Source organism: Sitophilus oryzae, unplaced genomic scaffold (assembly GCF_002938485.1).
Source record: "Sitophilus oryzae breed Bouriz unplaced genomic scaffold, Soryzae_2.0 scaffold_1146_pilon_pilon, whole genome shotgun sequence".
Taxonomy (NCBI): domain Eukaryota; kingdom Metazoa; phylum Arthropoda; class Insecta; order Coleoptera; family Curculionidae; genus Sitophilus; species Sitophilus oryzae.
This window is the reverse complement of record NW_022145778.1, coordinates 1,455,978-1,584,319: the sequence shown is the minus strand read 5'-3', so window position 1 is coordinate 1,584,319 and position 128,342 is coordinate 1,455,978. Positions and strand designations below refer to the sequence as shown.

General features: G+C 32.1%; 1 protein-coding gene across 1 annotated transcript; it reads left to right on the top strand.

The window, feature by feature from the left end:
• The first annotated feature begins 32,327 nt into the window (after positions 1-32,327).
• On the top strand, positions 32,328-111,734 carry LOC115887229 (semaphorin-1A). The gene is made up of 13 exons (XM_030906595.1): positions 32,328-32,432; positions 74,424-74,532; positions 78,578-78,773; positions 85,640-85,744; positions 86,276-86,364; positions 86,448-86,589; positions 92,393-92,741; positions 96,615-96,697; positions 96,784-97,015; positions 102,264-102,541; positions 102,730-102,940; positions 107,034-107,262; positions 111,144-111,734. The coding sequence occupies exons 2-13, from the start codon at positions 74,506-74,508 to the stop codon at positions 111,210-111,212; spliced, it is 2,010 nt and encodes a 669-aa protein (XP_030762455.1). The 5' UTR covers positions 32,328-32,432; positions 74,424-74,505; the 3' UTR covers positions 111,213-111,734.
• Positions 111,735-128,342: the final 16,608 nt, after the last annotated feature.

Sequence of the window (128,342 nt, the reverse complement as noted above, 5' to 3'; positions counted from 1 at the left end):
TAAATAATTGTGGTATATTAAATTAATGGTAACTCTTTTATTGAAGAATTTAATGAGGTTTTCTTTGTTTGCCATACCAAATGGGATAATATTATCATTTGTTAAAATGATATACTAGCCGTACATTTGGTACATTTGTTGCTTTAAAAAAACAAATCTATATTGCATAATTCATGGGATATTGATAAATGAGATCCTAATTATAAGAAAAATGCATTTCTACGAAAACTTGAGGGAATAGGTAAGAAGTGGTTTATACAATTTGATAGTCAATTTAATTGTGCATCTTGATTCTCCTAAAATATAGAGGGCGTTCTGTATATAAACAGTTATCGCGTTTAAACTGTAATTATTTAAAATAAATTTTTAGACATACTGTATAAGGTAGTATAATTTTTATTATTTGCAACACAATAACTGTCAATTAAATAAACTTCAGTAAATATTTAGTTATTAAAAACTAATACCCTTGTAGAAATGAATGCCTTAAAATTTTTTACTGCAATTTCACAAAATTGAAAATATTCAAAACGGTAGGTTTAAGTGTGATAAAAACCTTAAATAAAATTTACCTTTTATTTCACGTTTGGGAATCTAAAAATGTAATAATATAGCAGGGTGTTTCAATTTAAAAAAACCAAAACTATAGCATTTTTTTACTAATTTGGGACACTCGTATTTGTTAATTTTTCTAAATTGTAGCTTCTATTAGTCCTTCAACGAAACCCCAAAACTTAAAATTTGTTAAAATTCTGATCGTTATAAGCTATAATACTCCGTGTCGTATGTGTGGAACAATCCTGAATATGCGAAACCGTCAAACATTTTGAAATACTTTAAATATAATAATAATATAACAATAAAACACTCATTTTTAATATCTACAGTCTAAATCCGCAAATCGCAACTATATAATATTGGTGCCTAAAATTTTGAAACTCGGCAAATGAAGAATCGACAAATCGCAGCAAAATTCGCAAATTCGCACTATAGGTAATTTTGGTGCCTAAACTGAAAACTCGGCAACATAGAAGATGAATCGCAGTCGCCAGTTTCCTTATGAGAGCCTTCGCAGGGTGCGGTTTGCGACTTTTTAAAATCGTGGATTTGATCTGATACTGACCGTTATTTTGCTCATATCTAGAAATTGTTCTTAAAATTAGATGATGTATAAAATTTTGTCAGGAGGACAACAGAAGAATAAATTAAAAATACAGCTTATATTATTGTCTCCTTAAGTTTTAAGCATTAATCAAATCACAACCGCGACCAATTATTCAAAGGTCTGACTGGCAAGCGTGAACTCGACTCAACTTTCCGACAATTCCGAAATTTATGACCGCGGCCGAAAATTGTCAAAAATATGCACGTAGAAGCTTTAAATGCTTAAATATACTACATTGTTCCGTAATTTTATTCATAGCGATTCGAGCAATGTTCAGCGGAAGGGGGAATATCCCTCTCTTGTACAATTCGGCGCATTCGAAAACTTTGAGTTTTAAATTGCCATAAAAAGTATTTGATTGCTCGGGAAAATTTTATTGGGTATTTCTTTAATAAGAATAAGTTTATTTCTTAAAAAAAAAAAAAAAAGTTTTTCAAAATTCGGTCAATAAACCCAACGTTTGGACATTTATTGCTTTAAATAACAACGCATATATTTTTATTACGTTTATTTTCAAAGCAAGAAGCTAATGCAAAAGTTAAATTTCACCCTTCTAAAACCGTTTAATTAAAAATCTCAGTAATGCTTAACTTTTTGTCTCTGATGATTAAGAATTGATTCAGGTTTGCAAATTTAACGTTTCTTAAAATGAGAATAAATTTTCACAATTTTATAAAAAGTATTATTTTTTTATTAATTGTAAAAAAAATCCACCATTTAAAAAAAAAACCATTGTACAGGGTGTACCCACTAAAAATAGCTCTGGGGCTGCATCCAGGAAAGTATTAGCCATAGGGCCTACGGAAAAAAATATCTATAACTAAAGGGGCTATGAGAAATTGCTTGGAATTATTTTCAGTTTGTAAAACGGCCGCCTGGCGCAATCTGCTATGAAAAAAAGGAAATAGATTTTACAGAATTTTGCGATAGATAATGGTACTTATAAATAAATCACGGCTTCATAATCTTCTTAAATTTCATTTTTTTCTTAAACATTTTTCCTATCTGCTAAAATAAGTGGTGGGGGAAGGTTTGATCTATCTTTATTTAATGTTTAAATAACTCCGACTGGATGATTCAGAATCCAAAAACGATGGTACGTTAAAAGAGCGTTCTGTCTATTATAGTATACCATAAAAAATAATAATTATAAGGTTTTTAACGTAAACGCTAGGGGGACCGCGTTTTCCTACAATTTAACAAACATAGGGCGTTTTTTCAAAAAATTAAATACGATAGTATGTGTAAAATCTTTAGCTGATAGGTAAAGAGTAGTAATAGCTTAAAAAGTCAGCAAAAAACGCATCTTGATATCTTCTTTCAAATTTCAAACCGAAGATATTTAGGCATATTAATGATTTTACAATCGGCATTCAGTAGCCTCTTGATTATGCCCCATTCTACAAAAATAGATAAAACAGTTAAACTTTATTTTCAAAATCGACGAAAAATACCAGAAATACTTTAATACCAGATGTATTAATATCTATAATAACGGACATTAAAAACAGTGAACAAGAAGATGATGTTCAGTGAAGTCATTGTAGGCTTTGGAAAAAAGTTCCTTCTCGCGTAATAGTATAAACGTCAAATTGTTATTAGATCAACGACATCTTTCAAAATGGCCTTATTATTTGATGAGTGAAGTTGTTGGCATTTTGGAAAAGCAATCAAAAGATAAAAAAACGCTCTAGGGACTATCAAAATGGTGATCTAATAACAATTTGACGTTTATACTATTACGTCAAAAGCAACTTTTTTCCAAGGCCTACCATGACATCGCTGAATTCTAGTTTTCTTGTTCACTGTTACAAACATCTTAATTATTAGATATTAATACCTACCTCTGATATTATGGTATTCTAGTATTTATATATAAACTGTTTCTTCTTTATTGTTTTTGTACAATGGGCACTAATTCAATGAGGCCTACTTGATATCTGTTTGTAAAAATACGGGTAAATTATTAATGGTTATTTTTGGTATTTATTAATTTGCTAATATTCTTCGGTTTAAAAGGAAGATATCAAGATGCGGTTTTTGCCGACTTTTTAAGCTTTTACTACTCTTATATCAGCTAAAATTTACATATACGATATTGCATTTAATTTTTTTTTGAAAAAACGCGCAATGTTTTGTTAAATTGTAAGAAATGCCCCCTAGCGGCCCTCTACGTTCAGATTTATATTATTGCCAGTTATTTGGTATGCAAACTCGAGTAGGAAACGCTCTTTTAAAACGAAGGCCCTCGGCTTGTTGGATTCCGATTCACCAGTCCAGAGTTATTAATATTTAATAAAAACAGATCTAACCTTCCCCCACTACTTTATTTTGCTAGATAGGGGAAAATGGCTCTAACAAAAATTCAAAATTTAGCTGAAGATTACTCGATCTATTACGTAGTACACCTTATCTATAGGCCAAATTGTGTAAAAACTCCATTCCATTATTTTTTGTTGCAGTTTGCGCCCTCTAGCGGTCGTTCTACAAACTTAAAAAATTAATTTATTTTTTTTTTAAATTTAACTGTTTTTTAGTTATAAATATTTTTTTTCCGCAGCCCCCACGGCTAATACTTTCCGATATACAAGCACACATATTCTTCAATGGAGAGGACGCATGTCTCTTTCAAATATTATTTCAAGGTTGCCTACCCATCTGAGGACAAAGGACCTCCTAGATATTTTATATTTTTATGATGAGTAAAAATGATTTTAAAAAAAAAAAAATATAAAATTGAAACACAATCAAATGCAAATTTATAAAAATGAATACTCCGCTGAATTAATAAATTTTCTGAATGTACTTAAATTCATGAAAAAACAGATTTCACCAAAAAACCTTACGTATGCCGATGACGCCTTAAATATTGCATGCTCTGAGGAAGAACATGTTCAAATAATGAGAAAGCTGAGTAAGATCAGTGCGGAACATGGCTTTATGCTGAACAAAAAGAAACCACCAAGTTATGCTAGGGATAAGACCCAAAATCCACAAATCGAGGGAGCATGAATGGTTTTGAGGTGATTTGAATGGTTCCAATACCTCGGATCCCTCATAAAAAAAAACATGGAAGGCATCAGCTGTGAGGAAAAATCAAACGCAGACTGGCAATAGCAAGACTCCAAACCAAACACATTGATCTTTCCTAGTTCGCTACTTATTTGCACCTAGAGACCTAGATTTGGAAAGCTACCAAACAGAACGAAATAAAAATATTTTTTGCATTTTTAAAGAACGGCAGTGTGTGGGCCTACAGAAGAATGCCGCGAATTTCATACACGAAACATCGGACCAATCCGCAACGTCTCAATTCTAAGGCAGTTGAAAGTTACCACAAGACTTTCAACCAAAATAAACCAGTCATACCTCGGGCACATTTCGAGAAGAACAGATGGACTGGAAAATCACATCGAAGGGAAAGGTAAAGGGGTCACAACGACGAAGGGAAGGTACTTCCTTACGGCTGGGTGGATCAATCCAAAGAAGAAAAATTATTGGGTCACGGCCTGCAAGAGGCTTCTCTAGCCGCTCAAGATAGAGAGGGATGGAGAACAACGATCGAGACATGAATTTTCGTAATTAATTAGTATGATACCATAGTAGAAGTAAAAGATTCATTTTTTCAGAAGAGTCCCAAATATTTTCTGCCAGTTTTTACAATCTGTCGAATATCGGCAGATTGCAGAGCATTTCAGTTGAGTTCCGTCCGTCGACCTGCGAGGTTCGAGCGTTGCGTCCTAGCACAGAGACGGATTGACAAAAAATGAGTGCTTTACTGTGTGCTACTATTGGTTGTAGTAATTATTCAATAAGATTGTTTGAGCTTTTTTTGAGAGTCATTTGTGATCATGTTTGTGTTTCAGGTAATTTTCTTTTCCTGGACGATGTACTAATTAATTATATTATTTTTCATTTAAACCTCAATTTTTTATCGAGTTTACTTTTGACAACCATCCCTTGCTTGCTTGTTAACGAAGTGCACCACCATTGAACAAAAATTTGGCTGGTACGAAAGTACCGACAAAAAAAACTGCGAAATTCCCGGTTTTCGTTAGAGGCATGGTAACCGCAATCCGATTCCGAAAAACATTCCGGTTTTCGGAAACGCTTATAACGTTACCATTAAACTTGTTCAAATCGCCTAATATGGGGGAGTCTAAATAAGTGGAAATAATTTTTAGGTAGTATATTTGTCCCCAGAATTATGACGATTTTTCTGCGCATTTTTTTCCAAAAAAAAACTAAAAAAAAAATTTTTTAGTTTTTATTAAAAAATATTTCTTAGATAATATGGTAACTAGGGTTTAGAACCGGAAATTCCCGGTTCTTTGAGATATCAAAAAAGCGGATAAAAAAAAATTCGAAATTATTAATTTCCCTTTTCTTTTCGGTAGTTTCGGGGGGAACTCCAGGTAACAATAACTAAATTATGTATAGTGATGCTATTTTCCATTGTTCTTTGCTCTTTTCTCTTTTTGGGAAATTATCGGGTAATGTTTATTAGACATGGATTGAAGTTTAAATATGTTAATTTATTATTTAAACCAACATTCGTTTGTTCAATGTATTAGTTAGTTCCAATAAAAATTACCTAACCAAAACAGTACTACAAAACAACAACATAATTGTTAAAATTAAACTTGTTTAAAATTAAAAAAAAGTTGTCGAAAAATTTTTGAAATAGATAATATAAAGTATGTCCATATCCCATTTTTTCCCCTTTTCCCATCAGAAGATTTTTAGATACAGAAGAATTGTTACTTTCACGAAAGCTGAAAATATTCTGTTTTCAAGCAACTTTTACTCGTTGATCATTTGTTTTATTTTATTTTATGTGAACTCATATTTCCTAAAATACATCTTGTGAACTATGGCGAGTGCCACGACTATACTTTGCCTAGTTTTATAGGACCACGGACTGTAATACAGCCTTTACGTCAGTGGTTCAAGGGGACTGGGAGAAGCCATAACGTTCACAAGTGCAGAAAAAGAACAAATGATTTGACAAGGAGTAAAGCTACTAGTTTCCTATGATGATACCAACCGCATACACCATAGCGTATCAGAAACAATTTATCAAAAATATAAATATCTCTTCAAGCAGCGAAGTTAAGAAAAATATATGACCACGGCACTGTTTGGTGCCATGGTAATAATTTGGTCTCGGGTGTTTTTTGTCCTTGTATTCCTTTCTTCATTGCTTTCCGAAGTTAGACGAACGAGAAGAAGAAGACTTAAATTCTGTTCATCTCAGACACGCCTTAAAATGCATATTATTTTGATACAATAGCTTGAAACCACACCCAAACTCTAACAATATCGATTCAAAGTTTTGTTCTCCTGTAATAATTTTCCATATCTTGTCACCTTAAGCAAAAAAATTATTATCTTATCTGTTTTTAGACACAACATAGGTCTAAATGACAAAATTCAGAAATATTTCAAACACATGACAATTAACAAACATTTTCCAATTACAAATCCAATAAATTTCGTTTAAAAACAAAAATTTATTTTTTGTTATGCCACAGGGATGTAAATAATCCTAAACAAATACCTTTTATGTGTTTTGGAAATATTGATTATCGGTTTTTATTTTTAAAAATAATTTATTTAATATATTTAGATTATTTCTATACAATTTGTAACTATAAAAACATGCTATAAATTGTATGCGGTTTAAAAAAAACTTTGTTTAAACCCTTTTTCTATTTTGGTTACAAATTTAAAAAAAAAATAAAAAAAATATTTATTTTTTAAAATACCGTTTATGCCAAGTCGTATCATCACTTTCAACACGATTGAGTTTCGTCTATCTTTCTGTCATTTGGCTCTATCAGTGGCGTGACGGTTTTTTTTCCATGTTTTTTTAATGGACCCGTTAAGAATTCTAAAATGCTGTAAATACAAAAAAAGTTTATTTTTTATTTCTCTAACAAATGTTGTAATCGAATTTAAATTTGAATTTTTGACGCGATTAAATAATTTAAGGTTCGTAGTATTACACTGTAAAGTTAGGGTAAGAGGGTTAGGGAAGATTATGTTATGTATTTTTATGAAAACTTGTGACGAATCATTTTTTTTTAAATCATCATAATAAATAAAAAGAATTAAAGAAAAATAAACTCGGAGATATTTTTTATTTATTTAACCGCCGGGCATCGCTACACAAAGAAATAACAGGATGTTCTAACACAAAATTCGTAAGTTTTTTACTATAGAAGCTACAACTTAACAAGTATAGCTAAAGACGTGAGAAATATAAAATATCACGCGACCGGTGCTATCCCCAAATCTCTTCCTATATTTGTTCAACTGTACATATACCCGACGCATTGTTGCCGGATCCGCATAAAGTAGTAGGAAAAATGTTGAACCGTGGCAACCCCTATTTGCGGCAACTTTTTGATTGGTACCCTGTTTAAAAGTGTATTTCAAGTGTATGTTTTCATTAAAAATATGATGAAGGTAATAATCCTGCAGCCTGATCTTAGACTATATGTGATGATATATTTTATTACGCGATCAAAGTGTGTGATCAAAATGTTTAGTGCGCTAAATATCCTAAACTAATTAAAATTTGCCAGAAAGATAATAACATACTAAAAAACATCCGCCTCCTATCAAATATAACTTTACCTCGGCCTTTTGCCGGGCTCTCCAGTTAAGTTTATCTAAATTCCGAGTCGTGCAAATCATAATTTACTTTAACAACCCCGCACGGTCACAAATGCGCTTTATTGTGTGATAATGGCGTCCATTAACCGACTTTGTGCCGGCTCGTATTCGAAGTAAATTTTCTCAAAGGGATTTTAATAAAATTATGATTTTGTTGGCGCGATAACAAGCTAAAAGTGACCTTATATAAGCCTAAATTTGTATACAAAAGAAAATATTTCTTTTGTACGAGCCAAGGACCATATTAAATTTGTTGCGTGAGATGATGCCTACTTATAGCATTGAGTGAGCCAGTTTTGTTTCTACCGATTAAGAAGAAAGTATCCTAATTGTCAAATATTCATGTCAGTCACGTCATGTTTCAGTTTCATAAGTTCCATTGCCGTACCACCTTAGTCTCATTCAGTTAAACATTTAGCAAGAGTAATTTTTAGACCATTACATAACAGTAACTTCACTCAAAATAATAACTGGAAACTTATAATATACAGGGTGGTCCGAATTGTATTCAGAAAACTTCGGTAGCATATTCTGTAGATTGTAATTGCTTAACTTCGGAGATACAGGGTGTAGAAGTTTTATTTTTATTTTGTTTTTTTCAAATAATTTCTGAACTAACGTCAATATCTGGATGAAAATTGATGTCTGAAAGTTTTTTGACAAGAAAAATTTGATTTTCATATCAATGCTACTCTGACTGAATGGATTGAAGAGTAATAACTATTTGTCCGTATTTGTATAAAATGGCTGACTAAAAAATATTCATCTCCGTCGTTTTGTACGTAAAAAAGGTGGTGTGCTAAAAATCGCTACGGGTAATGGTCCTCGAGATATTTGGAATCGAAATAATCAATACATGTCATCATTGACATGCAGAAGACTGGCGGGAAATAGGTGGGGCTGCGCCCCTAATATTTTGCGCTGGGTGTATACCATGATAGTAAGACCCATGATTACTTATGGAGCAGTTGCTTGGTATACAAAACTAGAGCAACGCACAGCAAGGCAAAACCTGTGCAAAGCACAGAGACTGGCATGTATCTGCATCATAGGTGCCATGAGAACATGTCCAACAGCAGCAATGGAGGTCATTCTAGACCTAACACCACTGCACATTATCGTCGGTAGTTATGTCAATGCGACAATGATTAGAATGGTCATTGACGGAAACAGTTCTGGGAGAATTTTCAGATCAGGGGCTTGGAACACCCTCAAAAAGAAAATTCCACTTCTCCAACTCCCAGTGGATGACATACCAAGAATTTACAACTTTGAGAAACACCTCACTGTAGTATTGAGTAATAAAAAGGATTGGAAGAAAGACTGCTTACTCAGCATATAAAAGACCATACCATAACGTGGTATACTGATGCTTCAAAAACCAAAGCAGGTACAGGGATAGGAGTATTTGGGCCGAAAACTAAATACTCCGAACCAATGGGCACCTACCCCAGTATCCTTCAGGCAGAAATTTACGCTATCGAAATAGGCGTACAATTTATTTTAGATAGGAACTATCGAAAACAGGAAATCGCCAGCTCTTAACGCGATCAACTCAATAACCATCAATTCGAAGTTGGTCAAAGAATGCCTAGAGAAGCTCAACAAATTAGGCAAAGAAAGTAAAGTCCTACTCTGGGTGCCTGCTCACCAAGGGATAGAAGGCAATGAAAACGCAAATGATCTAGCTAAGAAAGGAGCGAACACTCCCACTAACTGGACCAGAACCGTTCTGTTTTCCAAACTGGAACCAACTAAAAGCGGAACTGAAGAATCTGGAAGACTCCATCCGTAACTTGGAATGGGTGTCCTCCAACGGTCTAAGACACTCGAAAAAGTTCCTCAGGACTTACGACCGAGAAAAATCAAAGGTTTTCCTTGATTTAAGTAAAAACAATCTTCGGATTGTCACGGGGTTTCTAACAGGACACTGTCTTCTCAACGAACACCTCAGTAGGCTGAAGCTGAGAAACAACGGCGAATGCAGATTCTGTGGGGAAAATGGGGAAACACCTTATCACTGAGTGTGCCGAGACGACGACCACTCGTGCCATGGACTTTGGTACGGCTAATATCGATGATGGAGAACTGGCCTCTGTGGAACCGTCTCAAATACTGGTTTTTGTTAAAGCCTTGAGACTGTATGATTAGTTATAACTCGTTATAACTCAAGAAAGGGGAACACACAATAGATCTATAAGGTCGCAGTGATTGGCTCCCCTCTTAAACATTCTACATTCTACATTCATCATTGACATAAATCAATCATGTTGACTAGATAGTTATTAGACTGAAATAATAAATTTGAAATATTTTTGTGTCAAGGGTTCAGCAGAAGCTGTTTAATCATATTTTTTTCCAGTTACCAAATTTATCATTTCAGTCAAATAACTATCTATTCAACATGTTTATTTTTTGTAATAATGACTAATGACATGTATTGACTGTTTTCATTCTAAATATCTTGAGAACGATTACTAGTAACGACTTTTACCAAGAGACCTTTTTATGTAAAAAACCGGAATTGTATAATTTTTCACTCAGTAGTTTTATACAGGTACGGACGAAAATGTATTACTCCTCAAAAGAGTTAAAAAACTACAAGCAGGGGTTATATTAACATCAAAATCAAATTTCTCATGTCAAGAAACACCCAGACACCAATTTTTATCCAAATATCGACTATAATTAACGCGTATGTGGAAACTAATTAAATAAGAAATTGTTTTGTCTTGAGAATAATTCTACAAGTTTTCATAGCAACAGCATTGTTTACAAACCAAATTTAAAATATTTTTTAAGAAGAATAAGAAAAGTCTTTATATCTAGCTCGAAATTAAACTGTCAGGAACATCCACAAAATCTTCCCTCCAATATATGTCCCAATCTGCGAAACTGCCTGTTTCCTTTTCAAACAAAACTTATTCACGCAAATAACATTAAATTTGTCTCTCTTCAATGGCTAATGTAGAATGAGTACAAAATTAAACCGGCTTGACAATTGCAAATGTGTATTAGGCCAGTATTACACTATCAAATTTCTTTGTCAAAGATCTTTTATAAAAAATATTTGTTGACAAATTTGACATTGTTAATATATTATCAACTCTTTGGTAAAATAAAATCTTTGACAAATAAATTTGATAGTGTAATACTGGCCTTAGGCCGCTATTACACTATCAAATTTTTTTGTCAAAAATTTTATTAAAAGATATTTTATGAACAATTTGACAGTGTAATATGTGTTATTTTATAACATATTGTATATTAACACTGTCAAATTTTACTTAAAGTACCTTTTATAAAATATCTTTGACAAAGAAATTTGGTGTTCAAATTTCTTTAATTATTATCTTTCTTGACTAATTTCACTTAGTTGGCATGGTGTTCTCGTAATCTCGTAATGAGTTTATAATCATCTGCTGATGATGCTAACCTGGTTAGCGAAACGCGCGTCCAGTGTAAAAGTAAAAGTGTTTTGGTGTATTGTTGTGATTTAGTGTTTTTATTTTGCTGTTTAACACCAAAGGTTCCTCAGCTGTAATGGTGTTCTTATTCTGTTATGATTTATAACTTATAAAAAGACAGAATATTTTATTAAACGGTTCTTTACAATTTCCATTACATAAACTAAAACTTTAAAAAAATAATATTCCCACATACACTTTAAGTTATTTTAAAAGATATTCAAAAAATCCGCCACTGTTTTGAGTACATAAATAAATCTTTTTAAGAATGAATGGACCTACTAGCTTTTCTCACAGAACGAGACTGGTCGACTTCTTTCATTATGGGGGGTGTCATAATGAAAGTCTTATTGGAACCACTCTATTGATGCGCGAGTCTCTAAATTTAACTTTTCTAACATGTCTTGAAAACCGTTCTCTAAAAAGCGTAACGGTCACCGGTCAAAGTAAATATATTGCAAAAAAAAGTTGAACCAATAATCCTACAGGCTTTTCTTCATTTGAAAAATTCATATTTACAATTTTTGTTTATTTAAATTTACAAAATTTGGATGTGACAGTTTAACATTTCTGAAAGCAACGACGATTGAACTTGTTTCCATGGCTAACTATACGAAATTGTTTCAAAATTATGCGTATTGGCCATAACTTGTAATTTTTCGAAAAAAATATTATAGCTTATATCGTTGAAAAGCTTAGAAATGGCGCTTTTTATGAAGTCATGGCCAACTATGGTTTTTACTTAAAAAAATATATGTTTGTGTCATATGTCAAAAATGACAGGCTTTAGAAAAAAAACGGGGAACACAATCTCATTAAGGATGATTATCTACAACTTTTTGTCTAAAATAGATAATGTGTTTAAGGAAAAATTTTAAAATAGCCAAAATTTGTTTTTTTTTTTCGAAATATCTAGTAAGCCATGTACTTTTTCAAAAATCTGAAAGACACATATTTATGACCCCACAAAACTGGCAATTCTTTCCCCAATTGACCGCTCTCTATATCTCCAGTAGTTTCCCAGATATCCATAAAGAACATCGTAGAAAACTCACCCTGTATATTTTTTATTATTTTTATTGGCATTGTTTCAACAGAAAAAATAGTTATTTAATATTAGTTGCTTCTAAAATATTAATATTCTTGTACGATGACTCCTGATGCACTCTTTATAACCCGATCCTGATACCCTGTTTTTTTTTCTTCGTGTAAACAATTCAAATTTACCCACCTTTTTGCTGTACTCATCGAACTGTAAATTGGCATCTGAATTGTTTTACAGGTAATTCTCCTCACGTTCTATGGCCAAATTGACGAACACATTCCGCTTTTATACTACGGGCTATAAATATCGGAATGCTGAATTTGAATTTGAGATTTAAATCCTTTACACTTCCATGAAAACCAACTTTTATTGGTATAAATAAAATATTCTTCTTGCGGTTCTTGCACAACGCATCTTTATATTTTTTATCTAGTGATGATTTTTGAATAGAATATAAGTTTTGAATAAGCGGCAATTTAGGTAGTTTTCTTCATATTTTTTTGAAACATTTGTTTATCAATTGTGTGGTATTTCGCAATAGTCGTGATGGGAACAGCGATTTTTTAAATACCAGGTACAACCTGTTCCAGTTGCAAATGATACCTGTTCCAAGGATGCTGTTTCAGTTCCAAACTGTTTCAAAAGGTAGATTAATGCTGTTTTCTGTAATAGGTATATCTTGTTCTAGTTTTTACTAGAACTAGAGCGTTCCCCGAACTGAATTCATTGACGTCAATTTTTTTGGCTTTTCTTTGTATTGCATATTTAAAGTTTCGATTTTTTATTTGTAAAATCCATATATTTTTCAATATAAAAAAATTACAATTACATTTCAATACAATTTTATTATAGTACTAGCGTAATTAATCATTTGTAATAGTGATGATAAAGCAAAGCAAGAATTTCCATTAACATACAAAGTGTCAGCAATGAGAAAAAACAACTTGGCGATATTATTATATAAAACTTGGTAATATTTGAGGGGTAGTTTCATCTCGTTGGAATTTGACTTTCGAAAAATCCGTTTGCCAAAAATAAGCTTTTTACGTCAAGCATTTTAAGCAGAATCGTGGTTAAGAAATTACCCAACTTTTGGAACACCCTGTATGATTTTAAAAAATTCAAAATATGTAAAAAAACAAATAAAATTATGCTTGTCCAAGCGTTTTCCCGAAAGACTAACCGTTTTTAAATAACAAATATTGTAATATGTGAGGGGCCTTTTCACCCTCTTTTAATTTGAGATTCGAGAAACCCCTCCTTATCGAACCTCTACACCCCACAGTCAATCCGTTTGCCAAAAAATCAGATTTAAACGTCAAGCAGTTTAAGCAGAATCGTGATTACTCAGTGGTCAAATTTTATGAAACACCCTGTATAAATTTATAAAAAATCTTAAAATATGTAAAACAACAAAATAAAATATACGTATTTAAGAGTTTTTTCCGAAAAACTCACCGGTTTTTAAATAAAAATATTTTAATATTTGAGGGATAGTTTCACCCCCTTAGAATTCGAGTTTCGAAAAATCCCTTCTTATCGAACCTCTACACCCTAAAGTCAATCTGTTTTCCAAAAATCAGCTTTTTACGTCAAGCGCTTTAAGCAGGATCGTTATTAATCAATGACCAGATTTTTCGGAACACCCTGTATACATTTCTAAAAAATCTTAAAATATGTAAAAAACAAAATAAAATATACGTGTTTAAGCGTTTTTTCGGAAACTTGACCGTTTTTTAAATAAAAAATATTGTAATATTTGAGGGGTGGTTTCACCCTCTTGGAACTGAAATTTCGAAAAATCCCTTCTTATCGAACCTTTACACTCTAAAATCAACTTGTATGCCAAAATTGAGCTTCTTACGTTGAGTGGTTTGAGCAGGATCGTGATTAATCAGTATGTCAGTCACTTAAGGATTTTATATATTAGTATAGGTATATTAACAATATAAATAAATACATAGAAAAGGAAATAACAAAATATAAGGGGAATTATATTATTTTCTCTATACTTATTTTCGTCCCTGCATTCAAAACAAGGTTAGAAATTGCACGTAATCGTTGAAGTAACTTTTCATCAACATAGAATCGCATTTCTGAGCACAGTTCGATTTTATTAATTATTTATCAAAAAAGTATAGTTGAACAAATTCAAAATACTATTAACCAGGAAATATAAAAAAAAGATGGAACAATATGATAAGCCCATATAAAAATCAAAAAATCTATACTTAATATATAAAATCCTTAAGTGACTCCTGCTCAAACCACTCAACGTAAGAAGCTCAATTTTGGCATACAGGTTGATTCTAGGGTATAGAGGTTCGATAAGAAGGGATTTTTCGAAATTCCAGTTCCAATAAGGGTGAAACCACCCCTCAAATGTTTCTGCAAATACTCGTATAAGGTTTGTTAACTACACAGGGTTAGGGAATAGACTTTAACAGTGAAAATGTTTTAGTAAAAGAACCGGTAGTCTCTAAACGAGATATAAAATAGGCAGCTCTTTTAATATAATCAATTATAAATAAATATATTGCGCAGGTATCTGTAGATGGTAACAACATCACATGCATAAATCTTAGTCAAAATAAATATACAAACTATTTCATATACAGAAATTTTAAGCTTTTTGGTCGTAAATCATTCGGTAACTGTGATTAGAATTTTGATTTTATGTAAGTTTATCAGAATTTCAACATGTTTTAACAGACTTTTCTACTAAAAGAAAACTAAAAGGTTCTCTGAATAATTATATTTGGACATTTTAAACAGTTTTTTTCTTTATTCTTTTTATTTTTTCCTTCTAAAGACGAAGATAGATATAATAAACTATGAAACGTTAAGTATTTTGTGGTTAAGCAAATTTATTTGTTTTACGTGCACAGAGCCAGTGTCAAGATAGTTTCCATTTGGAGTCTACGCAGTGATATTTTACAATTTTTTTCTCTCTATCCTGGGTATTTCTATTCCAGTCACTATACCCAGGTTTTTTTCAAGAAATTAACAATTTTATAAAACACTTCGGAAAATGACACTTATTTTCAATAAAAAAAAAAATAGTATTTTAGATTTCAATCTAGGATGCCATTGCTGTGTTAAAACCACTAATCATGGAGCCTTGGAAAAATAGATTTGATCGTGTGTTTTTGTGTTTTTCCTGGCCGGTTAAAAGATGGCCAAATCGTATTTTTAATTATAACTCAATTTTTTCAAATGGAACGAGGGTAGCTCATTATCATATTTGGAAAAAATATTTTTTTTAATAATTTGGTACCAAATACTTTGTATTTCCAGCCAAATTGTCTTTATATTTATTATCGTGACACAATGTGAGTGATTGAAATTTACAATATAATTTTTTAAGAGAAAATGTCATGTCATTCTATTCAAAATATCATTTTAGGAAAACTAATAGGTAAAAAAATACTGATGGTACCATTTAAAAATCAAAAGTTGTAGTCATTTCCGGGGAAACAGGAAGTGATCGAAAGTAACTGAAAACGTCAATCAATCCTGATTTATGTCATATACCAACAGACGAAATCTCGTTTTTTTTACCTTAAAAATAAAAAAATATATTGGGGATAATTCTTGAAAAACACCCATATATAGGTGATTTTACAGTTAGACTATTTTTTTTTTAATGAATCAGTCGTGTGACAGCCCTTTATAACATGTGTAATGAATTATATTTTTTGAATATTTCTAACTATACAGAACTATAAAAACAATGTCTAGTGGCGAAAAACCAAGAAGATATAAAAACCTACTTTATACTCTAGTCCTCGAAATATTTAATCAAGATCTCGAACACATTAATCTATTCACCCGACTTTTTTTCCTCGCTGTGTGGAGATACAATCAGAATAAATGTTGCTTGTCAAATAAGATTTAACGCTCTGGATTCCAGACAATAAGAAGTGGAACAATACAAATCCTGCTAAAACGGGATAAGAATTTCGTCAATTTTTCTTTCCTTCCTCGGTTTGGTGATACGGAGAAGGCAAATTTGATCAATACTTGTCGCAGTGTAGATATTTCTCTGTTTCTGTCATTCGTTTGGGGTCAAAAAATGATTTAGAGAAATGGAATCAAGGAAGGAGTATAATACTATCCATCTATTCATGCATGGTGGATGGTGGACAGAATCGACATCATAAGACCCCAGCCTTGACTGTTCTGCTTGACGTTTTAGTATTGGAAAAACTACTGCGATCATTTTTATGTAAAATTAACATTGGCTGTCGCGACCTCGACATGGCAAATCGACACCGAAACAGCGATATCGCTTGAAGTAACGTAATACCTTATGATAAGACGTATCTTAGTAGAGAGTGTTCCGCATAATAAACAAAATTAATTTGTGTATATTCTAATTGTTTGGCAATTAAATAATAATTTTAATAATTAATTTATGTATATTCTAATTGTTTCGCAATCCTTACTAATATTATAAACGCGAAACTTTGCTTAGTTGTTGCGGTAGAAAAATAAAGGGAAATAATGTTGAAAAATAATCTTTTGTAGTTATTTGTGTAGTAAACCAATAACTTATGAAATTCGCTGAAAATTAACTAATTATACAGGGTGGCGCCTCTCATACGCCGCGGTCACGGAGGCTCCAAGGAGAACGACAGTTTCTATTGAAATGAAATTTTGTGAGTATATGTAGGTTAATTCAGAGCACTTTTTAAAAATATAGAGAGTTCTACAGGGTGTCCCCAAAAAAAGTTACATATCAAAGTTGTCTTTTTTGTAATGGAATACCTACTCTATATATTAATGGATTTTCGGATTCTGGAAGAAAAATAAAGGTGAGTTTTATAAGAAAAGTAGATATATGACTAAAATGTAAGGTTTTTGACATATTTAACATTTTCTAGAAATAAAGAACAATTTTTAAATTACAATAAAAGCTACCTAAATTGGAATTTAACCGGTATAGCCTAATATGTAGTTAAATTAACTATTGTACTTTAAATCAAATTAAAACTTGATCCAAAAAGTTATACAGGGTGAGACAAAATTAATATTGAACATTGGTCACCTTTTAAAGCATTGGTCACTTTTATTTTAAATGGAATACCCAGTATATTATTCCGATATTCAATGGAGAATTCATGTCTCTTCAAAATACTATTAAGGTTGCCTACCCCTGAAACAAAGATTTTCCTAGATATTTTTATTTACATGATTTGATCTGAGTAGATCTTTAATATTCGATAAAATCTAGGTGGCTGTGATATGTCTGACGTTCCTTCAACATAGCTGTCTAATTAGTCCAACTTTAACAACTAGTTATCATTTTGTGTCAGCTACAACAAAACAATTTCTCAGCAATTTGCCGAAACTGCAACATCAGAGAGAATTGATACGATACTATTAGTAGGTGAATGCAGTGTGCATTCACCGAGGCATTCACCAATTAATAGAATACTTAAATGCTCCTGATTTTTTCTAGTCTGGTTTTTTATGAGGATATGTTAAAGACAGTGTTTACAAAACTCGACCAACTATTGTCGAAAACATTTGAAAAATTACTGTAGCTGCTTTTCCAGGTAGAACTCCACATATGCCTTTTAAAATAAAAAGATCCTTTTGAAAAGACAATAATTTTATGCAGTTAGCAGGAAAGGAAGCATTTTGAGCATTTGATTTCATCTGTCTAATTTTTGTCACATAATTATAGGTTTAATATCTAGTTTTAATTCTGTAATAATTAAAATATGTTTTAAACTTTATTTATAGTTTTTTACTCGACAATCTTTAATTTTTGTTAAATTAACAAAGAATATATCACACAGCCACCTAAATTTTTTTAAATAATAAAGATCTACTGACGCAAAATCATAAAATTAAAATATCTAGGAAAATCTTTGTCTGAGGGGTAGGCAGCCTGGGTGTTCCATTTAAAATAATGGAGTAACTTGCTTTTAAAATTGACTAATGTTCCATATTAATTTTGTCTCACCCTGTATAACTTTTCGGGTCAAATTTCAATTTTGTTGGTTACTGTAATTAAATATCATGCTATACAAGGTCAACTAAAATTTAGGTAGCTGTTATCGAAATTTAAAATTTACTCTTCATTTTCACAACATGTTAAATATATCAAAATCCTTAGATTTTAGGTATATGCTTCTTTAATAAAACTCACCTTTATTTTTTTCCTAGAATCCGAAAATTAATTAATATATAGTGTATTCCATTAGAAAAAATACAACTTTGATGTGTAACTGTTTTGGGGACACCCTGTATAATTCTATTCTAAATAGGAAACCGGATTCTACGTGAAAAACTCTATGGGACTAGGTTTTCAGCTTTTCGATTAGTTATAAGATAGCCGAGATGCGAAGGGGTCGAAAAATACATTTACAAGTTCAGAACATTTACAAGATCGCACTGTATTTCAGAAACTAAGAAGTCTAAGAAAAACCTCTGTGCTGCCTCTTTAGTTTCATAAAAAAGTAGCATAGTGATATGAAAACATAATCTTTGTATGTCTCTACTCATAAACGAGAAACCCCACAAAACACACGAAAATGTACACCCTGTATTTGGGAAACCGTTACAGATTTAAATATACGAATACCCGGAGCGTTTATTTCGAAAACATCCCATTCCTTGACGCCATCTACTGTCCGATGTCTAATTCATTTTTATTAATCCTCCGCAGTGCCAACGAAATCCCGGGTATTATCACGGAAAGACGCCGTCACCCGCCGTCGCCCTGTTTTGTAGCTATTAATATCTGTCATTCTTCGGAGCACTAAACCAATTACGGGATTCAACGCAAATGCGAGCACGGATGATAAATGTAATACACGAAGTAAAGCTTGAATGGTGCCTGTCGCAAAAACAAATTACAAATTTCTACTTTGCCAATACAGTCTCGACGACGTCTTTTGTCGAATCGTCTCGACGACAAAGAACTGGCTCGTTAGGCCGGTGCTCCCAGAAAATATATACAGATTAGTTAAAGCGTGCGATCAATTCTGCTCAACTTGGCTAAGAAGAAAAATCCTGATATGTTCTAGGATAAGTAGTTTTAAATTAAATAACTTGTGATAGATGTTTACGTTTTAAGTGCGGTAGATCCATTTTTTTGAGTACGAGTGAAATGTTTATTTTCCAGAATTTCGAGACGAATACTGTAAAAGTTAAGTGCGGACGAATTACTTTAAATGTTCTATTTGATACTTACTGTGTCGATAAAATACCTGGGGCGTCTGAAAAGTTGCTCACTACTATAACTTTTGTATTTTCTTAGTCAAAAAATGAGATTTGGTATATTAGTATTTGATATAAATTAAGATTGATTGACATATTCAATTATTTCCGGTCACTTACTGTTTCACCGGAACTGACTACAACTTTTGATTTTTAACTGGCACCCTTGGTATTTTTTTTATTTATTTGATAGAAAATAACATTTTGAATAGAATGACATAGCATATGTCAACTTTTGACATTTTGAATTAAAAAAATAGAATTTGAAATTTTAATTTAGAGTGACATGGCCATAAATTTAACAACAATTTGACTCGAAATACCAAGTTCGTGGTACCAAATTATTCTTAAAAAAAAACTTTTTCCAAATATGCTAATGAGCCCTCCTCGTTTCGTTTGAAAAACCTTAGATATGATTAAAAATACAATTTGGGCATATTTTAACCGGCCAGGACAAGACACGAAAAAAACATTAGACGATCAAATCTATTTTTCCAAAGCTCCTTGATTAAAAATTAGTGTTTTTAACACAGTCATGGCACTCTAGATAGGAATTTAAAATACGATTTTTTTTAAGCGAGAATGTCAAAAGTTGACATATGATATATTCTATTCAGAGTGCCATTTTCTATCGAATAAAGTAAAAAAATACCGAGGGTGCCATTTAAAAATCAAAAGTTGTAGTCATTTCCGGTGAAAGAGGAAGTGGCCGAAAACAATTGAATACGTCAGTCAATCCTAATTTATATCACGTACTAACATACAAAATCTCGATTTTTTATCTAAAAAAAGAAAAATGTTATACGAGGTTACACTTTTGAGACGCACCCGGTATAGTTCTAAATCCGCTGTATGGATACTATTGAATTTATTGATGGAAACATTGTCAGTACTGTCAGAAAATTTGAATATGGTTCAGAGTTCTTTGAAATATCCACGGGTTATTTAAAAGAGAAACGTTTACTCAGTAATTAAATGACCATGCCATAACGTGACATACCGATGCTTCCGAAAGTAAAGCAGGAATAGGGATTGGAGTATTTGGATCAATTAGTAAATACTCTGAACCAATGGGTACCGACTCCAGCATCCTTTAGGCAAAAATCTTCGCTATCGAAAGATGCGTACAACTTATCTTAAATAGGAACTATCGGAAACAAGAAACAACCATTTTATCCGATATTCAAGCAGCCCTAAGAACGATTAGTAAGTATCGAGCGATCAATAGCCATTAATTCAGAGTTGTTCAAGGAATGCCTAGAGAAGCTGAACAAAGAAAATAAAATCCTCCTACTCGTGGTGCCACCAATGATAAAGCAAGCTATCTAGCTAGAAAAGGAGCGAACACTGCCACTAACTGAACCAGAACAGCTCTGCTTCACAAGTGGAAATCAATTTAAACCAGAACTCAAGAACCATGAAGCAGTAGCCTGGCAAATTCCCGCGGGGCCCCCCCGTAAATTTTCTTAGGGGGCCACTCTTGGGGTACATCATTATTGTGATATCTGCTTGAAACATATTTTTTAACAAGAGCCACAATGTGATATTTTTTTTTATATTTTGATAATTGTTTCAACATTTATTTATTTATTAGTATAGTAGGTACTCTTAAAATACTTAAACTAGAAAACAAACATTTTTGCTTCTAATTAATCAAAGTTTTATTAGAAAAAAAACAATTCAACATTTAACTATACTAATAACTAAAACCCAAATGTGTACAAGAAATTTTAAATATTTATGAAGTACCTTATGGTATATTAGAAAGTCTATTCCTTTTTCCTGGACTTTAACAAAGGGAACTTGTTTACGAGGCTGCCCAAATCTACCTCTTTTGCTCGATCATTCTCAACTGATATTGTGGCCAGTGAGCTTAGGCGATTTTGGGATATAGTAGACCTCGCAAAAATTTTTATTATTTTCAGCTTAGAAAAAGTTCTTTCTGGTTCAGCGGATGTTATAGGGAGAACCAGAAACAACTGGAATATAGTGCAAATCTCAGGTATACTGCTAATCAGTATTTTTTTTTTTTCAAAAATAAAGTCAGAAAACTCTCTAATACTGTGAATATTTTTGATTTTTTCATAAAGTAAATTTTTTGCTTGAATTAGCTCCGATGCTAGATTTTGTGTTAGGTCGTTAGGATATTTGCCTACTAATACTTTGGCATTAGCTAAGATATCAGATTCCTGGGATTTTAACAATGTTTGTGGGTTTAAAATTTCAAATTTTGAATAAATATTTTGAAATGCGTCATACCTGATTCTAAACTGAGTTATTCTTATATCCAAACAAGCATAAAAAACTGTACTTTTTAAACGATTTTTAGGATTTTCATTGGGCTTATCAGCTGCTATTTCGTCAAAAAAAGTTTTGACTCTACGAACTCTTTTGTTTTTAAACTGAGGTTCAATATTCCAAGATTTCGCAATTGAAATTGATAGCTCATACACACTTTCAAAATTGTCCCTAAGATTTTCTATTTTAACAAGAACCCCTGATATTAGATCTGTGGCCAGTCCTATGTCAATATCATTTTTCGTAAGCATTTTGAAAGCAAGTTAGTATTTTCCAATATTGTACCTTGGAAATTTAGTAGCAAAATAAATTCGAAATTTTCTATTTTATCTTGTAACATCTTGGCCTCGTCTCTATCAGTACGTTTTTTAAGTATTAACGTTAAATTTGATAAACACTTGACGACGGACAAAAAATTAGTTTTTATCGATAGTATGCCTTCGGCTCTTGACGACTATCTAGTTGGACATAATTTTTTTAAAGTTAAACCAACAGTTTTACTATTTTTTATTTCACAGTTTAGGCTTTGCCAACGGGGTAGACTTTCACTGAAAAATATATAAAGACTCTGAACCGTGTCAAAAAAATTTCTTATTCTTCGCTAATATTGCTCACAGAGTCATTAATCATTTTAAATAAGTGTGCTTATGGAAAAAGTCTACCGATATAATACTTTTAATCAAAAACGCCGTGAAAACATGATAATCGCTGTGTGTTGTATCGCCTAAACATATTCACAACTAAACCAAATTCCAAGTTAACAATAATTATTATTATTATACAGGATCAGATGCGGGGCCCCCAATCTACACGGGCCCCCTCCCCCGCCACGCCCTGATGAATTTATTGACACTATTTTAGCATTAAAATATGTAGCACTTTTAGTAACTTTTAGCCTCAAAATTCCATTCGAATCACTAAAAGTACTTGGTGAACGTGGAACGTGCGTTTGCCACGCGCCTGCCATGAAGATTCCATCCGTAACCTGGACTCCTCCAATAGTCTAAGACACTCGAAGGCATTTTTGAGGACCGGGAAAAATTAAAGATTTTCCGTGATTTAAGTAAGAACAATTTTCGGATTGTCACGGGGTTTTTAACAGGATACTGTCTCCTCAATAAACACCACAACAGATTGAAGCTAAAAAACAACGGCGAATGCAGATTCTATGTGGAAAATGGGGAAATACCAGAACACCTCATTACCGAGTGCGCCAAGACGACAACCAAAACTTTGTAGAACTAATCGTCTTAGATACGAGCTTATGTCAAAGCTCTCTGTGACTGTATGATAAGTTATAACTCAAGAAAGGGAGACACAATAGATCTATAAGGTCGCAGTGATTAACTTCCCCCTTCCCATACAATCTAAAAATCTAAAATCAGTGTTTGGTATTTCCTTATATTGAAAAAAAACCTGATAAAATGGAGTCAATAAGTACTGAAAATCTGATTCCGAAAGAAGTTATGAAAAAATCTAACGGTTGATACCAAAAAAATCATCAGGACGGTATATTATAATAAGTAATCCGGTAAACAAAAATACAGGCCTAATCTGTTAAAAAAATGTAACTGTAAAACCTTATTTTCCGGACTGAAATTAAGTATTTAAAGGTTTGTTTTACGAAGCAGTATGAAATATATTTATTAAAGGTGCATATTACTTATATTTTAATTCAATTTGTTGCAATACCAATTAAATATAGCGTAGGAAATAAATACAGCCTATTTATATATTAAGCCAACACGTTCAGTGAGATGTTCTAGCTAGGCAGGCAAACTTAATCAATAACGCATTGCAGCAGTTGTTGGGAAGTTCGGAATTGGAAACTTTTCTAGTAACAAATTTTGTCGCCTTTCTGCGAATACGTACATTGAAATTTATTCCTGCGGCGTTGGCAGTGAGTTAAATAAGTTAAGAAGTTTAGAGGCTTTTGACGTGATCAGAGTCCGACTTTATCGGAGAACACATGGGTCATTCTGTTCCGCTACTTTTTCGATCATTTCTTTTTAATTCAATAACCAAACTTTTTACAGTGTTTTTTGTTTTGTTTTTTTGAACCGAATATAATTATAGCTCTTTTTTCTTGGATTTATGTTAAATAAAGTTCAGTAAAAAATCAATTTTTCCACTATAAAGTAACTAAAATAAAAGAGTGTTTGAAAGGTTGTCTAACTTGGCCATAATGTTGCATAGTTCAGTTAAGGCTCCAAAGCCCGTCGCCACCTGCTACCTGCTACCTGTCACGTGTCATGACAAGATTGACAAGTGACATGACAGCAAATTATTTGCATAGATAAATGAAACAAGTTTAGATTGGAAAGTGCCCATCAGGACAATGTAAACACTATTTGGCGCTATCCTTGCAACGGTCGCGACCCAAAACTTTTGAAAATTTCGGAGCGGTTCGGCTTTTTCCGGAATTATATCGCCAAATATTGTTTATTCAAATTTATTATTATTTTCGTTTAATTTTATAAATAAAAGACAGTTTGTCGCATACAAGAAACTTTATTTTATATAAGGACGCATGTATGAAATACCTATGAAACATTGGAAACCGACGTTATGCCACGATCCACGATGGTTTTTGCAGTTCACAGTTCACAGCACAGCTTTTTAACTTTTTAATGCCACTTTTTCACAATTATCACCGGTTGGAGTAAATAAAACTTGAATTAAACTCACAAGATAGCAATTATTACTTTGAAAATGGACGCTATAAACACTTTTCGGAATTTCTTTAATGAGAGCGGTTTGGATTTTGAAAGATTATTATGATTTTTGAAGATTCTGACTTTGACAAGAGAAAATTATTTCTGTTTTTGTTTGCCGTTGTTCTTAGCGACCGCTATAGCAGCGCCAGATCGCATATAACTGTCGCGACCTAAAATTTTTACGGGCTTTCCAATCTAAACTTGTTGCATTTATCTATGATTATAATTATTTGTATTTTGCAATTTTGTTTTGTCCATCTCTGAACTCCGTGAACGTAAAACGAACTGCCTATAAATTCGTGCCTTGGCATTAGTGTACAGAAATTGATCAGCGGTTTACCTCTCGAGCTTAATTCAGCATATATGTTTTATATTATCAAATTTAATTTCAGCATTTAACTGTAAGTATTTGAAAAGTGTACAACTTGATACTATTTTTGTATGTGTATGTTTTGTTTGTGTATGTTTATACTTTTCAAATATTCCGTTTTTAAAAATAAACTTTCATTATATTTTTTGCAGTTTTAATTTCGTAACATTTTTAAAAATACATAAAATTTTATATTAACATTTAAACTGCCCGCCTTTTTTGTGGTAGGCAATGCAGATACCTATTTTACCGATTACGTCTGTCATATTTCCATTAGTTCAGCTACGGCTCAAGGGTGCGCTACAATCGATCCTCGTTAAACGTGTTGCCTACTTTTGACTACGGAAATGACAACTCTTTTATTTTATATTTCTCTATGTTTTCCACACAGTTTGGATGGTAATGTAATGTAAATAAATAAAATAAAGTCATGTTAATTACACCATTTAAAAATCACTAAGAGCTGGACCGATTTTAATGATCTCTGATTTGTTGGATTCATCTTCACCAAATAGCAGAATAACTGTTAAAATTTTGGAAAAATTCACGGAAAAAAATCTACAGAATTCTACAGAATTTTTTTTCTGAAAAAATAATGGATGGCCAATGTTGTAATCCTAATTTATTTAAATAAAAAATTCTACAGATTTTTTTTTAAATAAGTTATGTTAACAACTTTGCCATCTTCCACAAGCGACAGCTCACGTTAGGCACGCTTAAAGCTTATTTCAAATAGGTGATGTCCATGTGATGTCCATTGCAAACTTTGACAAAGTCCCCCAAAGTTTGACTTTGAGTCCCCGAAGTTTCTTCTGTGGATCCACCACTGTATGTCACGTGCCAATTCCACGCATGTTGTCATCTTTTATTAGATTTATTCTATTGCATCATCTGATCGCTTTGTTCACTGTTCACCAGAATATTAGATCTAATTGATCAAACCTTTGTGGTCCGACTCTGTGTTCATGCACTTAATCGCAATTGGAATTGTCAGCGTCAAATTGGGACTTCTTTATTCGAACTTTGAACTTGTCAATACCTAATTATATTTCAAAATGTGCGAGTAATGTAATTTTGGCCTTTGATCGTCCGTCAAGAGAAATTCTGGTTAGAAATGAAAAGTGTATTATTTTATAAGCTAATGATTAGGTTTTTTCTATGGATACAACTGACTACTACCAAACGACCAAAAGCTGTTGCTAAAATATTCTATTAATTTAAATTGAATTTTTTTAGACATTGTGAATTATAAACTTTTAAGTATAAAGTATAATTGCGACCACTAATTTATTCCGTTAATTTTGAAGACCAGAATGAATAAATTTTAGTAGACAGTGTTTTAGTTTTTTAATAAAATAAGATCCTTTAATTTGCAGCCTTAGATTGACGATTTAATAGCCCAAATAGAGTTCTTTTTGAGCGTAGTCCTGTGGCAACTTTCAATTTATTGTTGTGTCCTCCCCAAATCTTTAAATTAGGTTCCGCCACTGAAAGGGAAAGATTTTAAATACCACCGGTCCGAACTGTCGTGAGTCCTCGTTACATAAACTTCATCTTTCCATGCTCTGTTTTGTTTCTCTAATGGATGCTTTGTTTAAACGCTACATAATGTCCAATCAATTGTCTTTTGTTATTCATACGTCTCACGAGCGATGCGAAACTGCTATTCCTAATCCGCAAGTTATTTGTCACCCTGATTGAATCAGTTCTCGGAATATATACGTCCATGGAACTATTACGTCGATTAATCACGGGAACAGAAGCAATTTCGGGCTTTTGCACTCCGCAGGTCATTTGAAAATTGTCTCGGGCTGGCTTTACCTTCTAAAGTCGAAGTAGAGTGAGGAGGAGACAGTGAAAAATTAAATCAAGCCGGAAAAGAGAATAGTGCATCGTACAAGCTGCATTACTTTAAGGAAAAAAAGTTTAACGTTTTAGAAGAAATATTTATAAATTATAAGTAAAGAAATGATAATTATTCAATTAGAGGAAGTGAAGGTATTATGGAATTCAAAAAAAATTGCCAAAAATTTAAATGTTGATTATTTTGAATAAAACAAATAGCGTGACTTAGATCTGCATATGTTGTGTGCCATACGAAAGTTTCAAAGTATTTAAAGTATACACATCGCCAAAATTCTTGGACCCCTTGGTATTAAGAATAATATCAGTTTATTTAAGTAAGCTTTTTGCCTGCCAAAAGTTTATGATTTTGATATTTTAATGCATAAAAAACGGCCCGCAAAAAAATCAAATTTAAGTAAACAAATGCAGTATGAATAAAATATGTTCAGTAAAACATAGACAATCGCATCGCAAATAGCATCTTTTGTGCAGTTTTATATTTAAAATGCCGGGTAATCCGATTTCTTTGTTCAATAGAGCCAGAATTGTCGCTTTGCACCAAGAAAATTTTTCCAATCACGCAATATCGGAGCGACTTGGGGTTCCAAGGAGCTCAGGATCCTAAATTTGTACCAGGAAACTGGAAGCGTGGAACGCAGGCATGAAACTAGTCGCCCTAGGGTAACAGATCAAAGAGAGGATCGATACCTGGCAAATGTTGTCCGTCAGTCCGTCGAAACCATATATAAAACCATATATAAAGTTTTCATAACAGCTCTACGTGGCCATTTTACGAGGACATATCACAGAGTAATATCCTCAATGACAGGAAGAAGGAGATTACATGCCGCAAATTTAAGATCAAGAAGACCTTTACGTGTATCTAGGCTACTTCCAAGACATATTGCTGCACGTCTAGATTGGACACGAGACCACAGGGGATGGCTTTTTTTTCTAGCTAGATCATTTGCTTTTTCATTGCCTTCTATCCCTTGATCAACGGGCACCTAGAGTAGGAGGACTTTATTTTCTTTGCCTAATTTGTTCAGCTCCTCTATGCATTCTTTGACCACCTTCGAATTGATGGTTACTGAGTTGATTGCGTTTAGTGCTGCTTGACTATCGGATAATAGCTCGAGTGTCATGGCCTTGAATTCTTACTCCCAGCGCGCGTAATAGACCAGTCGACAAGTGGTTTTAGGTGGAAATAATTAGGGGCAAGCTGCAATATCACTTATTCTCTTTGTTTTACTTTGTTGAATACTCTACTAAATTTGCACGGTCTATCGATCCCGGATTTGGCCGCCATATTGAAAAATACTGTCAAATTATGACATTTTTATGTTTTTTTAAAATAACTCGGTCTGCGTGCACTGTACAGAAAATTTGAAAGAGACCAAAAAGAAAGCTATTCAAATTCTCTACAAAAAAGGTCCTATTCACCGATTTCGTGCATGAACAGGTTACGAGATACAAGCGCTTAAATATAAAGCATATATTTTCTAGTGGTTCATTTAATATGGGAAACTGATTCTATGTAAATTTGAATAATTTGCCAGTACAAATTTATGTTTTTCTTGTGCTCGTTTCCACACTACCTGGCGGTAGAGCTGTTTTTAAGCACTCGGTGCACTGTTTTTAAGTGGTTTCTCCTATAGGCCAAATCCTAATCTTTGTGTCTCACTTCGGAATAGTATAATGAAAACACTAAAACTAAAAGTCGCCCGAACTGGTTTGCATAATTGACCGCACTCCGGCTGCCGTCTCGCGCTGTTGTCGAATAGATCAAGTATCAAATTTAACGCTAGCGCACATTAAGATGTATTTAAAAAAAATTGGCGCCGGGAGGCACGTATAGCCGCCCATATTAAAATATGTTAATAAAAATTTGGTAGGCAGTTCTTTTAGTTTCAAAGTAAAGGAATTTTTCCAATTTTGGTCCGCGGTTATTTCCCCGATCCGCTACTATGGGAGTTTGGAGTTCTCCATACGGATTTTCTCAAAAACGGACTACGGAAACACGGAATATCTCAAAAACTGCGACTTTGACTGATTTTGATGTTATTACAAATTTTGTTGCAAATATTCCTAATCTTAAATTGAAAACCGCGTCTTGCTAGCTACTGTAATTTTGGAGTTACGATTTTTTAAAATGTTTAAACTCCTCCCTTATCCCCTTACCAACCCCCACCCCCACCAAAAACTAATAGCCAGATTCTCGGGTGCCACAGTATTTTTGTGCCAAATTTGGTTAAAATCTTTCAATAAAAAATTTGGTTTAGAGGTTTTTGAGTTATCGTGTTACAGACGGACAGACAGACAGACAGACAGACACCATGAAAATATTTTGTATTTAGGTCATTTATGACCCAAATAACTCATTTTGAGTGAAATTAAAAAAACTTTTTTTTGTCGATTTTAATAGCCTACCATACCTGTTGGTATGGTCGGCCTTTAATAAGCCTTAGATGTTAATTGCTATAACTTTAGAACGGATAAGTTTACGAGAATAATTAATAGAACCTTTTTTGTAGAGAATTTAATTTGCTTTATTTCTGGTTACCTGCATTTTTTTTTCTACAATGCACCCAGACCGAGATATTTAAAAAAAATCCATAAAAATGTAGTTTTTATATGGACTTTTTCAAAATGGCGGCCAAATCCGGGATCGACAGACCGTGCAAATTGAATATATCATTCAGCACATCAAAACAAAGAAAATAAAAAATAATTCAGCTTGCCCCTAATTATTTCCACCAAACCACCTTAAAACGACGTACCGACTGGCCTATAAAGAAGTTTCACAAAAATTAAATATTTTTTACCTCACTCTTTATTCAGTTTATATTTTATTCAGATATGATAATGGTTTTCTCTTTTTCTTTAAAGAAATACCAAATCGATACCAACCAAACACCGAAGCTACTGTATAATTAACTCATTTTATCTCAATTCCTACAGACTACCGAGGATACGCCGGCCGCTGCGCAACGTATTAAGTTTTTCCCATCGATATTTCTTTTTGATATTCCATTTTCCCGAGGATTTATCCAAGTTTTCTTCGATAAAAACGGACAAAGTCGGCAAGATCCGGCCTTTTTCTTTAGGGCAAGCTCGAGCACTTTGAGAAAGTGTGACACAGGGATAGGTTTGATTAATGGACGAGAGTGGGTACAAAAAGCAGCAAATTGTTACTAAGACAGTCTATGTTATTAGCCCAATCTTCTCGAGAATATTCTTAAATCTATATTGGGCTTAGGCGGATGCCTGCTATAATTTATTACATGGATAAAGAGTGCTAATTCGTTTTGTACGTTTTATATACTTAGTACGTACTGAATTTTAAGAAAATAGTAATTAATCTATACATATAATAAAGAATAGAGGTTGAAAAGTCTGTAACAAATACACAAAGTCATGGAACAAATTTTAAAAAACTACCTAATAAGTAGTTGAATGTTGATAATTTAAGATACATATCAATGATTATAAAAATGTCTTTGTTTGATTTTGTGTGCATTACTGAAAAACCAATGACTGAACTTTGATGCACTTTTTACTGTTTAAAGCATAATGAGGGACAGGATATAGGCCCTGTGTAGCCTATAATAATATATATATTTCGATAATTTCAGAGATATTAATAAATAAATAAAAATATATATTTTTTAACCTTCTTTAAAAAAATTGGAAAACAAATTTCTTGCAGTTAAAAGTCTATAATAAAATTATATAAGGATTCTTACCACTTAACTGCTGATATATAAATTTAATTCCACGCCGTGTTTGTCATAATATGGATCAACCTGCTCTCACTACCGGTTTCGGAGCCCTACTCCATCATCAGGTGAGCTTGGGCAGATACCACAAAATGACAATCACAGCGCAGAGTAGTTACCGATACTTTCCGACATTTCCGTCGGAATTAACTACTCTGCGCTGTGGTTGGCATTTTGTGGTATCTGCCCAAGCTCACCTGATAATGGAGTAGGGCTACCGATAAAAAAATTAAAAGTTACCGATACTTTCCGACAAGTCGGAATTAACTACTCTGCGCTGTGGTTGTCATTTTGTGGTATGGTATGTGGTATGGTATGTGGTATGGTATGTGGTATGGTATGTGGTATGGTATGTGGTATGGTATGTGGTATGGTATGTGGTATGGTATGTGGTATGGTATGTGGTATGGTATGTGGTATGGTATGTGGTATGGTATGTGTGGTATGGTATGTGGTATGGTATGTGGTATGGTGGTATGGTATGTGGTATGGTATGTGGTATGGTATGTGGTATGGTATGTGGTATGGTATGTGGTATGGTATGTGGTATGGTATGTGGTATGGTATGTGGTATGGTATGTGGTATGGTATGTGGTATGGTATGTGGTATGGTATGTGGTATGGTATGTGGTATGGTTGTGGTATGGTATGTGGTATGGTATGTGGTATGGTATGTGGTATGGTATGTCGTATGGTATGTCGTATGGTATGTCGTATGGTATGTCGTATGGTATGTGGTATGGTATGTGGTATGGTATGCGGTATGGTGTTTTTATGGTATTTTGTGACTTAATAGTCCCGAACGGGAGATAGCGGCCTGCGTGCAATGGTAGTACTTTCATACCACCGAGGCGCAACTATCGATAGTAAAAAAGATGGCAAAAAGTTTTTTTTCAAGCAAGCCAAATTATAAAAATGGAAAACAAATTTCTTGCAGTATAGGTCTATCATAAAATTATATAAGGATTCTTGCCACTTAACTGCTGATATAGAAATTTAATTCCACGCTGTGTTTGTCATAATGTGGATCAACCTGCTCTCACTACCGGTTTCGAAGCCCTACTCCATCATCAGGTGAGCTTGGGCAGATACCACAAAATGACAATCATAGCGCAGAGTAGTAAATTCCGACTTGTCGGAAAGTATCGGTTAGATTATTAAGTCCCGAACGAGAGATAGCGGCCTGCGAGCAATGGTAGTACTTTCGCAGGCCGCTATTCCGGTACTAACAAAACAAAAAAAAGTGTCAAGTGTGGCATATCCGAGTTCTTTCAAAACCTAAAATAAAAAATGCAGGTCCGTATTTAAAAAAATTAAATTGGCCTCTGTATCTCACAAATTATCAGCTATTTTGAAAATCTAAAAATACCATCAGATAGCCCTAAAGTGGCTATGAGAATGTGGAATTAGTTTTTTGATTTTCTAAAAAGTAACAGGAAAAAATAAAATTGATTTTCAAAAAAATCCGTTTTATAGAGATAGTAATGCTCGTACCCCGAATTTGTAGCACCCTGTATATATTTTTTATTTATTTATTAATATCTCTGAAACTATTGAAATATATTTACTCATATCTTAGGATTATGTAAAGTGATCTCAATGGAAGCCAAAATTTATATAGGAATCATTATTATTTTCTTCATCGAATTTACTTAAAACTTAGTACTGTTGGATACAATTAATAAGGCATGTCTTTTGAAGTGCATATCTAAATTTTCGTTTTCTATTTCAGGTGCCGAAGATGATGTTCATCGTTTTACTGGCAATGACACCCATGTCGACTACTTCCGTTTAGTACTTCGAGATGCCGATTCACTTCTTGTTGGAGGAAGGTTAGTATTTTTCAAAATATTTATGTAATTTAACTATACTGGTATAATCCGAATACATGTATATATACCATCGTATTTATACCATATATCGGTCGAAAAAACTGGGTCAGAATTGGCTTGGAATTGAAAATCGCTGTCATTTTATATGTAAAAGTATATGGCGAATATCACCGATGATCATTTCCGAAAATTAACTCTAAACTGTGCTCTCGGTCTACAGTTAATTTTTCCTCGATTCCCCCCCCCTCCACTTAACTTCAATAAACACAAACACATGTAATAATATGAACCAAAATGCAAAAGCAATTGGCAAATGTTTTCGAGAACGCAGGTTATTTGTCATAATTTGACACAAAATATAACCTATAATTTGGCAAGAGTTTGACAAGCTTCAAAAATCTAGTCTAGTTCATACGCATCTGCCTCCGTGCATCGTTCATCATTCCGTCACTCCAATAATATTGAAATATGATTTGTCATTTTCGAAATAAACCAATAAAACTAATTAAAAGCAACAAGAGACGACGCCATGACGGATTTATATAAAATTTAATAAACCCATCCATAGTTAACTTAACAAATATTGAAAACTTTTTTATAAATGGATTGGTATGGACATTGTCGTCTGTCGAAATCTTACCTGAGGCGTAAAACAGAGTATAGCCTCTGTGAAGCCGTCTCAGATACTGGCTTTTTTCAAAGCCCCGAAACTGTATGATGAGTTATAACTCGTTATAACTCAAGAAAGGAGACACACAATAGATTTTTAAGGTCGCGCTGATTAACTCCCAAACATTCTACTTTCTACAAATATCCTCTGTTGTCCTCAAGTCCTTAACTTATATTCACAGTCCCATTTTTGTTCGGCCCCTCTACGCCACTGTCCGTGCAGCATCTCCTGTCCCTTGCCACATCGGCAACCTCTCGATTTGGCACACGAGCGCAGTAATTGGTGCAAGTCGACGAAACGTAATTGAAGGCCGGTAATTAGAAAATGACGTGGGCCGTGTAATCATCGCAAAACGCTCCGGCCCCGAATTACGGCGCCACTCGGTCTTACATTCGCCAATTTCGACTGATGGCGATGTGTTTTGTACCAGTTAAACTTATCCAACTTCTACAAGTGGTGCTCGAGTTGACGCATATTACGACAAACATTTTATATGTTCCGGAAGCTTATTTATGTTATACGAGAGAACGTACACCATGTTCAGTTTATCGAAGTTAATTTGTCCTTGTATGCATATGCATACAAAGCGCAGTTGAAACTTATTATTGTCACTTATTATACATATTAAAACTTGAATAAATTCTTAATTAAAACAATCTTTTATAAAGTCAGTTTTACTCAATAGTCAGTATGTTACATCGCCGACCTGGACATAGGAAATTCCATGTAAATTTTAAAAATGATGAATAAGTTTTCTCCATTTAATTTTATAGAAAAATGTATTTGAAACTTTTTAAAGAACTTCTTAAAATGAAGCAAATTGTTCATTTTAAATGATTTGTACGAATTCGTTCTTGAGTTATGAAAAATTCAAAAATACTAAATTAATCAAAAAAAATCAACACGGTCCTGATAGAATAACAAACATGCCACCTTCAAATTCATTGTTACCAAAAATAATTTTAAAAGAAATCATCTCTTTAATGTCATATTGACTTTATACGCGCTAAATAAAATTTGTAAATATGAAAAACACAACTAAAGAAAAACAAAATAGTTTAGTGGTATTATGGAGGAAAAAGTCTACAGGCTGTAAAGCCAAGCCCGCACTATAGACGGGTGGAGGGAAGCTTGTCGGGTAGAGGGTGAAGATTAATGGGTAGAGGGTAAATATACCTTGTACGCAGCAGTGGACGGAAAATTATTAAAACAATAACCAATCTAATCAAGTTCAGTTGCAAATTGTAGTTCCCGTGAGTGTCTTTAGTATCATGCCCCTTTCAAAATTTGCCAGAAGGCTTCTGCTCTGTGACAATTCTTATGTGAACTTTGTAAGTATGGAAAAAGATGTGGGTGCATAAGTATAACTTGCATAGACACCATGACGGAGAATTTTTACGAGTTTACAAGACAATGCGAAATTACCCTGACAATTTTTTTAATTATGCACGTATGAGTGTAAAATCGTTTGATTTTCTACTTAATAAAGTTCAAGACAAATTAGAAAGGACGTCTACAAACTTCAGAGAAGCAAATTCTACAGAACAACGCTTGTGCATTACAATTCTTCTTCCATTTTTAGACCTTTACGCCTGGCTGAAAATATCGAACACGACTGATCCTCAAGTGTCATGCTTGGCGAGTTGCTTTGTGGCTTAAGTTGGTAGGGGATTGCACTGCGGCTGGTTTGGTTAAAATCGCATGTTACGGAAACATACCTCGCGGGTTACTTGGAGGGTCGCTTGGCGCCTCGATACCCACTACCCTCCAGGTAACTTGCTTGCACTGCGGCCTCAGCTTTAAGGATTTATTTCCTGTACATTTTCCAAATGCCAGGCCAGTTATTGAAAGCTATAAATATAAGAGAAGAATTCCAACACGAAGTTATTAAAGACTGTAAATATATAAAAAGATTAATGTTGATAAGGATCGTGGAGAAAAAAATAAATGAAAATGAATTAAATATTCTGTTACAAGTAGAATATGAAGACCAGGTAGCAGAATACTTGGAGAAATAGTCGAAAAAGATCGTACCATTTCTTGGTGAATTTGAAAAAGCATAATTTTAAGTCATTTAAATATTCCGAACACCAAGAATTATTGGATGGGGGTGAATAACGTAGGGCAAATTTTATCCATTTTTTATTAATAAGTATTTAATTTTGTAAATTGTTTAGTGTTTAACAAATAAATTTTCTTTTGAAGCAGTCTGTTTACTTTTCTACGAAATATAATTGATTTTTAAAAGATTCTTTTATGTTTGCAGTGTACTTTTTGTAACTTTTCATATAGAATATAACTGGGAATATTTTTGACAGATCTCTGTAGAACAAACTATACAAGAAAATCATAATAGATTTGTCATACTGTGACACAACTTGTGATTGTTATGTTTGTTTGATCAGGACATGGGTTATAGACTGTATGATGAGTTATAACTCAAGGAAATGGGCACAATAGATCTTTTAGGTTACAGTGATTAACCCCGCCCCCTCTCACTCATTCTACATTGATCAGAACATTGATGGTTATTTTATTTTCTTTATGATCAAGACCGGCATTATTTTAAATTTTTGCCTAATTTACTTTTTTTGTAGAGATACAAAAATACTGAGAGTATGAGCGATCATAACTCAAGAATGAATTTGCATAAACCTTGAAAAATGAACAATTTGCTTCATTTTAAGGAGTTCTTTAAAAAGTTTCAAATAAATTTTTCTGTGAAATAAAATGGGGAAAACTTATTCGTCATTTTTAAAATTTAAAGGGGATTTTCTATGTCCAGGTCGGCGATGCAACACACGGTAGAATAATATGCTAAATGGGAAAGGTAACCAACCAAATATGGAATAGAATAGTAGTAGGGCTTTATTATTATAATAATAATAAAATAGTATCCCATGGTCTTGCATTTGCACATCACTAATTAGTTAACATTTGATCACGGTGAGAGTTATACATCTGAACGAAACGTTGTGTAATGTAATATAAATAACTACTACTACTACTGCCATTACTCGCTGACGAGAATTTGACACGCATCTGAAGATGGTTCTGCAAGGCGTTTTCTTTCATGGGCAGGATTTAGGCTTCAGCGATCATGTCTGGATCACATAAATACATTCCGCATATAGTCATGGAACAATCATTGGAATGGAGTTCACCTTTATACCTGATATTTGTATATTTTGAGCGTGCGTTTGATAGCCCAAAGCACCAAGCGCTTTGGCCAGCCCTCAGCAGAGCTGGTATTACTAACAAAATTGTAAGAATCAAAAAAGCGCTCTATTGTGAGGCTCAATGTGCAGTCTTGCATAAGGGTCAACCGAGTGAATCCATCAGCATTTGGAATGGAGTGAGGCAGGGTTGCGTCCTGTCGCCATTTCTTTTTAATATCCTCTTAAATGATATTCTAAAAAGAACAAGAATATGGTGGACTCCCGTTAGCATGTTAGAAGGTCTCATTTATGCAGATGACATCTGCCTCCTTTCTCACAGTAACACGGATATGGCATCAAAACTACTTGACCTAACAAAGGAAGATTGCAGGTTTTAGATCAATATTAAAAAAACTAAATCGATGAGAGTTTGTACCAACAACGTCGCTCTATAGAGGACGTAAATAGTTTTACTTACATAGGTAGTATAGACTCAACCAACGGAGGCACAGAGCAAGATATCATAAATAGAATAAACAAGGTCAGAATAGCATTTGAAATGCTCAACAATATTTGGCGATCTAGACAGTACTCTCAACTACTAAACTTAAAATTCTCAATTCGATTGTCAAGTTAGTATTGTTGTATGGTGCAGAGACCTGGAAAATTACATCGCCATTAATTAACAAATTTCAAGTTTTTCATAATCCGCTGTCTGCGAAAAATTGTATTAATATTCTGGCCAAATACTATCAGTAATGAGGATTAATGGAGCTTGACCAACCAGAGCCAGGTGTATAACGAGATCAAACTTAGAAATTGGAGGTGGATTGGTCACACTTTAAGGCGAAGCGGCAACAACATTCCTGGCAAAGCTATTGAGTGGAATCCACAAGGCAGTAAAAGAACTGGTCATCCAATACATACATGCCAAAGAACAATTAAAAAGGAGATCGAAGCAGTAAACCGATCATGGCGAGATGTCAAATCAATTGCCAACAACCGAATCCGCTAAAGAGCGTTTATTGAAGCCCTTGAGCTTCATCTCCATTGCATTCTATTGTGCGCTGCTTCCTCCCACTGATTCTATATGCTTATCCCCTTTAAGTTTTCATGGAAAATATCCTTGTATCTTTTGAGTTGTCTCCGCCCGTTCTTTTCCATATCTTCTAAAAACATGCGTTCATTATCTCACTTAAAAAAATTCTCAGACAGTCTCTTCTTCCACAATTACGTAAAACAATACAGAAAAATTTATCATAAGACTATAAGAGCCGCTAAGGACCTTTATTATAATAGGAGAATAGTCAATTCTGGTAATGTTGCTAAGAAAACATGGTCTATTGTGAATGAGTTGAGAAACAAAGCTTCTTCGTCTAGCAATATCTCTACCTCGCCTGAGAACCTTAACGATTACTTTGTAAATGTAGCGAAAAACTTAACTAATACCATATGTCCTCCTCATGATCCACTTTCTTATCTCTCTAATGATAATGTAAACTTACACAGTTTCTTTTTTTCGCCCGTAGTTCTTGAAGAGCTTCGGAGTACAATTAATACCATCAAAAATAAATCCTCTTCTGGGACCGACGGGCTAACTTTAAAAATGTTTTCGAATCTGCCAGAAAGCACTCTGAATCACCTAACAACTTTAATAAACATGTCGTTCCAAAATGGTGTTTTTCCAAAATGTCTTAAGACGGCAATAATCATTCCTCTGCACAAAGGAGGAGACAAAGATGAAGCTTCTAACTATCGCCCAATTGCACTCCTTCCAACGCTATCTAAGATCATAGAAAGGTTGGTTAAAAGAAGGCTGGTATCTTTTCTGTTTAAGTACGAAATACTTACTGAATATCAATTTGGATTTCTAAGCAACAAGTCCACAAATGACGCTATGTTTTCCCTCCTTAATAAAGTTTACTCCAGCCTAAACAACCATCATTCTACAGCAACAATTTTCTGTGATTTTTCTAAGGCGTTCGATTGTTAATCATAAGATCTTAATTAATAAACTGCAGCACTATGGGTTCAGGGGATCATCTCTCGGATAGTTTAAGTCGTATCTGAGCAACAGAAGTCAACTTGTGAGGGTGGATACCACGTTGTCTTCTAGAAAGCCAATAGAATGTGGAGTACCACAAGGCTCAGTACTAGGCCCTATTTTGTTTCTTCTTTTTATTAACGACATTGCTAACATAAACATCAGTGGCAAAATATGTCTTTTTGCGGACGACACTAGCTTCACTTGGAGCAACAAGGACATCACGGCACTTCATAGGATTATATCAAATGACTTAATCACCATTAAATCTTGGTGCGATTCGAACCCCCTGAGTCTCAACATTTCTAAAACTAAAAAAATAAAAACTCGTTGCAGCCTTTTGTACTTAACAACACCACCATTGACGTCGTAAAATCTGTAAAATTCTTAGGGTTTGTTGTGGACAATTCTCTGAAATGGGACATACATATCGAAGCTTTGTCGAAAAAATTGAGCTCTGCCTGTTTTGCATTAAGATCTGTTTCTAAGGAGCTTAACTTGTCAGTGGCTAGAGCTGTTTATTATGCACTTTTTGAGTCGTACCTCAGGTATGCCCTTCCATTCTGGGGTACGTGTTGTGCGACTCAATTTGACCGTATTTTCAAGCTCCAGAAGAGAGCTGTTCGATATGCACTAGGACTAAACAGCAGAACTCATTGCCGGGACTTTTTTAAAGAATTAAGAATATTGACTCTTCCTTCCTTATTTATATTTGAATCCGTTTGCCTAATACGTAAACATGTATCAGCTTCTCAAGAAAGGCCATCTCACACTTATCCACTCAGGAACGCGGAGCAAGATCTTTATCTACCTACCCCACGCTCAGAGTTACTTAAAAGTTCAATATTATACAACTCGAAAAAAATGCACAATCACCTGCCATTTGAAATCAAATCCATAACATCATTTTTTTCATTTCACAAAGCATTGAACTCTTATTTACTAGACAAGACTTTCTACGCCGTAAATGAATTATATTTGAATTGAAAATCGAATTTGATCTTGAAAACACTGGTCTAATGTTTGCTATTGCTATATCTACTATGGAAAATTTACTCAAAAAAAGCAATATTTCCGTATGTCACAAGGGATATAACACGTTAAAAAAGCATTTTAGTCGCCTAAAGAGTAAAATACCTACTAATAAAAAAACTCATATAGTATACCAAATTCCCTGTCAAGACTGCCCAAACGTCTACATTGGTCAAACAGCACAATATTTAGAAAACCGGTTAAAAGGTCATAAGTATGACAAAAAAAAAATAAAACTGCTCTGACTAAACATGAAAGCACGACAAATCACAAAATTAATTATCAGGAGACCAAAATTTTAGCCACTGAATACAACAAGCATAAAAGAGAATTTTTGGAAATGATCTATATTAAAAAAGAACCTGAATCTATGAATGATAGAACTGACATAAAAAACTTGAATCAAGTGTATTTTAGTTTGTTATAAGAAGTAATATTTTGGAAACCATAAAAAGAATAGTGTTTTTACAGTTTATTGGCCAATGAAATATAAATTAGGTTTAGTGCGATTTCAGCCGTAGTCAATATACATACGTGGATCGTTTTGGTCTTACGAATAATCATTTAAAAAATTAAAAAAAAAATATGTAGCCGTCCTCTGACAAGTTGATATTAGTTTTATTAATTATAGTAAACATTATGCTGTGTGTGTTTGTGAATTTGTTCTATGTAATTTTTGGATTATGTTCGGCACTGTTTTTTTGATTTTGGTGAGTGTTGTAAGATTTTATTTTTAACTTTCAATAGCGGGTAAATAAGTATGGAAAAAAAAATAATAATTTTTGTAAATAATTATTGTGTTTATTACATAAACTTTGTCACACTTAGCTACTTAAGGTTTTTTATACATAAACTACTTGACTCTTAATTTTAACGCTTGTAGTTATGTATTCGTGATTTGTATAAATAATGTGTTTCTCAAAAAAAAAAAAAAAAAAAAAATTTAACAGATTTTTGTGATAAGTTAATTTGAAATTGGCATTTTGTTATAGACACTAGCTACACTGATGAAGGCTGTAATGTTGGCCGAAACGTTTGGTTATTTCCTTTAAAAATGAAATAAAAGTATGAAAACCCAAATGAAAACTTAATCAGAGTTTTCCCGAACCTAAATCCCAAGAAAATTTAAAAAAAAACAGAATTAATTTATTTAGAGGTCAGTGATATTTTGCTATAAACTGGCTAAATATTTTTGAATATTATTTTAATTTTTTCGTTCTTTGACATTGTAAACATTTATAAATGTTTATTTTAACAATAAGACTGACAATATTATTTATATAATGTTTTGTATTATCTTTTGTTTGTTTGTTTGTGTACCTTGTTTTTTTTCTACTTTGTTTGTTAGTTTACCTTTGTCTACAAATTGAAAAATTTTTTGACAATAAAGGCATTTATTTATTTATTATTTATTTATTTACTTTTCTTACCGTCTGCAAGCTCACCGTAAAGAAGAGATTTAGGTCGGCGGTTGTTTTTCATCATGCATACGTTACCAGCCCAACATAAGCCGGATTTAGTTATCATGACTTCAACGCTCTCGCAGCTAGCTTTCTCAAAGGCCGATACGTTTGAGACATGGTGGTACCATTTGATTCTTAACAGTTGTCTAAGGTGTCCGTATTGCAACTTGTTTAATGCGTTCGTGTGGAACAACGGTTCTTAAAATATCTTAAATGTGTATTTTTTAAAAGTTTGATGCCCTCTAACGGGCAAACGAAGCTCTTTAGTATAGAGGTAAATTGTGTCTAATGAAAGTATTTTGATTTCATAAATACGACCTTTTATGAAAAAAAATAAACTATTGGCGTCACAGTAATTTACCGCGCTTGTTCTCTTTCTTATTTAAGTTATCACTAATCTGGCCAACGGTAAATCTCCGCAACGTAATTGGAAAAGCAAACGCGCCATTATATATTTTTAGATAGTTTCGAGCCGTGTAATCCTCTTTGTTCGTTTGCCTTAATCCAACGTATGTGTATCTTAAGCTGCGACCGACGATAACCAGGGGCCAAAGTCTGCAACCGGCGGACGGGCGACCGCGGCACCCTCGTTGGCTGCCTCATTTCACACTCGAACTAACCCAAGCCAGTCCCAAAATGTACTCGCTTCGATAGTTACCAGTCTGATTGGATAAAATATTTCGCTATTGATTTAGTACAATGCCGTTCTATTGTTCTACGAAGATTAGGGAATAAAAATAGGGATGATACTAAATGAATTTTGGACTTTATCCATTGCCATTATTTATATTTTATATTATTCGGATTTTGGAAAAGGCCAAACAACAAAATACAAAACACGCTAGACGCTGCACGACTATGAGAACAAGCAGGATTTAGAAGCAGCTTCAGCACGATTGATCAAATACATACACTAAGAGAAACTATCAGCTGAACAAAAGAATACGAACTTGCAGTAGCCATAGCCTTTATAGACTTAGTAAGCTTTCGACTCGATATATCCTAAGGCAATAATAGAAGAGCTAGCGAAACAAGGAATTGACAGGCCTTATATAGAAACGCTCGCCAATATACGTAAAGAAGCCAAAGCAAGAGTAATGGTATATAAAACAACCCCAGAGTTCCCAACTGGCAATGGAGTACAAAAGAAAGACGCGATATCCCCAAATCTGTTTACAACAACACTAGAAGAAATCTTCCGTCAATTGGACTGGACCAACGAAGGATTAAAAATAGATGGAGAATATTTTAACCGTCTAAGATTCGCTGATGACATAGTCCTAATTGCCAATAGTCCTAAAAAATTACAAGCACAAATTAGTGAACTAAATACAAGCCAGCAATAAAGTAGGTCACAAAATAACTTTAGCAAAAACTAAAGTAATGTACAACGAATTAGTAGACAGGAAAGACATTCTAATAATAACACAACGCTGGAAATAGTAGAAGAAAATATATATAGGGAATACTAATACTCAGCACGGCATCTCTACTACCAGAAATCAACAGAAGAAGTAAATTAGCATAGAGTAATTATAGAAGAAACTCAATCATATTCAAATCTAGAATTTCACTTTATCTGAAGAAGAAAACATGCGACCAGTACGTACTACCAGTCATGACCAATGCCTGCAAAACCTGAAGACACAACGCTCAGTGAAACGAAATACCTATGCTGAGAATAACAAAGAAACCCCGTAAAAAATAGGGTTTATATTATTATGATATATATTTTTCTAAAATAAAAGCAATTGAAGGGGTGAATCTTTTTAATGTTCTTTATCTAGATCTAGGTAAAATAAAACACTAAATCACCACAATACACCAAAACACTTTTACTTTTACACTGGACGCGCGTTTCGCTAACCATGTTAGCATCATCAGCAGATGATTATAAACTAAAATACAATCTACAATTGGAGCGTTTATATACTCGCTCAGTAGGCAGAGAGTGGGCGTGGCAAGATCTAGCCAACCGAGTCAGAACCCACCGAGCGTAACAGTTAGATTTCCGCCACTAGAGTAGTAGGAACAAAGAACTTGAAGGAATTGGACCGTTACTATCTTTACATTTATTAATCCTGATGCTTTCATATGCATCTAATTGCCTGCAATTTGAGACTTGTTTAAGTAATTTTAAGTTATTAAGATCTATACAATGTTCTTTATCAACAATATGTTCGGCAACGCAAGATTTATCAGGTCTACCATATCTTATCTGAGCTAAATGTTCTTTAAATCTAGTTAATATTGATCTTCTAGTTTGCCCAACATATTTCTGATTACAATCTTTACAAGAAATTTCATAAATACCCGACCTTTCCAGTAGAGGTGTTTTATCCTTTGGATTAACTAATAATTGTTGTAATTTATTATTAGCACTATACACAAGTTTATAATTCACATTCTTAAAAATTCCTTTTAGACCACGGGATAACTGTCTATCAAACGGTATTGAAAAATATTTTGACGTATCTTTCTCCACTTGAAAAGTCGAATTTTCAGAAATCATTAACCTATACCTACGTTTTCTAATTATTTTATCAACTAGTGAAGGAGAATATCCATTACACTCAGCTACATTCCTAATGTAATCTCTTTCTATTTCATATCTTTTGTTGGAAAGTGGAAAACTAAGTAATATATGAACTAAGAAATTTAAACTAGCCATTTTATGTTCAATACTATGATATGATTCATTAGGAATATATCTGCGTGTAGTGTTTCCTATAGATATCAAATTCCAGGCAATTATTAGTATTTCTAATAACTAATACATCTAGAAATGGTATTCTGTCGTTGTTCTCAATTTCATGTGTAAATTTAATGGAAGGAAAACGATTATTTAACTTAGAAATAAAATTATCTATGGTGTCTGAATGTGTGTCAAAAACAGCAAAAATATCATCCACATACCTAAACCATACTCTTGGAAAATACTCAAACTGATTCTTAGCCTCCACTTCAAACCTGCTCATGAATAAATTAGCCAAAAATGGAGACAATGGATTACCCATTGCTGTACCTTCCCGCTGTTCAAAAAAGTTGTTAATAAATTGAAAACAATTTTGTTTGTCAATATAGTCATCACAGTTTTGTTGTCGAGACCATTTGCGTTCAGTAATTCCTTCAAGTAGCCTAAAGTATATGGAATTGGAACACTTGGGAACAACGAAGATACATCAAAGGCGACCAAAATTTCACCTTCATGCAATGTTATATTTTTAATTTTGTTAATGAATTCAATATTATTTTTAACTGAGAAAGAAGGTTCATGATTAGGTAAATTTTCGTACTCCCTTGATAACCATTTTGCCAAATTATAAGTCGGAGAACCTACAGCCGAAACAATTGGGCGCATAGACTTGTCCGGTTTATGAATTTTTGGCAACGCATACAATTTTGGTAATGAAGGATTGGATACTTGCAATTTTCTCTTTAAAGAAAAATCAATAAGGTTGTTACATTCTTTTAAAGTTTTTTTTAACATCTGTTACCATCTTAGACAAAGGATTCTTTTACAATTTTATGTAAGGACCATTATCGATTAAGTTGTTAACCTTATCGTAATAGTATTTTTACCACCTAATATAACAACCTTATTTCCCTTATCAGCTTTTAGGTAGAAACACTCTTTGTTATGCAAACTCTTGACAATATTGTGCTCCTTGTTAGATTTTAATGATTTACTTGAAACGATATTTTTTGATAACTGATTTCTACAAGCCTCTCTTGTCTATAAGCATCTCTGACCTTAGAAGCCTCGGGTAAGTCCTAAATAGCAGTTTCAACACCCACGACGATTTCCTCCAAAGCGCTACCAGAGTTGGGCAATGCAAACTTTAAACCTTTGTTTAATAAACTGAACTCTTGTTTATCAAAAGTCTGGATCTGCGAAGAAATATTCTCTACTATGTTTATGTCTCTCTGGAAAACATGTTTGTTTTTAGAGCTTTTTAATTTTTTACTTATTATTCAAAATGGACATTTTCTTAACAAATTTTGTCTTGATAACCACAAACATATTTCTCTGAAAGAGCCACCAACATTCATACTCTACATTAGTTAGCTTATAAGTAAGTTTTTGTAAAGTCCATAGGCTTCAATTTCAAGCATACTTCGTTCACTATACAAAATTTGATTTCTAAATCAAGCCATTTTTGTTTTGCAATTTTCTCTACCTTATCACTAACGTTACTTTTTGGAATATCGACTTTAATAAAACTAGGATAAACTGAATTGGCTTTGCATGATTTAAGAAACCAAATATCTGCTCCTAATAACCTAATCTTAGTACTAAACTTACGATAAAGATTCAGTTCCGTTGACCGTGAAGCCATCGAAGATTACAGTTGAGGGTTGGAACCTCTTGACAGGGATAGGAGTATTTGGGCCGAAAACTAAATACTCCGAACCAATAGGCACCTACCCCAGGATCCTTCAGGCAGAAATTTACGCTATCGAAAGATGCGTACAATATATCTTAGATAGGAGCTATCGAAAACAGGAAATTGCCATCCTATCCGATAGTCAAGCAGCACTAAACGCGATCAACTGAGTAACCATCAACTCGATATTGGTCAAAGAATGCCTAGAGAAGCTCAACAAATTAGGCAAAGAAAATAAAGTCCTCCTACTCGGGGTGTCTGCTCACCAAGGGATAGAAGGCAATGAAAAAGCAAATGATCTAGTTAGGAAAGGAGCGAACACACTAACTGGACCAGAACCGTTTTGTTTTCCAAACGGGAACCAACTGAAAGCGAAACTGAAGAATCTGGAAGACTCCATCCGTAACTTGGAATGAGTGTCCTCCAACGGTCTAAGATACTCGAAAAAGTTCCTTAGAACTTACGACCGAGAAAAATCAAAGGTTTTCCATGATTTAAGTAAAAACAATCTTCGGATTGTCGCGGGGTTTCTAACAGGTCTCCTCAACGAACACTTCAGTAGACTGAAGCTGAGAAACAACTGCGAATGCAGATTCTGTGGGGAAAATGGGGAAACACCAGAACATCTTATCACTGAGTGCGCCGAGACGACGACCATTCGTGCCATGAATTTTGGTACGGCTGATGCCGAGAATGGAGAGCTGGCCTCTGTGGAGCCGTCTCAGATACTGGCTTACTTAAGCCCTGAGACTGTATGATAAGTTATAACTCGTTATAACTCAAGAAAGAGGAACACACAATAGATCTTTAAGGTCGCGGTGACTCCCCTCCTAAACATTCTACATTCTACGTCACTGTTGGTGATGATGATGATAAATAACATCACAAGTAAGGAATGGTAGCAATGCATTCACGTCATGACTGCTTTAGGTGCGGCTACTCTTCTGATAATCATAACTGAAGCAGAACAAATTCATTTTGTTATCGGGCGAGCGCTTTACGTTCAGTAAGACCTTTTTTTGTAAATTGCTATATTGGACGGCCATTAGGCCCGGTAATTTACCTTTTTTATATTTTATCGGCGGCAGTATTCGTTCGGTGCATCGATTTCCGCATGAAACTACAATGACAAAGATGACCCAAGGGAACGCCGTTCTCGCTAAAGCCAATTAACTCAAAGTACAAATTATTGCCAGTATATGTGACGCGATATCCTTGTTAAGGGAGGCGTTATAATGGAGCTATTTTTGCAGAATAAAAGATAAAAGTTGCACTACGTGAACGGCCATTCCGTCTATTTTCGAAATATCTCATATCGTATTTTGCACAGCCGTGTGTCCGAAAAGTTTTTGTTTAATAAACAATCTGTATGAATATTTGTAATCAATAAAGTTTGTATTTGAAGTAGTAAATGAACACGTCCAGTCAAAAACAAATCAACATGAGCAATTTGGGACGAAATATTTCAATTTAATCTCTAAATGTGAGTCCGTTAAGTCACTTCGAATTATTAAAACACAGATGAGTATATTTGAGAAGCTTGTATTTTTTTTAATAAATATACTGTAGTTTTTCCTCTTAAAAAAACATAATTGTAAAATGGAAATTTTATTAATTATTATACAGGGTGGCGCCTCTCATACGAGGCGGAGCTGCAGTTTGTATTGACATGAAATTTTGTGAGCATATGTAGATTAATTTAGAGCATCTTTTAAAAATATAGAGGGTTCTACAGGGGGTCCCCAAAAAAAATTACACCTCAAAGTTATGTTTTTTTGTAATGGAACACCCTATATATATATATATATATATATATATATATATATATATATATATATATATATATATATATATATATATATATATATATATATATATATATATATATATATATATATATATATATATATATATATATATATATATATATATATATATATATATATATATATATATATATATATATATAGAAAATCTGGGATTTAGTGGGGTTGCAGTCGGAAGGGTTTGACAAAGAATTAATACACTTTGTTAATTGTCAAGCTTTCGGAATTTATTTATTCCTTCCTCAGGACATTAACGTGGTACAGAAAATACCTTCATAAAAACTACATTAAACATGGTTTGTGTTGATAACTCCACCGTGAAAGCATCGCTGACCAGTCAACCACAAGGACTCTTATAAGGCGGTTAAGCCGCCAAATATAAGTTAGAACATTAGAATAATTAAGAGATGTTAGAAATTTTTAAATTAAAGAATTTTTTGCGTGGAGGCGCAAAAAAAAAAAAACCGTTTCACGGTAGAGTTATCAACACAAACCATGTTTAATGTAGTTTTTATGAAGGTATTTTCTGTACCACGTTAATGTCCTGAGGAAGGAATAAATAAATTCTGAAAGCTTGACAATTAACAAAGTGTATTAATTTTTGTCAAACCCTTCCGACTGCAACCCCACTAAATCCCAGATTTTCTTTCTCACTAGTCAGTCGAGACTACTTTATATATATATATATATATATATATATATATATATATATATATATATATATATATATATATATATATATATATATATATAGATGGCGGAAATATAATGTTTTTATTTTTATCTTGAAAACGAAAAGAGATAGACTAATGAAATTTTATGGAAGCATTACTGTTATGAAAACACACTTTCAGATAATTTTTTTACTTTTTAAAATGAGTGGAAGGGGTTGAAATAAACTACCCCTATCATTCTTGTTAACGAAATTTAAAGAAAACAAATGCGAAAAACTTTAGGGGTGATTCCTTGTTCATAATAAAGGGTAGTTTGCTTTATAAACGTTGGGTCAAAAGCAACCATTAGGGAGATATCGCGGTACAAAGATGGCGGAAAAATAATGTTTTTATTTTTATCTTGAAAACGAAAAGAGATAGACTAATGAAATTTTATGGAAGCATTACTGATATGAAAACACACTTTCAGGTAATTTTTTTACTTTTTTAAAATGAGTGGAAGGGGTTGAAATAAACTACCCATATCATTCTTGTTAACGAAATTTAAAGAAAAATTTTATCAAACACATGCAAATGCTTTAATTTGGATAGTTTAGTTTGTTTAGTAACTTTTTTACCTCTTGTGTTTTTTTGATAAAGCTCACCGATTAGAAATTAAAAAATAAAATGTAAAGCATTACATGTCAGGACAAAAAACATTTTTAGATTAAGAATCTAGTGATAATAACGATAATAATAATCATCTAGATAATAACGTATTGCAGTAGAGTAATGTTAAATAAAATAATATTAGGAACATCCTAAAAAGTAACAGCGGCCGACTAGATTTTTTCCTAAAAAAATTACAGCAGCCCACTAGATTCTTTATCAGAAAATGTTTTTTGTCCTGACATGTAATGCTTTACATTTTATTTTTTAATTTCAAATCGGTGAGTTTTATCAAAAAAATACAAGAGATAAAAAAGTTTCTAAACAAACTAAACTATCCAACTTAATTTTTTTGCACGTGTTTGATAAAATTTTTCTTTAAATTTCGTTAACAAGAATGAAATTTAAAAAGTGAAAAAATTACCAGAAAGTGTGCTTCCATAAAATTTTATTAGTCTATCTCTTTTCGTTTTCAAGATAAAAAATAAAAACATTATTTTTCCGCCATCTTTGTACCGCAATATCTCCCTAATGGTTGACTTTTGACCCAACGTTTATGAAGCAAACTACCCTTTATTTTGAACAAGGAATCACCCCCTGAAGTTTTTCGCATTTGTTTTGAAACACCCTGTATATATATATATATATGCATATATTTTATATATTTTATTTGATTTTCGGATTCTAGGAGAAAAATAAAGGTGAGTTTTATTAGAGAAGTATATGACTAAAATGTAAGGTTTTTGAGTTATTTAACTTTTTCTAAAAATAAAGAACAATTTTTAAATTAAAATAAAAGGTACCTAAATTTTAATTTACTCGGTATAACCTAATATGTAGTTAAAATAACTATTGTACTTTTAATTAAATTAAAACTTGACTCTAAAGGTTATACAGGGTGAGACAAAATTAATATTAAACATTGGTCGCCTTTTTAAAGCAAATTACTCTTGATTTTAAATGGAGAACCCAGTATATTATTCCGATATTCAATGAGGAATTCATGTCTCTTCAAAATACTATTAAGGTTTGGTTAGGTTAGGTTATATTTAAATGCATTTTATCTGACGTTACTTCAACATAGCTGTCATATTAGTTCAACTTTTACAACAAGTTATCATTTTGTGTCAGTTAAAGCACACAAAAAAAAATCAGAAATTTGCCGAAAATGAAAACTTATCCTACGTCAGAAAGAAATGATATGATTCTATTAATTGGTGAATGCAGTGTGCATTCACCAATTAATAGAATACTTACTTAAATGCTCCTGATTTATCTAGTCTTGACTTTTTTTAAGGGAATATGTTAGACAGTATTTATAAAACTCGACCAACTATCGTAGACAACATGAGAGAAATTATTGTGGCTGCTTTTCTAAGTAGAACTCCACATAAAAAAATAACTTTTAGCATGAAAAGATGTTTTGAAAAGAGAATCATTTCGTGCGGTGAACAGGAAAGGAAGCATTTTGAGCATTTCATTTTTCATCTAGCTAATTTTTGTCACATAATTATACGTTCATATCTAGTTTTAATTCTGTAATTAATACCGTTGAGTATTTTGCTCTACATCCTTTAATTCTTGTTAAATTAACAAAAGGTGTATCAAAGTCTAGATTTTATGAAATAATAAAAATCTACTGACGCAAAATAATATATAAATGAAAATATCTAGGAAAATCTTTGTCTAAGGGGTAGGAAACTTTAATAGTATTTTGAAGATATATGTATAAACTCTCCATTGAATATCAGAATAATATACTGAGTGTTCCGTTTAAAATAAAGGAGTAACTTGCTTTTAAAAGTGACCATGTTCAATATGAATTTTGTCTGTTAATATTAATATTAATGTTCTTTCTTTTTTCCACTAATTTTGATGAAGCTTATAGTTTCATTCGGACCCTCAAAATTAATGGAATAATTTAGTGGTTGCAATTATACTTTATATTTAAAGGTTACGATCATTCCCAATGTCTAAAAAATACAATTAAAATTAACCGAAAATCTTAACAACAGCTTGTATCCATAGAAACAGCATAATAATTAACATTTCTACCACAATAATTATACAATAAAAATACATTAAAGGCACATTTTGAAGTATAATTAGTGGTAAAATTTAAAAGTCTGTTAACTTTTTTTACCAAATAAACTTCTAATTGAAACCACTAATTAATTCCACTAATTTCAAGGTTCTTAATGAATCTTAAAGGTTATTCTAACAGATCTACTACTATTTTAACATGAACTGTTTTAAAAAACCTGAATGTATTATGTTTTTTAATTTATTTTCTACAAGAATAATATAAATACATCTGTTTGAAACCGGTTGTATTTTAGATAAATATCTATTTTATACATTCCCTTCACAACGTATTCGAGTGTTCTCGAATACAATCGAGCCCGAGTATTATCTCTTTCTATTTCCAGCGTTCAACTTCCAAACGCAGTAAAGTTAAAGATAAATAGCTAAATCTTGCAAATCCAGATTGTAAAGGAAATTGCTCTGTAAAATAACTTAGATTATGATTACAAATAAGAAGGCAGTGATGCAGACTCAGCCAGCCACTGTGCACTAACTTTGGTAATTAGACAACGTAAAGTTCCCGTTCTACTTTGAAGCAGTAACTTTAAATTTAAACCCACTGTAATAAAGATATTTTTGGAACGATGTGTATACAGGGTTTGGCGTACAACACGTTTATAGAAGAAGATTTTTGGGATCCAATTTAAATACAAATCTGAATTTTTTGTGTTTGTTTTTTTTTGGATTTTTTTCTTTTTTTTGTATCTTGTTTTTTTATTAGATTTTACATATAAATTCACCAGTTTTGCTAGTGGGGTCATAATTGGGGCTGTTTCGACTATAATGAAAGTTTTTAAAGGTACAAAATTATAATTTTAGAAGATGTTCATAAAACATTTAATTACTAGTTGATTAAAAGAAGTATAGCATTAATACTGCAAATTATATTTTATCCTCTCATAGTATAATATACTATATTCAAAAATTAAATACATATACAGACATACCGTGCTGACAACTGTTACTTTTGGGTCGGTATTTACATGTGTGGAAGTAAATCGCATAGGGATCTTATTAAGTCGGAGTGAGATAAATGAGACGGTGTGCTGTTGCGGTGTTGCCGGTATGCAAAGGCATACCGGCAACACCGCAACAGTACACGATGTGTGATCGATGATAGGGAAAGCCCTATCATCGATCACAAAGTAAGAAACGATCACAAACCGCCTATTTTTAAAATACTTTTTTTTGAAAAGATAACTAGATAAAATCATTAGATATATGTTTCTGAACATCTGAAATGGAATTATAAGGATATCGTTATGGTATCGTACTTGTATTTTTTTAAAACTCAACTTTTTAATACATAACACGCCATAACTTAAGAACCACTCTAGAAACTTTTTTTATTTTGTAGATCGTATCTTTTACAATATGTTTAAATAAGAAAAATTTGACAAGGTTGCTCTTTTCCCATTCAAAAATTTTAAATAACCAATCCATTTACTTTTAGTGCATAGCAATTTTCAGCAATCGTGTAACTTTTTTATTTATAAAGATTTTCACATACCGTCTTCGAAGAAAATATAGCAGAAATATTAAGAAAATTTTTGAAAAAAACTACAATCAATTCTTTCTAATAGATTTCGAGATATTCATTTTGAGTTCTAATAGCGCAATCACTGTCGAACACTAACTCAATTCCAGTTATTTTTACCAAAAATGTAAGTGTTTCTAACTTGCACTTAAAATTTTTTAAGCTATAGGGAAAATTACAACGACTCGTTAATAAATAAACAAATAAAATATTCTATAAACTCATGATAAACACCTTTCCCTAGAACTTTAAGTACTGACAGCGGTACTGATTGGGTCGACCGGTCAACTGCGAAAAATCTGCTATATTCCCTTCCACGTCTCTTAGCAATGTATACAGTTTCTCGGTTTATTTCATGCGTCTGGCAACGTGTTTACTGTTCTCTCTTTGTTCAGTACATTATAAACGCATTGTACTCTTCTTACATACGGAAATCTCAACCCAAGACTAACCTTTGCCAGCCCTTAGTATATGTGTGTATATGTATATTTAATTTTTTGATTATGTAACGAGCACTTTGTTTACTCACTTGTTTCGTCGAACTGCTTGAATCCATCTTTGAATGAACCATTTGCTTTTGATCAAATCGGTGTGAGAAACTATGAAGCTATAAAATGTTTCGGGAGAGTTGAATATCCTGAAAAGTCAAGTTATTGAACCCAAATATGTTATTGCATCCAACAACGCCCTAATTACGCCCTCCTTTGTGCATTAACATTTTGTGACAACTTTATTAACATTTGAAATTGTCATAAAACATTAAGACGCCTAGTTCGGATACTTTTTCACTTATTTTTTACTACCCGAAACAGCGTTACATCACACAAACCTCGTACCTGAGTGTTTTATAGTTTCAATAACTGCACTAGCAAGAAAACTAAAATACTTAAATATTATGACAAAGCCACTATTTCAATATTATTTTAAGGCGATCAAAATGAACTGTAAAGCAGGACGCACATTATCGCGGAACGGAATGGATCGGAACGTATCGGATTGGAACGGAATGGAATGGAAATTTTGAATCACCGCACATTAGCGCGGACTTCCTCGGAAAAATTTATTTGTACTGTTTGACCAGCGGATCTGTAGCTACGTAAGGAATGCGAGAAAAAAAAATCGATATTGCCACGTTTATCTATAAAATTGCAAAATTGCCAGACATGAACTATAAATTTAATATATTTTTATTATATATAATGTGTTTAGCATATATTCTGACGTATATTACTAAGGAATTTTAACGTAGTTCATATTGTTCGATATGTTTTATTTAATAACTTATTTCTTTCATTCTGTATAATCTGCCTATTATGAAAGTTGAAGATTTTCAACGATATCATTGGCAAACCGGCATCGCCGCGCATGGCCGCCTATTCATCGAACATGATTGGCGAGTACGTCACAGGATTTGTTACCACGCGGTTGCCATGGCTTTTACGCCTTTCCTATTCGCTTGCTTTATCCCCAACTTCACGGTCTCTTCTGAAAAGAGTAGGAATATTGAATACTATTGAAATATCCAGTGGCGGTGTCATTTTTTTGATCATTATTACTTTATTTCATTATTTTATACCGGTTATCCTAAACTTTATTCCTATATTTTTAGTATATTTGATAGTTAAGTTGTGTTTTATTGTTTTGTTATCTTGTTATAATGTTTTTCGTTCGTAGTTTTTAATTATTAATATCAAGTTTGATCGTATATTTGTGTTTTAAAACGAATAAATTTGTTAAGGGTAAGACGCTACATAGTCAGACAAGAGAAATAATAGCTAATTTATATAGGTAAGTTAATAATAACGTGGATGAAATCTCATTTGGTGTATTTCCTTGTGTTCATAATAGGGTTTGCGATGAAGAAGCTACAGAGAGTTCGCTTGAGTTGCCGCTTAAACGTAAACTTGAGCGGATATTTCTTTATACCGGAGTTAGCGTATCGGCTATAAAAAAATTCACACAGAAGATAAAAAAAAGGCTGAAAACTAACCCCGATAAAATGATATCCTCTCTGGAAAGAAACGACCACGTGAGACTGCTGTCGAAAAGCTCAACGACTTTTTCGAAGTGGTCAGGAATTTGATAAATAGATTTTATCTCGAATTCAAACTCGTCCCCACAATTAGAAAGCTTTTGCAAAAATTGCAGGAAGAATCGAATTTTCCTTTTGCAGGGAAACGCTTAGGGGGTTATTAAAATCAAATGAATTTTTTTGGCGTAAATGTTAAAATAACAGATAAATATTAATGGAGCGGCCCATTATATTGCAGAGAGAGATATAAATATATATACGCGAAATTCGAAAATATAGCCAAGTATTATCTATTTGGATGTAACATATGGGTAGACAATGACCTAACCTTTAAAAACTGCTGGCGGAGCGATACCATATCTGGTGTAATAGGCGATATCAGATCTACTGATGAGTAAAATTATGTTTTGTTTGCGCTTCCAAAGTTAACTATTTTCAAGATTTTTTTTTGCTGAAAATAGTTATATCTAAAATTATGTATTATAGAAAAAAATATAGTTAGTACAGATATATAAATAAATATACCTCAAGACTCAGTCTTGATCATCTGCTGATGGCAGACATGGTTAGCGAAACGTGCGTCCAGTGTAAAATTAAAAATGTTTTGGTGTATTGTACTGATTTAGTGTTTTATTTTGTTGTGTAACACCAAAGGTTCCAACCCCCAGCTGTAATTATTTCTTCTATTATATTAACAACACAATAATAAAATGATTCAAAATATTTAAGGGAGCTTTAATAAACTTTTAGTGTTTATCTGCTAACTCAACAGTAACGATTCAAACAGCATAAAGTTTTTGAAAAAATTATTAATCTGAGTATTATATTTATGATACACATTATTTTCATATAACACCGTACGCCCATGCCTATTTTATGAATGAAATTGGGCGTGTTTTGTTTACAACTGCGTTCCCCTGCCGATACCCCGTAGCTACAGATCCGTTGGTCACACTTTACGTATTTGAGTAATTTACGACTAGACTGGCTTGGTTTAAGTTTTACTGTGTGTTGTTCTTTTGGTCTTCAGACGAAGAATTTGTGACACTGTGTGTATTTTTAGAAGAAGAAGAAGTTGAAAGAGAAATTCACAAAAAAAAACGCAAATGAGTCCATGAAATTAACTTGAAAAGGCAAGAATATGGCGAATTTCATCATCTATTCCCGGACCTATTAGAAGACGAGCAAACATTTTTCAAGTACTTCCGGATGTCTAGCGAAAAATTTTAAGATTTGTTAAAAATTCTAGACATTCAGAAACAAGATACGACTTTTCTATAATATATAAAGCTATAAGTGCAGAAGAAAAGTTGGCGTTGGCATTAAAGTAAGTATGTACATAGTTTTATAAAGGTTTATTTTACAAATTCGTATATATATATAATTGTTATCAATTGTTACCGAATAGTCATCAGTGTTTGTTGATTTATCAATACTTTCAACCACATCAGCACTTCAACTTGGTTTTTTCATTGCTTTCAGCTCGAATTCATAAAGCAACATTGAAATTCGATGTTTAATCCTGTCTAAAATGCTTGTGCATCGTGCGTATTTTGTAAACATTCTATTGAAAACCGGAGGGGGCTGTGGAACCACGGAAAAAATTCGCTCGGCACCCAATCGCAGCGATTCCCTTCCGTTCCGATTCATTCCTCGCGGCTCCGATCCGCGGTAGGTGCGGCCTCTAACTTAATTATATAATAACTAGCGTGTACCAGCGACTTTATTCGCGTCGAATTAATCATTTGTAATGATGATGATAAAGCAAAGCATTTCCATTAACATACAAACTGTATAAAATTTTCTCACATTTATGTCAGCATGAGAAAAAACAATATGGCGATATTATTATATAACTTGGTAATATTTGAGGGGTAGTTTTATCTCGCTGGAATTTGACTTTCGAAAAATCCGTTTGCCAAAGCTTTTTACGTCAAGCAGTTTAAGCAGAATCGTGGTTAAGAAATTACCCAACTTTTTGGAACAACCCGTATGATTTTTTAAAAAAATTCAAAATATGTAAAATCAAATAAATTATGCTTGTCCAAGCGTTTTCCCGAAAGACTAACCGTTTTCTAAATAACAAATATTGTAATATTTGAGGGGCGTTTTCATCCTCTTGGAATTTGAGATTCGAGAAACCCCTCCTTATCGAACCTCTACACCCCACAGTCAGTCAGTTTACCAAAAACCAGCTTTAAACGTCAAGCAGTTTAAGCAGAATCGTGATTACTCAATGGTCATATTTTATGAAACACCCTGTATAAATTTATAAAAAAAATTAAAATATGTAAAACAACAAAATAAAATATACGTGTTTAAGAGTTTTTCCGAAAAACTCACCGGTTTTTAAATAAAAAATATTTTAATATTTGAGGGATAGTTTCACCCGCTTAGGATTCGAGTTTCCAAAAACCCCTCCTTATCGAACCTCTACACCCCACAGTCAATCCGTTTGCCAAAAACCAGCTTTAAACGTTAAGCAGTTTAAGAAGGATCGTGATTAATCAATGAACAGATTTTTCGAAACACCCTGTATATAGTTTTAAAAATCTTAAAATATGTAAAAAAACAAAATAAAATATACGTGTTTAAGCGTTTTTTCGGAAACTTGACCGTTTTTTTAATAAAAAATATTGTAATATTTGCAGGGTGGTTTCACCCTCTTGGAACTGGAATTTCGAAAAATCCCTTCTTATCGAACCTCTACACCCTAGAATCAACCTGTATGCCAAAATTGAGCTTCTTACGTTGAGTGGTTTGAGCAGGATCGTGATTAATCAGTATGTCAGTCACTCAAGGATTTTATATATTAGTATAGATAATAATAATAGATCCCGTGTATAGCGTTTAACGCCTTGGGAGTAGCAAGGTACAGCTTGCCATACTAGAGCCGTTCGGTATACAAGGAAGGTAATGTGGCTAGCACTAGGCTTCAACCGCCTGTTATTACCTCAGGATTGTGAATCCCAAGTACTCATTTAAGGCTGAGTCGACCTAGGTACCCAAACTATTTCTATTTTAATAAAAATAGTCGGCTGATGAAATGCCGAGTGTGGGATTCGAACCCACTACCTTCAGATTGGCAGACGAGAGCCTGTACCTCTACGCCACCGGGCACTTAATTATATACTTTTTAAAATTTCCGTTCCATTGCGATCCGTTCCTATCCATTCCGTTCCGCGATAATGTGCGTCCTGCTTAACCGGGACGGCGTGAAATTCATAGTGAAAATATCTGATTTCTGCCGTATACAGCGCTGCGGTCGGAATTTTTTTAAATCAACTGAAATGCACTAAGCCTATAAGGTTAATCACAGTGAAAAGGTTATATTGGATGTTCTAGAAGTAAACATTTTCTTATTGGAAATATACGATGATTCATACTGAGAAACATTAATAAACAAGCCTACAAAAAAGTGTTTCCCCAAAAAAAATTCTACCTACTAGATAGAATAAAATTAAAAAATATCATGGCTATTAAATTAAAACTATATTTAAATGCATTTTTCAGTAAGATCCCTTTAAATACCAAATGTTAATTTTAATTATAACGCAAGCGAATATACCATAAAATGTACGAGATTTAGTGATTACAAAGAGCAGTGTATATTAAATTAAAAGTAAAATTCTAGGTATTTCAGTATTCCGACAAACTTGTTTAATGAGAAACACCACTAGCCAATTTTATTTAAATAAAATATACAATAAGAGAAGATTTTTTCTTAGAATATCATAATACCGGGTGCGTCTCAAAAGTAGCTCACCCCTATAACTTTTTTAATTTTTTTGATAAGAAAACGAGATTTGGTATGTTAGTATATGACATAAATTAGGATTGATTGACGTATTTAATTTTTCGGTCACTTCCTGTTTTACCGGAAATGACTATATATTTTGATTTTTAAACGGCATCCCCGGTATTTTTTTTACTTTATTCGATAGAAACTGACACTCTGAATAAAATGACATATCATGTCAACTTTTGATATTCTCGCTTAAACAAAAATCGTATTTTAAATTTCAATCTCGAGTGGCATGTCTGTTTTAAAAACGCTAAAGTTTAATCCAGGAGCCTTGGAAAAATATATTTGATCGTCTAATGTTTTTCGTGTCTTGTCCTGGCCGGTTAAAAGATGCCCAAATCGTATTCTTAATCATATCTCAATTTTTTCAAATGGAACGAGGGTGGCTTATTAGCATATTTGAAAAGTCTTATTAGCATGTTTTTGCGAATAATTTGGTACCACACATTTAATATTTCGAGTCAAATTGTCCTTATATTTATAACCATGGCACTTTAAATTGAAATTCAGATATTTTAAGAACCGTTATTCTGATTTAAATGAGATGTCCACGGAATATTGAGACACCCTGTATTTATAACTTCTTGTGTTTATAATATAAAGGGGGTTATAAATAAAGAAAATTGTATTATCAATACGAAAAATTAATAGCAGTTTTTCTCGGCGATATTAGCTTTGTTCCAACGCAGAAATTAGGACCGTTCTAGAACGGTTATTGGTATCGCCGGAATCGAATTTGTGCGCATGTGTCGACTTGGACAGTTCTGTTACGATACCAAAATTAAATGCAGTTAGAACGGTTTGGGAATCGATTTTAGAATTCGCCCTGGCCGCTGTGGCGCCTTACGCTAGAATCCAATTCATAACCTTATTTTTTATTACAGTTGAGGGTTGGAACCTTTGGTGTTAAACAGCAAAATAAAAACACTAAATCACCACAATACACCAAAACACTTTTACTTTTACACTAGACGCGCGTTTCGCTAACCATGTTAGCATCATCAGCAGATGATTATAAACTAAAGTACAATCTACAAGTTGAGCGTTTATATACTCGCCCAGTGGGCACCGAGTGGGCGTGGCAAAAACTAGCCAACCGAGTCAGAGCCAACTGAGCGTAACAGTTAGATTTCCGCCACTAGAGTAGTAGGAACAAAGAACTTGAAGGAATTGGACCGTTGTCTCTGTTCATACTATCTTTACATTTATTAATTCTGATGCTTTCATATGCATCTAATTGCCTGTAATTTGAGAGTTGTTTAATTAATTTTAAATTATTAAGACCTATACAATGTTCTTTATCAACAATATGTTCGACAACGGAAGATTTATCCGGTCTACCATATCTTATCTGAGCTAAATGTTCTTTAAATCTAGTTAATATTGATCTTCTAGTTTCCTCAACATATTTCTGATTACAATCTTTACAAGAAATTTCATAAATACCCGACCTTTCCAGTGGAGGTGTTTTATTCTTTGGATTACCTAATAATTGTTGTAATTTATTATTAGCACTATACACAAGTTTATAATTGACATTCTTAAAAATTCCTTTTAGACCACGGGATAACTCTCTTTCAAACGGTATCGAAAAATATTCAGACGTATCTTTCTCCACTTGAAAAGTCGAATTTTCAAATCATTAACCTATACCTACGTTTTCTAATTAATTTATCAACTAGTGAAGGAGAATATCCATTACACTCAGCTACATTCCTAATGTAATCTCTTTCTATTTCATATCTTTCGTTGGAAAGTGGGAAACTAAGTAATCTATGAACTAAGAAATTTAAACTAGCCATTTTATGTTCAACACTATGATGTGATTTTGCTGTTTAACACCAAAGGTTCCAACCCTCAACTGTAATCTTCGATGGCTTCACGGTCAACGGAACTGAATCTTTATCGTAAGTTTAGTACTAAGATTAGGTTATTAGGAGCAGATATTTGGTTTCTTAAAACATGCAAAACCAATTCAGTTTATCCTAGTTTTATTAAAGTTGATATTCCGAAAAGTAACGTTAGTGATAAGGTAGAGAAAATTGCAAAACAAAAATGGCTTGATTTAGAAATCAAATTTCTGTATAGTAAACGAAGTAGGCTTGAAATTGAAGCCTACCTATGGACTTTACAAAAAACTTACTTATAAGCTAACTAATGTAGAGTATGAATGTTGGTGTCTCTTTCAGAGAAATATGTTTGTGGTTATCAATTCAAAATTTGTTAAAAAAATGTCCATTTTGAATAGTAAGTTTAAAAAATTAAAAAGCTCTAAAAACAAACATGTTTTCCAAAGAGACATAAACATAGTAGAGAATCTTTCTTCGCAGACTTTTGATAAACAAGAGCTCAGTTTATTAAACAAAGGTTTAAAGTTTGCATTGCCCAACTCTGGTAGCGCTTTGGAGGAAATCGTCGTTGGTGTTGAAACTGCTATTCAGCACTTGCCCGAGGCTTCTAAAGTATTTGCAAGAGAGGCTTGTAGAAATCAGTTATCAAAAAATATCGTTTCAAGTAAATCATTAAAATCTAACAAGGAGCACAATATTGTCAAGAGTTTGCGTAACAAAGATTGTTTCTACCTAAAAGCTGATAAGGGAAATAAGGTTGTTATATTAGATAAAAAAGACTATTACGATAAGGTTAACAACTTAATCGATAATGGCCCCTACATAAATTTGAAAAAGAATCCTTTGTCTAAGATGGTAGCAGACGTTAAAAAAACTCTAAAAGAATGTAACACCCTTATTGATCTTTCTTTAAAGAGGAAATTGCAAGTATCCAATCCCTCATTACCAAAATTGTATGCTTTGCCAAAAATTCATAAACCGGACAAGTCTATGCGCCCAATTTATCGGCTGTAGGTTCTCCGACTTATAATTTGGCAAAATGATTATCAAGGGAGTTCGAAAATTTACCTGATCATGAACCTTCTTTCTCAGTTAAAAATAATATTGAATTCATTAACAAAATTAAAGATATAACATTGCATGAAGGTGAAATTTTGGTCTACTTTGATGTATCTTCGTTGTTCCCAAGTGTTCCAATTCCACATATTTTAGGCTACTTAAAGGAATTACTGAACGCAAATGGTCTCGACAACAAAACTGTGAGTGAATATATTGAGCTTACATCGTTATGTATGAAACAAAATTGTTTTCAATTTAATAACAACTTTTTTGAACAGCGGGAAGGTACAGAAATGGGTAATCCATTGTCTCCATTTTTGGCTAATTTATTCATGAGCAGGTTTGAAGTGGAGGCTAAGAATCAGTTTGGGTATTTTCCAAGAGTATGGTTTAGGTATGTGGATGATATTTTTGCTGTTTTTGACACACATTCAGACACTATAGATAATTTTATTTCTAAGTTAAATAATCGTTTTCCTTCCATTAAATTTACGCATGAAATTGAGAACAACGACAGATTACCATTTCTAGATGTATTAGTTATTAGAAATACTAATAATTGCCTGGCATTTGATATCTATAGGAAAAATACGACCACACGCAGATATATTCCTAATGAATCACATCATAGTGTTGAACATAAAATGGCTAGTTTAAATTTCTTAGTTCATAGGTTACTTAGTTTCCCACTTTCCAACGAAAGATATGAAATAGAAAGAGATTACATTAGGAATGTAGCTGAGTGTAATGGATATTCTCCTTTACTAGTTGATAAATTAATTAGAAAACGTAGGTATAGGTTAATGATTTCTGAAAATTCGACTTTTCAAGTGGAGAAAGATACGTCTAAATATTTTTCGATACCGTTTGATAGAGAGTTATCCCGTGGTCTAAAAGGAATTTTTAAGAATGTCATCATAAACTTGTGTATAGTGCTAATAATAAATTACAACAATTATTAGGTAATCCAAAGGATAAAACATCTCCACTGGAAAGGTCGGGTATTTATGAAATTTCTTGTAAAGATTGTAATCAGAAATATGTTGGGCAAACTAGAAGATCAATATTAACTAGATTTAAAGAACATTTAGCTCAGATAAGATATGGTAGACCGGATAAATCTTGCGTTGCCGAACATATTGTTGATAAAGAACATTGTATAGATCTTAATAATTTAAAATTAATTAAACAAGTCTCAAATTACAAGCAATTAGATGCATATGAAAGCATCAGAATTAATAAATGTAAAGATAGTATGAACAGAGTCAACGGTCCAATTCCTTCAAGTTCTTTGTTCCTACTACTCTAGTGGCGGAAATTTAACTGTTACGCTCAGTTGGCTCTGACTCGGTTTGGCTAGATTTTGCCACGCCCACTCGGTGCCCACTGAGCGAGTATATAAACGCTCAACTTGTAGATTGTACTTTAGTTTATAATCATCTGCTGATGATGCTAACATGGTTAGCGAAACGCGCGTCCAGTGTAAAAGTAAAAGTGTTTTGGTGTATTGTGGTGATTTAGTGTTTTTATTTTACCTTATTTTTTGTTATTGTTATTGGTTAGGTGCATATTTTCAGTCAAAAATTGCTAAGCTTGCTTGAATCCCTACCTATAAAAAGTAAATTAATTTTGTGTGGCGATCTAAATATTGACTTTTGCAGTGTGTGTGCAGCTAGGGGGTCTCTCCAGTCCATTTTTCATTCTTTTGGTATACTCATGCATGTTGACTCACCAACTAGAATAACTAAAACTGGCTCAAGTACTATAGATTATGTCGTGTCGTCTTTTGACCCGGAATTCGTTGACTGTAGAGTCCTTCACTCAGGTTTCTCTTATCATGAGGCAGTATTGACCAAACCAAACCAAACGTTTTTGCCACATTCCAAATGCAAAAATACCTCGCGCAAATTGGGCCGTATTTTTTCGGATAAAAATTTTCTAAATTTTCCCCACCTGTGTCTAACAACTGAGTGGGTTGTCCTCTCGGCTGACGTCGATTCCGAATTTTCTAGATTTATAAATACCTTGTCTAATCTGACGAGCAAGGCGTTTCCTCTTAGGCCTATCAAAAGTAAGCAAGGTATACCCTGGTCTACGACCGGCTTGCGTATATCTGCAAAGAACATGCGCTCATTATCTCACCTTAAAAAATTCACAGACAGCGTTTTCTTTCATAATTACGTGAAACTTTATAGAAGGGTTTATCGTAAGACTATAAAAGCTACCAATGACATTTATTATAATGGGAGGCTGGCCAAATCCGGTAATGTTGCTAAAAAGGCTTGGGCTATTGTAAATGACTTAAGGAATAAGACTTTTTCGTCTGGCACAGTCTTTAATTCACCTGAAGATTTAAACACTTACTTTGTTAATGTGGCTAAAAATTTAGTGAACACCATAAGTCCTTCTCATGATTCACTTTCATATCTCCCTAAAGCAAATGAGAATTTACACAGTTTCCTCTTCACGCCCGTAGCATTAGATGAGCTCCGTAGTACAATTAAAAGTATTAAAAATAAATTCTCATCTGGGACTGATGGGCTTACTCTCAAAATGTTCTCTGAAGTTCCGGAATGCACATTAATCTATCTTACTACTTTAATTAATGAGTCATTCCAAAAAGGAGTTTGTCCAAACTGCCTTAAGACAGCAATAATTATTCCTCTGCATAAAGGAGGAGATAAAGATCAAGCTTCGAACTATCGCCCAAGTGCTCTCCTGCCCACATTATCTAAGATCATTGAAAGATTGGTTAAAAAAAGGCTTCTATCTTTTCTCCTTAAATATAAAGTACTTTCTACCCATCAATTTGGATTTCTAAGTAACAGTTGCACAAATGATGCTATTTTCGACCTTTTTAATAATGTATACTCTAGCCTGAATAACCATCACTCTACAGCTACAATTTTCTGTGATTTCTCTAAGGCTTTCGACTGTGTAAATCATAATATCTTAATTAACAAATTGCAAAACTATGGATTCAGGGAGTGCCGCTCGAATGGCTTAAGTCGTATCTTGGCAACAGAAGGCAGCTTGTGAGGATTGATACGTCTATGTCTTCTTGTAAGCCTATAGAATGTGGTGTCCCTCAGGGTTCAGTACTTGGCCCTATTTTATTTTTGGTGTTTATAAACGACATTGCAAATCTAGACATTAGCGGTAAAATCTGCCTCTTTGCGGAGATACTAGTTTCACTTGGAGCGGCCCAGATGTTACGGCACTATATGATACTATATCCAGTGACTTACGCCATTAAGTCTTGGTGCTAGAATCGCAATGCCTCAATTCTCCAAATCTCCTATGCCTCAACCTTTCAAAAACTAAAGTTTTGTCATATAAAAGTACTATACAACCTTTTGTACTTAATAACACCACTATTGACGTCGTGGACTCTGTGAGATTCTTAGGACTTGTTGTGGACAACTCTTTAAAATGGGACTTGCACATCGAAGCCTTATCAAAGAAACTAAGCTCTGCCTGTTTTGCCCTAAGATCAATGTCTAAGGAACTTAACTCATCAACTTCTAGAATGGTCTATTATGCCCTTTTTGAGTCGCATCTTCGTTATGCCCTTCCATTCTGGGGTATTTGCTGCGCGACAAAATTTGATCGTATTTTCAAACTTCAAAAGAGAGCAGTTCGATACTTATTGGGACTAAACAGTAGAACTCACTGCCAGAATTTCTTTAAAAGTTTTAAAATACTGACTCTTCCTTTCTTATTCATTTTTGAATCCGTTTGCTTAATCCGCAAGCACATATTCTCTATTCCGAAAAGGCCTTCTCACAACTATCCACTTAGGAATGCGGAGCACGATATGTATCTGCCAACCCCGATCTCAGAACTAGTTAAAGGCTCAATACTGTACAATGCCAAGAAAATGTACAATCATTTGCCTTCGAATATCAAGTCACTTTCATTCTTTCCCGCATTTCGCAAAGCTCTGAAATCATATTTACTGGAGAGAGCCCTATATGCGGTAAACGACTTTTTTGTTGATGTTTAATCATGAACAATTTAGAATTTTAATTTTAATATTTTGATCATCTCACACACTGGTTAAACGTCTAGTATTTAATATTTTATAACTCTTGATTTTATGTTATTATGACATGATTTTATCCATTTACAGTTTTCCTTTTGTAAAATTTTCTAGATACGCCTGTGTTCTGCAATGTCCATATATGTTTTATTTGTAATTTTATGACGTAATTTTTTTTTTTGAATTGATTTGTATTGTATGACATTTTTTGTATTATTTGTATATTTGTTTTTGTGCTTTTTTTGTTTTGCTTTGTCGATGAAGCTGTTTTGGCTTTTTGTACAATAAAGCGTTGTTTTTTTTTAGATCTAAGGCTTAGATAGATTTTTTTATACGATTTTTATTATCTAAGCGATTCAAAATTAATTTAATATACCGTATGATCAAAAAAAAACGGCGTTAGCGATGGTTATGAAATGAAGATCGCTGTCATTTTTTATATGTAAAATTATATGGAGAATGGCATTGATCATCATTTCCAAGCCAACTGGACGCCGGTTTCTTCTTGATCGTACGGTATTTACGTGCTTGAACTATACACTATAAGACAATTAATGAATTGGGAGGGAGATGTATTTATATTTTTACGTTTGAATCATTCGTTCAAATCATTTTCGCTGGTATCCAACAAAGACTCGATATCACTCTCCCCTTCGTCACTCATCATAGTTCAAAAATAGAGAAATATTTAAAATAAATGCACGATAAATATCAAATAAAACTTTAAGCTTCAAAACGTCCGTCGTCAAAACAGATAAATAAACTAACTGTCAAAATTAAAAAGAGAAATGGCTAAAGGAAGTCTAGAAAAAATCAATAATTTGCTGACACACTCTTAATGCGCAGGTCAGTCCCTATGATTCTTGGTTTCAGGCTGGTATCTAAATTACGGTCCCGGAATCGATTCATTAACGGTGACAACTCTTGTTGGAACGCAATTATCGTTCACTAAACGATTCTCTCGTGGTTGGAACGCTTTTTCCCCACTGCGCAGAAGCGTTACCGTACCGAGTACGGTTCTCTTCGTCGCGTCGTTGGAACGAAACTATTGTTGTCACCTGGTATATTCATCAGCGGGAAAGCACAAAAAGAACAAATATTCACAATATACTTTTGTTAATACTGTTATTTTAATTAAGATCATCATGATCCAAATTAGAAAAAAGGAATACAATAGTTTCATTACTTTGCTCGCAGTAATGGAAATACTGCAGAACATAAAGCCGGCAAAGTAATGAAATTCACAGTCCGTTAGATCCACTATTGCATATATAATGGTTAAACAAAAATTAAAAGCCGGCCGGCCATTTATTTCTGGCAATTCTTTCCTAATTAGACAATATTCCGAAAATGTACGCAGACCAACAAAGGCGAGGCGCAATAAGCTATGTGAAAATTACACCGAAAATGCATTTACAGCGTTTGGAGACTTGGGAATATTCAATTTGGTTTAGTAAAAACAAAACGAGAGAATGCAGTCGGGTCAGTCTGACCGCGTGCCTTTAAAGGTAAAGCTTTTAACAGGGCAATGCGCTTTTTTTGCTAACCTTTAGAATTTTTATTTTATTTTTATATATTAGCTTCCAAAGACGTGGTAATCGGAACCACGAAAATTGTGTTTAATATATGACATCGGAATAATAACAATTTTATTTTAAACAAAAATAAAATAAATTGCACTAATTATAATAAATTTATAACTTTTTTGTTGTTTTTTACATCTAAATATTCTAGAGCATATTTCAACTGTATTTTTATTGTCGGTTAAGTTTTTTTTAGATAATTAAATATATAATATTTTTAGTATCTATGTCTTGAATTTTTATTTTGATGACTACAACTTTTGGTTTTTAAATGGCACCCTCAGTATTTTTTTACTTTATTTGATAGAATGAAGAAAATGGACAATAATTTGACATAAATTAGGATTGATTGACGTATTCAATTGTTTTTGGTCACTTCCTGTTTCACTGGAAATGACTACAACTTTTGATTTTTAAATGACACTCAGAAAATGACACTCTTAATAGAATGATATATCTTATGTCAACTTTTGACATTTTTGGTTAAAAATCGTATTTTAAATTTCAATTCAGAGTGCCATGGTTGTGTTAAAAAAACAAATTTTTAATTAAGGAGCCTTGGAAAAATGGATTTGATCGTATAAAGTTTTTCGTGTGTTCTCCTGGCCGGTTAAGAGATGCCCAAATCGTATTTTTAATCATATCTCATTTTTTTTAATTGAACAAGGGTGGCTCATTAGCATATTTGGAAAAAACATTTTTTTACGAATAATTTAGTACCACACACTTGGTATTTCAAGTCAAATTGTCGTTATGATTCGCATCCGTTACAATTTCAAATAAAACATATGCGAACAAGCCTAAAGTTGACATACATATGATATATATCATTCTATTGAAAATGTCATTTAAAAATCAAAAGTTGTAGTCATTTCCAGTGAAAAAGGAAGTTACCAAAAACAATTGAATACGTCAATCAATCCTAATTTATGTCATATACTAACATACCAAATCTCGTTTTATTATCTAAAAAAATAAAGAAGTTATAGGGGTCAGCCACTTTTGATACGCACCCGGTATAACCTATTTATTTGTAGTATTTTCTTCCTCATTTTTTTTTGTGGGGAAAAAATCTGCAAACTAAAGAGCATATGCGGTACTGTCGGGTGGTTGAGGTACCTTACCGACTAAAAAAAACCTCCACAAGCCACTTTGAATATATCCCCGAGGTACTACCTTTCGTATTGCACGAATCAAGAATTAACGCAGCTCTGATAAAAGCTGCACAAAATCTTTACCATGGAGGAAAATCACAAATAAAAACGGTCAACGGTCTCTCAGAGGAAATTTCTATCACTAAAGGGCTCCGACAGGGTTGCTGTATATCCCCAACGCTATTTAAAATTTATATTGCCAAGGCCTTACATCTATGGAAAAGAAAATGTAATGGAATGGGTATAGAACTAAATGACATATGCCTATACACCTTGCCATTTGCAGACGACCAGGCCATAATTGCAGACGACAAAGATGACAAGGAATATATGGTGCGGAAAATAATTGAAGAATATGCTAAATGGGGTCTCACAGTAAATACAGAAAAAACAAAATACCTCCCAATTGGAGCTAATACAGAAAATCTTATTTTAGACAATAATATGGAAATTAGGGCATGTGAAGATTACAGGTACCTGGGATCGATATTTACAGGAGATAGAACGGACGATAGAGAAATAAACAACAGAGTAATACAGGCACGAAGAGTTATCAGATGCATAAATGGCATTCTATGGAGCACTGAAATTACAAAAAACAGGAAATATAATATATACGAGACACTAGTTAAAAGCATATTACTCTATGGATGTGAAACATGGCGACTCACTGAAAGGAATAAAAGGAAATTAGAGACAAAGAAATGGACGCGATTAGAAGAGCAATGAGAATTTCACGGAGGGATAAGATCAGAAATGAAGACATTAGACAACAGATGGAAATAGAGGGAACAATAGTAAATAATATAGAACAAAAACAATTAATATGGTACGGCCACGTTCAGAGAATGCACAATGAAAGAATTCCAAAACAAGTCATTCATTGGATACCACCTGGTAAACGAAAGAGAGGACGTCCCAAGAAAACATGGATGGAAGGAATAAGAAGGTCGATGAGCGAGAAAAATTGACCGAAGATCAATGGGAAAAAATCGCACAGGGTGGAAGTTAGGCATCGGACAACGTCGTAGGACGTTCTGACCCGAATTTATATATATATATATATATATATATATATATATATATATATATATATATATATATATATATATATATATATATATATATATATATATATATATATATATATATATATATATATATATATATATATATATATATATATATATAGGTACTACCTTTCGGCATTACTTCTCGCGGTTTTACTGTGATGTTTTAGTTACTTCATCTAGCTCCTTTCTTTTTTATATCTATTAGTGTCTCCATAAAAATATGAACACTATTCCAGTTTTCTGGGGATCGAATCATTTCTGGAACTAGATCGGAAATCTGAATTTTCTCGACTCTTAGTTTTCTGTATGGCACTCTTCGTTCAGCTGTCCATCAGTTACATTCCAAAAGGGTATGCTCCGACCGTATCAGCATTGGAGTCGCCATAGAGACATCAGGGCATAGCCCAGTTCTCCATATTTTCTATTTATCCAAAACTCTAGGTTCTTTATTTATTAAGTGTTCTAGTGTCCATTTACCTTTCCCATTTCTGTTTTCACTCCATCTTTTACACCGTATTTTCAAAACTCTATTTCTACTTTCTTCCGCTGTTCTTCCTGAATGTTTCTGCCTTTCCATTCTTTCTCAATTACTATGTCTATTGGGGCCATTGAGCTCAGAACTTGTGCAGCATCCGCAGATATTGTCCTGTATCCACGCATACTCTTATGGCCAGTCTTCGTTGTACTGCAAGAAGTTGCTGAATGAATGTCCCCGAATCTTGCAGATTTCTCCCCAAATTTCGGATCCATACAGAATTGTGGATGCTTGTACAGCAGCTAGCACTCGGCGTTTTGTTTGACCCAAGGTAGACCAGTTTGGCATAATTCTGGATAAAATAGTCCCCTGTTTTTCTGCTTTTAAAACTGCAACCTATTTATTTGTAGTATTTTTTTCCTCATTAGACTAAACTCTAAACACGTACGTAAACTAACAATGAGGCGCGATACCGTATGTGAAAATTACACCGATAATGCATTTAGAGCGTTTGTAGACTTTGAAATATTAAATTTAGTTTAGTAAAAACAAAACAAGAGAATGGATCAACCGAGTGTCTTTAAAACCTTTTAACAGCGTGATCTACTTTCTTTGCTATTATTTACAATTTTATCTTTAGTTTATTATATTATGTATTTATATTTAAAGAGATGTTTATCGTAGCTACGAAAATTATGGTACCATATATTTATAATTGTCTGTTATTATTTTACTATTAAATCCACTCTTTTAAACAAAATAAAAATAATTTTGTACGTATATAATACAAATGTCTAAAAGATCGGAATGAATATTCTCCAGTTTATAATTTCTAATATTAATCGGGTTGTCCATTTATTTCTGGTATATTTTTCCTAATTATACAATATTCCAAACACGTACACGAACTAACAAAGGCGAGGTGCAATAAGCTATGTGAAAATTACACCTAAAATGCATTTACTGCGTTTGGAGACTTGGGAATATTCAATTTCCTTTAGTTAAAACAAAACAAGAAAATGCAGTCGGGCTGGTCTGACCGTATGCTTTTAAAGGTAAACCTTTAAACAGGGAGATGTACTTTTTTCTTTAATCTTTACAATTTTAATTTATTTTATTAAAAATCTACTTCCAAAGACATGGTTATCGTAGCCACGATGATTATGTTAATATGTATTTATAAACATCTTTTATTATTTGATTTTTTAATCAATCTCTTCGAACAAAATAAATATACTATAACACGTATATTACAAAAAATGTCCAATAGTTATTTTTATACAAGACGATAAATGGTATCTTATTTTTGTGTGTAAAACAATATTTTTTCCATAGCGAGTTACGTTTTAAAAAATATTCAGAAATTATTATTTCAAGGAATTTATTACAAGTAGAAAAAATATTGTGCTGGGTTGGCGTTGGTTTCTATGTAATTTTGCAAATAAATAAAGCTGTCTCTTTAGTTGTCCCTTTAGTTGTTGAGTCAATATTTTTTAATTCTCTTTTGTGTCGATTGCTGATTGAATTGGAGCCAGAAATGGTTCAAAACGAAATAAGTAAATTACCAACAGATATTCAGACTGATACGACAATCGCCATATCCAAACTACTTCCATTTAAATTCCGAATAACTTATGAAAAGGAATACAAAAAGTTTCAAAAATGGAAGCAATTAAAAAACGTGCGAGAAGAAATAATGTTTTTAACATATCCTCGCTGTTAAAGTATCAGTTAATCTACCCTTGTAGTTAAAGTACTATTTTATCTACTATTTTTGATAGATATAAGACAATTTAAACAGTTGTTACGGAAAAAAGGTCTGAATTAAAGACAGTTTTAATATTAATATATTAACAAAATAGTCTCTTATATGCTTGCTTCATCCACGGTACCATAGATGGAGCTAAGAAGGCTTAGGTAGGGTATATATAATAAATAAACAAAAATACGAGTAGCGGAAAAAGGGGCCAAAAAAATAGTCTCTTGTTTATAATTTTTAATAGTAACCCAACTGGCTATTTATTTCTAGTATTTTTTTCCTAATTAGACTATATTCCGAATACGTACGCTAACCATCAAACACGATGCGCGATAAGCTATGTGAAATTTACACCGAAAATGCATTTTTAGCGTTTGGAGGGTTTGAAATATTTAATTTGGTTTAGTAAAACACAACAGTCAAACTAATCAGACCGTGTGCCTATAAAGGTAAACCTTTTTAACAGGGCAATTTGCTTTTTTCGGTAAGCGTTGCGATTTTTATTCTATTTTTTATAAATTTATTTTCAAAGACATCGTAATCGTATCCACAAAAATTATGTAAATATGACGTATTTGTAAATATCCCTTATTATTTTATTTTTCCTTCGAACAAAATAAAATTACTTTTGACACTTATGTACTACAAATATATTATCGAGTATAACCAGTATAACATAATGATTGATGGCAATTCAATCAAAACACACAATTATAACCTTTTTAAGTAAAAAAAAATTACATGTCTCCATTACAAAATTAATTAAATTCTCCCAACGTAAATCTGACTAGCATAGACACTTTTTGAAGTACTTTCTAAATTATAAACGTTTGTAAAAAATGCATGCTACAACGAGTTGATAAATTAACAATTTTAAAATTAAAGATTTACTAATTTAAGCCGCACTTTTAATCGTCAGTTTTTTTTCATAAGTGTCACATTGACAGTTAATCAAGAGCTACGGAATATTTTTTATGTTATTTTTTATTCTATTTAAAGTCCAAACTAACGCTGTTATCAAATTTGCCAGTAAGTTTTTATGATAATGAGAAACATGATGCCGACTTTATATTAAACAGTATCACAACCATTTGTTACAAATATTTGTCACACAGTTTATTGTCAATTAAACCATTCATTAAACAATTCAATTAACTTCACTTTTTTAAATTTAAGTGTAAATTAGAGAAATGTTAACCTGTGGTGTTTGGAAAAATGTTATAAATATAAAAAAAATTATTGGTAGTTTTTAAAGTGGTTTTGCACTAAATTTAAGATTTTTCAGAGTTAATCGAATTGTGCAGTAAACGGCTCGATTATTGTCAATTGAAAAAAATGTTTGAAAATAATACAAAAATTAAATAATTTTTATAAACCATTAAGAGTTGTAGTTATATTAAACCGGGTATTTCTCAAAAGTGGCTCACCCCTATATATAGGTATTTTTTTTAAATAAGAAAACAAGATTTGGTACGTTAGTATGTGACATAAGTCAGGATTGATTGACTTATTCAATTGTTTTCGGTCACTTCCTATTTAACCGGAAATGACTACAACTTTTGCTTTTTGAATGACATCCTCGGTCTTTTTTTTAATTTATTTGATAGAAAATGACACTCTGAATAGAATGACATATCATATGTCAACTTTTGACATTTTCGGATATGGTTTATTTGAAATTGTAACATGCGGTTCGTAATGACAATTTGACTCAAAATGCCAAGTGTGTGGTACCAAATTATTCGTAAAGAAAATTATTTTTCCAAATATACTAATGAGCCACATTCGATCCGTTTGAAACTATTGATATAACTAAAAATACGATTTGGGCATATTTTAACTGGCCAGGACAATACACGAAAAATATTAGACGATAAAATCTATTTTTTCAAGACTCCTTGATTAAAAATTAGTGTTTTAACACAGCCATGACACTCTAGATTGAAATTTAAAATATGTTTTTAAGCGAAAATGCGAAAAGTTGACATATGATATGTCATTCTATTTAGAGTATCATTTTCTATCGAATAAAGTAAAAAACTACCAAAGGTGCCATTTAAAAATCAAAACTTGTAGTCATTTCTGTTGAAACAGGAAGTGACCCAGAAAAAATTTGAATAAAACCAATCAATCCTAATTTATCTCATATACTAACATAACAAATCTGTTTTTTTACCAAAAATAAAATAAAAAAGTTATAGGGATGAGTGACTTTTGAGAAACACCCAGTATATGATCATTTTTATCGATATGTTTAAGTTTTGATTGAGTCGAGAATTTCTATTATCTATTTTTAAGTACTCTGAACTGATACAAAATCATATTTATAAGAGAAAAAATGGTTAAACTTGTAATAATATAATTATTGATTATATGGTTCCAATAAATTTCAAGATACAACAATATTCTTTGCAGCACTGTGTGTAATATGCACCTTTACATGCAAATGCCATTACTGTCCCAATATTAGTTCTACGAAAGCAAAATATAGTCACATATGTCGTCGAATGGCTTTATTGTATGTCCTGCATCCAATATTAAATTTCTTGATATTTTGTACTGTTTTGTTTACTTTGAATATCCGCAAATCCAATCCAAGATTTTTCTCATGGAATAGTTTATTTTAGAAAACATAGCTTTTTTTACTGCAACTGTTATAACTTTTTAATAGCTCAATAATTCAACGTAGCTTAACTTTTGACAGCTACAGCCAACAACACTAGTTATTTGAAACTTGATTGAAACTTGATTGAAACAAAATAGAAATCAGCAGAATTAAGTATGCCGCAATGTTGAGTTAGGCTAAATCGTTTTAGATAATAATTCTCAAGTGTTCCTTCTAAAACACCCGAATATCTAGGGAATAATTAAAGTGTGCTAGACGTAATGACTAAAATAGAAGAATGTCTACCTCAATTTACCTAAATCGTCCCTTCACCTTCTCTAATTGGAGTATATTTCGCTGAAATTTTCAGTCTCATTAAATGTTTAGTCTGTTGAACTTTAACTTTATGTACTTGTGTTTACTCTATCGGCATGATTAAGTATAAATGATCTAATTAGGTAGAGTAGCAACCCGATTAAAAATAATTTCGATATTAATAGGAAACTGTTACTTTTATAGTATGTTATTCTATATTATTATTAATAGAATTTATAATTATAAATAACAGTGTTTTGAACAATTTTTCAATGATCATTATTTGGATGTATATTTAAATAAAATATGTTTAATATATATGTATTTCCTTAAAAAAAGAATATACCCTTGTTGATTTTATTTAGCCTAGACGCGCTGACATGCAATTTTCAGTTGATTATTTAGTTGCAAAAGTGAAAACACTGTGTTCTTATGGAACTGATCATTTGATGGCATATGTACGCAGCTTCATAAGAATATATATTGTTTTTACTTCTGCAACTAAATAATCGGCCAACTCGAACTTGTCATCGACACATGTCAACGCTTAGTCTTGTTAATCCTAAAAAGATATTTATGCAAATAATCTATACACGAGACGCATAATTGTCAGGTAAAAGGTTATGTGTAGACAGCCCTTTAGAGCTATTATATTTTTTACATAAATTATTTAGATTGTTTGTTCATTTTATATCATGCATAATTTTGTTTCAGGAATGTTGTTTACAATTTGACATTTTCCAACCTCAATGAACAACAGAGGCTGATCTGGTTTTCTAACGAACACGATGCAAAGATGTGCGTCATGAAAGGAAAGGACGAGGTAACGTATATTTTTATTTTATTTTAACAGAATAATATTACTTTTTATTAGTATATTTCGTTTATTTATTATTAGTTTTAAATATTTTTGTGTTCTTTAATTTTATCAACAATCAAAATGATATTTAAAAAAATTTTTTTTGACTTAAATAGTGAAAACGGAATGAAAAATATATATAATTAGTTAAATCTAAGTAAATTTCATATTTGATGGGTGTACATTGTTCCGTATCCACTTATACCCTGTGTACCCATTTTGGTGTGTTTTATGGAATTTCTCGTTTATGATAAAGATAAAGATACGGTTTTCACATCACTATACTACTTTTTACGAAACTAAAGATGCTACACACAGATTTGTCCTAGCCCCCTCTTAGTTCCTGAAATACAGGGCGAATGCATGGTACAAAGAATACAAGGTATGATATTGCGCAGGTTGGTCGCTACGTCACAGGTGATAACAAGCGCTATTGGTCAGCATGATCCGCGCGCCAGTTCAAATCGTCAAGATATTGTTATAAACCTGTTTATGTACCGTCATTGACTTATCGCCAAGCAAGTTACTTTGGAGCAATGCTAAAAGAGTCAGGCTAGGAATCTATACACGAGACCTGAGTAAAAGAATCTCGGGCGTAGACATAACTTTAGAGCTATTATATTTTCTAAATAAATTGTATTCTATAGTTTATTTTTTAGTATAAAAAAAGAACTATTTATTCTGTTAGGATCTCCGGTATTAATATATAAATTGATTATTGGTACAATACCTCATTTAATATAAAATAATATTCTACTTTTTGAAATGTATCGGGCGTCATAATTGTACCTAAAAGTAATATATTTTAGTGATATACAATATTGTACTATTTAATATTTTAGTTACTTAAAAGTTAATTTGCATTGAATAAATGCCTACCAATAAAGGAAATTTGAGCTATAATCCTTGATGGGCATATTCTGGGTATGCAAATACTTCCTCTAAATTTTGGGTTTCAATACCTGAAACATCTACATATAAAAAGAAGCACAGGTCACTAATTATAATAAACTTCACCCTTGGAATTACTTCTATCACAATTACAATACATTCATCTGCATTGGCAATTTCTAGTTTTCGATGGGAAATAATCAACTTCCCAACATTTTTTAAATGATGTAACAGTTCCTCTTGTGGTTATTTTTCCATAGTTATCCTCATCTCTGTCCTCATGTGAATTCAAAGGCAATGAACATTAAAATTATTTACCATAAACATCGCAAACTAAAAATCTAATAAACAATTTTATACCGAATATAGAAATAAATTTAGTATTCTTACCTATTATCGTCCAAATCCATGTTAATAGATAATTATTATTTTTAAAAATATTTTGGAACTGCTGATTTTAGTAATTATTAAATTAAACGAACTAAAAAGTCTTAAAAAATAAACAATTCTTAACCATAACCCCAAAAATGCAGATCTCCTGTCAACTTTCTTATTTATTTATTTAGATACTTATTTTCCTAGTGACGTCACAGGTGGTATGCGCGAACTGAACGAAATTGGAGCCGCTATCGATCATACCAGATCATACCTTGTTTTCCTTTGTACCATGGGGCGAATGTGACTGGAAGTGCATTTTCTGATTGTCAGGTTTTTCTTTCAGTCAATTTCAGTTTTTTTTTATAGAATTCACAATAATGTCATTATTAATTCAATTTCTGACACAGTGTCTTTCTAGACTTATTACCCCTAAACAAAACTATTGGTAGAATAAATAATTAATAACATAAAATGAACTCAGAAAAGCGCCACAAATCTGCAAAATTTCAAATCAAATTTAAATGTGTCAAATAAAACGTCAATGAGGGTTCATGATGTGGTTCATGATGTCGATGTAGGTTCTACTGCTTGAATACATGGCTAGCATTGGAGTATAATGCTAGCCATGTATTCAGCATGCATCAGCATTATACTACTCCCTTCTTAATTTTTGTTAAAAGAATAAAACATTTCAGTTCACACAGTTTTGCCAAATTAATTAATTGTAAATAATAATACCGTTTATTTTTACATTGGTAAAATAAAAATTTGTTCTCAAATGCATGACAAAAAATGACTTATCTGACTTATATATGGGGTGATTTACGTTTATGGAGAATTGGTGGTAGATTTTTTTTTTGAAAATTTGGATTTTTACATAAAGGCACCTGCTCCATCTTTCTAAAATACTTTTAGCATTACAGTGTTGCCGCATCATTGGAAAAGTGGTAGCATCTTTCTTATTTTAAATAGAACACCCAGTATACTATTACACTTTTGGAAAGTACTTTCATATCTCAAAATTTTTATATTATACTAACCTATACCTATCTCTAATAGTTTTTAAGATAAAAAATAAAACATGTGTAAAATTTACAAAAACATGATCGTGAATAAGCATTGGTACATCATGCAATCATCATCATTTTTAAAGTTGAAATTTGGGTTATAAGTTAACGAAAGTCGATATATTCGATCTGTCTAAATAAATCAATTGCATATTACACAAAGAGAGCAAAAATAATATTTATTTCCGTTTCTCATAGAATTACACAAATTTTTATTATTTTAAATTCAACCTTATAAATATTGTTCAAAAAATTAAAAGACTAATAAAATTTATCATGTTCCTATACCTAAACCTTCCGGTTTCTTAAGCAGAGCTATTTAAAAATGAATAATTCTATTATTATAGTTTCATTTCAAGAATGTCGTTACTATGACAATTTTAGAAATTTAGCACGTAAACTCTAATTGATACTTATAAAGTTTGAATATTTGTCATGGCCATGAGTTTCTCTAAACAAAACAATTTTAATAGAATTATCTTTTAAATGGCTTTACTGAAGAAACCAGAAGGTTTAGGAATCGTAACATGATATATCGTTGAAAAGCAATTTTATTTGAGTTTTGATTTTTAAATAATATTCATAGAGTTAAATTTAAAATAACACAGATTGACTAATTTTATAACAAACGGAAATAATTATTTTTTCTGACCTTCCTGTTTGATATCCATTCAGTTGATTTAGATAGATTAGATATGCTGACTTATAAACCAAATTTCAGCTTTCAATATGCCGAATTTATGATTTAACCAATGCTTATTCAATATAATGTTTTTGCCAATTTTACACATGTTTTATTTTTTATATCGAAAACTATCAGAGATAGGTATAGGTTAGTATAATATAAAAATTATGAGATATCAAAGTAGTTTTCAAAAATGTAATAATATACCGGGTGTTCCATTTAAACTAACAAAGGTGTTACCACTTTTAGTATGAAGCGGCAAATAATTTAACGCTGAAAATAATTTAGACAGATGCAGAAGTTGCCTTTATGCAAAAATCCAAATTTTCAAAAAAATCCTCTCACCGGTTCTCCATAAACGTCTAACGTACCATCGCCGTGAATCACCCTGTATACAGGGCGTCCCAGAAATAAGTGCAAGTATTTTAACTGGTAGTGTAGTTCAACCCCAGAAACACGCCTAGGAGGTATTTTTCGCGAAAAAATTTTTTTTTGAAAACTCGAAATTTTTTGAAAATTTTTTTTGGATTTTTTTTTTAGTTTTTAGTTAAAAAAGATAATTTCTTGATAATATGATAACATAGGTATTAGGTTAAATTTACGAGAAAGAAAATCCAGAAAAGATCCAGTGGTTCTCAAAATTTTATCGAAAAATCATTTTTTTTGGAAATTTTCAAAATAAAATAATTCCGTTATTTTGGACTTATTTGAAAAACGATAAAGACAAAATATGTTTCTTTTATCGAGATCTACCACCACTTCAAATACTTGCACTTATTTCTCGGACACCCTGTATATATAAATTACCTCGAAAACCTATAGACCGATAAAAATTATCACCCCTACATAATACTGAATTCTTGTTAAAAATAACCGTTATGAAGAATCTTAACGTATACATAATCCCGTCCATAACTAACGGTCAAGGGTCTTAAGTTTATAAAGCACCGCAGACGCAATTATGACGATACTTTTCTTTATTTTGCAGGAGAACTGCCAAAATTACATCCGTATAATGGCCAAGTCCGCCCAGGGCCGTTTGTTACTGTGCGGTACCAACGCTTTCAAGCCTATCTGCCGCGAGTATAACGTCCTCAACAAGAATTACACCGTCGAAAAGGAGAAACACGGTCAAGCGGTGTGCCCCTATGATCCGCATCATAACTCGACGGCAATTTATGTGGGTAAGTGGCCGGGAAATGTTGCTTCACGAGCTTGGAGGTTTATTAATGTTCCATATTTTTCCCCTTTAATTTAGAGGTCATATATAAATGGCAAATATTAAGTATATTTGAAGAGCATTCGGGAAAAACGATGAAAGTACATTTTTTGCTAATTTGTTTTTAATGCATAATATTTTTGATACCTAAGTAAACTTTCGACAGGGTGCACACACGGCAAAATGCTATGTTTAGCTTGACAAAAATCGAAATTACATATATTTTTTTTCGTATGTTCATCCACTCACTGTTGTTCTTATTAAATCTGTGGACCTAATTTTAAATGTTTTTTCCGATCAACTATAACGATGCAAGCGCTACCGAAAATTGATGAGTCCGCACTTTCTGGGGAGAGCGTTAGCCTTGCACAAACATGGAGCGCAAAGAGCGTCATTTACGCCCAGCACAGCCATTTGAAAATTGATTATCATTATGGACAATATAGCTACAGACATGTAGTACAATTAAATAACATCAATATAATAAATTTGAACTGTTTTGAATGTAGATAATAGTTATTTACAGTACAAGTGTGTTTATGAACATGATTACAACAACGAGTGTGAACGATTAGAACGACGAGATCGTAGACCGAATCGTTCTAATCACACGAGTGTTGTAATCATATTTAAACGCACGTGTCATGTACAACGTTTTATCTACAACCGAAAAATAAGAAACTGCTGTTTTAATTTTCGATTATTAGTCGCCCACCTGTAACACCTTTAACTATGACATTTGTTACATTTATGCTGAAAAGTCAGTTTGCCCTGTCAAGTAAACGCGAGCGCTTTTTGCCCAGAAAAATCATTTTAAAAATTACGATGAGCGATTCCGAAAGTCTTCCTTCAGATGTAGAACTTGCCGCAGTACGTGCCACGGAATCATTATTGCCGGAAAAGTTAATATATTTAGATGTTCGTAGTTGTTTTTCATTATTATAGAAACTAGTTGTGTTATAGATTCATAACACCACTAGTTGCGTTATGAATCTCATAACGTAACTGAAATACTAAAAAAATAGTGATAAACGTTATAACTAAACGGTTGTAGATAAAATATATGGGTTGTTAAGTGTACGATTACTTATTGGGGAACAGAATGGCAACACTGCCTACTACCTGTCCTTGAGAATGCCGGCAATTTTTATTTAAATTCACTATTCGCTGTGTGACTGTAGTACTGAGAGTAAAGCGTTGTTTACTTGTTTTTTCGCTAAACATGGCTGTTTATACACCTCCCGAAAGAGTTCAGTTGATTAAATGGTATTACGGTGGTAACTCAGCAACACAGTGTAGGGATCTTTTTGCAGTAGTCTTTGAGGATAGGCCCATTCCGTGTGCGAAAACGATCCTAAACATTGTTTCGAGTTTCGAACAATGTTTTTGATCCAACGACTGCAAAAAATGCCACCTTAAGCAAGAACCGCCTGTTGAGATAGTTCAGGAAAAAGAACGGCGGGACGAAATGGTTTGTGGTGCTCTGGAACTGGATAGTACACGATCCAGTAGAAGTGTTGGCAAGGAACTGGGTGTTTCTAACGTAACAGTTACAACAATTTGGAAAAAATATGACTACAAATGCTACAAATATTCTAAAACTCAGGAGTTATTTCCTGATAACCATCTGCGGAGAATGGAATTTTGTGAAACTGTAATGGAAAAGGCTAATCAGGATGATAATTTTCTGAAAAATATTCTCTTCACTGATGAGTCCTCCTTTCCATTGCAAGGAAAACACAATCCTTCTATTGTCCGCTATTGGTCTCAGAAAAATGAACACCGAAGTTTTGAATATCGCACCCAGTACCCTAAAAAACTCAATGTTTGGGAAGGTATTTTAGGTGACCATTTAATAGGCCCATTTTTTATTGATGGCACCCTGAATACTGACAAATATCTTGAGCTACTTCAGAACCAAGTTTTTCCCGCCGTTCAAAACTTTCCTGATGTTGACCTGGAAACAGTATGGTTTCAACAAGACGGTTGTCCCGCTCATAATGCGGTTAGAGTAAAAGAGTTTTTGTCGAATACTTTTCCTAACCGCCTTATTAGTGGGACTGGCGATATTAGGTGGCCGCCTAGATCTCCCGATTTGTCTCCGAGTGACTTCTTTTTGTGGGGTTATCTTAAGGAGACTATTTACAGCCACGAAGTCAGGAGGCCGACAAATTTAGAGGAGTTAAGAGCAAAAATTGTTGAGACCTCTAATGCCTTACAGCAGAAACTCTTTCGGAGGTGCAAAGCAGTTTTTATCATAGGTTAGAATTTTGTTTAGCGAAAGAAGGAAGGCTGTTTGAGCCATTTTTGTAGAAATACATATTTTTTATTTATTTATTTATTGTTATTGAATTAATTCTTGATTTTTCTGTTTTTATTTATTGGATTTTATAGTTTATTTTTTTAGAATAACGCTTTTATTTTCATAATGCATTACACGGCATAAAATTTTGGGATTATTGTGCTATGCGGGTTTTACTCTACGTATTTTTTCATAAATTTCAATAAGTGATTCAGGACTTTAAACAAAAATAATCGCCAAATGTAACAGATTTGTATTGACATCCTGAGCTACGTGATGAAGTTTTTGAGAAAATCCGCAGATGTAAAATTTGCCTGGGAAAATTATTTCAATAATTCAATGTCTCGACGTTCGCGTAATATTTTTAAAAAATGTGACGCTCCTCACCCATCCAATTCCAAATGAGTACTGCCGACTAGTCCCATCGATCGCGACGTCACTCGAGCGGCCGAGGTTGCCATATTTCAACCATAAAGCTCTTGCCGCGAGTAATAAACAATTTAACAACCTGTATATTTAAAACACACTATTATATGTTTATTTTTTTATAATTTTGTTTTCATGAGTTATAGTAATGAGTTCCACGGAGTTCCGCTTTTAATTTATCAAAATCTCTAATGTATGTTGATACAGGTATAAAAAAATCAGCTTTCTCAAATTTGCCCTTTTTTGAAATATCCCTTTATTTGCAGAGAGTCCACTGATTTCTATACCACTCCTGTAATATAAAGAAAGGATTTTTTTAGTTTTAAGAAGACAGATAATATAAATTATGAATTTCTAAGTTTATTACAAGCCTTTTTTTCATATATTATTAACAAAAATTCAAATGGCAGTGCTGGGTGTAAATGGCACTCTTTTGCGCTCCACGAAAGGTGCGAACTACATCAATTTTCGGTAAAGCTTGCACTATTCTACTTGAATGGAAAAATTTATAATATTTAAAATTAGCCCTACAAATGTAATAAGAAAAACAATATGTAGATTAACATACGAAAAAAAATTAATTTGGATTTTTCTCAAGCTAAACATAGCATTTTTCCATGTGTGGGGTGGTCCGAATTGTATTCGGGAAACTTCGGCAGCATATTGTGCAGATAAAAATTAGTAAAAAAAGTTCGTATTAATGTATGTCCAAAAATGCTTCGTTTCGGAGATACAGGGTATAGAATTTTCATTTTTATTTACTTTTTTAAATAATTTCTGAATTTACGTCGATATTTGGATAAAAATTGGTATCTGGGTGATTTTTTTTTGACATGAGAAATTTGATTTTGACGTTAATATGACTCCTACTTGTAGGGGGCGCCACATACATGTTTTTAACTGATTTGAAGAGTAATAACTTTTCGTACGTACCTGTATAAAATTACTGAGTGAAAAAATATACATTTCCGTGATTTTCTGCGTAAAAAAATGTCTCTTGGTAAAAATCGCTACGACCAACCGTTTTCAACATATTTGGAATGGAAATAGTCAATAGGTCATAAGAGGCTTTTTTTACGTAAAAAGTGAAGGAAATGTATTTTTTTTCTCACTAGTGTAATACAGGTACAGACAAAAAGTTATTACCACAGCCCGACTCTACTTAACAAGCCGTGAACAACCATTTGGCAACGCCGCAACCGGCAACAGATTCAGATCTGTTTCTAGCGAGCGCGAATGCGCGACGGGCCGTTTTACCGAGGCGCGTATTTATAAATTAATTTAAGGTTTGCACCAATTTGCCACTCAAAACTAAAAAAAATAATGCTTAAATTGCTCACTTCGATCTTGCATTTCTTTGGTTCTTCCAGCAGGAATTTTTCGGGCAACAGGGACTGTTTTTGACAAGTAATGTGGCAAATTTGGAAAGATACTAGGCACTGTATTTAACTTTAGTCTAGTTTTAGTAGGTACCTTTTGCATTGATCCATCTGGCAAGCGATAATCCTCCTCCCTAATAATGTCACTGTCTACCAAAATGCTTAGCACATATCACAGAATACTTTGAGGGTAACCATGCCTCCCTAGGAATATTCCTAAGCCATTGGGCTTTAAGGTTTTCATCCTTTGGAAAGGTCAAAACAGATATCGCTGGTTCTCCTGCATCAAGACAAGTTTTATAATTGGATTTGCACCCAGGCACACAACAAGGATTTGGCCATTGCCTGGAAACTTATATGGTGAAATTTTGATAAAATAATTTAGTACTCACTAAAAACACGGTATGTCGCTAGTGGTAGGAAAAATTATTTTTAGAGGTTACTAGTTTATTTGGTTGCCTGTGATATGCATATACAGGGTGTTTCTAATTAATCTAAAAAATAAAAAATCGTTAGAAAACGTCTTAAGGCGGACTCTTAATAAGTATATTTATTTTTTTCTCGGCAACCGTTTGATGAACAAGAAAAACTCAAAAGATCAATTTTGTTGAAAAGGATGGCCAGTCAAGAAAAAAATATATTTTCTTTAAAAAAGCAGTAGTGTACCATTTATGTTAAGCAAAATATCGATTTTTTTTAAATTTTTAACACCCTGTAGATCAGAAAGGAAGTACTTTAGACCTAATGGTTATACGGTATGATCGAAAAAAAGTCTGGAAAAGAGTCCAGTTGGCTATGAAATGAAGATCGCTGTCATTTTATATGTAAAATTATATGGAAAATGTCATCGATGTTCATTTCGAAGCCAACTGGACTCCGTTTTTTTTTTCGATCATACGGTATAAAAATTGTTTTCAAAACACATGAGGAATCACACCACAATTTTTTAGACTAATTAGAAAACACCCTGTATATTGTCAACTTGACAATGATTGTTGATAAATCAAAAAATACCTTTTCTGTGAAAAAAAAACGATTTTGGCAGGAAAAATTTTGATTTTTATTGAATTTGGGCCTGCGTCTGCAAATACCGGTATGTTTTTTAATATTCTATCTATCTAAATTTTAAATATCATATTCAGAAATAGTTTTATTATTTATTAACTGTAATAATGGTATACTTATAAGTTTTATCAAATATTGTGATTTACTTTCTACCTTGTAGTCAAAATATTCTTATGTTTTATTAAAGTTACTCTGATATACTAATATATCAGTGTAACTTTAAAACTAAATCCTTTGAAATCAAATATAAACATAAAAAATATTTACAGCAGAAAAGGCCAAGGCGCTGGGTTAAACGTAGTCTCTACTAAGAACACGGAGGGGCGGTTTGGCCAAAATTTTACTATTAAGTTTCATATATCTATCTTAATAGAAGATTATTTTCTTTTATCTATGGACTTGGCATGGTAATTGTTGATTACAACAATAACTAACTTTCAATAAATTGTTCTAAAAAGCACCACAAAATATTCATTCGCCGCCGAATTTGCCGCCATTCTTTGAAGAAAGCTCTTAACGTCGCTTATAACCCGGCGAATTTTTCACCCACGGATATTTGTTTTTACGCAATGTCTACAGAAAAAAATTGTCCCGGTAACTTACAAATCTCACACAGTAAGACTTTTCACAACTTTAGTCTTTAACTAAACAATATTTTCTTCCAAAAAAGCGGATTTATTTACAAAAACATAACAGAGCAACACGTCAATGAATGTAAATCATATGACTAAACGTGTATCGATCGATCTGAAACCAGGGTTGCCAGATTTCCTTGTTCGCGGCTTGTCAAGTAGAGTCGGGCTGTGTTATTACTCTTCAAAAGACCTAAAAATATGTAGGTGGCGCCCCCTACAAGTAGGAGTCATACTGACATCGAAATCGAATTTCTCATGTCAAAAAACACCAAAACGAGAAATTATTTGGAGAATACTGAAATAAAAATGAAATTTCTACACCCTGTGTCTCCGAAATGAAGTATTTTAAGACATAAATTTATACGAACTTTTTTACTTATTTTTATCTGCAGAATATACTGCCGAAGTTTCCCGAATACAATTCAGACCACCCTGTATATATTCTGCATAACATTTTGGCAAAGAGCTTTGCTGCCTCCTAAAGCCGTGAGAGAACTCTCGAATGCATTTAAGTTTTCAGTAAAACCATTCTGAAGCACTAAGAAAGGAATAGTTAAAACATATATTCTGTATTATACATTTAAAACATATATTATTTTATAGTATTAAGTGATGATTGATCAGCAGATTTATGCAGTGACCAACCATCACTTAATACTGAACTAAATAATATTAAAACGGATTTGCTTTAGAACGGTTACTCAGATTAAAAAAAATGAAGTAACTGTTAAAAGTAGAAAAAAAATTAAGTTGAGAATCATGTCCTGTCCTATTATGACAAAAAAATTGCATGTCTACAAAATAAATGGTTTTGATGATCTCACATTCGTATTTTATAAAAAAAAACTAGGTATAGAAGAAAAATATATTGTCCAATCCCTTTCCTATTTGAACTCCATCGACCGTTCTTGAGTTCCAAATGGCGTAAACTAACACCTAGTTTGTTTTATCTATTTTGGTTAAAAAGTAACTTTTTTGGCTTAAGTGAATTTGATTTAATCAGCCATATATGTTTTTCTTTTAGATGGGGATCTTTATACAGGAACTGTAGCTGACTTTAGTGGAATGGATCCCATTATTTATAGAGAACCGCTACAAACAGAACAATACGATTCAATGAGTTTAAATGGTAAGAACTTAAAACTTAATTAATTTATGAAACCGAATTATTTGTATTCAATATTGCCAAAAATATCTCAATGAGTAATATTTTATTAGTATAATTTTTTTATCTGATTTTAAAAACATTCAAATATTATAAATATATTTGTAGCGTTTGAAAAAAATAGCTTGTTCTATTCGGAGTAAAAATTACTTTTTGTGCCTCGACTGCCAAACGTACAGCCTCGCCACGAAAAGTGTAATTTTTACTCCTAATAAAAAAAAATAAAACAATATAGTGTATGAAAAAACGGCGCCCAGTTGGCTAGGAGATGACGATCGATGACATTTCCCATATAAATTTACATATAGAATGACAACGATCTTCATTTCATGCCATCGCTGACGCCGTTTCTTTTCGATCATACGGTACTATTTTCATGTCTTCAAAATAATGCTTTGATTTACGTGATATTATAACTGAGTCTAATAAAGGATTAAGAAAATATTTAACTTATACACAAGATATATTTATTAATGAATAAAATTATGATTTTAGCTCCAGACTTCGTTGGATCGATGACTCAAGGAGACTACGTCTACTTCTTCTTCAGAGAAACCGCAGTGGAATATATTAATTGTGGGAAAGTACGTACATAGTATACGAGTAGATATTCTTTTTCAAACAATTTTTGAGATCATTACTTAAATAAATGTATTTATTATTTTAGGCTGTATATTCTCGTGTGGCTCGCGTCTGCAAAAATGACAGAGGAGGCCCTCATCGTTTTAGAAATCGATGGACGTCCTTCCTCAAATCAAGACTAAATTGTTCAGTTACAGGAGAATTTCCATTTTACTTTAACGAAATACGTAAGTATATCAAGAGTAGTGCCATAAAAAGGCAACGTGTTTCTTTTGCCAATCGACAAGTAGACTTTCTATTAAATTGACCCTTCTGGTGTTCATATCTTCAAAAAATATTTTATTTTTGAAAGTGTACGTTTTTGGGCGTTCTTATCTGTTAAACGTATCTCATGTTATGCATATTATTAGTTAGTTTCTACCAAGCCACCAGGTGCCTCTTAATGACGGATTTATTTGTTTTATTGAAGTATCCCATCTATCTCTAGTATATAACATTAGTCTATTTAGATCACACATAATTATATCACTTCCCCGACACAAACGGTACATTTTGAGTCAGGAAATTGTAGAGAGAAACAAGCCCTATAACATGGGATACAACATTTTAATGAACAGTGCTTTCCATAAAATCAATAAAATGAAAAATATACGAAATAATATACATATACTGATTTTTTTCGAAAATCGACAACTATGAAACTATGAACCCTTCCCGGACACAAACGATACATCGTGAAACAGGAAATTGTGGAGAGAAACAAGCCCTATAACATAGGATACAACAGTTCAATGAACAGTGCTTTCCATAAAATCAATAAAATGAAAAATATACGAAATAATATACATGTACTGATTTCTTTCGAAAATCGACAACTATGAAACTATGAACCCTTCCCGGACACAAACGATACATTGTGAAACAGAAAATTGTAGAGAGAAAGAAGCCCTATAACATAGGATACAACAGTTCAATGAACAGTGCTTTCCATAAAATCAATAAAATGAAAAATATACGAAATAATATACATGTACTGATTTCTTTCGAAAATCGACAACTATGAAACTATGAACCCTTCCCGGACACAAACGATACATTGTGAAACAGGAAATTGTAGAGAGAAACAAGCCCTATAACATAGGATACAACAGTTCAATGAACAGTGCTTTCCATAGAATCAATAAAATGAAAAATATACGAAATAATATACATGTACTGATTTCTTTCGAAAATCGACAACTATGAAACTATGATCCCTTCCCCGACACAAACGGTACCTTTTGAGACAGGAAATTGTAGAGAGAAACAAGCCCTATAACATAGGATACAACATTTCAATGAACAGTGCTTTCCATAAAATCAATAAAATGAAAAATATACGAAATAATATACATGTACTGATCTCTTTCGACAATCGACAACTATGAAAATATGATCCCTTCCCCGACACAAACGGTACATTGTGAGACAGGAAATTGTAGAGAGAAACAAACCCTATAACATAGGATACAACATTTTAATGAACAGTGCTTTCCAAAAAAATGACAAAAAACTCTGTTACTGTCATGTAGGTACCTTCTCGTTGGACAAACTATACATCTAAATTTTAAAGCTTGAATAGAATTTAATTTATGTGGATTAATATGAAATCATTTTCCACTAGGGTATTTTGTTCTCTTCATACAGTTTCATAATTTAAAATTTTTTACTTAGTTATATTTTCATGTTCTATTTCGTTTTCCTCTCTTTTAAATATATAATATTATGAAGGGTTATAATTGCTATATTTCTCTCTTGATTAATGAACTGTGCTTATAAAAAAAATTAAGTATTAGATCGCTTCTGTCAATTTATACACCGTTAACATCTATTAATACAGGGTCCGACATTAGTGCGTCGGGTATCTGTAGCTTCTAGAATAAAAAACTTGGGAATTTTGTTTAAGTGCAAACCTAAAGTATATACTAGGATGTATTTCAGGAAAATATTTAAACTTCAATAGGGTGGCTCAAAAAAGTGTGAGTGGATCGGGATGATTTTTTTAAATAGAATACCCTGTATATTATTGCATTTCTGGCTTCCTTTCAGATCACTTTACATAATCCTAAAATATGAGTAGGTTAGGTTAGGTTGGGTATATACAGGGTGTTTCAAAACAAATACGAAAAACTTCAGGCGGTGATTCCTTGTTCAAAATAAAGGGGAGTTTGCTTTATAAACGTTGGGTCAAAAGTCAACCATTAGGGACATATCGCGGTACAAAGATGGCGGAAAAATAATGTTTTTATCTTGAAAACGAAAAGAGATAGATTATAGTCTGTCCAACGAGAAGATCCTTGACAGTGATAGATGTGTCTGTCATTTTAATTTCAAAGTAGTTTATTTTATTTTACAAAGAAATAAGTTGGTACAACTGGAACGCATAGCAGGAAATTAATATATTTAAACTGACTTTCGATATTTGACTGACAAGTGATTACTTCAATATATTGTGAAAAAAAACTGTATAAAACTGAAAAAATGTAATCGAGTTATTTTATTTAATGAAAAATGGTATGTGTTAATACAAAACAAACAGGAACAAGATACCACATACCAAAAAAATATAAAAAAAACTGTTTCTTACTTTCAAGCTTTATGAAACTTCCCGCATTTATGATTATATTATTTATCAATATAACTTATGTACAAATACAAATTTGTAATATTCCACAGGAATAAATAAAACAACATAAATAAAACAAACTATTTTATTAATAATAACACTTACCAAATGTTATACCTTAAAGGTTGATTAATTAACTTTAATTTAAATTTTTTTAAATCAGTACCTTTTGACATTTTTTGCTGCAGTACTAAAATCCATTATTTACCTATCATGTGATGTCGATATTTTACAGCTACTCCAGTTTTTAGTATGGTCCTTCTACCATATTCGAAATGCACTTATCTACGACGAGATGGTATACGAACTTTATTGATGGTAACTTTATTGGTGTATAAGACTTTCTGTCTGGGCAGCGAGTATTAACCATAAACTGTGCTCTGGGTGTACAGTTAATTTTCACTCGATTTTTCCTCTACTTGACTTCAAAAGACACAAAACACACGTAATAACACGAATCAAAATGCATCATCTTCCAAAACGCAGGGTATTTAACAAAAGTTGACACAAAATTATAACCTATAATTTGACAAGACTTTGACAAGTGTCAAAAATCTAAAAAATCTAAAGGCGAGTTCATACGCATCGGCGTCCGTTTGTCGTTCATCGTTCCGTCAAACCAATAAAATTGAAATACGATCTGCCATTTTTGAAATAAACCAATAAAACTGGTTAAAAACAACAATAGACGACGTATGACGGATTTATATTTAAACCCATCCATAGTTAACTTAAAAATTATTAGAAACTTTTTTTAGTAAAATAAATAGATTGGTATGGGATGTCATCTGCTTTTCTTCTGTCATCGTCTGTCGAAATCTTACCTGAGAAAAAAAACAGAGTATAATGAAATTTTATGGAAGCATTACTGTTATGAAAACACCCTTTCTGGTAATTTTTTCACTTTTTTAAAATGAGTGGAAGGGGTTGAAATAAACTACCCCTATCATTCTTGTTAACGAAATTTAAAGAAAAATCTTATCAAACACATGCAAAAAAATTAATTTGGATAGTTTAGTTTGTTTAGAAACTTTTTTATCTCTTGTGTTTCTTTGATAAAACTCACCGATTTGAAATTAAAAAATAAAATGTAAATCTTTACATGTCAGGACAAAACACATTTTTAGATTAAGAATCTTAGAAAGAAAATAACGATAATAATAATCATCTAGATAATAACGTATCGCGGTAGAGTAATGTCAAATAAAATAATATTAGAAACATCCTAAAAAGTAACAGCGGCCGACTAGATTTTTTCCTAAAAAAATTACAGCAACCCACTAGATTCTTTATCAGAAAATGTTTTTTGTCCTGACATGTAATGCTTTACATTTTATTTTTTAATTTCAAATCGGTGAGTTTTTTCAAAAAAATACAAGAGATAAAAAAGTTTCTAAACAAACTAAACTATCCAAATTAATTTTTTTGCACGTGTTTGATAAGATTTTTCTTTAAATTTCGTTAACAAGAATGATAGGGGTAGTGAAATAAACTACCCCTTCCACTTATTTTAAAAAAGTGAAAAAATTACCAGAACGGGTGTTTTCATAACAGTAATGCTTCCATACAATTTCATTAGTCTATCTCTTTTCGTTTTCAAGATAAAAAATAAAAACATTATTTTTCCGCCATCTTTGTACCGCGATATCTCCCTAATGGTTGACTTTTGACCCAACGTTTATGAAGCAAACTACCCTTTATTTTGAACAAGGAATCACCCCCTGAAGTTTTCCGCATTTGTTTTGAAACACCCTGTATATTTCGATAGTTTCAGAGATATTAGTAAATAAATAAAAAAATATATATATTTTCAACCTTTATTAAAACAAAATATTACAAATACAAGAACTGTCTTGAAATCAGAACTATATTAGGTATTTATGGTCTATACTTAACTTTGCTATAAATATTGTAATCTTAAATCATACAGAATATTCAAAATTCTACGCCAAACTTCCTAAAATATAAAATAATTTTTCTTTGTTTTTTTTTAATGGAGACAAGAAGGCTAGAACCCTGATATTTTCTTTGTTATATGGAGAATTAAAAAATGAACATTTTCTGTATTTAAAGTATTTCAAAATTTTTAATGGTTTCGCAGATACACGCAGTATTATTTTACAACAGTAAAATACGAGAGAAAAATCATTGCATGGCTTTGATGAAAATTTACTATGGAAAATGCCATATGAAATATAAAACCGCGAATATTTGCATAACCGTTAACAGCTTTGAAATACTCTAAATACAAAAAATCTCATCTCATTTTTCTCATTTTTAATCTCATTTTTAATCTTATTTTTTAATTCTCCGTCTATTAAAAAAACAATATGTAAATTGTCAAATGGCATTAAATTGGCGTCAAATTTTGAACATCCTGTATGGCATACGATTACCATATTTATAGCAAAGTAAGTACAAACCATCCAAAGTAAGTATCTAATATAGTTTTGGTTTCAGGGCAGTTCTTGTATTTTTAATAATTTTCTTAAGAAAGACTAAAAATATATATTTTTTATTTATTTATTAATGTCTCTGAAACTATCGAAATATATTTACTCATATCTTAGAATTATGTAAAGTGATCTGAAAAGAAGCCAAAAGTTCAATAATATACAGGGTGTTTCATTTAAAAAAAATCATCCCGATCCACTCATACCTGTTTGAGCCAGCCTATAGAAGTTAAAGTATTTTCTTGGAATACATCCCAGAACATACTTTAAATTTGCACCTAAACAAAATTCTTAAGTTTTTTTAATCTAGCTACAGATGCCCAACGCATTATTGCCGGACCCAGTATATTTTAAGAAAAAAAAGGAGGAAAGACTATTAATTCATTTTGATATTTGTCATAATTTATTCGTATATGAGAGGTGTTTATCTAATCTACGGCGTCTTTTTATATTGGATTTCTGTGTATATTAAGAGTAGTGAATAGAAATACTAATGTTCCTTTTGCCAATAGATAATACACTTTCTATTAACAGCGCTTTCAGATGGAGCGGACCGTCCGCGACTTCGAGCAAGTACCATGAGTTTATATGAACAATTTCACATGGGTCGCGTATGCTCGGTTCGACGGAGTTCGTCTAACGGCTATCTTGAAAAAACAGACGGACGCCGGGCGGTCCCTCGCGGACACTCCGCTCCATCTGAAAAAGCTGTAAATTAATCAGATCTTCTCTGATTTCACCAATCAGACTCAGTTACAACTGAGGCCATTTGGTTTCTCTCTTGATTCGAGTTCCACCAAACAAATTTCTTAAAAAATCAGCCCACTAGAACATAATATATTGAACTTTAAAATATATGAAAATTTTATGTGTCCCTTTTTCAATGTAGTAATATATAACTTATTCTTTTAGAATCCGCCACCCAACTGATCGATGGCAAATACGGTGACGTATCGGCGCAACTGATATACGGAACGTTCACCACTCCGCCGAACAGTATATCCGGCAGCGCCGTTTGCGCCTTCAGCCTGCAGGAAATTACGGATACGTTCGAGGGCAATTTTAAAGAACAAGCCGCCATAAACTCCAACTGGCTGCCGGTGCTCAGCACTAAGGTGCCCGACCCACGCCCGGGGCAATGTCACAACGATAGCAGAACTTTGCCCGACTTGACGCTGAATTTTATCAAGACGCATTCGCTTATGGACCAGAGCGTGCCCAACTTCTTCGGTCAACCCATCGTTATAAGGACGAGTTTTCAGTAAGTGTTGTAATCAGAGAGCGTTCATATTTGTAGCGACTGGTAACGTTCAGTAACATTCGCGAACGAAGTTGCACGAATGTACATTGTACATTATGTCTTTGTTTTTTTCATATAGACAAAACGTTCTCATTGATAACGAGGGAATGTTCACGAACTTTCAGGATGAAGAACAAACACCCTGTAGATTACTTTTCAGAATTAATTCTTGTGTTGAGATTAAAGGTAAACAAATAAACTTTACTGGAAAATGTTATTACTTCCTTAAATTTAGACAGGGGTATCAAAAATTGCTGATCTATTTTAAGGATTTATTTTATATAAAAACTTCGTTATTTCAAATGCAACACTCTGTATTTTTTAAAATAATCCGAAGCAGATTCAAATGCTCTTTCAAACTATATTGGGGTTTCCTATACCTATCTAGCTCAAATTTTGAATAAAAAGCGATTTTTAAATAAAATTGCAATCAAGATGGCTGCTGTCGCCATGGCAATTTTCTAGTGACAGTTAGTAACTATTTTCAAAGTCGACATTAGTTTATGGACATTATTATTTATAATTTATAACAGTTTACTTAGATTTGCCTACAATAGTTTAATAAATAAGTATGCATTATTTTATCAAAAAAATAAAGCAATATCTGCTGGCGGAACGAATGGAAATGTTTCTAGTGATTTTATCTTGTTAGGAAAATTGCTTCTTGGCCTTAAGATAATATGGATATCTCAATGGATTTTTGGATAGCTCAAAGGTATCCAAAAATAGGAATCTTCCTGATAAGCGTTCCTTTGAAAAACTACTTACCCTATTTTGCAGAGCTGGTAATGTGGTTTATAAAAAACCTGTTGCAGAAACCTGTCGTTGGAACTGAAGAAAATGAATTTGCCGTAATTGTCTCTTTTATAGAAAATCCATATATAGTCTGTGAAACGAATAACTTTGAATTTGACAGTTCCCGCGGGCTTTTCTAGTGTTAATTTTATTAGGTTAGCAACTTGCAGCCATGCTGACGCAATGCCGTCTCTAGCAGAACAGCCTCGGAGCGAGATTTATGACGTCACGCTAGTTAGATACTACAGATTAATAAATATGTTATACATGGAAAACATAATTATTCCTCGTATTTTTGGTTTCTATTTTAAAAATGATATACATAGTTTACATGAAATATGCATAATATACAGTTAATAAATACAATATATACCGGGTGCGTCTGAAAAGTGGCTCACCCCTGTAACTTTTTTATTTTTTCAGATAAAACAACGATATTTGGTATGTTAGTATATAACATAAATTGGAATTGATTGACGTATCCAATTATTGTTATCGGTCACTTTCGGCTTCACCGGAAATAACTACAACTTTTGATTTTTAAATGGCACCCTCGGTATTTTTTTACTTTATTCGATAGAAAATGACTCTCTGAATCGAATGACATATCATATGTCAACTTTTGACATTTTGGCATATGGTTTATTTAAAATTGTAACATGCGGTTCATAACGACAATTTGACTCAAAATACCAAGTGTGTGGTATCAAATTATTCGTAAAAAAAATGCTTTTTCCAAATATGCTAATGAGCCACCCTCGTTCCATTTGAAGAAATTGAGATATGGCTAAAAATACGATTTGGGCATCTTTTAACCTGCCAGGACAAGACACTAAAAACATTAGACGATCAAATTTATTTTTCCAAGGCTTCTTGATTAAAAATTAGTGTTTTTAGCACAGCCATAGCACTCTAGATTGAAATTAAAAATAGAATTTGGTTTTGAGTGACTATGTCAAAAATTGACATATGATATGTCATTCGATTCAAAGTGTCATTTTCTATCGAATAAAGTAAAAAAATACCGAGGGTGCTACTTAAAAATCGAAAGTTGTAGTCATTTCCGGTGAAACCGGAAGTGACCGAAAACAATTGAATACGTCAATCAATCCCAATTTATGTCATATACTAACATACCAAATTTCGTTGTTTTATCTGAAAAAATAAAAAAGTTATAGGGGCGAGCCACTTTTGAGACGCACGCGGTATATACCTATTTATAGTAATAAATAACTTTGGCAAATAAACTATGAACCACACAAATGCAGCCAAATGTTTTACAATATACAAATAATTAATAGGTACATAAGATAATGGGTAAAATGTAAAATATATTTTAAATTTTGGGGTTTGAAAATCGATCTAATTTAACAGAAAACATTCAATATCTACTAATAGTGATGTATTATTATTTGCATTCATAAAATTTATATATATATACCAAAAAAATATATATATATATATATATATATATATATATATATATATATATATATATATATATATATATATATATATATATATATATCAATGTTCAAAAAGTATATTTGCAAATAATACAATATCATAGAAAAAAAGGTGCCAGCGATGGCTATGAAATAAAGATCGCTGTCATTTTATATGTAAAATTATTCTAAAATTTTTGATTTTCTTGGGATTTAGGTTGGGGAAAAACGCTGATTATTATTATAAAAACGCTGTTTTTATTTGGTTTTTTATTATTTTTTTTGGTTTAAAAAAAACGTTTTAGTATAACCAAAAATGCAGGGAATAATTATGTTTTCCATGTATTCTACAACATATTTATTAATCCGTAGTATCTAACTAGGGTGACGTTATAAATCTGGCTCCGAGGCTGTTCTATTAGAGACGACATTGGTCTGATAATTAGAAATGTCAAAAGCTGATGACATTTTACTTTTGACAATTATGACATTTAGTGTTGATTTTTGCAAGAAGAGTATAAGAACAGTAAGAACTGCCACTTGTTTTATTATTTTCCTTTTCTATTTCACGAAAGTAAAAAGAGTTACCTATCTGATTCTGATCAAGGCACTCATGTTAAAAGCATCATCAGTAACTTCATTTGTGCAATAATGTTATCTTTCATGTAACTACTTGCCCTATTTTGCAGAGCTGGTAATGTGGTTTATAAAAACCTGTTGCAGAAACCTGTCGTTGGAAGTGAAGAAAATGAATTTGCCGTAATTGTCTCTTTTATACAAAATGCATATATATACAAGTCATCGTAAAATAGATCAAAGAACTACTTCTTCGTTTTTCTTGATAGAATAATAAATACATCTTTAATAAATATTATTTATTAAACTATTGTAGGTAAATTAAGTAAAAATAAACTGGTATAAATTTAAATAAATCCATAAAGTAATTTCGATTTTGAAAATAGCTACTAACTGTCAAAAAAAAATCTGCCATGATGACACTAGCTTTCTTGGTTGCCATTTTATTGAAAAATTGCTCTTTATGTAAAGAGTTTTTATGTAAAATAAATCCTTAAATTAACTCAGCAATTTTTGTTACCCCTGTATAAATTTAAGGAAGTAATAACACTTTCCAGTAAAGTTTATTTCTTTACCTTTAAACTCAACACAAGAATTTATTCTGAAAAGTAATGTACAGGGTGTTAATAATCTATTCTATAATAGCATGCAAATTTAATTATCTTTAAATATCTCAAAAACCAAAGATTTTAAACATATTTAACCCTTATAATATATGCCTTTTTTGGGCCCATGCATCCAAAAATTAAATAAAATACCGGGTGTTCCATAAGAAAAAATATAAAATTATCATAAAATATTTTGTTTCTACATCTTTCCGTTTTCGTATAATCAACCGAGGCGAATGAGGTGCGCCACCCTGTATACATATTTTTATAAAATGTTTGAGTAATACTTTTAATGAAATTCTCTCTTCAATAAATTTTAATACAGCTATATAATAAAATTATTTTAATAAATGTTTTGCAATACAATTTTTTACCTTTTTAAATTTACTTATTGATAAATTTATTTTTAGTTATCGCTTCACTCAAATAGCAGTAGATCCACAAGTTAAGGTTCCTGGAGGAAAAACCTACGATGTGTTATTTATTGGAACAGGTTAGTTATTTGAATTATTTTTCTTTTTACAAAAAAAACATTTTACTTTCCTAACTTATACTAAATATACAATTGTTGTATTTCAGATAATGGTAAAATCATTAAAGCAGTTAATGGCCTCTCTGCGGAAACAAGACACGGAGTTCGGCCAGTGGTTGTGGAAGAGATTCAAGTATTTCCAGTTCACGTGTCCGTACGTGGAATTAAAATAATGAAAGGCGCGGGAAAGGAAGAGGGCAGATTAATTGTAGTCGCTGACTCGGAAGTTCAGTCCTTAAGGTTGCATAGATGCGACAGTAATAAAATTTCAAGTTGTAGGTAGGTTTCCACGTATATAGTTTATGCTATTTGTACAGAATAGTTTGTATATTGTAATCGCAAAACATTTTCCGATGCAAGACATAAATCGTATCGACATTAGCATTAAAGTCTATAAACCTGACTAAATGAAATGTTGACAAAAATGTTTAAATTTGTTGTATCATTTAAGATACCGAGCAGCTCTTCATTTTACTTTATAGAGCGAAAAATAATTGTAACAGATATTTTATTTAGATTAAAGCTGCTAAAATTAGTTTAAACCGAATTTTATTATCGCTATGTTGATCACATTGCGCCGTTTGCAATGTTGTCCTTTATTATTTGAAAATGATCCTAGTGTCAGTCATTATTTTGTATAATATCGTGTTGTTGTTGAATCTTTGTGAGCAATTCTCGTTTTTTGCCTATTTTCGTACTTTTTTTTCAAAAATTCACTTTTAAGCACAAACAGGTCTTTTAAGAACTAAATTTTCGAGTTTTTGTATTGCATTTCTTAAAATTGTGTGTTGAAAATATGCCGAAGCAAAGAGCTTGTAGCTTCCCAGATAAACAATTTGAACGAGAACGTGACAATAAAGGTCCTTGTGATAAGCACATTATACCACGTTCAAAGTTAGCTTTATTAAATTCTGTGATAATTAGTTTGTGCATTAATAGCATCCTCTTACTTGTTATTACCACTTATGGCGTTGTAAGATGTCATCAATAAATAAATAACCCATAATAACGGTTAGAATAATCTTCACAATGGACTAATTTTTGCCAATATGTAATAAGTAAAACAAGGTATAAAACAAATAAATCAATTAATTACTAAAATATTAATTAACTTAAAAATAACACGTAAAACTCTTTTAAACAGGGATATAATAAATATTATTGTTTGTCAATTTTAAATTAAGATTCATCTCATAAATCCATCACAATCTGGCCGCGCTATCGCCATCGCTCGTCCCTCAAAATTGATCACGTGCATCGGAAATTGTTTTGTGATTACCTTTGTGATTACCATATATTATTCACTCCCTGGTAAAAAAATCTGCTACTACAAAAATTTTGTCAAATTTTGTGTTTTATAACGGAATCTACAAAGAAATAATATAAAATAAACACTGAAAAAAACTTCCAAAAAAGATGTTTTAAAATATAGGTATTTCATCCCTATTTAATATACAGGGTCCGGCAATAGGGCGTCGGGTATCTGTAGCTCCTAGAATAAAAAACTTGAGAATTTTGTTCAAGTGCAAACCTAAAGTATATACTGGGATATATTTCAGGAAAATATTTTACGACACTATTGCCGAACCCTGTATTTATTCCAATAATCGACTCTTGATAAACTTGCCACCATCAGCATTCTTTTTTTAAATACGACCCTGGATTTGTATTACAGATATTTAGTATCCTAAAATAACGTCAATATTTGGATGTAAATTGGTGTCTAGGAGTTCTTTGACATGAGAAATTTGATTTTGATGTCAATATGATTCCTCTTTGTAGGGGGCGCCACCTACATGTATTTTAACTATTTTGAAGAGTAATAACTTTTCGTCTGTATACCTGTATAAAACCACTAAGTGAAGAAATATACATTTCCGTGATTTTCTCCCTAAAAAAAGTATTTTGGTAAAAATCGCTACGAGCCTTGTATATGATTTTTTAAAGTAGCTCAATCTAAGACGTTTGTGGATGTAAAGCACTAGATGGCGGGGTATATTTCACAGTCTTTTACTAGAGAAAAAAAAAATTTTTTTGTTACTCTGAATTTTGAAGCGGCCAATAAAAACAGAGAAAATAAAAATCGATAATTTTCGGACTGTGCCAATTGGTTACTAATCGACCAGATACTTTTTGTCTATTAGATATGCTATAAAAGCTGGTAATTATACAATTCAACCATAGTAAATACCCGACAAATTCCGCAAGGCCGACGAGGTCGATGTTTTTCACTGATAAGAAAAAAAAATGTTTGTTTAGATAATTTTCGAGATATTTTTTCTTTCTGAATGCACATTTTAAAGTATTTTATATTCTTTGTCCGCTTGATCTATTATACTGGTCGCACGTATCGAAGTTTTATTTCTTGTAGTTTTAAAATATTTTCTTGTTTCTTTGTAGTTGTAATGTAAAATTAGATTAATTTATTAAGTTTGATTATAATGTTTAGTGTAGACTACCAGAAGAAATTTAGTAGTGTTTTTATATTTTATTTTGAAGTTAAGTAGTAGGTGAAGGGGTAATTTGGTTAATTTTTCTTTATGTTTGATTAATTAATAAGTTTGATAATTTGTTTAGTGTAGAATACAAGAAGTAGTTTGTGTAGTGTTCTTGTAAGAGATTATATTCATTTATTTTGTAGTTGAGTAGAAGGTGAAGGTATTTGGGTATTTTTTTCTTTTTGTTTTTCTTCTAATAATTATTGTAGTAGTTCTTTTAAATATTGTGATAGATACATTATAATCTTCCTTCTACTTTTCTGGTAGTTGAATATACGAAAAAAATCTGATCAAATTTATTTTAAATGAAATTAATCTAGTCTTATTAATTAATCAAATTAAACTAGTCAAATAATATTAATTGCAATCAATTATTAAAAAATATTAATTATTTTGGAAAATAACTTTTGAAATGGAGTATTATTGATAAAATTTAGCCAATTTTTTTTACCCAGTAGCGTATTTCAATATGATCTTATCATTTATCACTGTATAATAACTTTGTTGTGGCAGAAAAATATACCAGTTAGTTTCAAAATATTATTTTTTTTTCAAACGTCACAAAAGTATTAATTTTTGCGACGTGATTGACAATATAAAAAAGTCATTTTAACGCCTAGGCATAAAAGTAAAGCACTTTACGCCTAAGCATAAAAGTATGAAAATATATTATTAAAATGACATAAGTCTCAAATTCAACGAGCCGTAACCATAGTTTCTCGATATATAATTACTCATGGTACAAAGAAAACTTGAAAACAAGGTATGGTCGATAGCGTCTCCAATTTCGTTCAGTTTGCGCATATCGCCTGTGACGTCATATGCCATACAACAAAATATCCGTATTGTTCAATTGCCACTAATAAAAAAAGACCTAAAATAGGGAAGAATTAAATAACCCCTAAAGTTATGTAAAATCATCGAGCTGGACATTTGAAAAGTTATGACACATTATACACATTTATTATGTGTCATCTGTTTGAAAATTTGAAATTGGCGCGTGGAGCTTGCCGACCAATATTGCCGTTTATCACCTGTGACGTGGTGACCAACCTGCGCAATATCATACCTTGTTTTTTTGTATCATGATAATTACTTACAAGGTATGAGTTTTAAATATTTTTATATTATTTGGAACGTTTGAAATTGTTTAAAACATTATTTGTGGCGTTTGAAAAAAATAGCATGTTCTATTCGGAGTAAAAATGACTTTTGTGCTTCGGCTGTATGTCAAACCTACAGTCTCGCCACGAAAAGTGTCATTTTTACTCCTAATAAAACAATATACTAGAAATTTTTATGTTTTAACGGGCTTTGTGAGTTAAAACATAATGATATTTTCAGTTTTTATAATTCTTGATCGAAAATAAACGGAGTCAGCGATGGCTATGAAATTAAGGTCGCTGTCATTTTATATGTAAATTTATGTGGGAAATGTCGTCGATCGTCATTTCCCTGCCAACTGGATGCCGTTTTTTTTTCATATGGTACAAAGTTAAAGCAAACTTGACTCTGACCATGTTTTACGCTAAGAAAGATTTATTTCGTGTAATAAAGATTTAAATGGTGTATTAAGTACATAATATTTCTTTAAATGTCAAATAATATTATTGAAACAAATGCCAAGTTTTATTTTTAATTAAGAAAAAAATTAATCAAGAATGTATAAATGTTTTGTTTTCAAAAAAAAATTATCTTAAATTCGTAAAACCTCAATTTAGAATAAAATGATGAAAGAATGAAATAAAATGTTATAGCCCTGGATCAAATCGAAATAAAGTAAGTGTATGTAACTTTTTTTAAATATTAATAATTACCAGTAATTAGCATTAATGTACCAACATATTGAAAATTGTTATTTCTTTGTTAAATACGGTTTAGAATCCTTAAAATAACAGCAAAAATAATCGAAAATCGACAATGAAATAATAGTTTTGTTTAAATTTCTTAATCAGCTGAGCCTATTATAGTTCGCAAAATCCGAGCTATATTATTACATTACTCTGAGGGAAATACCGCAAATAATCGATATTTTTGACTCCGCCCCTAATCACATGCTTCATTCCTTTAAAGCTTTACGATTTGTTTACCAGAGGCAGCACATTTTGTCGAGAGGTTGACCAACTTTAAGAATATATAAACAAGGCTACGAGCAACCGTTCTAAAGATATTTAGAATTATAACAGTCAACTACTTGTCATTATTGACAAAAAATGAAACATGTTAAGTAGATAGTTATTTGACTGAAATGATAAATTTGAGAAATTTATTTTTTTAAATTAATAATAAATTTTTCTTCCAAAAATGATGATAAAACAGTTTCTGTTGAACTTTTGACACAAAAACATTTAAAATTTATGATTTCAGTCTAATAACTAATTAGTCAACATGTTTAATTTATGTCAATGATGACAGGTATTGATAATTTCGATTCCTAATATCTCGAAAACCATTACTCGTAGCGATTTTTACCAAGAGACTTTTTTTACGTAAAAAACGTCGTAAATAAATATTTTTTACTCAGTAGTTTTATACAGGTACGGACGAAAAGTTATTACACTTCAAACCAGTTAAAAAATGTATAGGTGGCGCCCTCTACAAGTAGGTGTCATAATGACATCAAAATCAAATTTATCATGTTATAAAACTCCCAGACACCAATTTTCATCCAAATATTGACGTTACTTCAGAAATTATTTGAAAAAAATCGAAATAAAAATGAAACTTCAACACCCTGTATCTCCAAAACTAAGTATTTTAGGACCTACATTTATACGGACTTTTTTACTTGTTTTTATCAGCAGAATATGCTGCCGAAGTTTCCGGAATACAATTCGGACCACCCTGTATATTCAAATAGAGCCATAAAGAGTATAAATGAGATCGCGAATATTCGTTTTTTTTTCAAAAACCTTCGAAAGTATTCGGGATTTTGAAAAAATTGTAAGGTAGCATTTTTATCAACATCAAATTGCGCAACTTTGCCTCTTTGCCTATACAGCTACTGACCAATATGTATTATTTTCTAGCGAATGCGTGGCCCTTCAAGACCCATACTGTGCATGGGATAAAGTGCAAGGCAAATGCCGCTCCAAAGGAATAGGTCGATGGGGCGAAGAAAGTTACTTCTTCCAAAGCGTTGCCACTGGCGAGCATTCCGCGTGTCCGCCTCCTAAAAGCAAGGATGCCGGTTCAGTGGGCGGACTAAGTTCGAATCAACCAAAGTTTAACGACCATATGCCAAACAAAGAGCTTCCCGATGGACAAATTATCAATATTATTCAAGACAAACCTTACGAGAATACAGGTAAACTGAATGGATAATTAATATTATTTTCGGTCGAGATGAATTTAAATGAATATTATTTATGATTTTTGTTTCCATGCATTTTAAAACTAAATTTTTAAAATGGCATGTCACAAATTTACTTGTGTTACCATGGTGTGTTAATTTAAAGTTATTTTAGTTACTCAAATATTAATTATTAATTATAGGGCCTTCAGTGACTGCTACAGATGCTCTTCCAAATCAGTACTCAGTTGAAACTTTAATTATGGCTGTGGTGGCTGGAGCAGTTTCAGCTCTAGTTGTTGGTTTTATTGCTGGGTATCTTTGTGGTAGGAAATGCCATAAAGACGAGGATGATAATTTGCCATATCCCGATACTGAATATGAGTATTTTGAACAAAGACAAAACATGAATAGGTAAGTTTACAGTGTATTTTAGTATAAAAACAAAAGAGTGTGTACTTTTAACTTAAAATGGTGGACAATAATTGCTACTGGCACAATTGGAAAAAATTGAGAATCATATACAATAAAATTATGTTGGTTCGGCGATATCACATTGTCTGTCAATTGAATATAAAAAAAAATCTTGATTTTGTTATATTGAAATTAATATTAAAGCTTCATTCAGGACCTCGCAATTAGTGGAATAAATTAGTGGTTTAAATTACACTTTATACTTTTTAGTTTACGCACATTGACAATGTTTAAAAAACACAATTAAAATTAATAGAATATCTAGCAACATTCTTCTACTAGTAAAAGTTAGTCAGTTGTATCCATAGAGAAAGCCTAATATTAGATTATAAAATAATCAACTTTTGATTTCTCACCACAATTTCTCTTGACGGAAGATAATTAAAGGCCAAAATGACATTTCTCGCAAATTGTGAAGTGAAATTAGTGGAAAAGTTAAAAGTTTGATAACTTTTTCTACTAATTGAAAATGTCTACCACTAATTTTGATGTTCTGAATCCTTACATTGAAATTAAAGGAACAAACTTCTGCGCTAATTGAAACCACTAATTTATTCCACTAATTGGGAGGTTCTGAATGAAGCTTAAGTACACCAATGCAAAGGTATAATATTCCTATGTAAAATACAAACTGATAGCGTTTTTAAATGACATAGCGATTTGCTGATGCTTTAGAAATAGGAATTTCAACAGTCCAAAGGATTGGAACTAAAGGATCCCAACTGATGGAGAATTCATGAAAATATTAATAAATGCCGAAAAAAACGGAACTCGCTCAATCAACAATCAATAATATAGGAACGTACTTAAAATTTTCTAAACAAAATGAACTGATCTCAGACACACCCTAAAAGTCATATTTGACAAATAATGATGACGTATCGTTGAACGATGGCTGAACAATCAATATAACAACTTTTAGAGAAAATATGACTTCCTTATAGGCTTTTGTTTGAGTATAGTCTGTCCAACGACAAAATCCTTGACAGTGATAGATGTGTCTGTTATTTTAATTTCAAAGTAGTTTATTTTATTTTACAAAGAAATAAGTTGGTACAATTGGAACGCATAATTAATATATTTAAATTTTGAGTGACAAGTGATTACTTCAAAATATTGTGAAAAAAAACTGTAAGAAACTGAAAAAATCTAATCTTGGTTAATTAACTTTAATCTTATTTTTTTCTGCAGTACTAAAATGTATTATTTACCTATCGTGTGATGTTATTTTACAGATACTCCAGTTTTTGGTACCAGTACGAGATGGTATACAACTTTATTTGTGGCTAATACAACTTTCTGGCCATAGTCTCTGGCAAACTGTGTCTCTGGCGATCTCTGTGTACCGAATATTAACTGTAAACTATGGTTTGGGTCAACCTTGAGCCAACACTTAATTTTCCCTCGAGTTTTCCTCCACTTAATTTTAAAAAACACGAAACACAAGTAACAACACAGTCCAAAATGCAAAATATTTATCATTTCTATTTGACATAATTTGTCACAAAATTATAACCTATAATTGGCAAGAGTTTGACAACTCTCAAAAATCTTAAGTCGAGTTCATACGCATAAGCGTCCGATTGTCGCTCATCGTTGCGTCAAACCAATAATATTGAAATATGATCTGTCGTTTTTGAAATAAACCAATAAAACTGGTTAAAAACAACAAGAGACGACGCATGACATATTTATTTATAAACCCATCCATAGTTAACTTAAAAAATATTAGAAACTTTTTTTAGTGAAATAAATGGATTGGTATGGAAGTCATCTGCTTTTTTTCTGTCATCGTCTGTCGAAATCTTACCGGAGAAAAAAAACAGAGTATAGCCAGTCACATGTATACAAGTATTCACTCACCGAAAAGAGCCTTACGGCAATTTTACAACATTGAACTTGAATTCAGTGCTTTAATTTTTTTGAACATCTTGAACTTATACAGTCTCAAAAGGCATACATATATCACAGAATAGTGAAGAACCCCAATTCTTTTCATAAGTTTATTTTAGAAATAGGTAAATTTAATGAATAATCAAAATGAATAAAAGCCTATCATCATACCTACTTGATATTTATAAACAGAACACGTCCATTTAATAATTTCAGAACGTACAAATGAATTATCCCCAGACACATTCTAAAAACATATATCTGATACAGAATGATGACATAACGTTGAACGATCATTGGACAAACTGTATCATTTAATCATGTGGTATAGTCTGTCCAACGACAAGATCCTTGACAGTGATAGATATGTCTGTCATTTTAATTTCAAAGTAGTTTATTTTATTTTACAAAGAAATAAGTTGGTACAACTGGAACGCATAGCAGGAAATTAATATATTTAAAATTTGACTGATAAGTGAGATTACTTCACAATATTGTGAAAAAAAACTGCATAAAACTAAAAAAATGTAATCGAGTTATTTTAATTAAAAAAAACTGGTATTTGTTAATACAAAACAAACAAGAACAAAACACCAGAGACCAAAAAAATATAAAAAAGAACTATTTCTTACAAGAAAGCTTCAAGAAAGTTCCTGCGTTTATTATTTATCAATATAACTTATGTACAAATACAAATTTGTAATATTCCACAGGAATAAATAAAACAATATAAATAAAACAAACTATTTCATTAATAATAACATTTACCAAATTTTATACCTTAAAGGTTGATTAATTAGCTTTAATCTTAATGTTTTTGAACCAGTACTAAAATCCATTATTTACCTATCGTGTGATGTCGATATTTTACAGATACTCCAAACTCCAGTATATGTTTAGTACGATCCTTGTAACATAATACGAGATGCACTTATCTACGACGAGATGGTATACAAACTTTATTGATGGTAATTTTATTGATGTATAAGAGTTTCTGCCTGGGCAGCGAGCGTTAACTATAAACTGTGCTTTGGGTCTACAGTTAATTTTCCCTCGATTTTTCCACCACTTGACTACAAAAGACACAAACCACACGTAATAACACGAATCAAAATGCATCATCTTCCAAAACGCAGATATTTGATATAAGTTGACACTTTGAATAAGAAGACTAAGGAAGGAGCATATCAAAAATCTTAGGTACACCGCGATGGGCCTCAAATATGGCCGACTTAAATTCCGGTTTATCAGTGTCGTTCTAATTTTATTTAAAAAATGTAAAACTATGATGTAGGGTAGACGTGGGGTAGACTCAATAATTTGTTGTTTTATTTTACGTTGTGAATAAATGTTGGTAGTTATTAAAATTGTTATAAAAATATATAATTCTAATAAAAATAGATAAGTTATAATAAGTATTTATTAACACAAACATCCGATACGCTACTGAAGCAGGTAAGTCAAATTAACGTATCTAAATTCTTTGACATTTAATCTTTGACAAGTAATAAATAAAAGCTAAAATGCAAGAAAAAGTATAATTTAGTTCAGTAGTAAGAATGAATAATAAATAACATAAAATAAGCTCCGTAAAGACTGACAAATCCACAAAATTTCAAATCAAATTCAAATGTGTCAAATGAATCGTCAAACAGAACTGTCAAGGATCCCCACCCTAGAGAGCTTTTATGGTGGCTTTTCCGCCCACCATGCATGAATACATGGATAGCATTATGCTCCTTCCTTAGTCTTCTTATTCAAAGAGTTGACACAAAATTATAACCTATAATTTGGCAAGAATTTGACAAGCCTCAAAAATCTAAAGGCGAGTTCATACGCATCGGCGTCCGTTTGTCGTTCATCGTCCCGTCAAACCGTCATTTTTGAAATAAACCAATAAAACTGGTTAAAACCAACAAGAGACGACGCATGACGGATTTATATTTAAACCCATCCATAGTTAACTTAAAAAAATATTAAAAACGTTTTTTAGTAAAATAAATAGATTGGTATGGGACGTCATCTGCTTTTCTTCTGTCATCGTCTGTCGAAATCTTACCTGAGAAAAAAAACAGAGTATATACACCATAAGTATAAAAATACTAACAGTAATAATCATACAAAAATCTTCTATTTCCAGTCGAATTACTGCTGAACCAAAGTTACTTCCGCAAGAGGAAGTGACCTACGCGGAGCCAGTATTAGTTCCTCAACCTCCTCCGAAAAGTTACTCTCCTAAAAGCACTCTCCGGAAAGGTCCACATCAAAATAATGCAGAAACGTTGTTTCAATTTCAAACTGATGGAGGCTACAATGGCAGAGACAACTATAGAGGACGAGATAACTTTGGCACTCTAAGGTCGCATCAGGTATGTTAATTGGGATAAAAGAGAACTTTAGCTAGTTCCGGTAGATTTACTAATTTGTTTAGTTTATAAAAATTTTATCGTAATAACGGTTTTTGTAGCAAATGGATATTTAATAAAGAATGAAATGCCTGCTACTACAATACACGGATGGTCTTATGCAATACGAGCACAACTCAAAAAAATTCTTTTTTGAGATTTCTGGTGCACCATATTTGGAATTTAACGTACTTCAATAGGCTAAAAGGCACTTTTTATTTTCAAATCCGTTTGACATTAACGCGATAACTCAAGAACCACTTTAGATACTGTAACTTTCTTTTTTTACTTTGAAGTACTAGATTTAAATATAATGATTTTTATGCGGTACGACCGCAACGAAGCTGCCATATCCCCTTCCACGTTTCTTGGTAATGTACAAAGTTCCTTGTTTTATTTGATACGTTTGGCAACGGCTCTATTCAATACATTATACTCTTCTTACATACGGAAATCGCGACCCAAGCCTTGCCAGGAGAGTATATCCATTTGATACGACTCCGTCATAAACTATTAACGATTTTAATTATTTGAATTTATTTAATATTAATATATTGCAAAATGGAACTATGAATAATGGTTCTATGTATACCGGATGCGTCTCAAAAGTGGCTCACTTCTATAACTTTTTTATTTTTTTAGATAAAAAATCGAGATTTGGTATGTTAGTACATGACATAAATTAGGATTGATTGACGTATTCAATTGTTTTCTGTCACTTCCTGTTTCACCGGAAATGACAAGAACTTTTGATTTTTAAATGGTACTATCGGTGTTTTGTTGCTTTATTCGATAGAAAATGACACTCTGAATAGAATGACATATCATATGTCAACTTTTGACATTTTCGAATATGGTTTATTTGAAATTGCAACATGCGATTCATAACGACAATTTGACTCGAAATACCAAGTGTGTGGTAGAAAAACAGGAAGAAACAGGAAGTGACAGAAAACATTTGAATACGTCAATCAATCCTAATTTATGTCATGTACTAACATACCAAATCTCTTTTTTTTATCTAATAAAATAAAAAAGTTATAGGGTTGAACCACTTTTGAGACGCACCAGGTATAAAGTACCAAACTGATTACAAGCTAAGAGGTATATCGTACTTATTTTCTTTATCTTTTACTGATACCGTATGATCGAAAAAAAAACGGCGTCAGCGATGTCTATGAAATGAAAATCGCTGTAATTTTATATGTAAAATTATACGGGGAATGTCATCGATGTTCATTTCCAAGCCAACCGAACGCCGTTTTTTCGACCATATGGTACCTACTACTATTGCTGTTATTTATATTATATATTTTCTCTCATTCATTATGAATCTTGAAAAGAAAGTTGAGTATGTAAATAAGGAAACAATAAATAATGAATTTATACTTTTCATTAATGATTTATATGGTTTTATCTATCAGCAATATTTCAATATTTAGTCTTTTTACTTTTGTATTTTTACACCCATATATTTTTCTGAATTTAATAAAACCATTGTTCCAGTTATTCAAATCTAATTGATAGATATCTATTTTTACCAAAATTTAATTTTGCGGATTTATTTTATTTTATTATAGTTTTAGAAATTATACCTTTTTTTATTTTTTAACAGCAATGGGACTATAGGTACCCATAAGTCAAGGTAATATTAATATTTATACTTTCAGATACTCTACTATAAGATTTATACATTCTTATTCTTCTGTTTCTAGAATTGTTTCTGTATTTTTTATTTTATTATTTGATACTACTCTTACAGTAGATTTTTCTATCTATTACATGTACGTTACTAGAATTCTCATAACCAATTAAAGAGTCACTACTGGCATGGCAGTATTAGAAAAAATATCAATCTAAATTAGGTCTACAATTTGACAAACGGATTTGAAACTACGAAGCATCGATAAGGTGTTTCAATATATTTACTACTTTTGGGGTGGAGCATAAAATTGTGGGTAATCATGGCCAATAGCAAAGGGCTATGCGCATGACTACCGCCTGGGAACAATATGTCCGAGAGTCTTCACCAATCAGATTGTATATTTTCTCGGTGTTGCCGGCTTTCTCAAAACGGATAACATTTTTAGAAAATATTTACCTTTTATAATGTTTATAGTGATTTTATATCGGGTGCGTCTCAAAAGTGGCTCACCTCTATAACTTTTTTATTTTTTCAGTTAAAAAAACGAGATTTGGTATGTTAGTATATGACATAAATTAGGATTAATTGACGTATTCAATTATTTTCGGCCGCTTTCTGTTTCACCGGAAATTACTACAACTTTTCATTTTTAAATGGCATCCTCGGTATTTTTTACTTAATTCGATAGAAAATAACATTCTGAATAGAATGACATATCATATGTCAACTCTTGATATTTTCGCATATGGTTTATTTGAAATTGTAACTTGCGGTTCGTAACAAAATACCGAGGGTGCCATTTAAAAATCAAAAGTTGAAGTCATTTCCGGTGAAACAGGAAGTGACCAAAAACAATTGAATACGTCAATCAATCCTAATTTATACCTTATACTAACATACCAAATAGCGTAGCTACAGGGTGTTAAAGTTTTAATAATCTTTCGATATTTTATAATTTTCTTTCAAGTACTTTTAGTGATTCGAATGAAATTTTGGGGATAAAAGTTACTATAAGTGCTTTATATTTTAATGCTAAAAAAGTGTCGATAATTTATCAGGGACGTGCATATGGGTTATCACTGGAATATTTTTCAAAAAAGAAACATGTGCGCCACTGACTTTTTTCTTTTGATATCAAAATTGTCTAAGCCGTTTAATGCTAATTAAAAGTTATCTCTTGTTATTTTGTCGAATGACCTCCTTGATGAGATAAACGCCATTTTATTAATCACAATTAATAAAATTAAAATTAAAATAAAATTAATAAATTATATATTTTACCTAATTTATTGTTAAATATTATTGCTATTAGTTATTATTAATATTAGTCAAACCTACAGCAATTTCAAATAAAAAAAATAATGGTACCTATTTAAGATAATTACAAAAACCTAATTTTAAAAAGTTTTAACATCCTGTAACTCTAAAACTATGCATTTCCATACCCATATTTATAGGAACTTTTTTTCATATTTTCTGATGAGGAATTATTCAAAAATTTTCGCAAGTTAATGATATTAAATTTTTTTAAAAGTTGCTATTAGACTTGGATCAAGGCAAATTAATAAAACTGCGTTTATCTCATCAAGGAGGCCGAAATGGACAAAATATTAAGAGACAATTTTCAATCGGCATTAAACTGCTTATACTATTTTGCTAACAAGAGAAAAAAAAGTCAGTGGCGTACATGTTTTTTTTAGAAAAATATTCCAGTGATAACCCGTATGCACGTCCCTGGAGAATATGTCGAGACTTTTTAGCATTAAAATATGTAGCACTTACAGTAACTTTTACCCTTAAAATTTCATTCGAATCACTAAAAGTACTTGGAAAAAAATGATAATAAATCGAAAAAATATTAAGACCTTAACACCCTATATAGTTACGAAACAAAGCAGAATCGGACCTATGTTGATATGAAAAATAAATCTTATTTTTAAGTGAGGAATCTTCCCACGAGAGATGGCACATATTTTTTGAAACACCCTGTATAATTATTATGTATGCTGGAATGAACTAACTAATAATTTAATTTTTAAGTAATATCGAACAATCTTGATTTGTTATGTTTAAACTTGACAAGACCAATTTTTTTGTCCGTATTCCTCCTACTGTTTCACATCCGTTTGTCAGATATACTACATATAACTAAAGTAATACCGCCCCTCAACCATACCTTACTACTGTCCAGTTGTTGCAGGGCGACAACTTCCGGCGGGGCGGCGACGGTTTCGCCACCACGCGCAGCGTCAAGAAGGTGTACCTCTGAGAAAACAGCGAGGAGGGCGCTGGAGCGCGGCGCAACCAAGCCCACCGCCAAGGCCACAGCGCGCTGCCCACCAGCGGCGGCTCGTCCAGCAGTCCCTCTCCGCCCTCCTCGTCGCCCAGCCCCACGCCACCGCACACCGCCTCCTTCATCTACCGGGCTTAGCCTCGGACCGCCGACACAGAACAACCACCTACCGGGGCTTACTGGAGATTCTACTAGGTTTTCCGGTTGCCTCTCGAGATGCGCACAGGTACACGGATGACACGGGGAATACCGGTTTCTAGTCAACGCTATATATTTTAGCAATATATCTGTGTAACGTCGTTATTGTATTGTTGTCTGGAGGAGTGGGTGCTTTTAACTCGTAAAATGTTAGATATGGTTTAAATTAAAGTAGTTTTACTTCTTTTATTATGGCTAATTTCGTTTGTTCTAACAAAGAATAATAACAAAGTTTTTTACAAGATCCTATTATTAATGGCGATTCTTACTAAAGCTTATTCAGAACCTCGCAATTAGTGGTTTCAATTACACTTTATGCTTTTTAGTTTACGATCATTCACAATGTTTAAAAAACACAATTAAATTTAATAGAATATCCTAAAACAGCTTGCGGTAGTCAGTTGTATCCATAGAGAAAGGCTAATATTTAGCTTATAAAACTTTTGATTTCTAACCTCAATTTCTCTTGAAGGAAGATAATCAGGGCCAAAATGACATTTCTCACAAATTTCGAAGTATAATTAGTGGAAAAGTTAAAAGTTTGACAACTTTTTCTACTAATTGAAAATGTCTACCACTAATTTCGATGTTCTGAATGCTACTAATTTTGACGTTCTAAATGCTTACATTGAAATTAAAGGAACAAACTTCTACGCTAATTGAAACCACTAATTTATACCACTAATTGCCAGGTTCTGAAAGAAGCTTAAAGCTTTATTATGAAGGCGAAGTTCTGAATGAGCTTTAAGCTTCATTTAGAACCTCGCAATTAGTGGTTTCAATTAGCGTAGAAGTTTGTTCCCTGGTTCCTGGGTTAATTGAATGAATGCGAGGTTCTGAATGGTTAGGTTAGGTTAGAATATAGGAATGAAAAATTAGTGGTTTCAATTAGCGCAGAAGTTTGTTCCTCTAATATCAATGTAAGTATTCACAACGTCAAAATTAGTGGTCGTAATCTTCAATTAGTGGAAAAAGTTAACAAACTTTTAACTTTTCCACTAATTCTACTTCAAAATTTGCGAGGAATGTCAATTTGACATTTGATTATCATCCGTCAAGAGAAATTGCGGTTAAAAATCAAAGGTTTGTTGTTTATAACCTAAATATTAGGCTTTCTCTATGGATACAACTGACTACCGCAAACTGTTGCCAGGATATTCTATTAATTTTAATTCTGTTTTTTAGACATTTTGAATGACCGAAAACTGAAATGTATAAAGTGTAATTGCAACCACTAATTCATTACACTAATTGCGAGGTTCTAAATGAAGCTTAACACATTAATTATAATCGTAAGAATATGAATCAAAGTAAACGAATGCCAGCATTTATGTTTCAAATACCACGATCTTAAAGCCAGCCACACACATTCTAGTATAAGTGCAGGTCTAGACTTGCGCAAACTAACAGTTTTCTGGTGCAAACACAGATTGCACACACAGAACACAATTTTCTGGTGGTGGCACAACAAGTTCAGACTTTCCAATCTTATTTGAAATAGTACTAAATATTTGGTCTGCTCAAATTACTTACAAATTAAGTATACTCGGGCTATCCGAGGAAGCCAACATGGACTCGATGTCTGTAATTGGTTAATATAAAGTTAATAATTTTGTCCACCAAAGAAAAACTGCTACGCTTTTTGCAAAAAAACTTACCGAAAAACTAGTATACTTAAAAAATGGATAAGAAATCATAAAAAAAAGTACACCTATATGTGAAAAATCTAGTTTTGATATTTGAAAAAATTGAAAAAACTGTTGAGTGTTGAAAAAACGTGAAATTTCTCTTTATTTTTCTGCTACCACGCTCCGTATCCCCAACTATATGATCCCCAGTCGTAGTTTCATTCATTATTTTAAGTAGCATTATTCTAAAAATAGAGAAGTTGTAATAAAAAAAGACACTTTTCATCTGGCAATGACAAACAAACAGCAGTATGTCCACCGCACAAAACGACATACTTCTGTTTGTTTGTCTACCGCCAATGGGCATACAGTTCATAGAAAGTCTAAGGTAGTTTCGCCATTTAATTCAAAGGAGACAAAATGAATTTAGAACGTCTTTCTGACATCATATTATAACTCTGTGTATGTAGTTTGCAATGCCACTTTTGGTTGAAAATCTTAGAAAATGGACATAATACATTTAGTAAGTCTGGTCATTTCAAAAAATCAAAATTAATTGTCTTTGTTAAACTTTAACGTGAAATTAGTCATAGGAAAATTACAATCTGATATCTATTTTCACAAAAATTTAATTACTTCTACAAAAATTGATAATATATGACTTTAAATTGTGTCACATATTGTTAGAATTGATCAAGTTAAAACACGTATATAAATATATACATATATAAATACTCTTTTAGATCTTGTCTTCCAATAATTGTTTTTTAAATAAACTGTCATTAAGTACAGGTAACACAAATTATCGTCAAAATTATCAAGTCACACAAATAATGTTTTCACACATAGTAAAAGCGACAACACACTGCTCCTGGCAACAATACCTTATTAAATTGAAAATATTTTAACTTACAAGTGACTTTTAAAAGTAAAATATAGATTTAGAATAAATTTAAAATTAACAAGTTAGAGGCTGCATAGATTTAGATAATATAGCATGACATAAAATGATTTGGCATTCATTATACTATGTTTTATAATGTTGAAGAATGTATATGTTCAAATAATTGTAATTTTTTCATCTATAATTAAGTATCATTTGAACTATATTATGATGTATTTCATACACACTGAACGGCACAAAAAAAAGAACATCTTAAAATTTTCATGTATTTTAAAGCTCAATATATTTTGTTTTAGTGGGCTGATTTTAAGCTGATAGACAGATGGGTAATTTAATTTTGAATTTAAAAAGAGAGGCTATAAAGTAAAATAATTTAGCTACAAATCGCTTTAAAATCCTCAAAAAAAAATCTATTGAACTTTAAAATACATGAAAATTGTAAGGCGTTTGTATTTCGTGCGCGTCAGTGTATATCAGGTACAATACCGATTAATTTTTGATACCTACTTGATTTTTAATATTTAAAGTTCTATAGTGTTTTGACAAATACTTGATTTCGTATACTTATTGTATTTAACGTTATGGCCAAATCGTTTTGTAAAATAAGTTTAGACTATAGGGTTAACGCTAGGTTAACCCGTTTAACGTACTTTCAAAAGATTAATAAGTGCTTCTTATTGATGTGTTAGATAAGGACTCTACGTAAAAATAGATTGTTATCATTTTAGCAGCATTGTGATTAGACCGTATAACATTACTTAGCTATAAAATGGTTGTTTTCAGCATATTTATATTTGTTATTTATATATTACACGTGCTAATAGAAAAATACTATGTTTTTAAAGAGCTTTTCAAGAATATTTCTTCTACCTTTAATAAAAAAAAATATATATCAAAATTAGAAATTTAATCTACTTCACGACTGTCTTTTAATAATTTTCATATACCTTAACTAACCTATAAAACGAATTTGGAAATTTAAAAGTAGTTGGAAATGATGATTTACCAATAAAAGATTTACTTTGGAATTTGGATACTGCTTTTATTTTATTTTTTATGTATGTACATTTGTATGGACATTGTATGGACATTTTTATGTATATTGAAAATGATAATAAATAGTTTACTACACATAAAAAATAAAGTAATGCCGGGACCCCATTAGCCAACACGCCACGCCACCCCACGTCATAAAGATCTGTGCATATATGTTTTTCCATATAGTTACATGTATTGCGTACAAACTAGGAAACACGCCACCCCACGTCGCGCAATCCCACGCTATCACACGTGTGACGGCGATTCGTCAGACCCAGATCTCATGTGTACACTCTTTCCCGCGTCGCAACACGTGGGCTCACGTGGGATAGCGTGCCGTGGCATGGTGTGGCGTGTTGCCTAATGGGGTCCTGTCTTAAATGGAAAAGTCCAGAATCCGTTTTCAATTTAAGAATATGTCACAACAGAAGCAGCAAGACAACAGAGTTACTATACAATATGATCGAAAAAAACAGCATCAGCGATAGCTATGAAATGAAGATCGCTGTCATTTTATGTAAAATTATATGGGGAATGTCATCGATCGTCATTTCCAAGCCAACTGGACGCCGTTTTTTCTCGATGATACTATTGATTGTATATCGATTGATCAGTTTCATCGTGTATTTTCTATTTAAGAATATAGATAATGTAATATCCAAAATAACTAGTTCAGTATAATACAGGGTGATGACAATTTCGATGATCAACATTGGTAAGTCGGAAACTGCGAGAGATACGAATTTGGTTAAATGAGAAAAAAGTTGAGTTATTAGTGGTTCGACAATTACCTATCAAGAAAACGTATCAAAAAAGGAATAAAGCTTGATTTTCATGCGTCCGTTGTCCGACGATACGTTGATACGATATTAATTTTACTAGTAGAAAAACGTCCGTTATCGTATGAACGGGTCTTTAATTCTTTAAATTCTACCAATAAAATTAATATCGTATCAACGTATCGTCGGACAACGGATGCATGAAAATCAAGCTTTACGGATGCATTTTGTGTATATTTTGTTGGCTTTAACAATACACTACACATCTGGTATACAATGTTTTACGTCCCATTTTGACACGTAATACAGTATTACACAAAAATTGCTATCATATAAAGTGTCAAATGTATCTCTAAGGCTGATCTGAGCACCGTCCAACCATCGTATCAACGTATAAAAAACACTTTTATAAACTCGGAAGTTGGCGTTCAGTTGAGGTTCAGTTGCAGTTGGATGTTCGATATATCCTGAGGTTCAATATTTTTGCATTAATAAACTGTCAGTTTCGGTTCTAGGTTAATTTGAAATTGTAAAATTTCGAACGTTTTTCTTTCGATTTAAAAATACTTCTGGTATTTACGGAAGTTCAAACACAGTAATCCATTATGATTACGCAAAAATATAAACATCACATTAACAGAAATAATGAAACAACAATAAGGGTCATTTTCCAATGCATCGGCGTACTGTGCTTCACGTGATCGACAGGCGCTTTTTCATTGGCTGTCGCCGAACGTCGCCAGCGGTCGCCAACTGCCCGCAACTGCCGACATAAACATTGACCATCTTTGAACTCCGCTGAACGTAAAACGAACTATCCGTTATACGTTGATACGATGGTCCGACGATGCTCTGATTGGTCATAGCGTTCTCGCGCCACTTTTCATCCGTAAATATTTTACTTCAGCCCGTGAACGGATCCGTTCATACGATAACCAACGTTTTGACACTTTTTTGACAAATTTAATTTAACCTTAATAAAAATATAAGTAAAATAGCAAAATCGTTATGGAAACGAAAATATAAAATAACACCAACGTATATCCGATAAACGGAGGCATGAAAATGCAGTAAATTTAAAAACTGCGTTATTTTTTAACCAATCGAAGTCTTTAAATTCTACCAATAAAATTAATATCGTATCAACGTATCGTCGAACAACGGATGCATGAAAATCAAGCTTAAGTGTGTTTCTGGGGTCAAAATTTGATTTATTTTGTGTATATTTTGTTGGCTTTAACAATACACTACACATCTGGTATACAATGTTTTACGTTCCATTTTGACACGTAATACAGTACATAACAAAAATTGCTATCATATAAAGTGTCAAATGTATCTCTAAGGCTGATCTGATATTAACGCATCAAAATTGGATACGACCTTATATTTTTTTATTGTTTTATCTAATAATATAAAAATCCAAAACCTTGACTGTGGTTGTGCCCAATCTAGAAGGCTTAGCAAATTTCTAACAACGGCATTTAATTGGTTGATATCAAAAATATAAAACTAGCAACTCACGTTGCAATAGATACAATGGTTCTGAAGATTTTGTCATTTAAATTAAAGGCATTTTTTTAAATTAAATTGAAAACAAACTAAGTTATCAGAAATTTCTGTACAAGGGATTGTCAAACTTCTAATGACGCAACGTTTGTCCCATTTAACTGAATTTGTATCACTTGTAGTTTGCAAAATTCCAATACTGAGCATCGAAATTGGCATCGCCCTATCATTCCAAATTTATAGTAAAGAAGGCTTCACTTATATACATATTTATGTTATACCCTTTACATGACATTAACTTGCTGCTAAAAGAAATGAAAATATCTATGTTAGAAAGACAGTTAATGTTAAAACAATATAAATTGAAATTATGAAAGGAAACTATTGCATACAAATCAAACAAATATATATTTTTAAACAAATAACTATTCTTTCTATTAGCTTGTGTAGTTCCATATTTTATATCCAGTTTTACCAAAGTTATACTAAAAACTTTGCGTTTTGCCTCCTCTAATAATAGGCAGTGATAATTAATTGTTTTTAGTTGTATTCGATTTTTGAGAAAAGTGAATGTCTTTTCATTTTTTTTTATTCATACATCTAGTACTGTACATAAGACTGAACATAATAATACTCCATAATGTCCACTTTAGCAATGTTTTATTTGATTTAGCATATTACAGTACAAATTTTATGCTACTAACTAATTTTTTATGTCTGAAGATCACTATATATGTGCTGTTCAAGTATTAAAGACTAATAAGCGGTTGCATATTTTGATATTCAAATTTTAACAATAAAGAACGTCTTTAAAGATTTAACAGTATCTAATATTAAGTTTTTAAAATCTTGGTGTACAATAAATTATACATATTATGTGTTTATTTTAGTTTAGGTAGTGTCCATGATATGCACCAGTCAAATGTCAATTATTTGGTATTAGGTAGTTTTACTTTATGTTTACTATTTAAATGTATCCTCCTATTCCCTCTAGAACAGAATGTAACAAGGCTAAGGAAAAGGACTAGATTTCTAGATCTCAAACTTATTCTAAGTACGCAGGAAAGGAAGCTACATAAATATTAAAAAGATTATTCCGTTAAAATGCATACAAATAAGAAGTTAAATATCAGTCAATACTAACAATTTATTAATCATTTGATAATTAATATCTTTGCTTCTTTAAATCAAATAGCCTCTCCAACCAGTCAGGGAAGATTTCGACAGACGACATATTAAAAATGACAGAAAGTACACTTTACCTCTGAGATAAAATGACAGACAACAACTGTCACTGCCATGTGTCTCCTAGTTGGAGAGGCTTTATAATATTTTGACTGATAATGGGATAATGGTGTTACATGTGAATATTTTAGATATGCCAGACTTCGTCGTGTCTATTATTATATCATTTTTATTGAAGTTTACGCCATGTTTATACATATGATGTTTTATTTATTCAAAATTAAAAGTAATGATAAAGATTTAGGATTTTTTAAATTGCAACTGTCATTTTTCTGTAGAATTGGATTCAGCATAAAATTGTATAATTGTAGCATTTTAAAAACTATGCAGTGTTACCAGTCTATTTCTTATTTACTGAAACTTTGGTGAAAAATACTGAAGGAATTTAATAATATTTAACCATATTTTCTTAAACACTAAGTATAACAGAATAAATCAGCTAATGAAAATTTACATTATCTTATACAGGGTATTTTTTATAGCGTCGCCAATATCGCAATATTTTAAACGCTCTATTTTATTTATGTTTAAATGCAACACCCATTACCTACTTTTCTTTTAGATGCAGTATTAGAAAATAAACATTTTTTTATTGAAAGTGTTAATTTTTCACGGTTTCAGGATTCAGATATTCGCATTAATATTTACATACCGGGCGTTTCTCAAAAATGACTCAGTCTTATAACTTTTTTATTTTTTCAGATAAAAAGCGAGGTTCGGTATGTTAGTATACGTCATAAATTAGGATTGCTTGACGTATTCAATTGTTTTCGGTCACTTCCTGTTTCACCGGAAATGACTACAACTTTTGATTTTTAAATAGCACCCTCGGTATTTGTTTACCTTGTTGGATAGAAAATGACACTGTGAATAAAATCACATATCATATGTCAATTTTTGACATTTTCGCTTGAAAAAAAAACATATTTTAAATTCCAATCTAGAGTAGCATGGCTGTGTTAAAAACGCTAATTTTTAATCAAGGAGCCTTGGAAAAATAGATTTGATCTTCTAGTGTTTTTCGTGTCTTGTTCTGGCGGGTTAAAAGATGCTCAAATCGTATTTTTAATCATATCTCAATTTTTTCAAATGGAACGAAGGTAGCTCATTAGCACATACCATTTTTTACGAATAATTTGGTACTACACACTTGGTATTCGAGTCAAATTGTCGTTACGAACCGCATATTACAATTTAAACTAAACCATATGCGAAAATATCAAATGTTAACATATGATGTGTCACTCTATACAGAGTATCATTTTCTATCGAATAAACTAAAAAAATACGGCAGGTGTCATTTAAAAATCAGAAATTGTAGTTATTTCCGGTGAAATAAGAAGTAACCGAAAACAATTGAATATGTCAATCAATCGTGATTTAGGTCAAATACTAACGTACCAAATTTCGTTTTTTTATTTGGAAAAATAAGAAATTTATAGAGGAGAGCCACTTCTGAGAAGCACCCGCTATGTAGGGTACAGAGGAAAAGAGATCAGAGTCACAATGCTTTAATTGGTTTGAACCACTCTTCGGATACAGCGTTTTTAACCAAAGTCTCAATAAATAAAATAGAATGACAACACCGCACAGTGCTTCAAATAAAAATAATGTACTATATGCAGAAATGTATGCTTAAAAACAAAATTAAAGCAAAAAATATATTTTATTGGTTTAAACGTTGCAAGCTATTTTGAAAAATAAAAAACTGAATTTACCTTTTTATATATTTATGTAGTCTTGGAATAAAAGCATAATAATAGTAATAAGAAAATAATTCTAAAATATAAACATACTTCTCTATATTAAGATTGCCAGTTAAGCATTTTATTTTTATATTTGCATAGTAGGCAGTATACAGTCACTTTTATTTTGTATCTTTATTTTTTGACGATTATTTTATTATTGTTACTAGGATCTACTTCAGATTGTCCAAAGTTTAAGCCTCTATAGGGATAAAGCAAAAGGTTGTAAATATTTAATAGAAAGATATATGCCTTTCATTTTTAATTTTTATACCTATCTAATCTGTTTATGTGTGAGTGTGCATGCATGTGTATGTGAAACAAATGAGATATTTTTACAATTTTTGTTAATTTTTGCTTATAGCCTAGTTTAAGGTTTGGTCCTTTTTCAAAAATGAAAAATGTACAAAATATTGTAGATAGCATTTAAAATATTAGTTCGGTAGTTTTATCATGAGAATAGAATAACTAGTCAAAATATTTTAATAATATATTATAAAGTTTTATATATAATAACAATGAATTTTTACATAAAATAATATTTATCATCATACTTATTGAATGAAATTACCTTACTCGGCTGCCGCTTTTATATAATCGAAATACTCTTAATTAATTAATTATTAATAATTAATTAATTATAATAATGAATTTAGTCCCATCCGACACGAAGGCTAATAACCGAAATGCTTTGGAGACTATATATTTCAAGTTTGTATTTTGATCAGCTTAATTTTTAACATGTTATCATATAAGAGCCTTCTCAACTAGGGAGGAGGACATGCGAAATAAATTTTAGACAAATTTATATTTAAGGTTAAAGCCATTTTTGAATTTACAATATTTAACAAAAAAATGTATTAAAATTAGATTTACCATAGTTTAGAAATTTCAGTGCAGTCAGTAAAATCTTTTTCGAAGACATATCCCAAAGAAAATCTTTGAACAAACCACAACCTTATTCTTTATTGTTTGTTTTTATACAGGATGGTCAAAATTGTAATCAGAAATCTTGGTACATATTCTGCAGATAAAAGTAAGTAAGTTTGTATGAATTTATGTCCTAAAATACTTCATTTTCGAGATATAGGGTGTAGAAATTTCATTTTTATTTCGTTTTTTTTTTCAAATAATTTCTGAAGGTAAGCTAAGATGTTGAGGACATATATCTGAGTGTTTTTTTATCACTATGAGTCCTACTTGTAGAGGACACCACCTATCGACACCAAATAAACTTTTAGTCACGTGATTAAGCTTAACCGGCACACCATTGCCGACTTTTTCATATTTCCTTTCAATCAAAATACAGGGTGTTTCTTTAATGACATGCTAATATTTAAATATACTATATGGTGCCCGATGGCGTAGAGATACAGCTCTCGTCTACTAATTCAAAGGTTGTGGGTTCGAATCCGACAGCCGGCATTTCATCAGCCGACTATTTTTAATAAAATAAAAATAGTTTAGGTACCTAGGTCGACTCAGCCTTAAATGAGTACTTGGGATTCACAATCCTGAGGTAATAATAGGCGGTTGAAGCGTAATGCTAGCCACATTACCTTCCTTGTATACCGAACGGCTCTAGTATGTGGCAAGCTGTACCTTGCTACTCCCAAGGCGTTAAACGCTATATATGGGAGCTATTATTATTATATTATAATATTTAAAGGGGTGATTCTTGGACCTATTATAAGAAAAAAACTTCATATGAATGTATGTCCTAAATATCTTAATTTCTGAGATACAGGGTGGTAAACTTTTCTAAAAATTTTTTTTTTTCATAATAACTCTCATTTTATTACAGATATGTTTATGAAACTTGATACATGTCTTCTATGCATCAAAATACCTCTTTAGGTGTAAAAAGAATTTTGTTTATTTCAACCAGTGTCGTCCATCGGGTTTTACATTGAATATTTTTTTTGTTAAAAAGTGGTACACCACTAACTTCTTTTAAAATAAAAATTATTTCCAAAATCCTCATTTATTTTTAAACATTTTTTGTCTCTTGATTTTTTGTCGTCCGACGCATAAACGTTTTTGCTTAAAAAATAAAGTCAGTTTACTGCAGGGTCAAATCGCTAAAAATCTGATGCTGCGACTGTTGAAAATTAAGAAATAAAACATTTTTTTGTATAACAAAATAAACATTTTGATGCATGGAAAACGTGTATCAAATATAACATCAGAGATATTTTGAAAAAAAAATTAGAAAATTTTACCACCCTGTATCTCAAAAGTTAAGATGTTCAGGACACATATATATGAAGTTTTTTCCTAGAATAGGTTCAAAAATCACCTCTTTAAATATTAGCATGTCATTAAGGTACACCCTGTTTTTAGGCCACAAAAATAATGAATTAATTATAGATATACAGGGTGAGTCTTAAATAAGTGCAAATATTTTCAGGGGTGGTATATTTCGACCCCAGGAACACTCTATGAGGTTTTTTTCACAAACAAAAAAGATGTTGAGAATCGTGCATTTTCTTTTAAATCTCGCTGTATATTTTTCGAAAACTTTTTAGAACTGCCTGTTCACCGCAAATTTTCCCACGATATAATTTCTTAATCTCCTATATTACCATAAGCTAAGTTCGGTAATCACATCCAGATGTCGACGGATTTTTTGTCACGTGATCACATATTGGATGGAGTAACCTGAAATTACCGAACGGTTTGGAATGTTCAGATCGCTAAGGGAAAAGTGACAAGTTTGAAATCCCAATTCCCAATTGAAGTCTTTCAACGTTCAGAGACAAATGGACCAGTAATTTATTTTTTGAATTTTATACGTCCGTCGTTTTGCATTAAGCAACAAAATAAACAATTTAAAACTTGACAACAACTAAAAATTTAACCTCACTAATTCAAATTAATCTGTTTGCTCCGTCAAAATTCTCCGAGCAAAAAGATCACCGTCCGATTGCTCCGATTTTATTTACCGAACGGTTCAGATTTACTTCCCCTACATCTGGATGTCATAAACGAACGATCGAGATCGATTCAAGCGGTCGGACGTGAATACCGAACGCGCCTATAGTTACGGCACTAAAAGGGATGCAAATACAGAAAAAATCCGGTGGCTCTCAAAATTTTTTAAAAAAAAATCATTTCAATCATCATCAACTCAGTTATTTTGGACTTATCTCAAAAATGATAAAAAAAAATATGTTTCTTTTATCGAAATCTACCAGCCCTGAAAATATTTGCACTTATTTAAAACTCACCCGGTATAAACAGTTATTATATCAACAAAACTCACCTCCTGAACAACACTTAAGGGACATGAATACCCCTATACCGTTCAAAACATAATAAGGTTGCGATGAGTTTCTTGCAACGGCTGTTAAGCTGCTTCGGTATCTCTAAGAGAACAATTTTCGACGTGAAGGTCTGCTATTTTAAGCTTTAAGTATTACAACACAATTCACTTAAACCAAAAACTCGTAATACACAACTAAAGTGCCAAAACAAATCAAAATGTCAGGAAATCAAGAAATATATGCGGCAACTTGACTTTTTTACAGTAGAGCTACCACCTGAATCGCCAACGGGAAATTTAAATTCCAGCTAGTCAGCCCGGCGCCGAATATATCCATGGTTGGGCAACAATGAATTTAATAATCGCACCCTCGATGACGTAATTAAAAGTTTATTTGGTATCGATTATACATGTTTCATAACTATTTTGAAGAGTAATAACTTTTTGTCTGCTACACAGAAAAATAGTAGTTTTCGTAATTTTTTGCGTAAAAAGGGTCACAAAATCGCTACGAGCAACGTTCTTGCGAATATTTGGAATCGAAATAATCATTATGTCATAATTGTCAAAAATTAAACAAGTTCTAGATAGATATTTCTGTTGAATCTTTGGGCAGAAAAACTTCAATCCAATAACTATCTGGTCGACGCGTTTATTTTTTGTTCAAAATGGCATGCATTGATTAAATTGATTCTAAATGTCTTGGGAACGGTTACTCGTAGTGCTTTTAACTAGACTTTTTTACGTAAAAGCATCATGTATATTACCCTCAGTACTGTAATACAAGTACAGACGAAAAGCTATTACTCGTCAAAACAGTTAAAAAATATATAGGTGGCGCCCCCTACAAATAGGAGCTATACTAACATCGAAATCGAATTTCCCATGTAAAAAAACACCCAAGCACCGATTTTCATCCAAATATCGACGTTAGTTCAGAAACTATTTGGAAAAAAAAGAAATATGAATGAAACTTCTATACCCTGTATATCCTAAACAAAGTAATCGAGGACATTAATTTATATGAACTCTTTTGCCTATTTTTATCTTCAGAATATGATGTAAAGTTTCCCGAATACAATTCGGACCACTCTGTATAATACAGTTATTATACTAAATCTCCAAAAAGTATTTCGTTGACATTTAAAGATTTTTCTGGCTGCCTAGTTATTAGTTTTAAATACATGCAGAACTGTATGATGTACTGATTCCAGCCTAGCAACGCTGGATGTTCGCCTAAGAAAGCCTTTAGCATATAATACATCGTTATAACGTGCAGTTACATATTTATATTAAAACATTCCATATAGAAAAATAAGAAACAAAATATTTACATTAGATATTACTTGATATAATAATTATTAAAAAAAAATTGTCAATATATCTTAGAGTATGTTTGAATAATAAAAAACACATATTAACAATTCTAAACTTAGTTTAAAAACAGTGCTGCGATTGTTAGATGTAATAAATAAGGTTAAGCCTTTCGCAGAATGTACGATACCAATATATTGATAAATAAGAATTAGTACATTAGTGCTCTTTGTCCAAAGCGGATTTTTTATACCTTCAGTGTTTGTATAAATGGATGGCGTCACGTTTATTTGATTTGACTTCTAAGAAGTGCATATTTATATTATAAAGCTTAAGGTTTTGTAAATTACTTTACTGTATATCTTGTATATTATATCGTTTTGGACAGAAGGTATTACGACCCATTTAATGATATTAAATTTAGAAAAACAATATGTATTCTTTAAATAGAAATAAAAAATATATATAAATTGATATGTATTTCAATTCTTCAAACTTGTCCTGGTTTTAACTATAAAAATCATAATTTTAAATTTAGTTATCAAATGATTTTTAATTTAAACTGGTTGGCTGATATCTAAAAATTGCTGATTTTCATTAATGTACTCTATACTGATTAACAATTCAAAATGTATCAAATAGTGTGTTAGTAGAGTGGTTATTAAGCTACTTTCATGAATAAATGACACAAGTTTAAATTGGAAAGTGTCCATAAAGATAATGTAGATACTATTTGGCGCTGTTCTTACAGCGGACGCGATCCAAAGCTTTTGAAAATTTCGGGGCAGTTTGGCATTTTCCGTAATTATATTAGAAAATATACTTTTTATTCAAATTTATTAGTACAATATTTTATTTTCACAAATAAAATACAATGTGTTACATATATAAAAAACGGAAATATTGGAACGTTTAAAATTGTTTAAAAAATTATTTGTGACGTTTGAAAAAAATAACATGTTCTATTCGGAGCTTTGAATAAGAAGACTAAGGAAGGAGCATAATGCTATCCATGTATTCATGCATGGTGGGCGGAAAAAGCACCATAAAAGCTCTCTAGGGTGGGGATCCTTGACAGTTCTGTTTGACGATTCATTTGACACATTTGAATTTGATTTGAAATTTTGTGGATTTGTCAGTCTTTACGGAGATTATTTTATGTTATTTATTATTTATTCTACTACTGATAGTTGTCTAAAGGTAGTAAATCTAGATGGAAATTGTGACAGCACTTAAATTAACAGTGACACTATCGCGATTTATCGAAAAAGACTCTAAAATAGTTGGTTGTGTAGCGTGCGGTAGATCTCGGCAAAAATTGAGTGAAATAATGGAACAACTTTTCGCTAGTAAGTGACTATATAATATACATACGTGTAGTAAACCGATCATTTATGAAATTCACTTAAATTAACTAAATTCACTTAAATTAACATTATATTTTTCTTGCATTTTAGCTTTTATTTATTACTTGTCAAAGATTATTATCAAAGAATATACCTAGCTAGAAAAAGAATGGACTCTGCCATACTGAAATATGGTCCTACAGAAGTGGCGCCATCTATTGAGTAGGGCTTGTTTTAAATGGATCGAAGCGCGGGCTTTTTAAATGAGCGTATTTATTGAATTCTACTCTAAAATATATAATTAAATTTGATTATTAAATCTTATTTTTTACACAAATTCAACAATACTAATAACAAGTATCGTTGTGATGTGTAAAAAATAAGATTTAACAGTATAATTTATACAATTATTAAATAAAATTAAAGCCAAACATGTGTAAATATTATTTATTATTTAAAGATATTAATTATAAGTCAAATATTTAAACATCGTTTATTATAATAAAACAAGACCAACGTAATACGCCCAAAATTTTGTAAATGAAGTAAATATAAATAGGTACTTAAATGATAGCAAAAATAAATGACTTACATTATATTTTTAAGGCCACAAACAAAATGAATTGTCTAATAAAAACACATATAACAAATTAATTTGAAAAACGTTTTGATGGTTTTGATAATTATTTTTGATAATATTATGATTGGCGCTCTGACAACGACAATATTTTTTGAGAATTTGACAATAATATGACAATGGCCGTTGGAAACTATGGAAACTACAAAAAAAATCTGATTGAACGCCACCTGGCAATAACTAGTAGCAACTTTTTAACCTAAAAATTAATTGCACTACCACCTAGCGCCCGAGGCTGGAGAACTATTTTATATGAAATTTCCTTGGAAACGGTGGAACCGCTTTTGCTATTTCACTTTCCGGCCCCTGGATTATATGTCAAAGAATTTAGATATGTTAATTTGACTTACCTGCTTCAGTAGCGTATCGGATGTTTGTGGTAATAAATACTTATTATAACTTATCTATTTTTATTAGAATTATATATTTTTATAACAATTAACTACCAACATTTATTCACAACGTAAAATAAAACAACAAATTATTGAGTCTACCCCACGTCTACCCTACATCATAGTTTTACATTTTTTTAAATAAAATTAGAACGACACTGATAAACCGGAATTTAAGTCGGCCATATTTGAGGCCCATCGCGGTGTACCTAAAATTTTTGATATGCTCCTTCCTTAGTCTTCTTATTCAAAGATTCGGAGTAAAAATGACTTTTTGTGCCTCGCCTGTCAACCTGTAGCGCCTGTCAAACGTACAGCCTCGCCACAAAAAGTGTCATTTTTACTCCTAATACAACAATATACTATTTTTTGAAACCCCAGAAAGGTATTAATTTTTGCGACGTGATTGACAATAGTCATTTTATTGCCTATGAATAAAATTAAAAAACATGCAACTAACAAAAACATGTCCAGAGTTACAAACAAGAATTAAAAATACCCAATAAAATATCTATTGAACAATATAAAGAGGCTACGTACAAATTATGCCCATCAATGGACGTAGCAAATTTTATTAATAATCAAATTTCACAAATTAATAAATATCTGCTACAGGAAGAAGATTCACCGTTGAATTTAAATACAAATATCGGCCCGAAATTATATACAAGACGCTTTTGACAAATCTATTTTGCCTTCCATGTCTAGAGACACTAAGAAAATTAATATATGACATTGATATCAAACCTGGTTTAGAAAATCCTAGTGTATTGGAGACTCTAAAAAAATAATTTAATTATTATTAATTTTAAACTTCTAGAAGTTTAAAAATCAGAATGTACCAAACAGTGATAAGACCAATAGTGGTGTATGCATGTGAAACGGGGACGTTCAATGCAACGGAAAGTTCGAGGCTAGAGATTTGGGAAAGAGAAATACTGAGGAAGATTTTTGTAGGAAAGAAGATAGACAACATATGGACCAGAAGAACAAATGAAGAAGTAAAGCAAGTATATCGGGCACCGAGTATAAAGGAAGTAGCAAGAGCACAAAGACTGAGATGGCTGGGACACATTGAACGAATGGCCGAAGCAAGAATTCCTAGT

Coding starts and splice junctions, on each gene's coding strand:
- LOC115887229 (XM_030906595.1), top strand. CDS start 74,506: ATGTGCGTCATGAAAGGAAAGGACGAG. Junction 78,774..85,639: donor CTCGACGGCAATTTATGTGG/GTAAGTGGCCGG, acceptor TTTTTCTTTTAG/ATGGGGATCTTTATACAGGA. Junction 85,745..86,275: donor CGATTCAATGAGTTTAAATG/GTAAGAACTTAA, acceptor TTATGATTTTAG/CTCCAGACTTCGTTGGATCG.